This window comes from Gastrolobium bilobum, unplaced genomic scaffold (genome assembly GCF_033153095.1).
Source record: "Gastrolobium bilobum isolate Gb01-03AN ecotype WA unplaced genomic scaffold, APGP_CSIRO_Gbil_v1 utg500, whole genome shotgun sequence".
Lineage (NCBI taxonomy): Eukaryota > Viridiplantae > Streptophyta > Magnoliopsida > Fabales > Fabaceae > Gastrolobium > Gastrolobium bilobum.
Window position 1 is genome coordinate 1,663,437 of NW_026896335.1, and position 144,179 is coordinate 1,807,615.

General features: G+C 33.1%; 12 protein-coding genes, 1 long non-coding RNA gene and 3 pseudogenes across 16 annotated transcripts in view; 9 read left to right on the forward strand and 7 right to left on the reverse strand.

Moving 5' to 3' along the window:
- Window positions 1-2,309, reverse strand: part of LOC133299214 (histone acetyltransferase HAC12-like) — a 6,263-nt pseudogene extending 3,954 nt beyond the window's left edge.
- Window positions 2,310-25,723: 23,414 nt separating this feature from the next.
- Window positions 25,724-26,803, reverse strand: LOC133299215 (uncharacterized). Its single transcript, XM_061498652.1, has one exon. The coding sequence runs from the start codon at window positions 26,801-26,803 to the stop codon at window positions 25,724-25,726; it is 1,080 nt and encodes a 359-aa protein (XP_061354636.1).
- A 3,941-nt stretch (window positions 26,804-30,744) lies between these two features.
- Window positions 30,745-33,168, forward strand: LOC133299033 (small ribosomal subunit protein eS1-like). Its single transcript, XM_061498427.1, has 6 exons — window positions 30,745-30,896; window positions 30,982-31,087; window positions 31,648-31,785; window positions 31,864-32,049; window positions 32,454-32,654; window positions 32,876-33,168. The coding sequence occupies exons 1-6, from the start codon at window positions 30,838-30,840 to the stop codon at window positions 32,969-32,971; spliced, it is 786 nt and encodes a 261-aa protein (XP_061354411.1). The 5' UTR covers window positions 30,745-30,837; the 3' UTR covers window positions 32,972-33,168.
- A 2,941-nt stretch (window positions 33,169-36,109) lies between these two features.
- Window positions 36,110-38,688, forward strand: LOC133299060 (small ribosomal subunit protein eS1y-like; annotated as a pseudogene).
- A 383-nt stretch (window positions 38,689-39,071) lies between these two features.
- LOC133299043 (uncharacterized) lies at window positions 39,072-39,897 on the reverse strand. The gene has a single exon (XM_061498445.1). It carries the CDS (start codon window positions 39,852-39,854, stop codon window positions 39,261-39,263), a length of 594 nt encoding a protein of 197 aa, XP_061354429.1. The 5' UTR covers window positions 39,855-39,897; the 3' UTR covers window positions 39,072-39,260.
- Window positions 39,898-40,896: 999 nt separating this feature from the next.
- Window positions 40,897-48,927, reverse strand: LOC133299042 (protein NETWORKED 1A-like). The gene is made up of 7 exons (XM_061498444.1): window positions 48,771-48,927; window positions 48,099-48,171; window positions 47,751-48,004; window positions 45,995-46,384; window positions 42,999-45,925; window positions 42,282-42,914; window positions 40,897-42,115 (listed from the first exon to the last, which is right to left on the reverse strand). The coding sequence occupies exons 3-7, from the start codon at window positions 47,851-47,853 to the stop codon at window positions 41,114-41,116; spliced, it is 5,055 nt and encodes a 1,684-aa protein (XP_061354428.1). The 5' UTR covers window positions 47,854-48,004; window positions 48,099-48,171; window positions 48,771-48,927; the 3' UTR covers window positions 40,897-41,113.
- Window positions 48,928-61,395: 12,468 nt separating this feature from the next.
- LOC133299092 (protein tesmin/TSO1-like CXC 2) lies at window positions 61,396-66,798 on the reverse strand. The gene is made up of 10 exons (XM_061498517.1): window positions 66,663-66,798; window positions 65,391-65,551; window positions 64,557-65,268; window positions 63,196-63,686; window positions 63,029-63,091; window positions 62,567-62,726; window positions 62,387-62,482; window positions 62,240-62,306; window positions 61,935-62,085; window positions 61,396-61,850 (listed from the first exon to the last, which is right to left on the reverse strand). The coding sequence occupies exons 1-10, from the start codon at window positions 66,711-66,713 to the stop codon at window positions 61,511-61,513; spliced, it is 2,292 nt and encodes a 763-aa protein (XP_061354501.1). The 5' UTR covers window positions 66,714-66,798; the 3' UTR covers window positions 61,396-61,510.
- A 9,022-nt stretch (window positions 66,799-75,820) lies between these two features.
- Window positions 75,821-77,242, reverse strand: LOC133299175 (uncharacterized). Its single transcript, XM_061498617.1, has 4 exons — window positions 77,162-77,242; window positions 76,777-76,910; window positions 76,336-76,620; window positions 75,821-76,194 (listed from the first exon to the last, which is right to left on the reverse strand). Exons 1-4 carry the CDS (start codon window positions 77,177-77,179, stop codon window positions 76,140-76,142), a joined length of 492 nt encoding a protein of 163 aa, XP_061354601.1. The 5' UTR covers window positions 77,180-77,242; the 3' UTR covers window positions 75,821-76,139.
- A 9,847-nt stretch (window positions 77,243-87,089) lies between these two features.
- LOC133299041 (serine/threonine-protein kinase STY13-like) lies at window positions 87,090-91,296 on the forward strand. Of its 2 annotated transcripts, none has more exons than XM_061498443.1 (7): window positions 87,090-87,267; window positions 88,259-88,589; window positions 89,517-89,638; window positions 89,895-90,103; window positions 90,189-90,363; window positions 90,586-90,720; window positions 90,818-91,296. In XM_061498443.1, exons 2-7 carry the CDS (start codon window positions 88,274-88,276, stop codon window positions 91,022-91,024), a joined length of 1,164 nt encoding a protein of 387 aa, XP_061354427.1. In that variant the 5' UTR covers window positions 87,090-87,267; window positions 88,259-88,273; the 3' UTR covers window positions 91,025-91,296. The 2 variants fall into 2 exon arrangements, with proteins under 2 accessions (XP_061354427.1, XP_061354426.1); XM_061498442.1 differs by lacking the exon at window positions 87,090-87,267 and adding an exon at window positions 87,307-87,699.
- A 2,031-nt stretch (window positions 91,297-93,327) lies between these two features.
- LOC133299216 (pentatricopeptide repeat-containing protein At3g22670, mitochondrial) lies at window positions 93,328-96,094 on the forward strand. Its single transcript, XM_061498653.1, has 2 exons — window positions 93,328-93,343; window positions 94,042-96,094. The coding sequence occupies exons 1-2, from the start codon at window positions 93,328-93,330 to the stop codon at window positions 95,757-95,759; spliced, it is 1,734 nt and encodes a 577-aa protein (XP_061354637.1). The 3' UTR covers window positions 95,760-96,094.
- Window positions 96,095-97,093: 999 nt separating this feature from the next.
- LOC133299016 (uncharacterized) lies at window positions 97,094-98,054 on the forward strand. The gene is made up of 3 exons (XR_009749881.1): window positions 97,094-97,188; window positions 97,510-97,642; window positions 97,889-98,054. It is a non-coding gene; the product is annotated as an uncharacterized LOC133299016 (long non-coding RNA).
- A 723-nt stretch (window positions 98,055-98,777) lies between these two features.
- Window positions 98,778-106,275, reverse strand: LOC133299123 (ATP-dependent RNA helicase SUV3, mitochondrial). Its single transcript, XM_061498557.1, has 16 exons — window positions 106,086-106,275; window positions 105,394-105,517; window positions 104,870-104,991; window positions 104,585-104,775; window positions 104,073-104,213; window positions 103,769-103,891; window positions 102,265-102,342; window positions 101,720-101,888; window positions 100,692-100,804; window positions 100,473-100,553; window positions 100,198-100,263; window positions 99,969-100,033; window positions 99,754-99,799; window positions 99,556-99,672; window positions 99,187-99,278; window positions 98,778-99,104 (listed from the first exon to the last, which is right to left on the reverse strand). The coding sequence occupies exons 1-16, from the start codon at window positions 106,132-106,134 to the stop codon at window positions 98,990-98,992; spliced, it is 1,692 nt and encodes a 563-aa protein (XP_061354541.1). The 5' UTR covers window positions 106,135-106,275; the 3' UTR covers window positions 98,778-98,989.
- An 11,448-nt stretch (window positions 106,276-117,723) lies between these two features.
- LOC133299035 (12-oxophytodienoate reductase 2-like) lies at window positions 117,724-120,559 on the forward strand. Of its 2 annotated transcripts, none has more exons than XM_061498431.1 (5): window positions 117,724-117,951; window positions 118,047-118,187; window positions 118,450-118,580; window positions 119,308-119,484; window positions 119,643-120,559. In XM_061498431.1, exons 1-5 carry the CDS (start codon window positions 117,878-117,880, stop codon window positions 120,224-120,226), a joined length of 1,107 nt encoding a protein of 368 aa, XP_061354415.1. In that variant the 5' UTR covers window positions 117,724-117,877; the 3' UTR covers window positions 120,227-120,559. The 2 variants fall into 2 exon arrangements, with proteins under 2 accessions (XP_061354415.1, XP_061354414.1); XM_061498430.1 differs by having other exon boundaries at window positions 117,731-117,945; window positions 119,643-120,523.
- A 3,298-nt stretch (window positions 120,560-123,857) lies between these two features.
- Window positions 123,858-127,359, forward strand: LOC133299093 (putative 12-oxophytodienoate reductase 11; annotated as a pseudogene).
- A 4,124-nt stretch (window positions 127,360-131,483) lies between these two features.
- LOC133299099 (putative 12-oxophytodienoate reductase 11) lies at window positions 131,484-133,338 on the forward strand. Of its 2 annotated transcripts, none has more exons than XM_061498523.1 (5): window positions 131,484-131,554; window positions 131,647-131,787; window positions 131,943-132,073; window positions 132,405-132,581; window positions 132,755-133,338. In XM_061498523.1, exons 1-5 carry the CDS (start codon window positions 131,487-131,489, stop codon window positions 133,336-133,338), a joined length of 1,101 nt encoding a protein of 366 aa, XP_061354507.1. In that variant the 5' UTR covers window positions 131,484-131,486. The 2 variants fall into 2 exon arrangements, with proteins under 2 accessions (XP_061354507.1, XP_061354506.1); XM_061498522.1 differs by having other exon boundaries at window positions 131,487-131,559; window positions 131,637-131,787.
- A 10,692-nt stretch (window positions 133,339-144,030) lies between these two features.
- The window catches only part of LOC133299064 (type IV inositol polyphosphate 5-phosphatase 7-like), a 4,183-nt gene continuing 4,034 nt past the window's right edge, over window positions 144,031-144,179 (forward strand). Inside the window, exon 1 of the mRNA XM_061498472.1 lies at window positions 144,031-144,132. Coding sequence (XP_061354456.1) covers window positions 144,103-144,132 — 30 coding nt within the window. The 5' untranslated portion in view covers window positions 144,031-144,102. The remainder of the gene's footprint in view (window positions 144,133-144,179) is intronic.

Here is a 144,179-nt window from a genome sequence, read left to right on the forward strand (position 1 = left end):
ATATATCATTTAGAGTTTGTTTGGATGAATTTTTTTTCCAAAAGCTAATTTTTTTTAAAAAAATAAAAAACATTTCTCAAATAAAATTTTTATATGTATAAGAATATAATTGATACTATTATTAATTTTAATTTAAATAAATAATTTATACTTTTCAGTATATAATTTTAATTTATAATATGATAATAATATAAGATAAAAATTGAGAAAAAAATTATGTGTATATAAGACCACAAAAAATTTAAGTGATATATTTTTATAATTACGATAAGTATAAGTGAAATTTAAAATAATATACAATTAAATAATAAATTATTTAAGCATAACAAGTCTAAGTGGCAAATTTAAAATTGAGTATTCAATCATCAAACAATGTATGGGATCTGGCTTATGCGTACACAAGCACATGAATACTGTACACGTGCAAACATACATAAGGAGATAGAAAGACAAACCAGTGTCGTAGATGATCATTCTTTGGAGTCTTTTGAGTTATAGGGTGGAAATATAGTATATAATCATCCCCCTTCGTAGGTGGACAAGACCATATGTAGCAAGTTGCAAAACCTCGTTTCTTGCAATATTCAAGGTATCCAATCTGATGATAGAAATGGAAAGACAAAAGTAACATTAATTAAAGTATTAAGAGTTTATTCTGATTTAGAATGAAACAACAAAGGAAGAAAGTAATTAATAAAATAAAGATATAGGATATTCATACTACCATTTATTATGGTCCACTGTAAATATATACGACAGAGAGTACATAGTTATAATATTAAAAAAAAAAATATTCAGAGAAAAAATACTAATCTAATATGATTAGAGATGTAGTGAATTGATAGTGAAAAACAGTGATAGTATGAATATCTTTCCACCAAAATAATTTATAAACAACTCACCAGTATCTCATGGTAAATAAAGGTGCGAAGAGCTTCACCAGTCGCAGCCATTCTTTGGGGCCTCAAATACTTCACAGAATCAAGATATGAAATATATACACAACGCTGATTTTGATGTCTACAGTCTAAGCCAAACTCCTGGACATACATGCTAAAAAGGCAAACATCTACTCCTTCAATCTTTTGAAACAAAAAAATAGCCTGAAATAGAAGGTAATGCAGTCATTTCCTTTGCGGAGATGTTTAGTTCTATAGAAATAATTACAAGTAAATTCATTTACAGATTAATCTCAGAACTTACTTTTGTTACATAATTGAACTCAGTAGTGTCGTTCCCCGTAGAAAATATGTCCAGAAACTGCTTCTCCACTTTCAATTGTTTGTTAGAGGATGACAACACTCTAACACACAAATTTTCTGCTACTAAAACCTGCCAATTTGAAGTTATGCATTGAAAATCAGGAAATTTGTTTTTCTTTTCCCCTAAAAAACTAAATGTAGTTGTATTAACAGAAACATGTTTCTTGGTATTATATTTTGTTTTCACACTTACCCTGCTTAAAAAAGACTAGAATAAAAGATAAAAAAGTTTAAGTAATTTTCAAGGCTAAAACATAGACATAATTACCTCATCAAGATTTTTCCCTTCAATTTTTGCCATGTCAGCTCTCTCTTGCTCAAGGCGCTTTAAAAGTCTTTGTTCTATATGTTCACTAAGCATGGTCCTTGGCAAGTCCTTAGCACCAAAAATATTAGTCTTTCTCAAAGGTTAACGCATTCCATTCTCAGTCTCATTTAAGCAACATATGGGGCACATATACTCAAAATTTTCTTCCATATCTTCACTAGTGTTATAGAGCGCACATATTTGATGTTGCAATCTTTTGCATTTATCACATTGAACCCACTACAAGAAACAACAATCATAGAGAAAGAGTTTAGAATCCTTTATAAACAAACAGTAGAATTATATTATAGTACAGGGAGACCTTAACTTACTGGTTCGTTCATTATTTCAGCATTTGTCTTTCTATCAAAAGATGTCTTGGAAATAGATGTCCCCTTGAATGCGATTGGCTTACGTCCAGATTTTTTATAGCAAGTGGCGCAAAAGCAATTGTCTATATCGAATTCTTCTGCAATTTTACAGTAGTAGTTGTTTGCATTTCTCTTGATGCGGACACCACAAGTTAGGCAATAGATTGGTAGTGGTGCAAATGACAGTTCATCCATTCCACATAATTGACATATGTTGTCAGAAATTTCTTCCTGGTCCGTGGTTGGAGTCTGGAATATGATATTAAATTTAAAAGCAAGCTAATAAAATACGAGGAATGGTTATATTTACAAATTTTTTGTTTACAAATCAAACTATGTATTTTGGGAAATACACACTCTGAAATACATAGTTTAATTTGTAAGAGTTTATAAATAAAAAGTTTGTAAATATAACTCTCCTCTAAAATATATAAATATCATTTCTATTTAGAAGGTATGCTTATTAGAACTATCATCTCATTGATATGACTCTCACTTAAGAGAAAGAGAAGAAATTACTAACAAAAATGAAGTTTTAACTTACATGTACATGGATGGAAGACTGAAATCCAATGCATCATAACATGCGAGAGTCATATTTGTTAGTTAAAACTTCGCATGTTATGATGCATTGGATTTCAGTCTTCCATCCATGTACATGTAAGTTAAAACTTCATTTTTGTTAGTAATTTCTTCTCTTTCTCTTAAGTGAGAGTCATATCAATGAGATGATAGTTCTAATAAGCATATCTTCTAAATAGAAATGATATTTATATATTTTAGAGGAGAGTTATATTTACAAACTTTTTATTTATAAACTCTTACAAATTAAACTATGTATTTCAGAGTGTGTATTTCCCAAAATACATAGTTTGATTTGTAAACAAAAAATTTGTAAATATAACCATTCCTCGTATTTTATTAGCTTGCTTTTAAATTTAATATCATATTCCAAACTCCAACCACGGACCAGGAAGAAATTTCTGACAACATATGTCAATTATGTGGAATGGATGAACTGCCATTTGCACCACTACCAATCTATTGCCTGACTTGTGGTGTCCGCATCAAGAGAAATGCAAACAACTACTACTGTAAAATTGCAGAAGAATTCGATATAGACAATTGCTTTTGCGCCACTTGCTATAAAAAATCTGGACGTAAGCCAATCGCATTCAAGGGGACATCTATTTCCAAGACATCTTTTGATAGAAAGACAAATGATGAAATAATGAACGAACCAGTAAGTTAAGGTCTCCCTGTACTATAATATAATTCTACTGTTTGTTTATAAAGGATTCTAAACTCTTTCTCTATGATTGTTGTTTCTTGTAGTGGGTTCAATGTGATAAATGCAAAAGAGTGCAACATCAAATATGTGCGCTCTATAACACTAGTGAAGATATGGAAGGAAATTTTGAGTATATGTGCCCCATATGTTGCTTAAATGAAACTGAGAATGGAATGCGTGAACCTTTGAGAAAGACTAATATTTTTGGTGCTAAGGACTTGCCAAGGACCATGCTTAGTGAACATATAGAACAAAGACTTTTAAAGCGCCTTGAGCAAGAGAGAGCTGACATGGCAAAAATTGAAGGGAAAAATCTTGATGAGGTAATTATGTCTATGTTTTAGACTTGAAAATTACTTAAACTTTTTTATCTTTTCATTTCATCTTTTATTCTAGTCTTTTTTAAGCAGGGTAAGTGTGAAAACAAAATATAATACCAAGAAACATGTTTCTGTTAATACAACTACATTTAGTTTTTTAGGGGAAAAGAAAAACAAATTTCCTGATTTTCAATGCATAACTTCAAATTGGCAGGTTTTAGTAGCAGAAAATTTGTGTGTTAGAGTGTTGTCATCCTCTAACAAACAATTGAAAGTGGAGAAGCAGTTTCTGGACATATTTTCTACGGGGAACGACACTACTGAGTTCAATTATGTAACAAAAATTCTGTCAAAAAATGTCGACGGATAATCAATGGTATTTCGTCGAAAATTGTTGTGATGGTCTTCTACGGAAAACGGATTCCGTCGAAAATTTTCGACGGAAAATCAATGAATTTCCGTTGAAAACTGATATAGAGATTTTTAATGGAAAACAAATTCCGTTGAAAATTTTCAACGGAAAATCAATAGAATTCCGTCGAAAATTGTTAGTAATGGTTTTCGACGGAAAATAGATTCCGTCAAAAGTTTTTGATGAAAAATCAATGAATTCCGTCGAAAGTTGTTGTAATGGTTTTCGACGGAAAATGGGTTCCGTCGAAAGTTTTTGACGGAAAATCAATGAATTTCCGTCGAAAAATTTTTGAATTTTTTTTTAAAAAAAATTTAGAATTAATTTTTTTTAATTTTAGAATTTTTTTTTAATTTATCTCTACAAAATTAATTCCAATTTTACGTATCACACATGATAAAAATATATAATCAAAATAAACAACATATCAATATCAAATCTCCTTAATCAATACATTATTTGAGTCATGGATCATAGTCTACACTCCAGAGAAGTGTAAATCATTCCATATGTTTCAAATTTCGCAATACCAATTCTTTAATATTTTTGTGATACTGTGAACAAGATACTGCTAGTTAAGTTCTAAACATGGATAAATTAACATGAATTTTTTAGTGTACCAATAGGGTGTTTTTAATAAAAGGAAAACAAAAATATTGAAAACAAAAATATAATAGAAGCTTTGGAGGGTAGACTATTTGGTACCTCATTTCCAAAGTAAATATCTGGTCCATAGAAAAATTTTATGCCAGGATAAGAGCATGTAAGCTTCCTTCCACATGGTATCCATGAAATGGTAGAGCCCTCTTCTCTTCTTTGAGCCTTTCATTTAACACTTTCTATTTCTTAAATGTGCTCTTCTCTAGGCTAATCAATATCAGGATGAATCATACCTGTCAAAATTTAAGACATGCCCGATTAGAGAAATAAAGGGTTTCTATACTTCCACATCTGGAAGTATTAGTATGCACTTGACCGAAGCATGCAGGAGAACATTGTGCCTTCATATGGAAAGACTTTTCTTCGAAGTAATTATAAGCATTTAATTTCCAACTCTAGGCACATAATTTATCCAAGTCACGACAATACAATCAATAGTCAGCAAGGTTGACAATAACCAAAAAGGCTCACAAAAGCAATCAAACTCTACCAAGTATAATAAAGTAAACTACTTTTCACCCAAAAGTAATATTTCCCTTCCAGACTAACATGCCATCCACTATATACATGGTCATCTAAGTTTAGTACATAAAAGGAAACATGTGGGGGAGAAAATCATACGTGCAGTAAAGTCATACATGGTCATCATTACTAAACAAGATCTGCCTGATGAAAAGCTTGGTAATGAGACCACCCTTGCATCTCTGTGGTTGTGAAATGTGTTGGGCAGCCATTTCACCTTCACCGGATGAAAGCTCAACTTCCTTGTTCATTTGATAAAAGTATTAGGCTCTTCCTATTGCAAGAAACCAGAGAGGAGAGCGAAAGCCTTTATCTGGAACATACCTTGTCGAAATATTAAGTAGATCCTAAAGTTAATACTAGAACGCTGATATGCAATAGGAAATACTCAGATTGGCCAATTGTTTATTCCCACATGCCAACAGAAGGCAAGGACTAATTTAACTTTTCCAAAAAGGACAAATATAAATTTAACTAATCAACTCACAATTTTAATGCAGCAAGTTATTTAGCCAAAGCCATATTTCTATCTTGTAATAAAAAACACTCCAAATAAATAAATAAATATATATATGCCCTTTATATATATAAGGCTACGTAATATATATATATAAGCCTATATATATATAAGACTACGTAGCTATAAGGCTACGTAATATATATATAAGCCTTTTATATATATAAGGCTACGAAGCTATATATGCCTTTTATTTATATATATATATATATATATATATATATATATATATGTATGTATAATATAAGGCCTAAACTGGAAACACATTGAAAATGATACATCGCATGCTGGAATGGTACATATTCCCACCATAATAGCATCGCCTGCTCCTCTGTTTCTCTTGGAAAGATACAAATATAATTCAAGTAAATAACAATAATGGATGCCATATGAACGTGTGTCCTTTGCAGTCAACAACTTCAAGGATGGATGCCATATTTCCACAGCGATAACAATAATTAGGTGCACTAAACATGGTAACCACTTTGGAGTGGATTGTTTTAAGATCAAAACGTACACTATGGAGTGAAGAACAATAATCTGTCAAAAATTAAAGCATAATAATAACTCCAATCAGAAGCAACAGTAAAATCTCCAAAATTCCGTTTCAGTGACAAATTCAAAGTATCTGAATAATGGATCACAAATATATATAGGTCTGATTTCTCCACATTTTTGGATCATAATAATTGGGGAATTTCAAATCCCACACTTGCCATTTTACTAGGTTCATGATTGAGATCCTACATACAATTTCCTCTTTCCCTTGACTTTGTCAGAATCAACATTTCTAAGATTAAAAATATCTTTAAGACTTCAAAATTAAAAATAAAATTAGAAAAAGAAAAGACAAGAGAAAGTGTAGCCAGCCAACACACTTACAGAGGGAAACACAGCCTTCGGGGAACCTTCACCTGCGTAACCAGCTTTGCATGTGTGTGAACCCAAATCAGATGGTATTGTTGATACTTCATCTGTGAATTCAACCAATAGAACTACAAGAGAAAAAAAAGCTTGAGAAGGAGAAGAGATGGGAGAATGTGTAGAAAATTGAAATGCAAAAGAGATGGGAAAGAGGAGAGATGAACCGATGGCTGTGGATGAATGAGCAGTGTGGTGGTTCTCGAACGGTGAAGAAGGGATGTGGACTGGTGTGGGCTTGTGGTTCAACGGTGATGGAGGAAGGGGAAATGTGGGACGGTGGTGGGTGTGGTTCTCGATGAGGAGGGGTTGATGATTATCGAAGGTGGATGAGATGGTTTGAGAGGGAAGGAGGGATTGGTGATGGTCTTGGTTGGGGTTTTGGTTGACCGAAGAAGATGAAGAATGGAGGTTAGCGGCTGGGTTTGTGTGGGTCGTTGGTTATGGAGGTTAGTGGCTAGACGATGGCGCTGGTCCGGTGAAGTCTGTGGCGGTGGGTGGTGTAGTCTGCTTCTCGGTGGTGGGCTGTGGACCGGCGAAAATGAACATGGAGGAAGACTAAGAAGAAATTGTGATGGGGACTACGAAAATTAAGGTGGGGAATTAGAATGGTAACGGTGGGAAATATCATTTCAGAAATATAATTTTGTTTTTTTGTTTTTTTTAATTTGACGGAATTGAAATTCTGTCGAAAATTCTAAAAATCTATTTTTTTTCATTTATTTTTTACAATTTGTGAAATAGACATACAATGTAATCCGGAATACAATTTGTGAAATACACATACAATATAATTAAATATTTTTATATTTTAAATATTCTTTTAAATATTTTTATATTTCTTATTTGACGGACATTTGTTTTGGAAAGATTTTTGATGGACTTTAATTTTCATTAAATTGCAGATAATTTCAAATATTTCCATAAGTTGCTATAGTCAACTCCAAGAGAAATTCCATTGATTTCGTTTAAATTAATGCAATTTCCATAATTAAATTCACATATCTATGTTTAAAAACTTAGCCAACATAATTTAGGCCATGATTCTTGTTAACCCATAATTTCCAATATCACGGTCATACGTTCCATTTTTTTTTTTCATCAGTATTATCTCACTCCATATAAATTGTATTTATCATTAAATTCAAGATTGATATTGAATTAATTGACCCAAATAATAATTAACAAAAAATATTTCTTCTTTGTAATACCAAAAAAATATTTAAGTTCATATATTGTTCATTGGTGGAAAAACACCAAAATAAAGTGGCATATTCAAACGCCAAAATATGAAGAAATTGGCGTGCGAAAATGCTAATGGTTACGCAGAGATTTTTAAAAATTGACGAACGCTCGTATAAATTTTGATGTAGAACAATAATATAACTAAACAATAATAAGTAAATAAATAATAAAATAACATTGCAATAAATAAATATTAAAATTACACATATATATATATATGTAAGTATATACTTATACAGTATAATAATTATATAAGTATATACTAAGATGGACTATATATAGATGTGGCGTCTCATTAAGCTAAGATTAGGTCAAATCAGCGCCCTCATCAAATCTCAATCTTATTGGGTAATTTCTTTAATTTTATCCAATCAATCCAACTAATTAATTAAATCAATTTCAGCCAATTAATTTAATTAATTAGTTTCCTTAATTTTATCCAATCAATCCAATTGATTTGTTTACCCAATTTCACCCTATTAATTTAATTAATTGGTTTCCTTAATTTTGGTCAATCAATACAAATGATTTGTTTCTATCAATCTAATTGATTGGTTTCCTTTATTTTCTCCATCTTCAATAAATCAAATTTAATGACTATATTTAAATTCAAATTTCAAATTCATAATTAGAATTCAAATTAATTTAATTAATTTAACATTTAAATTAATTAGTTTACATCATGGTTCAAGTTTAACTTGACTCATGATATCACCTACTCTCTCTTGGCTCAATATGTGGGTTTTTCCAACTTAGACCCATTATGTCTTATTGTGCCCAAACCACATATGCTAGAATTCAAGACAATTTAAGAGGTTTGTGAGCGACCCATCAGGCCCAACATAACCACTAACATAAATGGGCTTGGGCCCATTAGACATAATCCATTAAATGATTTATTTTTCTTTTATTTTTTTCAAAAGTTTTCGACGAAATTCCTTTTCCGCCGAAAATCTTCGACGGAATCGAAATTCCGTCCAAAGTCCACAAATTATAATTTCTTTTTCTTTTATTTTTTCAAAAGTTTTCGACGAAATTCCTTTTTCGTCAAAGATTTTAGACGGAATCGGAATTTCGTCGAAAAGTCCACAAATTATGATTTCTTTTTCTTTTATTTTTTTCAAAAGTTTTCGACGGAATTCCTTTTCCGTCGAAAAGTCCACAAAATATGATTTCTTTTTCTTTTATTTTTTTCAAAAGTTTTCGACGGAATTCTTTTTCCGTCGAACATCTTCGACGGAATTACTTTTTCGTTCAAAATCTTCGACGGAATCGAAATTCCGTCGAAAAATCCACAAATTATAATTTATTTATTTTTTATTTTTTTTCAAAAGTTTTAGACGGAATTCATTTTCCGTCGAACATCTTCGACGGAATCGAAATTCTGTCGAAAAGTCCACAAAATATAATTTATTTTTCTTTTATTTTTTTAAAAAGTTTTCGACGGAATTCCTTTTCCGTCGAACATCTTCGACGGAATTACTTTTCCGTTCAAAATCTTCGACGAAATCGAAATTCCGTCGAAAAATCCACAAATTATAATTTATTTTTCTTTTATTTTTTTCAAAAGTTTTCGACGGAATTCATTTTCCGTCGAACATCTTCGACGGAATCGAAATTCCGTCCAAAAGTCCAAAAAATATAATTTCTTTTTCTTTCTTTTTTTCAAAAGTTTTCGACGGAATTCCTTTTCCGTCAAAAAGTCCACAAATTATAATTTTTTTTTCTTTTATTTTTTTTAAAGTTTTCGACGGAATTCCTTTTCCGTCGAAAAGTCCACAAATTATAATTTCTTTTTCTTTTATTTTTTTCAAAAGTTTTCGACGGAATTCCTTTTCCGTCGAAGATTTTCGACGGAATCGAAATTCCGTCGAAAAGTCCACAAATTATGATTTCTTTTTCTATTATTTTTTTTTTCAAAAGTTTTCGACGGAATTCCTTTTCCGTCGAAGACCTTCGACGAAAAAGAAATTTCGTCGAAAAGTCCACAAAATATGATTTCTTTTTCTTTTATTTTTTTTCAAAAGTTTTCGACGGAATTCCTTTTCCGTCGAAAATCTTCGACGGAATTCCTTTTTTCGTCGAAAATTTTAGACTGAAAATGAATTTCGTCAAAATTTTAGACGGAAAATAGATTCCGTCGAAAATTCTGTCAATAATTTCAACGGATTTTTTTTCCGTCGAAAAATTCCGTCGATAATAAAGACTTTTGTAGTGGTGTTACACCTTCTCTCCCATTCATACCCTTCTCTACAAAATTAAAAAAAAAATCACGCCAAAACTTCAGAGCTCAACGTCAACAATTCTTCATGGTCTCTCTCTCTCTGGGTTTGTGTACAATTATCCCATCCTAATCTGTAATTAATTTTCTTATGGTTTGTAGGCAAGTGAAACTGGGGTCAAAATGAAAAGGTATAATTAACACACATCTCTTAAGTGTTTATGGGAACTTTTCTTATTCAAATTCAAAGGAAAAAAAATAGAATATGAACGCTTTTTATTTTGCAGGAGTTCGTTTTGAATTCACGAGGCATGAAGCTTTTGGCAAGCCGATGGCTACCGGTGAATGAAACTCCAAAAGCGTTAGTCTTTATGTGCCATGGCCGATGGCTACCTCTTGAGGACGCCCAGTTTAGACGTGATTGGTGACGCCCAAATTGGACGTGATATTGTGCAATAAATATGTTATTATTTTCAAAACTGTCATAAATTCGTAATTTTTTATTTAAAAAACAATATATCAATTTTTTTGCCCTATCTATTATCTTATGCAATAGAGATAAGATAACGGGGTCCATTAAGTTTGAAAAAAAATAATAATAGACCCCACTACTTATAAATTAATCATCATCTTATGCAATATAAGATAAATAGATCCCTTATAAAAAGTATGAGAGTTGATCAATACATATGCTAATTCTCACACTGCTGTGAAATTTCTATGCAGTTTCTGAAAACTAAAAGGATTAGGAGGGTCATGGTAGATAGAGAGAGCATTACGGAGCACGAGAATGATTTTTGACTTCTTTGGCTTGCTTATTTTCTCCATAATGCTGTTAATCTTCATCTTTCGCATTTTGGGTTGTCTTGGTAATCAACCTCGATGACAGGGTTGTTTTTTAAGGGTGCGAGAATATAGCAATACGACCCATAAAAGAGAAGCTGCTCAAAATTCCATTAGTTTTCTTAGTTTCCTTTATTTTTTATATTGTGTTTCTGTTATTGCCTTTGCGTTGTTTCTTTAGGATTCTGTTGATCGAAGTGAGTTAGGGGTCTGAGTTGAGCTGGGTAGAGTTTCGGTTAAATAGATTATGTCTGTATAAAAATATTTAGATGTGGTCTCATTTAGGGGTGATAATAAGGCCAGGGGCCTATCAGGGGCCTTAGACCCGGCCCGTTTCGGCTCGGCTCGGCTCGTCTTTTTTTATTATTAAGCCCAGACTTAAACTCATGCAAAAGCCTTTTTATTTAAAAGGCCTCAGGCTTCCATAGCCAAGCCCGGCCTTGAAGCCTTGGAGGCTGGCCCGTATACATTAAATTTATTTATTTTTATATTTTTATATTAATTATTTCAACATCCTTTTCTCAGTTTTCTGTCTCTGTTCTATCTCTTCTCCCTGATCTAAGTCATCGTCCCACCAACAGGTAAATGAAGTCATGTTCATCATCTATTTTTATAAGCCATGCGGATTCCACAGCTTATAATGATGTTTATGGCTGCGACCGTGGAAGAAAATTTAATGTAAAATGTGGAAGAAAATTTATTGGTGGGGTTCAAATCTAGTGTAAAAAATCTAGAATATTAAGGAATGTGGAAGAAAATTTAATGTAAAAAATCTAGAATGTGGAAGAAAATTAAGGAAAAGCAACGTAAAATAAAGTAAAGGTGTTGTTGTTATTTTGATTTCTTAATATTAATGTTTTTTTATTATAAAAGAAACAACTATTATTTTCTTACAAAAAAATACATATCAGTGCATGATTAATGGGCTAAATACTGCTACAAATTGGAAGGTAAGGTTTTTATTTTTAATAAATAAACAGGCCACAGGCTTGAGACAGACTTTTATTTTTTGTAAACGAACCAGGCCACAGTCTAATATTATATTCGTAACAGGTAACAGGCTAAGGCCAGTCTGACACGTTTAAATACAAGCTTGGCCCCTTAAGATCAAAGCTCGGCTCGGCTCGGCCCATTAACACCCCTAGTCTCATTTGTTAGTTTTGTATAGGCTCAAATTATAAGTGTGATCTGATCCTATATTTAAAAAATAAAACTCTATGCCTAGATCTATTAATTTGTTTAAGCCTATTAGACATTTAATATTTAAAAAATAATTAAATATTATTTTACTATTCAAAATCATTAAAATAATGTTATTATTTTATTATTCAAAATTATTAAAATAATAATTTTTATAATATAGGTCAGCCTGTAAACTTATAGGCTCGACACATAAAAGAAAGTTTATGGCATGTTTTCTAAATAAGCTGTCCTGATCTTGTTCTAATTAACTATATGTAATAGGTTATGTTTGGCTTAATATAAAATGAGCTATAAACTTCTGTTAGGCCGTCTAACCCATTTATACCTACGACATAATATATGTAAAAGGCGATAAGCCATCTCTCGTTACTTTTCTCTCTAATTTCCCCCCTCCTTCGCATAATCTCTATAAACTTGTTGCTACGCAATGTTCGAATCAGAGAAGCTTCCCTTTTCATTGGAATTAATATAATGAAAATCTAAGTCGTCCCAATACTATGCCATCAACAAACAAAAGGGAACACGATATATGATTCAACAACAATATAACTTGACCCAAGAAAGTTGAAGGAGATAAATTTTATTTTAATATTATAATATAACATGACCCAAGAAAGACCTAAAGAAAGAGAGAGGTAAATAAATAAATATATAAAAAATGTCTGATTAATGAAACCGGGCAAGATTGAATCAGCGAGTGACTTACCGTGGTTTCCAAGGAAAGAGTTTTCTTCGTGAACACAAAATGCGAGCCCTTCAATAGAAAAAAGAAAACAAAATGTATTGTAAACAGACTGAATCAGAGACTCCAAGAATGGAGGACCGGAAGAAGGAATGTAAATATGTTTAGGTTAATCTAGATTTTGACTTAAATAGGTCAGGCCTATGTAAAAAATATTATGTATGGTCTGACCTATTAGCCTGTGTAGGCCCCAAATTATAAGTCTGGCTTGACCTGTATTTAAAAAATAAAAGCCTTGGCCTAGGCCTGTTAGCCTGTTTAAGCCTATTAAACATTCAACAATCAAAAGAATAACTAAAATAATATTATTTTATTATTCAAAATTATTAAAATAATATTGTATTTATTATATTTTAAATAAATAATATGATATAGGCCGGTCTGTAGGCTTATAGGCCTAACATGTACAAAAAAGCCTATGACCTATTTTCTAAATAGATTTTTTTAAAAGCCTAAGCCTGTTCTGTTTTAATATTTATAATAAGGCAAGTCTGGTCTAATATAGGTTGGGCCGTAGACCCCTGTAAGCTGGCTCAGACCATTTACACCCCTAACCGGAAGCAATGGAGGAGCAGGTCAGCAACGGGAAGCGCAAACAAGTGTATTTTCTCAACTTTTGAATGAAGTGTAACTTATCATTTTGGGAGAGATTATGCTTATTATATTTTTTTCTTACTATCTCTTATTATTAAATCTTAACCGTTGATTTTCGTCAATTGATGATTATGATTTATTGGAAATTAATAATTAATTAATAAGTATGACCCAGTAAAATACAACCGTTAGATTGACAGAAATCAACGGTTAAGATTTAGTAGTAAGAGGTAATAAGAAAAAGAGATAGTAAGTAGTAATTATAACTTCCACATATCATTATATACCCTTTGATTCTTTATAATCGATACTTAGTTTTAAGATAAGATAAGACTAAGCAACTTTATCAGTAGCTTATCTTTATCGAAAATATATAAAAGAGATATTTTTACTATAAAAAAAAATTATATCAACCCACTTCTTCTATAATCACCATTGGATCAAAGAGAGATAATACTTTTGAAAAGTTTTTGAAGAAAGAGAAAATACTAATCTAATGGTGATTATGAAGATAGTGAGTTGGTAGTGAATTTTTTTAATAATAAGAATATCTCCTAAAAAATATAATGGATAGGTCGTTCCATAACCACCAAATTTCATTTAGCATTTTAAGATAAAACTATTCGTATAGTTTCAGCTTATTTTATAATATGTTTTGAATTTAATTTAGTCTGGTTAAATTTATTTTCAACCAACTTTTATTCAAATTATTTTTTTAATTTATTGAAATTCAAAAAACTTAACATGCTTAGATAAATTAATAGTAAAATTTATATTCAAATTATATTTTATTGCTTACCAAAAAAAATTAAATTTTATAAAATAACCACTCTTAACTTGGTGAAGAGAAGAGTATGAGATATGTTAGAGAATATATTAAATCTTTAAAAAAGTCATCACCTAACGTCTTAAAGTTTTAAGTTGAAGTGGTGCTTAACATGGTATCAGAGCTTGAAGTGACGTTTAACAACATAATAAAAAAAGGATGATATGAAGAAAAAAGTTACATTTGATTAAAATAGTCTTTGGATTTTTTTAAAACCTGTTTTTTTTTTTCAAAATTAGTTTATGTACGGCCTAGTTTTAAAAATTTACGTAGTCACATAACATTTTGATTTATTGAAAACGGTATTCTTATACTCAAAAGATCAAGCTTTCCGATCATTTCATTCATCACATATATAAAATACTCCAAAACGAAAAACCTCTCTATATATATATATGTGTGTGTGTGTGTGTGATAAAATCATTTCTGCAGCTGCTTTACGTACAGCAAAGACAGGTATATAGTTATGATTCCCCACATTTAATGCTTTCATCCTTTGTATGGTTATGATTCCCCGCATTTAATGCTTTCAAGTATATATATGGCAAGTATTTGATTGCTGCACGTACAGCAGCTGCAGAAATGTAAAGCCCTATATATATATTGTTGGATTATAATTAATATTATATTATTTGATGGTATCTATTGTAGGCGCAATTGGATCTAAAGAACTAAGGTTGTTTGTGGTTTGGAATGTATTAGATCATCATTGTTTCGGTTTCACAAAAATTTACCTCTTGTAGTGCAGATCCAACATGATTCCCCTTACGCCGGTGTGACTTCATGAACTGGTTTGATCAGCATTCCAGCACGAACAATTTTCTTGTTGAAGCTGGCTAGTGGCAGATTCTACAGACTATTTCTCAAGGGGGAAGGGGATGGTATGTGGATATTTTTTCAGATATGAGCTTAACTCTTTCGATTGACTGACGATAGAAGCCGATGACTTAAGTAATAGTATAAATTAAATACTAAAAAACCTTAGTCCTAAGCTCTATGTTTTTTAGACTCTTATCGTACACTTAGCCCAATTGGGCTTAAGCAAAACACTATAAACCAACATCTATATGGTATAAATCAGTGAATTCACCATTATCCCTAAAGTGCACTCTAATGGAAGTCTTTCTTTCTTGGAATTTTGATCAATCGAAAAGCTGTTGGAACTTTCTTTACGAATTTTGATTTGTTATGTACGGTTCTCTCAATTAGTAAAGGAATGATCAACGTTTTAACAAACTTGTTTGGAAAATTTGTAAAGAGAGTATATGATTTTTTTTATAAGCAAATAGATTATATTCTCTCCCCAGCTACTCAGTTTGTATTGTCAATCTATGTAGTACCGATACCGATACGGGACACGTGACACGACACGACACGACACGATACTCTGACACGTTAATTCTAAAAAATGTTAGATTTCGACACGTTAGGACACATTTTGATATTAAATAATATTTTTAATTTATGCAGTGCATATTATATTTAATATTCAATAATTTAAAAAAATGAAGTTAAACTTATAATACCCATCAATTTTACAAATAAACATAAGATATCCCAATTGTTTACATTAAACTCAATAAAATGGTAATTGTAACCCAACGAATCTAATAGTTTGAACTAAAAACGCAATGCAACATAACCTTTGAACCATTTTTTGAGTTTCTACAGCGCGTGTTGGAGTGTCGAAGAGTGTCGGATACGACACATCAAGATTCTTGAAGTGTCGGTGCTTTATAGTTGTCAATAGAGTTACACTCGTTGGATGATAATTATGAACACCTAATTTTGAACTTAATTTAATCTGGTTAAATTTATTTTCAACCAACTTTTATTCAAATTATTTTTTTAATTTATAATATTCAAAAAAATTAACATGCTTAGATTAATTAGTAGTAACAATTATATTTTACTATATAACCACTCTTAACTTGATGAAGAAGAAAGACAGGGATGGTAAAAATGGAAAGGATAGTATGAAAAAAAAAGTCAGATTTAATTAAAAGGAAAATGTTCGTTTAATAACATAAGATAAAATTATTGCTAGCAATCTCAAAATGACATTATTTTAGAATTTAGGAAAAAAATATAGTATATTTTGAAAATTTTACTTTCCTCTTTACACATTGATTTTCATTAAAAATATTTTCATTTTATTTATGTTTTTGTCGTTTTGTTTCCAAATTATATTAAAAGACCAAGATGAAATTAAAAATATAACTTAAATTAAATAATTTTTCTAAAAATAATTTATTTGGCAATCACGAATTGAATAAATTACGTTGGCTAATTGTCCTAATTTTATATAAAACGTGCTTTTTTTGCTCGCCTCAAAATTTTGTTAAAAAAAAGACTTAGTCGCAACTTTGTTGATAGCCGAGTATAATAGACTAGGTATTTTGTAGGGAATTCGGTCCATAGACCTCGAAAAATTGGACGTCGAGTGTGAACACCATATTTTGTCCAATTTTTTTTTAAATATTTTTATTTAATTTTTCATAACAATTTTGAGCCACATGAGTTCACTATTGTTAGATGCTATTTGTTTGTGCTAAGCTGGGAGCCTGAGACTCTTGGTTGCTGCTGGTAGCAAATGCCTTAAAACACATGTCAATGAAACCTACGTACTACCATAGTTTTGGGGACAATGTTGGTGCATGCTAAGATTGGTTCAAATATAAGTATGGCAAAGCACCCTATGAAGTTGGTCAATACAGATGCTAATTCTCACACTGTGATATGAAATATTTGTGCAATTTCTGAAAACTAAAAGGATTAGGAGGGTCATCGTAAAGGAGCACAAGAATGATTTTTTACTTCTTTGGCTTGCTTATTACCTCCATATAATGCTGTTGTGCATCTTTATCTTTTGCATTTTGGGTCTTCTTGGTAATCCCGAGCCTCGAGAATGGGGTTGTTTTTGAAGGGTGGGGACTATTATAGCAACACAATCCATAAAAGAGAAGCTCCTAGAAATTCCCTTGTTTTCTTAGTTACGTTTATTTTCTTATCGTGTTTATGTTATTGCCTTTGCGTTATTAATATAACTCCTCCCTATATATATATATATATATATATATATATATATATATATATATAGACTAAAATACAACTTACTCCCTTGAACTAAAATTTTGTCCAACGGAGTTAACTTCAACTATCTAATTTTGTTCATTTTCCCAGATTTGCATTCGACAAATTTCATAACTAAAAAAGAAAACAATTTTAATATTAATACATAATTATAATAAGTGACATAAGATAAAAATTTTACAGCAACATAAGAAAAAAAAAGACCCTTATTTTTGGGTAATCAGTTTCTTACGTTGCTGCAATAAAAACTTATCTTATGCCATATAATTGGCTGATTCATAACTAGATCAAGATTAAATCACCATAAATATCATGTTTTGGAATACATAAACATGTATAGTGGCCCAAAACCTTTTGTTTCTTTCTAGGAAGCACAGGCTTCGTACCCATGTTGGACACTTACCCATGTCACACACTATATCACTTTATGAACTCCGACTTGCAATTTTTGATATTTACTTTTAAAATAACATTAGATATATTTTTTTCAAATATATATAATATAAAGAACTAATTCAACCTAAAAGTTTAAGTTGTTGGATGATGATACATTAATAATTTTATATATCTCTAACACGTCTTCTCACAAGATAGTCTATTTTATAATAATATACTTTGTCAATAATTATAATATTAAAACTATTTTTTTTCTCTTTTCACATAAATTATACCTTAATTTTTACCAAAAAAACATGTGTGTTTAGGTAGACCGGGACGTGGGTGTGTGCAGTGCAGACAGTAGTAGTAAATGAGTTCAGAATGTGTAAGTGTGTAACTGGGGTCTTTAGCCTCTTATTTGAGATCTCCCAGTTGATATGAAATATGTCTTGATTGATGGGGGGATCTTATCCCTTGATCCTCTCTAGATTATATGGTTGTGATATCCTTATCCAATCTTGCTAGTAATAGGGTTGTTAGGATATGGATCTGATCCATAACAATCAGTATCAACTATGGAGAAAGCCATGAAAAAAGCTGTTATTTCCATAATTCTCTATTATTTTCATAAGGAAAAAGTGTTGTCCTTTTTGTCATTTTACTCGCACAAAAAGACGTGATCCACACTTTTATTTTATTTTTTTCCTCTCTCTCTTTTTCTCTCACTTAAAATAATATAATTTTAAGTCCTTTAGAAATTAAAATGATACATATTTTTTCCTTTTCATATTCATAATCTATAAAAATACGAAGTTAACCATCTTTGAAAACCAGTTAGTGTCTAAACACTTGTTGGTTTCAATGTGGATTAGTTTAACTCACGTACATAATGTATTTGCATGTACAATCATTTCTATCATAAGACTGTGAAAAATTATCAAAGTTGATACATATCAAGAGGGCAAGCTGTAAAAAAAAGTTGACGGAACAATAAATAAGTTTGATCAGTTCGATTTCCTTAAAGATTGGTTCAGAGGAGTTCTTGACGATTGGGTCCCATCTCCTCTGCATCCACCATAAGCCTATGCTTTTTGCGACACTCCTCACTCTCACACACACAACATCAACTCATCTGGAGGAATACATTCACCTCACACATGAGTGGGGTTAGTGAGGGTAACCATTTTAAGCCAAGAGAATCTTCTATTCCTATACCCATTTCTCTCGTTCAGAAGGGAGTTTTAGTATTTTCTCCTCCATAACCATTAAGCTTTGGCACTTTCACAAGACTGAGTATCTGATACATGCCTTCCCTCATCTCACCATATTTGGATGAGACTAATTTCGTTGTGAAATAAAGCTTAAAGATTTATTAAGTAAATGATTATTTATGTCATAATAATTTGATTGTATATGATGATGTAATTACTTGTGGCAATATTTGATTGGCCCTTTGACATTATTATTTAAAAAATATTTTAAACTGACACGTCGCTTAATTAATTAGCTGCCATATCTTTATGCTATTTTACATACAAACATTATTTGATTTGCCGTAAGAATAATTCAAAAGACCCACTTAATTGCATTGAAGAAATTTAATTCGTAGACAAACAACACAAAAATTCTATTGTGATCTACCTACCTGCCCAGCAGTCTGTGATCATGCGGTACAATAAAATAACATCATTTCCCCCTCAATTACCATATCCTTCCAAAGTATTGCTAGATGGATAGGTAGAATATGAGTCTGTTTGACATCTTTTTCAAAGTTAAAAGCTATTTTTAAGTTAAAAATAAAAAAATTGTTTGATAATTATATAAATGTTTTAGCTTAAAAGCTGTTTATTTTAAAAGAAAAAAAACACATAATTCAAAAGAAGCTGATACATATTAAAAAAAAAAGCACATTTTTTGAAAAAACTTGTTTGGCCAAAGTTTTATTTATAAGAGGAAGAGAGGCCGAAAAAAAAACCTCACAAAAAGGCATTATGTCTAAAACACCATAAAATAAAAAAATTAAGATTAATTAGTTACTTTATGGATAAGGGATTTATTTTCTTATATTGTTGGAGATAAATATCTCCTACCATAGACATATAATGTGATGAGACCCACTCATTAAAAAAAGAAAAAAAAAGTGGTGGCATATGCGAGACGAGCAATCTTATATACAATGATAGAATGATTTCCGTATACATAAGGGACGTTTGGTAGAGGAGAAATTTTTTTTTACCAGGGGAATACAATTACTAGGAATATGGTAGGAAAGTGAATTTGATAGAAAAGTTAAAAAAAAGTTGTTTGTTAGGCCAAAAAATTGAGTTAAATTTTTTGAGTCTATGTTTGGTTGAAGGTAAAATATTAATGGAAAAATGGGATGAAAAAGATAAAATATTAATGGAAAAATGAGATGAAATTATCAAAATAACCCTTGACTAAATATAAAGAGACTCTCTCTCTCCAACTTTCTTTTGACACGTTTTTTAAGAATGGATATTTGTGTCCATTGCTTTTTTTTTCTACTTTTGTTTTGTTCGAGTGATGAAAATAACACCCTCTCGATGGTATTCTGAAATGACAAATTTTATCAATTTTACACACAAACTAAGATTGCTATCAAATTTGAATGATGGGCAAATTTTTTAAAACCTCCTACCAAATATAGTTAACTAGGAAACCCATTTAAACTTTTCCAGCTATACTAAAAAAAATCTCCTACGAAACATCCGGTAAGTAAAAAGTATCTGTCATTTAAAAGGATGTAAAATTATGTCATTTTAAGTTACAGAAAGAGATAGACTACGGAGAAGAAAGAGTGGACAGAAAAAATAAAACTCACTTCTTTATGAGAGTGAAATGACACAAATTGTGTAGTTGGAGAATCACTTTCCCCTTTGTATAAATAGGTAAACTCAAGCATCAGGGCAAAATCTAGGGAACATTAGGATGGGAAAAGAGTACCAAAGGTACCTGCAGGTAATAGCAGATAATGGAAAGAATGACGAAATTGAGCCAGTAAAGGATATATATGTTCAGTACCAAAAGTACCTTCAGGAACTCTGTTTGGAATTTCTGTTCTGCTCCAGATCCTCAAAGGATAATACCATCAAAACTCAAAAGTCACCTGGTGAAGCTAATACGGTTGCATACAATAAAAAATATTATAATTAAGTTAAGGAAAGAAATGGATAATTAATTAAATGAAAAAGAAAGATAGTAGGATCACATCATGCCATGTGAACCTGCAATAGAGTAAAAGACAAGCAGGAGATATATAGTTTCGAGGGAAAGAGAAAAAACAAAAAAAGCAAGTCTTTTCTCCATATTTCATTTTAAGGTCATACGATTAATAATGCTCCCTGTTTTGTGCAAAACCTCGTTTCGAAGTTCGAACAGACTCATATCATAGTCCATAGAAAGGAAAATGTATAAGTGGGAGAAACAAAAAAAAATTAGTTAGAAAAAAATCAGAAATGCTATTTAATTTGATGGGATTTTTTGTATGACTATATAGCATGCACGTGTATATATATCATTTGTTTTTTCAAAAGAAATAAAGTGATATAAGAGAAAATAAGCAGCACATAACCAGATATGAGTTAAGGCTAAGTAAGAGAAAGGAAACAGAATCCATAAATGTATACGACCATCAAATGCGATCCGAATTCAGTCTGCAGCTACACGAGGAGAAGCAGTGAATCCAGAAATTTAACAAAAAGAGAGTGAGAACGGACAAGTTAGAAGAGTTATTAACAGCAGAGAAAGAGAAAATGATCGGAGATTGACAGAAAGGAAAGAAAGCACGCACAGCAAAGACATGTTCCTCATACTATTGCAGCATGTGCTCCCTTTCTTCTGTCAATCTCCCTCGTACGTATGTGTTTGGTTTTTCGTTGAAATTGTTGTAGTTAAGCTGAACAAACATGCATGCCCGCCCTGATACAAGCACACATTGTCTTCTTCAATATTTGCGTTGGTTTCTTCCTTTTTCGATCTCTTCTGCCAAATATTTCCTGTCTTCCCTTAGTGTTCTCTCACATAATTTATTTCACCTCCTTCTTCCCGTGCAAGTGACCTTGCCGTGCCGAAGAAAGAGATGAGTAAGATTCAGATAAGGACGTGCAAATGAACTCGTTTTCATGACATGATTGGACGTTTGGGAAGAAGAAAGAAAAGGTCCAGTTTTCCGGAAAAAAAGAAAAGAAAGGAAAGGTACACAGTACAGTGATCATCAGAGATAAGGTGTCGAGTAAGTATTGGTCCATGTCAACAAACTGACAGGAATTGAATTGAATTGAAATTGATTGGTAGTAGAAACTGCTACTTACTATTGCCTACTGTTCAGGTACGAATTGTGTTTGACAGTGCAGGAACTTAATTATCGTTATTCAACGCCTCGTTTTATCCAATTCCAACTCTTCTTAAATGCACCATGTGCAGTAATGATAGAAGAATTATTAAGCCTGAGCAACATTTTTCGTATTTTGCCTTGTTGAATTGAACGTGTTTAATTCGTTCATGTTATTTTATTTCCTTTTAAAAAAAAAATTATTTTTTATATTATAAGTAAGTTAATACACATTCAGTAATAATGTAAAATCAAAGAAATTCTTTACTTAAAAAATACTTGATGATTTCTGATAAAGAAAAAAATCTAGAATACAATTGATGTAAGTGCGATCAGCCAATAAAAATACACCACATCAACTATCTTTATAACGAAGAAAAAAAATAATTTTTATAATTTACATTATATATTATCTGAAATACAGAATTTAAATTACAAAAGTCACATCCAATTTAATACCACCTCGTGCTGAATGTGCGCTCCTGTTAAGGATATGTACTAATATTTCTTACCGAATATTTGTCGCTAAGAAACTGTTTTATTATCTCACTTTAAACAGAAAATGATATTATGAAATTATTCTACGTGTCTCTTGACTGGCTTGATTTGCGAGAAAAACTTGCATTTTTTATTCGACCAACATTGTTTATCTCTTCCTGTCACATAACACATATCATCATAATTATTATTATTTTTATACCGATATTTTCATATTTGTCTTATACATTTATTATTTTTTGAAAATTTTAAGTAACTTTTTTTCTTTAATTTCTTTTAAAAAATAAGTATAAAAAGTATAATATTAAATATAAACATATAATTATTATGAATTTTAAACTCAATGTTATTAAAATCGGCCCGATCATTGACCCGATCAAGGTACTGGGTTACTGGTTCAACCAGTGGATTACTGGTTCAATCGCATGACCCGATAATTATATGCAATTCTATAATTTATATGAAAAAGTTATAAACATACTCAAATATCTAAAAAAAAATAATAAAAATTTCAAATATTTTAATATAAACTCACATTCTTGATATAGACTCAGTACAAGTTAAAGATAAAAATTAGACATACCTCATAAGAAAAATTCTGGAAAACTTTGTCGCAATTCTTCTTCTTTTTCCCATGTAGCCTCTTGTGGTTAAAGTCCTTCCTAACGCATTTTAATTAACGGAATTTTTCTATTCCTTAGTTGCTTTAAATTTTTATCAAGTATTTGAGCAGGTCTGGTCTTAATATTAAGATTCTCTTTAACTTGTACTGAGTCTATATCAAGAATGTGAGAGGGATCTGGGACATACTTTCTAAGCTGAGAAACATGAAAAACATTGTGGAGATTGGAAAGATGAGGTGGAAGAGCAAGTTGGTAAGCAACTGACCCTATTTTTCGGAGTATTTGAAATGAACCAATATACCTAGGACTCACTTTCCTAACTTTGAGGGTTCTGCCTACACCTGTGGTAGGAGAAAGTTTAAGAAAGACATGTTCTCCTTCTTCAAAAGACAAAGGTTTTCGCTTATTATCAGCATAATTTTTCTGTCTGCTTTGTGCCTTTTCAAGGTTTTCCTTTATCATCTGAATTTGCCTCGAGGTTTCTTAGATTAATTTCGGTCCCAATAACTGTTTTTTTTCTTTTTTCATACCAACACACTGGAGATCTACACTTTCTTCCATAGAGTGCCTCATATGGAGCCATTCCAATACTAGAGTGGTAACTATTATTATAAGCAAACTCTATTAATGGCAGGTATCTACCCCAGCTACCTCTCTGTTCAAGGATGCAAGCTCTCAGCATATCCTCTAAAGTTTGAATGGTTCTCTCAGTTTGACCATCAGTTTTAAGATGATATGTTGTACTGAGTCTCAACTTAGTTCCAAAGGCTTTTTGTAAATATTCTCAAAATCTAGAAGTAAATCTAGGGTCTCTATTTGACACAATACTTAGAGGTACTCCATGAAGTCTGACAATTTCTTTTATATATAGTTGGGCTAACCTCTCAATAGAATTGAGCCATAATTGGTAGAAAATGAGCATATTTGGTTAATCGATCAATGATTACCCAAATTGCATCATACCCCTCTTGGATTCTTGGTAAACCCATCACAAAACCAGTGACTACACTTTCCCACTTCCATTCTGGTATGTCTAATGATTGAAGTAATCCTGAAGGCCTTTTGATGTTCAATTTTCACTTTTTGACAAACTAAACATCTTGAAACATACTCAGTAATATCCTTTTTCATTCATAGCCACCAAAATATCTTTTTCAAATCTTGATACATTTTGGTGGAACCAGGGTGAACTGTGAACTTACTGCTATGTGCCTCATTCAAAACTTCTTTCATCAATTCTTCCTTGAAATTTCACCAAACCATCTTCCCCTTTGGTAAATCCTTCCTATTTCAAAGACTTTTCTAAACCAGAATCTTCATGCTGAGCTTTTCTAATTTTATCTATCAGCTCATTATCAATTTTTATTTCACTAATACCTAAACTTCGAGGCAATACAGTCACAAATAATTTCATATCTCTAAATTTTTCCAACAACTCCATTTCTTTGACCATTAAATGTGACATGTGAAGAGATTTTCTGCTTAAAGCATCAGCTACCACATTAGCTTTTCCTTGAAGTTATTTAAGTTCAAAATCATAGTCTTTCAAAAATTTCATCCACCTCATATTCAATTCTTTTTGGTCAAATAAATATTTAAGACTCTTATGATCACTAAAAACCTCAAACTTGACTCCATACAAATAATGTCTCCAAGTCTTAAGGGCAAAAACTACTGCAGCCAATTCTAAATCATGAGTTGGATAATTTTCCTCATAAGGTCTCAATTGTCTTGATGAATAAGCTACAACTTTTCCTTCTTGCATTAAGACACATCACAATCCCTTCCTAGATGCATCATTATAAATCTCAAATTTTTCTAATGGATCAGGGATTATTAAAATTCGTGCAGATGTCAACTTATTCTTCAAATCTTGAAAATAATCTTCATATTCTTGTGTCCAAACAAAGGGATTCCTTTTCTAGTTAACCTAGTTAAAGGTAACACTAGTTGTGGGAATCCCTTAATAAATCTTCTATAATATCCTGCCAATCCTAGGAAACTCCTGATCTCAGTGATAGTCTTAGGTCTCTCCCAGTGTATTACAGCCTCAGTTTTACTATGATCAACTCTCACTCCTTCTTTTGAAATAACATGCCCTAAGAACTTAACTTCTTCCATCCAAAATTCACATTTTGAAAGTTTGGCCTACAATTGCTTATCTTTCAAATTTTGTAAAACTATTCTTAAATGTTCCTTATAATCCTCTTTATTTCTAGAATATATTAAAATATCATTTATAAATACCACTACAAATTGATCTAGGTAAGGTCTAAAAATTCTATTCATATAATCCATAAATACTGCTAGAGCATTTGTCAATCCAAAAGGCATCACTAGATACTCATAATGTCCCTAGTCCTAAAGGTTGTCTTTGGAATATCTTCAGTCTTAAATTTGATCTGGTGATATCCTGACCTTAAATCAATTTTAGAAAACACTGTGGCTCCTCTCAACTGATCTAAAAGGTCATCTATCCGAGGCAAAGGATATTTATTTTTAATGGTGACTTTGCTTAGTTGCCTATAATCCACACACAACCTCGTACTTCCATCTTTTTTCTTGACAAAGAGCACTGGTGCTCCTCAAGGTGACACACTTTGATAGAAGTTCCTCTAATTGTTTTTTTAGTTCAACAAGCTTTATAGGTGACATCCTATAGGGTGCAATAGAAATTGACCCTACTCCAGGTATTAGGTCAATGGAGAATTCAATTTCTCTGTTTGGGGGCAAACCTTGAATTTCATCAGAAAAAACCTCCGAGTATTCAGAGACAATAGGGACACTGGCTGTATCAGATTTAACCTTTGCTTCTAAAAGATTAAAGAGAACATATCCTTGTGCTCTATCTAACAAACTCTTCCTAAGTTGGGAAGTTGACAAGAATAAAGATTCACTGGAAAGTTCTGACTCTTTTGTGAAAATTATACTTTTATTATGACAATCAATGACCACACAATTAGCAGACAACCAATTCATACCAAGAATCACATCTATATCAATCATAGGCAAACAAACTAAATCTAGCTCAAACAATTTCCCTTCTAGTTGAAAATGACAATTTCTACTGACATGAGATGTGATTATCTTTTCTCCAGTAGGAAGAAAGATTTCAAGATAAGAAGGTAAAATGAAGATTGGTAATTTTAACTTTTGAGCATAAGATAAGGATATAAAAGAATGAGTAGCCCCAGAATCAAAAAGTACAGTTATAAAAGAATCTTGTATTAAGCCCGTACCTTGAACCAGGTTTGAAGCTTGAGCCGCTTCCTGATCACTTGGGGTGAAAACTCTTCCTCTTGTTGTAGGTTGGTTTGATGAATTCTGACCTTGATTTTGAGGACAATTCCTCAACATATGTCCAGGCTTCCCACACTTAAAGCACACACCTCTTTCTGCCGAGCATTCTCCAGCGTGATTTTTCTTGCATTTCGGACATACCTGAATCTGGAAATTCATCTGACCCGCATTCTTCTTCCCTCCATTGCTAGTAAAATTATTTCTCGAGTTTTGCGCCCGTGGAAACCTTCCTTTGTTGTTGTCATCATTCCTTCTCCGATTTGAGGCTCTGTCTTTCTCTCTTGCATCCTCAGGCTCCTTCATACTTGCTTCAATATCTCTGCACCTGTTTATTAATGATGAAAAATTCCTGATTTGGTGTCCTCATGCTTTTTAGTTCAAGTTTTAGTCCAGATTCAAATTTAGTTGTCAACCATTCCTCATTAGGTTGATTTTGTACATAGTTAGAATATCTAGACCGTTCTTCAAATTTTGTCACATATTCTCCAATGGTCATGTTTCCTTGTTTCAGTTCAAGGAATTCTATTTCTTTTATGTTTCTTACACTTTGAGGAAAATATTTTTCCAAAAAGGCATCTTTAAAGATTGTCCAAGTAAGTAATCTATGTTTCTTGACTTTGGAAATATATTTTGGTATTTGTCCACCAATGCTCTGCTTCTCTAATCAATAAGTATGTGGCAAAGTTTACACGATGAGTATTAGGACAGTCCATTACCAGGAATATTTTCTCAAGTTCTTTCACCCATTCCATGGCTGCCTCAAGGTTATAATCTCCACGAAAAGTGGAAGTTTATGCTTACGGAATTCAGTGAGTCCTTTATAATCAGAATTAAGTCCTCCCTGAGTATTTGCAGTTCTAGGTCTACTTTCACTTTCAGAATTATGGGTGTGATTTTTGGTTGCACAATCCTCCCTAAGCTCCTGAATAATTTGCTGATTAGTCACAGTTTGTTCTCTATGAGCTTCTGTCACTTGGGTAAATGCATCTGTTACTGGGTTAACTTATGGTTCAGAAGTTGAAGAAGATATATGCCTTGTATTTGTCATAGATCTACATATATTGTTTTGTGATAGTGAGTTGATCGGGCTCATTAAAGTAACTCAAAATATGCATGATCTATGACAAAATAATAAGCAACTATAATAGTTTAGGTCTTTTATTTACCTGAACCGCTACTCTGATACCATAAAATGTTACATACTTTATAACTGACTAGGATAGAAGATATCACATCAATTCTTAAGTGAAATTCTAACGCAGCAAATATGGAATAAGGCATATGACAAAATATTCTTAATCTTTAATTATACAGAAGTCAAGTTCACTATTACATCAGAAATACATCATAATCTAGACTGAAAAGAAACATTTTCTTTCTATTAATTTGCTCCACTGGACTCCATATAGTCTTCAAAGTCTTTAGCCATAGAGCTTTATTCTACTCCAAAACTACATATATTGGTATGTTTACTCTGGAAAGGTTAGCATAAAAATAAACACACGTGAGATAAATCTCAGCAATATTGGGGTTTTCGAACTATAACCGATCCAGCCGCTTAAGTGGAGAATATCATTCTCACAGAATAAAATTTATAATAAGAAAATAATATCATATACAATAAATATAAGCCCAACCTTTGTGGGTTCTTCATTCAGTCATACCCAAACCTTTGTGGGATCTACCCAAACTTTGTGGGTTCTAGATACATATATAGGAACGTGTAATCTTTAACTGAAATGACTAATGCTCAATTCCGGAGCGCCCAAACTCTACGGGTTCTGTATGTGAAATGTTCTGTGCGGCGGAGCTCAAGCCATGATAAGACGTCCTTTACCCTATAACCATTCTGATCCCCTTGTGAGCCAGTCACATCAGAATCATTCAGTAAAAAATTACATATTCCATTAGTATTCAATTGGTACCAAAGAAATTCTTTAATTTTTATAATCTTGATTCACAATTATTCTCATATCCACTATAAGTAAATTCATCAAATTAACAAAGCCAAATATAGAAAATACAGTAAAAGAGTAGACAAAATTCATAAAATAATTTTGGTAGAGTAACGACATATTCACAACTTTTAAAGAAATAACTCAAAAATATTAACTTTAAACATAACATAGATAACAACAAAATCAACATAGCTTTATAAAATATCTAAAAATCAACTTTAAAAATAAAGGAGAGAATGAGTTGCTTACTCCCAATATTACCTTCCCTTTTCTTTTTCTTCTTTCTTTCTCTTTCTCTTCCCCTTCCTCTCTCTCTCTCTCTCTCTCTCTTTCTCTTGTCTTCTTTCCTTCTCTTTCTCTTTCTCTCTTAGCCTTAAGTTTCTAAGGGGGGTTTATATAGTTTTCAAAAAGAAAATGTAATCATTACTTTATATAAAAATTTAAGGAATCTAATCATTACCTTTATAAATATATGAGGAATCTTAATCATTACGTCTATAAATATCTAAGATATTTTATCAAAATATCTAAGATATTCTATATTTTATTTATTATATATATATATATATATATATATATATATTAAAATATTACAATTTTGCTTCAAATTATTGTAACTCAATTTTGGTGTGACACTTAAGCTTGATAAAATTATTAATGAAATGAGCAAAGAGGGAGTTACACCATGCGTAGTTGAACATTTAGTCGTTCGATAAATATATATTTGATCGATTTAAAGTGTGTTTGAAGTTGATTTTGTTCAAAAATATATTTACTAAACATGATTTTAGGTTTAAAACTTTTCATTTGAAAATTAATTTAAATAAAATCAATATTTTATTGCTATTTTAATTTAAGAGTATATTTACAAAAAGGATAAGAATTTAATATTGACATAATTAATATAATATTTCTTTTCAAGTTTTTATAACAAATTTTTGCTGTTTTTATTTCATTAACAAAATATTAATTTTTATTAACTAAAGAAGACACAAAAATTATTTTTTGGTAAAACAGTATTTTTAAAAAAAAAAAAAATTAAGAGAAAAATGTGTGTCATTTTAAATTACACAAATTGAGTAATTTCATAGACAAAAGAGATGATGTTCATATCTTTATTTTATGTTTAGTGAGACTCACACCTTTGTGTCTATTATGGACATAACAAATGTCCACATTATAGAAGGCCCAAATATGACTAACGACTAAGAAGAATTAAGGAAATATTCCTTAATTATACTAATCTCACTACAATAGCAACACATCAACAATTAGATTCCCAATACTCCTAAGAGGCTCGAAAGTCCACTCCTGCTAGGTAACTCATCTATAAATAAGGGGTTAAGTCAATAAGGTACATATACCTTCAACCTTGTCTCTTAGCTTGTCAATGTGCACACACCTCACCCTTTGGCTATGTCGTTTATATTATAGTGCATAATCATCCGTTGATCTCTAGGGTATCTCCCTCATAAGTACCTGAGAGAGGGCAAACAAATATAATATTAACATATCAATCTATGATTGGACATCTTGATCTATCAGATCAATAATAGTGTCTTTGAAATGACACAACCTATGTCATTTGAAATGACATACACTTTTTCCAAAAATTAACATATGTAAGAGATGTGCTAAAAAAAGTATCAACTATATTTAAGGGAAATATTAATCTCATACTGTAGGAGGCTAATATTTCATGTTATAGAGACAAAATATGTGAGACTCATTCTTTTAAAATAAATAAATGAGCCTGATATACTTTATCTCTATGAGCTGTTTGGTAGGAGACTTTGTTTTAAATAGCTAAGCAAATCCGATGGTGATTTGAAGATGACACGTTTGTAGAAGATAAAAAAAAAAAAATAGATAGAAAAGTTGGTTGCCTAGGCAACATAATTTATGTGAAAAATTGCAATCAACGTACTGTGCTTGATGACGATATTGTACGTGGTAATTCCTATTTGCCTAGTAAAGAAAAAATTTAAGTTGAAAACTTAATTAATTTTTTTAGTAATATTTCATCTTATCAAACAATTTTTTTTAACTTTATCAGTAAATTTACTTTCGTACCATTTCTCCACAAATTATATTTATCTGATTAAAATTTCTTTCTGCTCTACTAAATCCCCTAATAGATTTTATGGATGGCCCTACTTTATTTATTTATTTTTTGAGTGGGACACTGTCCGGTGTGGGTAATGTCATAATTGTATAGTGAAGACACATTATTCATGATTGAAAACTAAGCCCAAAGCCCGAGCCCGAGCCCGAGGGTTTAGGGAATATAATAGAGAAGGTACTGACAGTAACACAAACAGAGGAAATTAGGGTTTCGTTTTGCACTTGCGGCCGTCTTCAGCAGGTTGAAGAAGAGACATGGCGGTCGGCAAGAACAAGAGGATCTCGAAGGGCAAGAAGGGTGGCAAGAAGAAGGCGTTAGTTCTCATTCTCTTCCCTTCCAAAGTTTCAATTTTTGCATTCTCTTATTTGACTCTGCATTCTTCTTATATCAATCTACAGTGCCGATCCTTTTTCCAAAAAGGACTGGTATGAGATAAAAGCACCTTCTCTCTTCCAAGTCAAGAACGTGGGCAAGACCCTCGTCACACGTACTCAGGGAACTAAGGTAATTTTTTCTCTCAATCCAGAACCTCATAAAATTTGAAAACAGGTTTTCTTTTATATTGTGGGTCGTGAATTTTTTTTTACATATAGATTGGTTATGGTTTAAAATTTTGAGATCTGGGTAAATTGTTGAATGATGATTTGAGTTGGATCTACTTCTATTAGCATAAATGTCTGATAGCGTTCTGTGTGTAGACTTAATTTCTCTTGGTTGGTTGCATTTCATGGAGTACTTTTTTTTTTTTTTTTTGAAGAATGGAAGAATGTATTTGGATGTTCGCAATTTGATATTATTTTTTTATACTCCTTTTTGTCCTTTTTTTTTTACACTTTTCTTTTTGCATTGTAGCTTAATAATAAATTCTTAGATGACCATTGCCTTATAATTTGTTTATGTTCTGTGGTCTACTTATTTTATTGACTTCATTATTTTGTTGAGTATAGTTCAGAATGCTTGTTTTTCGTTTATTACTATACATGATTTGGTGTGAATGCAATTTAAGTCACTGAGACTTGTGCTTGCTTAAATAGACGATGACATGATGGCTGTTTTAATAACAGATTGCTTCTGAAGGATTAAAACACCGAGTGTTTGAGGTCTCATTGGCTGATCTTCAAGGGGATGAAGATCATTCCTTTAAGAAAATTCGGTTGAGAGCTGAAGATGTCCAGGGCAAAAATGTCCTGACCAATTTCTGGGTATGATGGTGGCTGAGCTTCACTTGTTTGCAATCTTGTCTTGCATTATCATAATCTAATGAGAATTATAATTTATAGGGAATGGACTTCACTACGGACAAGTTGAGATCATTGGTGCGGAAGTGGCAAACTTTAATTGAAGCTCATGTAGATGTCAAAACCACAGATGGTTATACATTGCGGATGTTTTGCATTGGATTTACCAAGAGGCGTAGTAACCAGGTTAAGAGGACCTGTTATGCCCAATCAAGCCAGATTAGACAGGTAAATTTGGTTTGTTTTCAATCTATTTTTAATATGCAAGCATATATTTTAATATTCTTTATGTTAACTGGATCATGTTTGTAATTGTATTTCTCGTTTATTGAAGTACCGAAGATATAATAAAAGAAATTTGAAGGGTGTGAACTTAGTGACGTCATTAATTTTATATGTTGGCTTTTGGTTTTTTTTTTTTCTCATTGCTTCGCCCCAAAATATCCACCAATTTCTTGGATTTGCATCTTAACGTGGCAATTTAAAAATGATTTTTGCCTTTTTTTTTTAGGTTTTCCCTGTTCTTTTATTGTTTTATCTTTTACTCTATTTTTTTGTGTGTATGTGTGTGTGAGGAGGGGGAGGGGATTATTGCATAACTAATATTGTAAATTACACCTTTATGTTTTCAGATCCGTAGGAAAATGAGGGAGATAATGACCAACCAGGCAACATCCTGTGATCTGAAAGAGTTGGTTCGTAAGTTCTTCCCTGAGTCGATTGGGAAAGAGATCGAAAAGGCCACAAGTTCAATTTACCCGTTACAAAATGTGTTCATTCGAAAAGTTAAGATCCTCAAAGCTCCTAAGTTTGATCTTGGCAAACTAATGGAGGTATGTTTTTTTATTCAAAATTTACCTTCTGTTTGTCGTTTTGTTCACTTAAGTTCTGAAAGTTTTTTTAGTGTGTTCATGATTTTTGATTACCATTGTTAATTAATGAATTCTTTGGAATGGAATGATTTTTCAAAGAATTTCTTAGTTGGAAGGAATACTTCGAGTTTTGATGCTGATCAGTAGACTGGTTATGATGCTTTTGTGTTTGATCCTTTTAGGTCCATGGTGACATTGCTGAAGATATTGGTACAAAGGTGGACAGACCGGCGGATGAAACAATGGCCGAGGCAGCCACTGAAGTTGTTGGAGCTTGATCCAATTCATTATGCATCTTTGTTTGTTATTTTGTATTACCGTTGTTTTTTATTTATCAGTTTTGTTGACATTGAGAAACAGAATTTTGCTTGGAATCTAAAATTGGATTTTTGCTTTGTCTATTTTAAAGTATTAGCACAATCCAAGAAGAACGTCGTGAAGACCCGACATATTCTTGTCTTGTTGGCCTGTTGCATTTTTTTATGTGGTAGGAAGACAAGAATTGGTGCAATCATTTGGATATTATATATATTCCTGAGGCGGAGAGTTGGGAAGAGTGACCATTTTGTCACACTTGGCGAAAAAATTTACGAGACTGCTACGCCAACAGTAAATTTTGTCAAAATGTCACGCGGTATATTTCGTTACACTGTGTAGCGAATTTTTGCTGACTGTGCAGCCTAACATGGCATATTTCGCTACATTGTGTAGCGAATTACTTGCAAACATATTTAGCTACATAGTGTAGCGAAATATACCGCGTGACATTTTGGTATAATTTACTGATGGTGTGGCAGTTTGATAATTTTTTTTGCTAAGCGTAGCAAAATCGTCACTGTTCTCGAGAGTTGTGTTACTTTCGTGATTTTCGAGTTGAACAAATTCTACCAGTAACCTCCCTGTAATCTTAATTCTTGCACTCGATGCTAGCTTGCAGGAGTATTCAAGCAAGAAAGGGGAATAAAGGATAGGAAGGCTACTGTCTGCCATGGTTGACTTGGAAATAATAGGCTTCAGAACTAGTTGTCATGTTAATTTATTTTTATCTAGTTGACATGTTCTTATTCCAAGTTCATCTTGGTTTGATGGCCCGGCGTTGCTCCGCCAATGCATGATCGCACCTCTGCCAATGCACCGTATGCTTGGTAGAACTGCTCAACTAATTTCATGAGTTCATGGCGCATCGTATGGTCCGTTCTGTCCTACTTGCGAATGAATCTGCATCCTCTTAATTGAGCAAATCACAGAAATTGCAGGCACTTAATAAAGTATTTCATGATAAGCATGTATTCATGTTGGCATGCTTTGATTCGGTATTTTTATTTTAATTTCACAAACCGGAATTTTACAAGCACATTTAATCTTGTATCTGATTTATTGGTATGGACTTCCACTATTTTTTTTGTTTAAAAAAAAGGATAGGATATTGTGACACCCAAGTTATGTGACACCCAGTCAATCTCACCGTTAGATCGTTTATGTTGATCCAACAATTATATTTATTTCTATCTTTGTATGGTCATGATTTCCCAAATTTAAAGTGAAAACATTAAATGTGGGAAATCATAACCACACAAAGGTAGAAATAAATATAAAATATTAAATTTGGGAAATCATGACCATACAAAGATGGAAATAAATATAACCGTTGGATCAACATAAGCGATCTAACGGTGAGATTGACTGGGTGTCACATGGGTGTAACATAACTTAGGTGTCACAATATCCTATCCCTAAAAACAATTATAAAAAGTTAAGAACAATATTCATAAATGAATACTCATTAATTCTAAGCTTGAGTCTCAATTTCCATCATTAATTTAACATAATGGATTTCAATTTCATGATAATGTTGGCATGCAAGCAACAACAAACGAAATTTTATTCCAACCAGGTAGTTGATGGCTCACAATATTAGAAGAGTGATGATCTCAAATATAGGGATGATGATTTGGATTCACTGGACATGAATACTTAACACCAACACAACATGAATTCATTTTCATATCCAAATCTTCGGCACAAATATGACGCTTTTGTTTTAAGGGTTGACATAATACGAATGAGCCACCAACTTAAATATGTGTAATTGACACATATACGACTCTGTTTAATATGTGAGTTGACGCGACATGATTAAATTGTATACTATAATTTTCTTTCAACAATTAAGATATAAAACTCCATATTTACCCAACATCTCCATAACAATAATAATATTCACATATAATTCAATACAAACCATCATAAACTATCCAAAACTAAAATAATAAAGTCAGTAATTAGAATTATTGAACAATTGAAAAATTAATTTTATAAGCAGAATCATTTCTTGAAATTTGAGCAGACATCTCTTCCATGGTATCTTCGGTCAATTTCTCCAAAGCTATCTTTCTATGAGGGACAAATTTGATTAACGGAGATGCCAAAACAGCGGAAAGAATCTCAGTGTGTTCGATCTTTTCACTATCATGATAGCTCATTTGGCGCATAGGGACCGAGCATGTGGAGTGAAAACATATATTCGATCTTTTCCAATATCATCTTTTGAAAAGTTTTAAAACCTTAATTCTAGACTCGCCGCCCTGAACTTCAGATTAGTCTATAAAGAACCTATAAAATTAAAGGGGGATAATCTAAAAAAAGAAAGAAAAAGAAAGAAAGAACCTCAAAAGTTTTTACAAAAAAATGTTAAGAACAACTAATAATGGATAACATACCAAATACCAAAAGATAGAGAGGAAATTGAAAAAATTGAAAAGAACGACATCTAGTGACAGAACAACTACTGTATTCCAAAAAATTGAAAAGAACGACATTTAAAAACTAAAACATGAACATTATGTTTGAAGAGAGGAAATTTTACCTGAATAAAAGGTTGTAAAGTTACAAAGTAACCAGCTTGAGCTTTTCCAATGAGAAATTGTCACTACCCAGAAACATTATCGAATTGTGTGTGAGAGATCTTGAAGTAAAAACATGGTGAAAAAAAAGAAAAAGAAAAACCCAAACCTGCAAATCTTGTGGAAGAGAAACTAAAGGATGACAAACTCCTAAATATACTCTGAATCTTATATCAAAATAGCAGAAGTTACAAAACAGAGAAGAGTGGCACGAAAGTTGAAACTAAAAAGAAAGAGCCCTAATCGAACTGTAAGGAAGTGTGAAATCTGGATGGTATAGGCCTATAGGGTTACTTTTCATTTTAAATATGCAATTTTGAAATCGTGGGTCATTTTTGGGTTTACAGGTTGACCCACGACTCAGACTCAATTTTTTTTATGTTATATTTTGTCAACTCAAACACAACACGAACAGTAATACTGGTCGACCTGAACATAAAAATTGTGTCACATACACAGGTCGAGGCACAAATCTGTCACCCCTACACAAACAGACATTATGAAAATGGCTGAGAAAATTTGATTTCGGCACTAAAAAGTATATTATGAACCAAGGATAGATTGGATAGGATCAGCCAAAGGATGCTATAATGAAATTTGGACATGCTAAGCTTGCGAGATAAGAAGACAATCTACTGAAGCAAAATTTACAAAATTATTAGATTAGGCAATACGGGGTTGAGTATGTCAAACTATGAAGCTACATACCTTTAGTCTTTTAAAACCCTTCAAACATAGTAATTAATATCCTAAGAAATGTGATAATATGATATGATTCATAGGCAAAACATACTATATTGTATATTTTTTAATTATTTTTTTATATGTTCATATATCTTACGGTTCAATATGTTCACGGTATAAAAAATATGTTCACTATATATCTTACGGTTCAATATGAGAAGTTTTGCTCTTTCTGCAGTCGTCAGCAGGTTTTGAAGAAGAAGAAGAAGAGGCATGGCTGTTGGCAAGAACAAGAAGATCTCGAAGGGTGGCAAGAAGAAGGCGTTAGTTTCCATTCTCTTCACTTCCAAAGTTTTGATTTTTGCATTCTCTTATTTGACTCGGCGTTCTTCTTATATCAATCTACAGCGCCGATCCCTTTGCCAAGAAGCTGTGGTTTGACATCAAAGCCCCTTCTGTCTTCCGAGTCAAGAACGTGGGCAAGACCCTCGTCACTCGTACTCAGGGCACCAAGGTAAATTTTTCTCTCAATCCAGAACCTCATGAAATTTAAAAACATGTCTTCTTTTATATTCTGGGTCATGATTTTTTTTTTACATATAGATTGGATATGGTTTAAAGTTAAATGGTTGAATGATTTTGGAGTTTGATTTACATCTATTAGCATAAATGTCTGATAGCGTTCTGTGTATAGACTTAATTTCTCTTTGTTGGCTACATTTCATGGAATAACTTTTTTTGTTTTGAAGAATTGAAGGATGTATTTGGATGTTCGCAATTTGATATTATTTTTTTATACTTTTATTTTTGTCCTTTTTTTTTATACTTTTATTTTTGTCATGTAGCTAAATATTAAAAGCTTAGATGACCATTGCTATTAGTATATATTTGCCTTATAATTTGCTTATGTTCTGTGATCTACTTATTTTACTGGCTTCATTATTGTGTTGGGTATGGTTCAGAGTGTATGTTTTTCGTTTATTACTACAAATAATTTGGGGTACAAGCAATTTAAATCGCTGAGACTTGTGCTTGCTTAAATAGACGATGACATGATGGCTATTTTAAATAACAGATTGCTTCTGAAGGATTAAAACACCGAGTGTTTTAGGTCTCATTGGCTGATCTTCAAGGGGATGAAGATCATTCTTTTAAGAAAATTCGGTTGAGAGCTGAAGATGTCCAGGGCAGAAATGTCCTGACCAATTTCTGGGTATGATGGTGGCCGAGCTTCAATTGTTTGCAATCTTGTCTTGCGTGATCATAATCTAATGAGAATTATAATTTATAGGGAATGGACTTCACGACGGACAAGTTGAGATCATTGGTGAGGAAATGGCAAACATTGATCGAAACTAATGTGGATGTCAAAACCACAGATGGTTATACGCTGCGGATGTTTTGCATTGGATTTACTAAGAGGCGTAGTAACCAGGTGAAGAGGACCTGTTATGCCCAATCAAGCCAGATTAGACAGGTATGTTCACTGCATCATTGTTAACTGTTGACATGCAAAAATTGGTTTTTTTCAATCTATTTTTTAATATGCAAGTAAACTTTTAAATATTCATTATGTTAACTGGATCATGTTTGTAATTGCTTTTCTCATTTATTGAACTACCGAAGATATAATATCAGAAATTTAAAGGGTGTGAGCTAAGTGATATCATTACTTGTTATTTGTTTACTTTTGGTGTTGTATTCTCTTTGCTTTGCCCCGAAATTTCCTCCAAGTTCTTGGATATGCCTTCGGAACATGACAATGGCAACATGGTTTTTGCCTTTGGTTATGTTTTCTCTGTTCTCATGTTGTTTTTTCTTTTATTTTCTTCTTTTTGTGGTTATGAGGAGTGGGAAGTGAGTAATGCATGTCGAATAATATTAATACACTGTATTTTCAGATCCGTAGGAAAATGAGAGAGATTATGACTAATCAGGCAACATCCTGTGATCTGAAAGAATTGGTACTTAAGTTCTTCCCTGAGATGATTGGGAATGAAATTGAAAAGGCGACCAGTAGCATCTACCCGCTACAAAATGTGTTCATTCGTAAAGTTAAGATCCTAAAAGCTCCTAAGTATGATCTTGGGAAACTGATGGAGGTATGTCTTTTTTATTCAAAAATCTTCTTTCCCTATGCTTTTATGTTCTCATAAGTAATGAAAGATTTTTCAATGTGTTCATGATTTTTGTTGACCATAACGAATCCTTTATAATGGAATTACTATCCAAGGAATTTCTTAAGTGGAAATATTTTATTTTTGCAAGCAGAGTTTTGATGCTGATCAGTTGACTGATATTGGTACAAAGGCGGACAGACCTGTGGATGAAACAATGGCCGAGGGAGCTGCTGAAGTTGGAGCTTGATCCAATTCATAATGCATTCTTGTTTTTTTTATTTATAAGGGCTACTGTTTCTTTTTATTTATCAGTTTTGTGGATATTGAGAATCAGAATTTTGCTTGCAATCTAAACTTGGATTTTTGGTTTGTCAAATTTTAAGTATTGGTCCAATTCAAGAATCATCAAGTCATGAAGACCCGAAATTTTCTTGTATTGTTCGCCCGTCGCATGCTTTTATTCTTAAGAAAACAAGAATTTGTGCAATCTTTTGCTTATTATATATCCTTGAGGTCTTTGTTTTTGGTCCTTGTAAGTTCATTCATGCTGATTGCTCTGACGATGTTGGTACAATGGTAGTTGGAGAGAAAGAGATGATTAAGGGAGTGAGGGAGAGAATTAGGAGGAGAGACGAATAGAGAAAGGAGAATTTTGGAGAATAATTATATTTTACTATATATAATAAAATTTATGATGGGGATATAATAACTTGACCAATTATCCAAATTCTTCGGCACCAGACCAATCTTGAATATATATATTTTTGTTGGTATAATAGTCATCATAGTCAAATTCAATTCAAACATTAATTCCAAATGAAACATAATGATAATTGAGAAACATCCTCGAAACAAACAAATCAAACATGGGGATCGGTTAAAAGAACACTGAACATGACCATATCTCTGCTTTTTCCCTTTATGAACAGATACTTCCTGAGAACTCCTTCCCTTTGGAAACCAGCCTTGTCGAGCACTCTCTGAGAGCCAACATTTTCCACATCAACAAGAGCTTCAAGCCTCTCCAAGTATGGCAACTCACTGAATGCAGCCTTAACCACTTGTTTCACAACCTGCGTGGCAATACCTTTACCCCAGTATTTGGAACCCAGAACATAGCCAAGTTCTGCGGATTTGTTCCTGGATATATCATGGGCTGAATATGAGGACAGAGAAGCACACCCAATAGCACGATCGTTAAGGCATATTGCCCTGCACCATAGAAACTTGCTTGCTATATTTTCAATGAAGTTAATGCCATCTTCTTTGCTGGTGTAAGGTTCCCAAGAGCAAAACTTGGCGACCTTTTCATCGGTGCTCCACACCATGAGATCATCAAGGTCAGAAAGATTTAAGGGTCGAAGAGAGATTTGGGTCAGATCAAGATCAACGCTCTCTTCTTTGGAAGAAATAGCAGTACCCTCCATCACAGTTGCTAATTGATTTGGATGCATATGTAAGTGACAGTGTTGATGAGGTTGTAAGTTTTGGCCTATTTATTAAGTCATGGAAAAAGAAAAAACTAGCCATATAAAGGAACTTGCATGGAACTTCAGGGATTGGAAGGGGCTGCTGTTTGCCATGTTTGACTTTGAATTGATGGGATTCAAAAATAGCCACTCATCTCCAGAGGCAAATTATTTTTTTTTTTATCTAGCTGTCGTGTTAAAAGTTTGTCCTTATTTTACAATATTTTTTTTTTTATAAACTCTTACAAACTACACTATCTTTTTTCGGGAGAACACTAATTTCACTATATTCTTCCGAGAAAAGATAATGTAATTTGTAAAAATTTATCAAAAAAATTTATAAACGGATCATTTCCTTATTCTTAATGATAATTTAATTTAATTTAATTCATTTCAATAAATATTATTATTCTAATAGAAAATTTATAATTATTCTTATTTAACTCATTTATCATAATCAGTTAATAAATTTTATTTTATCTAATATTTATTACTTAAACTTTTGTAATATATAATTGTTATTGTATTTAGCTAAATATATGAAAAAATTATTATTTATAATAAAATATTTTTTAACTCATGTATTTCTAGAGTGATCATGATTATTTTTTTCCCCTGATAAATTCTTGGTTTAAAGAGTTATTTTTATTTCTTTCAGCTAAAAAAACATGGAGATACTTTTAGACTAAAGGTTATCCCCTAAAGATATGCGAGTGAGTTGATTTTTAAATTTTTTTTGACGTAAATTTATTTTTTATAATATAAAATAATAATTAATGTTAAAATAAAATTAATGTTTATTCAATATAAAAAAAAAAATTGAGTACAAACTTGATCTCCCATATATATTTGGATTTCGGAGCACTAATTTAAGTGATTAGTGGACTCTTTTATTAACACACAACATAAGTCAGTAAAACTGAAAAACAACAGGAAATAAATTTTCCAGTACACGTTCCAAAATGAAGGACAACACAGAGTGCAAACTAATTGCAGGGAGAGTTTTATTAACTGGTATAGTGCCATTCTTCATGTCATACAATACAATTCTTTTGGAAGCTAAAACATACAGAGAGATGTCAAAGAAGTTGCTGTGCCTATGATCAAACAAGTCAAACTGATAATCTCTTATTGCTGGTGATAAAGCTCCAACTTTAGTAGCTAAACTAAGAATTGATACGCTAGTTGTAGAAACATCCCAAATGAAGTAAGTACTTACAACATACTGTCTCTAAATTTGTGACTTAGTCCTCATTAGTTGAAGGCCTTGAAGATCCACAAAGACAAACTTTACTGCGCCTTTGGTTATTTTTCTTCCCAATGCGAATGAAGTCCCTCAACAACACACCAGTTGGACGAGATAATCTGTTTTTTCTTTTGTTGTTCTTCTCATTGACCAATTTGAACAAAACATATTGGATGTTCTGCACCTCGAACTGCAACCTTCCTATCAGTTCAGAACCCTTTTCCAACTCCATTGAAGATAAGGTGCTTTCTTCAATACCCTTTTTCAGTTGATCATTAATATCTACTTGTTGCATGACAGCTTCCTCAACTTCTTCTATATGTATCTTCACTGTTTCATATTCAATATCATTTCTCTTCTTGCTTTTCTTCTTTGTTTCTGGTTTCTTTTTCAAACCTTGCAGAGTCATTTTAAGAATGGCCAATTTCTGAGCATCTGAGGCAAGTCTCTCCAACATCTTCCTCTTGCCATCTTCAGTTGTCTCTTTTACAGTTTTCCACAACTCAAGCTTGTCAACCCCCAATTCCTTCTCCACCTCTAATTCTGAACATTTTTTTGAATTGTCTGAGTGATGACATGTAATAGCATCCTCTGTTGGAGCAGAACCTTGATTATTTGCTTCACTAATCTCAGGCATATGATCCAGTGGAATATCTTTCATCAATAACCTGTTTTCAGATTTTGTTCTCCATGCATTGAGGTCACGTGTACTGTCGTCCTTAATTTCCATCACCAATTTTCTATTGTCAATTTCTAGATATGTGGCAACTTCCAAATTTGAATCTTCAGTAACTTTTGTCAGAGTTCCTATTTCAACATTAGAAGTCAGGCTTTCCTCCTTGAGAGGTCTTTCAATTTCTTCCATCAGTACCTTTTCAACTGCTCTAATCCTTGTCTGCATGCTCAGTAAATCTGAAACCCCATCTGGTATCAACTTACTTTCATTTTCTCTTAAACCCTGATATCTATTTTCTTGTAGACATTTCTCAATCACTACATCCTGCACAAACATTCATGATAGACATGCATGAGTAGAAAATATACGTGAATGTATCCCAAAAAAAAATAAAAAATAAAAATACACGCGAACTGAATAAGCTGTTTTGACAAGAGAAAAGGAAGAGAAAACCAGAAGTACACAACATTGAGTTAAAATACAATGCTACCTTCTTTTCTCCGTTGTCTACAACAGAAGTTTTATTGGTCCAAAGAAGGGAAGTGTGCTCTAGAGATGCAAACTCCTCTTTCAAAGAGATAATGGCCGGAATAAATGCAGATAAGTGCCCGTTCAGCCCTCCAATTTCACTTTCCAATAAATTGATTCTTTCTGTCATCTGTTCAATCACCAAGCATTTTGCAGCACTTTCATAATCAAGTCTCTTGCAAACTCCAGTAAGCTCAGTAACCTTACTTGTCAATAGTGCTTCACTAATGGATGAAATCTGAAGATCAAAATAGAATGCAGCAGCTTCAGCCTCCCAGAGTTCGCATTCATTTTTTTTATCCAGGAACTCTAAACTCAGTGTTTCTTCCCTAGCCCTGTGTTGTTCAACTTCATGAAGTAATAATCTCATCTCAGACTGAAAACTTCTCTTCGCTTCATGTAGGTTTTCCATTTCCTTTTTATGATTCATGCAGTTTTCGGATAGTTCAAGAACCTGCCTGTCTAGATTTTCTTTGATAAGCCTTGATTCTTCTTGTTCCATCTTCAATTCCTCAATACATCTGCCGAACTCTACAGTTGAAGTCTCTGCAGCCTTTAGCCTTTTCTCTGTGTCTAGCAGCTCCGCTTCTTTCTTCTTGAGAAGATTCTCTGAGTTTTCAAACTGATGACTCAAATGGCAATTTGCATTTTTGGCTTCCTGCAGCTCGTTGTCCATCGCTTCAATTGTGTCTTTCAGATAAACATTCTCTGCTTCTTTCACCTTAAATTTCTTCCTTAACAAACCAAGTTCCTGGTTGAGGTCACTATTTGAACGACTGAGATGTTCAGAAAGGACTTTTTGTTCAATGACTCCCACAGTGAGAAAGCTCTCATAAACCAAACTAAGGTTTCTTAGAGCTAGTACCTCATGGAGGATTACACTGTTCTCATCTTCAGCAGCGGACATTGCATCTTTGAGGTCCAAAACACTCCTCAGCAATGAATTTTTCTCCTCAAGAACCTTACTATTTTCTTCCTGAAACACTTGGTTTGTTCTCCGCAAATCTAACAACTCGCCATGCAGAGCCACCAATTTGGACTTTGATGTATTCTCTTTTTCTTCTCCAATGGCCACTTCTGCACTCAGTTGCCTGTTCTTCTCCAGAAGTTCAACTTTATCTTTCTGCAACAATACATTCAGCTCTCTCATTTTCTCGTACTCTTGCTGCATGATCTTTTTCTCTGACTCCATCCTTTCTCCCTCAGATTGGTGTTGCCAAAGTGAAGTTAGGAGGACAGAATTCTCTACAATCAGCTGCTGCTTCTCCTCTTGGCTTTTCACAAGAGAACTTTTCAAGCCCTCAATGTTGTCCAACATATGGGATATTGGTATTTCGTCTTGCTTGATTCTTTTGTCATGCCCACCATCTAGATCAATCTGAAGAGCCCCACACACTTGATGAATACCCATTTTAAACTTTCCAATTTCATGTAACAAAAACTCTTCTTCTATCAGTTGCATTAGATTTTCACTCTCCAACTCAGAGATAACTTTATCAGAAAGTTTTGATGCCTCAACAAGCTTTTCACATTCAATTAACAAGGCCAAGTTCTTCAGCTCCAAATCTTCTATACAACTATGCAATATGAACAACTCGACTTGAGCATTTACAGCTTTGTCAAGTTCTTCTTCAAATTCTATCTTCCCCAACCACCGTTCTTCCTGTAGTACATGAACAAGATTCTCCAAATTGGCCAGTCGGGCTTCACTCGAGTGTTTATGATTAGCATGCTCTTCTTTATGCACCAAAATTGAAGCACGGAGTTCTTCTACTTGATTATTTGTGCTTTCTTTGTCCTTCTCCACTTCACCATTTTTTTCTTCTAATTTTGCAAATCTCCCTTCCAGGTTACTTAGTTTCGCCTCAACACTCTCCAACTGAGACACAAGGATTCTTCTTTCATTTACAAGATTGTACTTCTCATCATTTAGCAACTTACAGTGTTCTTCCAAACTACTTGATTTATCCTTCAAACATTCAAGATCAACCTTCGCATCATAGAGGGACTTCTCCAGCAAAGTATTCTTCTCCATTAGTTTCTGCATACTTTCAGTGATAATTTGTAACTGTGAAAGTAGAATTGACTTCTCATCAACAAGGATGGATTTTTCTTCTCGGAGAACTTGGCAGGAATCTTGAAATTTCTTCACTGTTGCTCTTAATTCATCTATCTCAACATTCAATCTTGACAAGGAGAATTCCATGAAGGCATTTTCTATCAAAAGTTCATCCATGTCCTTTGACTTTTCCCGAAGAGTTTCTTTCTCATTGCGTTCCATTTTGCAGACCTCCTTCAGCTTTGAGTTCTCATTTTGTAAATCTTTCATAGATGCTGCCAAAAATTTAGGATTCAAACCTAAAGTCTGTAGTTGTTGTAGCATAGCCTGATATCTATTATTTAAGTGCTGGATATCATCCTTAATTTGATGAGCTTCCTGCTGGAGGGCATCACTTTCTTGGGCGTTTACAACAAATTCTCGTTCAAGTTTGTCTTTGAGCTCCTTCAATTTAGAGATTTCCATTTGCTGTTTTTTCAATGACCTAGCTGAAGAGAAGTTAAATTCATTCGGAGTCCTGTTTTCTTCCACAATATCTTGCATTTCTTGCTTAAAATCTTGTTTGGAAAGCTCTAAATCCTTCAACAGCCGAAGCCCGCATTTAAGCTCCAAAGCAAGACTTCTTTGCTCCTGTTGTGATTGAGAGTACAACTTTTGCAGAATCTGTAGAATGGATTCAATTTGAAGAAAATGAGAATGCTCTTCATGCATCAGAGTCTGTAGCCTCTCTATCTCAGTATGCTTTTCTAAGAGTGCTTGATCTTTCATAGCTATCTTCTGCACTAGATTTTCAGCCTCTAACCGAAGAGAATGATTTGATTTCTGCAACGTATCACAATGTTTTTCAGCACTCTTAAGTTTGTCCAGCCCTTCCTCAATTTGTCTTTTTAGTTGCACTGAATTTTCTTGGGCATGCAAAAGTTCATTCTCCATTTTAGATATTTTCTCCAAGCACTGATGGTAATGGACAGCTATAGATTCTTTTTCTTCATTCACTTCAGCAAGATTTTTCCTCAGTGCTTTAACTTCCATTTCTGCTCTTTCAATTTGCTCATGTAATATCCTTGAATTCTCCTCAGCAAGGGTTATCTTAGCCTCCAAAACCGAAATCTTTTCAAGACACTTCTTATATTGAAGAAGACCAGCATCCTTCTCAGCTTCCAATCTGATAAGTTCTTGCTTGATATTTTTGGCTTCAGTTTCTGCCTTAACAGCTCTCTCATCAAGTCCCTTCATATCCAGCTGGGCCAGAGATAACATGGTCTCCAGTCTAGCTATACTTTCTAGACATTGATTATACCGAACTAGACCAGCATCTTTCTCAACTTTTAGCTCTGCCAGGGCTTCCTTCAATATTTTACTTTCAATTTCAGCTTTACTTGCTCGTTCATCAAGGCCTCCAGCATCTTTTTGTGCCTTGTTAAGATCTCTTTCCATTTCGGATAACTTCTCCAAACTCTTCTGATACTGAAGAAAGATAGCATCCTTGTCAGATTGCATTTTGGCCAGGGCTTTCCTTAAGATTTGAACTTCACTTTCTGCTCTCCCTGAATGCTCAGACTCGGGATAGTTCTGAGCTAACACATTCTGATTTAGACTCTTTCTGCTTCGGCCACCGTGTGGTTCTTCTGAACTGCTTTCATTCTTTTTTGACATATTGCATATTGATGAAATTCCAAATGCCTCTTTCAGTAGGTCATCTGGCTCCAAGGATGCATAGATTGTGTGTGATTCAGCATCAGGGCCTGAAGAACCACAGAGTGAATCGTCAGTCACCGTGTAATGTGCTTGGTTGGGAAATACTTCTGCCATGGTTTTATGGGCCCTGCGTAGCTCCACCATTGCATGATCATACCTCTCTGCCAATGCACGGTATGCTCGGTAGAACTCCTCTACTAATTTCATGAGTTCTGGGCGCTTCTTATAGTACATTTCTGCCCTCCTTGCAAATGAATCTGCATCCTCTTCAATGAGCTTGATCATTGCTTTGACTTTGGCATCTATGTCTGTATGAACAAAATAACATCAGTTAAAATTTATTGGACTAAAGAACAGAAGATGGAAACAAATCAGCCATAGTTTCCCTAATTACTCGCACTTATATATGATAGCATCTTTCACAGGTTATAACAACTGGATTTATCATTTATAAGATCTTTGGCAACAGCTTTTACATATATTTTCTTAGATGTCAACTGCAGAAAACAGATTTTGTGTATCTTCGAATGCCAATTTAATGCTACACACGAACGGTGAGTCTAAGAACTTATAAAGGTAGAAGTGGTTCAACCATAATTGGTCTTTTGAGTGATTGTGTTTAGAATTGGCACCATAGGCACCCCATCAAAAGGAAATCTTTTCAAATGCCATTTCCATACTTTTGTCTTTTTATATAGCGAACATGTAAACACTCAAACAACGAAATTGCAGACACACTTAGTATTACATAGTCTTTCATGATAAGCATTAAGCATATATTCATATTCACATGCTTCAACTCAGTATTATCATTTCAATTTCACAAAAGTAAGATTTATAAGCACATTTAATCTCATATCCGATCGGGACTTGCACTTCCTTTATATTTTTAAAAACAACTTTCAATAAAGTTAAGAACCATATTCATAAATGGATCCTTGTCAATTCTAAGCTTGAGTCTCAATCTCCATCATTAATTCAACGTAGTGAATTTCAAATTCATGATTATGTTGGCATCCAAGTAACAACATTCAATGTAAATATATTATTCCTACCAATTAGTTGATGGCTCACACTTCATGTTAGAAGATTGATGATCTCAAATAGACATTTTGAAAATGGCAGAGGAAATTTGATTTCGGCACTAGAAAAGATACAATGAACCGAGGATAGATTGGAAAGGATCCAGGAAAGATGCTGTAATGAAATTTGGTCATGCTAAGCTTGCGAGACAGAAAGACAATCTAGTAAAAAATTATTAGATTTGGCAATACGGGGCTGCATATGTCAAACTATGAGGTTGCATACATTTAATCTTTCAAAACCCACCAAATAAGTAACACCTAGAAAGCAGACACCACGAATAATCTGGTTGTGGTGAAAAGACTAACAGCAAGCTTCAGAACCCTGGGGCATTCACAGGTGAACTGTAAGCCAAGATAATAACTCATTTTGAAGCCAACAGATTAACTGGAAGTCAGTCATTTATATGATTTACCATGAAAACTGTTACAACACTGGAGTAGCTTAAGCTTCTAAAATATTTACACTAGTCCCTGACATCCAAGCAGACATTGACATGAAATACTGCGCTGATTCTGCTATTGTAGCATCGTTGTTATGGCAGCAAATTTAACAATAGTAGACATGTACATATAGAGTAAAAGGACACACCTGCAAGGTTTTCCTGAAGCCATTTTGAATTGATTGGGCTAATGCGGCTATCCCACCACCAAGAATATGAGAGCCTGGACTCAGAATGTGACAAGGTTGCCATAACTCCAGAGAAGAACAACAGCGCAGCTGGTATTGATTTGGCTAGGGCCTGATATTGTTGGATCCAGGAAAGACTATAATAAGACTAGATTCCCACTACTAGTGTTGTTCTAATTCGAGACTTTTCAGGTCTGTTTTGCCATTTCTTGTACCTATCATCAAATAAATGTATACCATCATGAAAAGTCCAACTCAAGGCTTAATGTATAAAAAGTTATAGACTCTTTTCAACACATGTTGTATTACCTGCCAAATTGGACACAGCTCCAGTTTATCAGTGTAGGAACTTCTTTGTTTCAGCTGTTCAGACAATATGACACTGCCAGACATAAAGGAACAAGAGAGTTAAAAAAAAAGTTACGTCTTTTTGTACCAAAAAAAAGGTCTTTAAACTACAGGACCAGAGAATAACATGAAACATCAAATACGAAATAGAAGCGAAGCGACCATCCTCCATCATGATGAATTTACATCAGATACAGACCTCAAAATGCAAAACAAGGTTCCAAAGTCCAAGCACAGCCAGAAAATACATATTCTTTGTTGCTTACATTTTGTATGGATGGTATTAACTTAATGGAGAAAATTGCCCTCAAGCAACAACGATTTCTATGATCAAACAATAGATCCTGAAGGTGAGCAGAAGAAAAAATAATAATAACGATAACGCAGAAAATGACCAACAAAATTATTAGAGCAGACGAAATATGCCAATGAATGTTGGTAGGATCCGATGCAAAATGATTATTGATCATGAAGGGTTACAGAAGAAGAGAAAAGTATACAAAAAGACTGCAGGCACGGAAAAGCAAAGAGACAGACATCAAAAGGAACAAAAGGCAGTGATCATGAGCAAAACGATTGATGACCTCAGCAAAAGCCGAACCTTGAAATAACTACATGAGATCAAGTACTTACCAAGTGAATGACCTTGATATTCAAGTTAACAATGATCAACTACAACTTAACGGAGCCCAGTACTATCAAACTAAGCAAATGGGTATCGAGAAAACCACAAAAAGCATCGTGCTTTGAACAAGTTTGGATCCACACACCCCGGAATCATGGAATCCGACAATGGGATCCTCATCAGCAGCTGCAAAAAATTGAAATTTTACCCCATTTTCTGTGTCTCAAAGACACAAAGTGGCAATGTTTTGTCACTGTTTTTGAGGTGGGACATTGGCAATAAATTCTGGGGTGTCGGCTCTGACACTGTATGACTCACCAACTATAAAAAGGACAACAGACGCAGACTGAACAAGGAAAAGAATGAGTTGTTCTGGTTTTGATAATTCTTTTGTTTAAGAGACATTATGATATGGAAAAACTATTTTCGATATTATATAAGATAAAAAAATTTCCTACACAATTTTAAATAACTGTATTATTTTTTATTTTTTTATTTTTTTCAAGTGATGAAACTCACAAATTTATCTATATGACATGAGATAACTTATCTGCTTTAACATGATATTAATAAAATCCTTATGATATATGTACTTAAAAAAAAAAAAGACATTATTATATTAATAACGTTACAGTATCCTCCAAGGAAGGGATGCGTGTAAATGCATAGTAACCAGAGTCCCTCATTCCAACAACATTAACGGGGTCCAAAATCATGATTATGTTTAATCACCTTGATTAATTTGTGGATATTAATATTACAACAATCGTATTCGTCAGGTTTTTGCGTTCTTTCATTACATAATTCATTCATAGTTAGTTTGAAAATGTGGAGAGTTATTACTTCTTTAGGGAAGGAAAGGGAAGTAGTACCCATATTTGGCAATTTCTTTTCTCACTCGTGTTTCTCGCTTCTTCTTCTTCAACCTCTGGCATCAAATGATTTTTATTTAAAAGAAAAGCACAAATTTCAAAAGCTAAATTATAGTTATATAATTTTCTTCACATTGATTGTAAAGCTCATTATCTTAGGCTTCGAAAAGATAGTTACTTTTTTTAATAAATTTTCTAATGATATGCAAATATAATATTGTTAAATTTAAATTAATTATATTTGTTCCAAAAATAAATACTTATTTTCAATCATTGATTGAGTGTCCTTAACTGGAAAGATATATATTAAAAGACAGAGTGGTTGAAAGTATAAAACAAATATTAATTTATAACTACTGTTTAAAGCATCTTAAAGATATTATTAAATTTATAGCAACAAATACAATCTTTGTTTTTCTCGTGTTCAATTTAGAAGCAATCATAGGTTGCTTTCAGGTTCATCTAATTTTCCTTTTTGACAGATGCTTATACAAAACCGACAATATGTGGAGGTATTGGAGGAAAGGAGGTATCAAATGTCAAGTTTATAATTTAATTATGAAGTTCCATGTTTTTTTATATATATTCCTCTCTTTTTTTTGGAAATTTTTATATATATTCCTTTCCACCTTGCAAATAGAATGACAATAATTGGAATAAAGTGGGATGCTAAAGCCAAAGGCCGTGGTGGTGGAACAGTTTGTCTTTTGTAAAGTACAATGCATTAAACAAAATGTAAATCATTTAATACTTGTCTTCAAAATATACATCACAAATAATTCTCTGACTTCAAGATATAAAATACGTTTCTGCTTGCGTATTATTAGTTTAAGATTCTTTACTTGACTAGTAATATTATCATGCATGATGAAAGTCAAGGTATTTGGTTAGAAAGCGAAGTTGTCCCACCATATAATTAATGATTCACAGTAGCAAACAAAAGGAAATATTTATGGTGACGGGTCACTTGGGCAGTGGTGATGCCAAACTTGCCCTTACTGATTACTGAGATTTGGTAGAGGAAAAAACCACAAAAATAAAATACAGTAAAAAAAAAAAATAGGTATCCCTTACTTATATATGTGTTAAGATTATTATTTTTAGGGAGAAGTTATATTTATAATATCTTTTATTTTATAATTTTTTATAATTGTTTTTATGGTTGTTCGATTAAAATTAAATTAAGAATTTTAATGTAATATTATTTTATAACCGGTGATTTGATTTTGATCCTATAAACATAAAAATTATTATAAGAAAAAAAAGTTGTAAGTAGGGCCAGTAAAACGGGCTTGCCCTGGCGGGATGATCCAACTCGTTGAGTCGAGTTTTTTGGTTTTTTTTTTAATGTAAAACAGGTTTGAATCGGTGGGCCAACTCGCCCCACCCGTCAAATCAGAAATAGTAAACTGAGTTTTTCAGCGTACTCTTAAAAGCAGAACGGGATGGGATGACTCATTTTTTAGGAGGATGAGCTGTCCGCTTTGTCACCTCTCTTTTTTTTGGATAAAAGGAAAATAAAACAACGAGAAGCAAAGGCCGAAGCCTAATGAACTACACGGATCATCTAAGGAGAGGTAACCCCTTGGATGTCCTTCCTAACAACCTCCATGCAGGGAGGTGGAACACTCCTAAGGATATGTAAATCCCAATCTACGTGAGAAGCCAACGACGCTAAGACATCTGCTACTGTATTCTCTTCTTTGTGAACGTGAGATAGTCTAACCTTCCAATTTCGGTTCAGCATGCTACGAATTCTACTGCATTCCCGCTTTGTCACCTCTAATACTTGTAACTGTAACCTCCTTTTTTTTTAAGTGAATTTTCATGTTTATGAAATACATTTCTACGATCAAACTAGATTTAAGTATGTTAATAAATAAATAAAGTATTAGTTTATAATAGTTTACTCCAAACAATTCGGTGTGTAAAATGAGAGATGTTAAACTTACAATCAATTAAATTTATCATCTCATATTATCTCTCTTAACTCTCGAATAAAATCAAATCAACGGTTATTATTTGATATAAATTTTCTTTATCTCTTGATTCACTTCCTCTGCTCTATCTTTCTTTCAACTTCCTCTTTCCGGCATGCTTTCTTGACCATTATCTAATATTTATAAATAAAAAAATGGTAAGAAGTGGTAAACTTGGTCGATTGGTAAATATTACATTTTCCAGGTAAATTATAGATTCAAATTTAACAAGTTTTAATGGGTCAATATTTTTCGTTTTTCAACATTACTTTCGGTTTCTCGATCTCCTATTCAGCACTACTTTTATTAACTATTAGTTATTTACATTTTTGTATAAAAACAACTAGAAAATAGGCACACACTAAACATGAGCATATATATTTAAAAAATAATGAAAATATGAGTTTTTCAACGACAAAATATTTATAATTTTAAAAGTTACAAATGGAATAATCAAGATTAAAAAAAAGGATAAAAATCAGTGGTGTTAAATTATCAAAACTGAATTACATTTTAGAACCTGACTGTTTTACTCGTGTTGTTATAAACATTTGAAAGAAATTTGTTTTTAAGGAAAATTGAGATAAATACCGCGGTAGAAAATTATTTTTCCTTTTAATAATATCAGAGATAATTCATGATGAAAAAGAAATTAAAATTAGAAGAAAGGCCTGTCGGGCATGCAATTTCATGCCAGCTTAATCACCTAGTAGACGCTATTGACTTTTGGCCACAACCCTATCGATTCGTTGCCAATTGACAATCTTTTTTAAATAACATAATCTAAGAAAATAATCTTATACCTGCTCCCATTAAAGAACTTCTCTGTCGACATAATATATAGTGTGGGATCAGAAATTATGTACATGTTTGAGTATTGTTTTCAAAAATAATTTTTTAATTTTTAGAATAAGAAAACAAAAAAATATGTTTGGTAATGTTTATTTTGTAAAAATAATTTTAAAAATTATAGAAAAAAAATTTAGTTTTTAGAATCAAATTTAGAGAATATGTTTTAGTTGTTTCTGTTTTGTATTTTGACTTTTAACCTTTAAAACAAAAACAAAAACACAAAAAACACTCATTTCATTAATTATTTTACAAATTATTTTTTTAAAAAAGAAAAAGAAAAACACAATCAAACAGGTTATTTGCTGTTAATTCTAACAAACAAAATAAATTATTGAATCAAATTAATTAGAAATTATAGTTTTTTTAGGGGGAAACTTGTCAGTCACATACTCCTACAGACTGATACACCGAATTATTTTTCTATCGGTCGAATTTAACTAACTAGTTAAATTATATTGAAAATGGAGAAAATATTGTTTTTACTTTTATAACTATTATTCAAGCTAATATAGTTAAACTTATTGAAGATTGAAGAAAATATAACTATTTTCTTGATAGATAATTATAACGAAAATATGGTTAAGTTTGAATAATAAAAATGTAATTAAATTATTTAAAATGTATTACATTTAGAATCTGACAATTTTTTTAATAACCATATTATTTAAGCTAATATAGTTAAAAAAATCTAAAAAAAAAAAAAACTGATTTAAATTGAGAATTGAAAAAAGTATATAAATTTCATAAAATTCGAGATAGTAAAAATTCATAATCAATCAAATATAATTAATGCATTGAATGGGCGAATGAATAGTTAGCTAAATGATTGGGTGCCGCTAGCAAGACAAAAATAGATAATTTTGTTTCCATTAAATGTAATACAGAAAAAGAATTAATTAGTGGATATCTTCATTACGTCAATGAGGAAATTACAGCTCCATTCATCTCTGAAAGAATGATAGAGTGTTTGAGTTAGGGGTAAATATGATATTGCAAGCAAGAACCATTGAGTAATGAGTACAGAAGTTGGCAAGCAATCCATGCTAGGAAAATCTAGATCAGTTAAATATTTTGGTTTAGGGTTTAATTAGGGTCATCACATCGCTTCATTGACAACAATGGCTTCACCTCCTTTACAAGGCAAAGACAATATATATATGATGTTACTACGTACCTACCAAAAGTGAAATGCTTTTAAGAGAAAGTACTTGCAGAGGCTGCAAATCACCGACCCACATGATGTGATCTTACTCCATACTTTGGTCCCTCTCTTTTAGATTATTATTGGTAGCGGAAAAGATGAAACCATACAAACATTCGTACACGCGTATGTATCTCATGCGAGAAACTTAAGTCATCTTATCTACCTTACCTTGCTCTCTCAATTCACGCTTCCTAGACCACAACAAGCATCCTCACCAACCACTTGTCTTTGAAATCTAGAACTATAAAGGTGTTGTGTTGTGGAAAAGGCACTCTATACATGGCTAATATAGATAAGGAAAAAGTTCACCAACGTCCCCTGTAGTTTACTTCAGAATCACTTATGTTCATGTGATTTTTTTCTTATCACATATGTCCTTGTGATTTGTAAAAAGATATGTTTTTTTATCACATATACCGCTGTGGTTTCTTATTTTTTACAAAGCACAGGACATATGTGATAGGAAAAAAAACTACAGGACATAAATGATTCTGAAGCAAACCACGTGGACATTTATAGATAATGAATCACGTTTTCTTAGTGCTAAGTCGTAGTAGCACTATTTCTTCAATTTTACAGGATTATGAAGTAAAAGTTCAAAGGAAAGGGAAGACATTAACAGAGGTGGTGTCAGGGAGAATGATCCTAAACTTTTTGGCCATGTAATTATAAACTGCCGTGCTGTATAAAGACGATTTAATTAATGAGAAAAGGGAGATCTAATTTTCCATTTCTTTTCATCATCACCCACATATCCAGCAGCAGCAACATACAACGTTGATAATAATAGAGTATAATAACCTAATATGCAGATGTATTTCCCCCTACTGTTAGTAAAGATATTACAGTTAAACCAAGTTATTGTTGGGCTTCCTCCTTCAATGCTAAGCCCAAGTCCATTTGAGGGGTTTCCTAAAAACCCTAACCCTAATTTCCACCTCCTCTATATATACTCATTGTTGTGGGTGGAAGCTAGGTTGGATTTGAGAGGTCAAATTTGAGAGAACAAATTTGAGAAATTTATTTGATTGTTTGAGCAAAAGCTTTATGCTTTGCATTTGAGAGATCTCTAGAGAGAGTTTGAGTGAAACATCTCTAGGGTAGTTTGATTATCACCATTGTTGGAGAGGTTGAGTTAACCACCACATTGGTGTATTTGATTATTTGTAACCATTATCTTCATAGTGGATTTTTGATCTGGACTAGGTCCCGTGGGTTTTTTTACTTCTTCATTGGAGAAGGTTTTCCCACGTTAAATATGGTTGTGTTCTTCTTCTCTCTCTCTCCTGTTTTCGTTTTTGATTTTTCCGCTGCGCTGCCTGACCTGGTGAAGTTCAGGCTGAGGTATTGCCGAGATCCGAGATCAGGATCTTGTTGATTGACTTCCGCACAAAGGCCCCTGAGCCGAGCTTGAGGGAACCGAGTTTTCCCAACAGTGGTATCAGAGCTCGAGTTCGACGGGTTCTGAGGGAGACGAGATGGAGACCAGTGGCATAACTCATGATGGAGATATGTTCAAGTTGACCGCAAATAATTTCACATATTGGAGAACGATGATGGAAGATCATCTCTACTGCAAAGATTTGCATGAGCCCATTATCCTTGATGAGAGACCGGCAGGCAAAACAGATAAGGAGTGGGAGATCCTGAGTCGGAAGGCGGTAGCCACGATCAGGAAATATATTGATAAAAGCCTCTTTGAGCACGTGTCCGAATTCACGAACGCGTATGAGTTGTGGACGAAATTAGAGTCCATGATTCAGAAGAAGACTCCCAGGAACAAAGCACACCTGGTTCGCCGACTTGTTAAGCTTGAATACAAGGACGGTATGAGCATGATTGAACACCTGAACACATACAAAGGTATTGTGAATCAGCTGTCAAAGGCTGATATGAAAATTGATGAAGAATTGCAGGCATTGCTGCTGTTGAGCTCGCTGCCAGAAAGCTGGGATACTCTGGTGGTGACCCTGAATAACTCGACTCTGGATGGAAAATTGAAGATGGATGTCGTGACAGACAGCCTCCTGGGCGAAGAATCCAGGAGAAGAGAACGAGGTATTTCGAGTACGTCTGAGGACAACGTTGCTGAGAACAAAGGGAAATCCGACTCCCGCGGTAGAAGCAAAAGCCGAGGTAGAGGTCGTGACAGACGAGACAAGTCCAGAGGTCGGTTAAAGCCGAAATATGAGTTGAAGTGCTTTTACTGTGGAAAGACAGGCCATAAGAAGCCAGACTGCTGGACCCTGCAGAATGATGAGAAGAACGGCTCTGTGAAGCCGGATCAGATTATTCCCAAGAAGAGGGAAGACAAGAGCACCACTGCGGTGACTTCCAACCCTGATGCCGATATATTCCTCCTTGGTGAGGATAATTATTTGAATGTTGCATATGATGACTGCACCTGAATTGTTGACTCCGGTGCCTCCTTCCACGTTACTCCACACAAAGGTTTTTTCTCCTCTTATCGAGGTGGTGATTTTGGAGTCGTGAAGATGGGAAATCAAGTGACCAGCAAGACTGTTGGTGTCAGTGATGTAACTCTGACCACAGATGTCGGATGCCGACTTGTGTTGAAAGATGTAAGGCATGTTCCTGAGATGCGTTTGAACCTAATCTCGGTAGGCAAACTTGATGATGCCGGGTTAGTGAACTACTTCGGTAGCGTGAGATGGAAGCTGGCCAAGGGAAACTTGGTCGTGGCCCGAGGTAAGAAGGAAGGCTCCTTGTACGTGATGCAAGGAAAAATTAATGGCGGAGAAGCCAATTTTGTCCGAGATGAACCTAGCTTGGAACTATGGCACAAGCGCCTCGACCACATGAGCGAGAAAGGGCTCCAGATCCTGAACAAGAAAGGATTACTGACCGGGTTGAAAGGCCAACCGTTGGAGAGTTGCACGCACTGCCTAGCTGGAAAGCAGCACCGGGTTTCTTTTGTGAGATCGGATCAACCTAGACGACGCAGGTATATTCTTGACCTCGTCCATACTGATGTCTGCTCCATGTCGGAAAGATCCATTGGAGGAGCTCAGTACTTTGTTTCATTTATTGATGACCATTCCCGCAAAGTGTGGGTATATTTGTTGAAAACTAAAGACTAGGTACTCCAATCATTTAAAGAATTCCATGCGATTGTTGAAAGGGAGACTAGCAAGAAATTGAAGGTGGTCCGATCTGATAATGGTGGTGAGTATTGCGGCCCATTTGATGCATACTGCAGAGCGGCCGGGATTCGACTAGAGAAGACGCCCCCCAAGACACCTCAGCTGAATGGACTGGCTGAGCGGATGAACAGAACTATTGAAGAAAAGGTCCGAAGCATGTTATCCAATGCCGGATTGCCGAAATCATTCTGGGGAGAAGCCGTCGAAACAGCTGTTGATTTAATCAACCTCTCACCATCACGGCCACTTGAAGGAGAAATTCCAGAAGAAGTCTGGACAGGTCGGAAAGCGGCCTACAATCAACTGAAAGTGTTTGGATGCCGAGCTTTCGTGCATATCCCTAAAGATGAAAGGGCCAAACTTGATGCAAAGACCAAAGAATGCATTTATCTTGGTTCGCCGAGATGTGAGTTCGGGTTCCGACTTTGGGATCCAATCAATAAGAAGATCGTGAGAAGCCGAGATGTGATCTTTCATGAGCATGAGAACATTCATGACATCTCGAAGCCCAAATCCTGGGTGACTGTCAGACGTGAAGAACCCATCCCTCCTGTCCGAGCTGAAGCAGGGGGAGAAAATTAAGAGAATGAAGAAATTGATGACCAGCAACAAGCTGAAGATGACCAAGACACTGAGGTCCGAGTTGAAGATGAGATCCGGGATGAAATTGATGAACCGGGTTCTCAAGCTGAAGAACAGCCGAGATATCCAACTCGAGAAAGAAGACCCTCTACAAGATACCCATCCGATGAATACACCGTTGTTGTTGAAGACGGCGAGCCTCAGAGTTATGATGAGGCTGTAACGAGCTCAGAGAAAGAAGAATGGAAAAAGGCAATGCAAGACGAGATGAAGTCTCTGCACGAGAATCAGACTTATGAGCTGACTGAGTTGCCAAAAGGAAGACGAGCTTTAAAGAATAAATGGGTCTACAAGATTAAGAATGAAGAGAACGGGCAAAAGCCAAGATACAAAGCCCGAATTGTAGTGAAAGACTGCAATCAGAAGAAAGGAGTAGACTTTGAGGAGATTTTTTCTCCTGTGGTGAAAATGACCTCGGTCCGAACCGTGTTAGCCATGGCAGCTTCAATGGACCTCGAGGTAGAACAAATGGACGTGAAGACGGCATTTCTTCACGGTGACTTAGAAGAAGAAATATATATGGAGCAACCTGAAGGATTCCAAGCTCCAGACCAAGAAGACTTGGTATGTCGGTTGAAGAAGAGCCTCTATGGCTTGAAGCAAGCACCTCGACAGTGGTACAAGAAATTTGAATCATTCATGACTGATCATAAGTTTGAGAAGACTGAAGCCGACCACTGCGTATTTATGAAGAGGTATGAGGCCGGAGATTTTCTGATTTTGTTGTTATATGTTGACGACATGCTTATTGTAGGGAAAGATAAATCGAGGATAGCCGCCCTGAAAAGGCATTAAGCTCGTCCTTCGCAATGAAGGACCTCGCCCCTGCAAAGCAGATTCTCGGAATAAAGATTATCCGAGATAGACAGAAGAAGCTATTGTGGCTGAGTCAAGAGAAATATATTGAGAAGATTCTGAAGAGATTCAGCATGGACAAAGCCAAAACAGTGAGCACCCCCCTTGCCGGACACATAAAGCTGAACCAGAAGCAATGTCCGAGATCTGATGAAGACAAAGATGAGATGATGAAGGTCCCGTACCAATCCGTCGTCGGAAGCTTGATGTATGCAATGGTTTGCACTAGACCCGACTTGACGTATGTTGTTGGAATGGTAAGCCGATATTTGTCAAACCCCGGCAAAGAGCACTGGGAAGCAGTGAAGTGGATCTTCAAGTACCTTCGAGGTACGACCGACTTATGTCTCCGATTTGGAGAAGGCAAAGCCGAGTTGCAAGGCTACTCGGATTCTGATTTATGGGGAGACGCCGACTCGAGGAAGTCGACTACAGGATATTTGATGAGATTTGCCGGAGGAGCTGTCTCTTGGCAATCAAGACTTCAGAAATGTGTTGCACTATCTACAACTGAGGCTGAGTACATTGCCGCTACTGAGGCAAGCAAAGAGATGCTGTGGATGAAGAAGTTCCTCATGGAACTCGGCCATGATCAAGACAAGTACGAGCTGGGTTGTGACAATCAAAGCGCAATCCATCTTGCGAAGAATTCAACCTATCACTCCCGCACTAAGCATATTGATGTGAGGTATCACTGGATCCGGGATGTGGTGGAAGGTGGTGAGCTCGAACTCGTCAAGGTGCACACTGACCAAAATTGGTCCGACATGATGACGAAGCCGGTTCCAGCAAGAAAATTTGAAGACTGCTGTGAAGGAGCCGGATTGATGCTGAGGCCGACGCATTGAAGTCGGAGGGGGAGATTTGTTGGGCTTCCTCCTTCAATGCTAAGCCCAAGTCCATTTGAGGGGTTTCCTAAAAACCCTAACCCTAATTTCCACCTCCTCTATATATACTCATTGTTGTGGGTGGAGGCTAGGTTGGATTTGAGAGGTCAAATTTGAGAGAACAAATTTGAGAGATTTATTTGATTGTTTGAGCAAAAGCTTTATGCTTTGCATTTGAGAAATCTCTAGAGAGAGTTTGAGTGAAACATCTCTAGGGTAGTTTGATTATCACCATTGTTGGAGAGGTTGAGTTAACCACCACATTGGTGTATTTGATTATTTGTAACCATTATCTTCATAGTGAATTTTTGATCTGGACTAAGTCCCGTGGGTTTTTTTACTTCTTCATTGGAGAAGGTTTTCCCACGTTAAATATGGTTGTGTTCTTCTTCCCTCTCTCCTGTTTTCGTTTTTGATTTTTCCGCTGCGCTGCCTGACCTGGTGAAGTTCAGGCTGAGGTATTGCCGAGATCAGGATCTTGTTGATTGACTTCCGCACAAAGGCCCCTGTGCCGAGCTTGAGGGAACCGAGTTTTCCCAACAGCTATTGTGCTAGTTTAATCAACTAATATTTTCATTAATATAGATATTTCTGCATGCAACCAAATATATAAATTCCCAAAAAAAGTAAAAGTAAAATAAAATGTTAACAGTTTTGTAGAAAAATATATGAATTTCCATTTCTTTATCATGCGATTTCTTTATATAGAATCTAAAACCTTTCTATTAGTAAATAAGATGAGAAGAATCTCGTCTAAACCAGTATATTCATAAAACTTTAGTTTTTATAATTCAAATCTTATTTATTCTTTAACTCAATTCTACAACAAATGATGTGTTCAATTTTCTCTTATGTATTTCTGTTTTTTTTTTTTTTTTCATTTACAGTTTTGTTTATCAATTTATGGGCAATAAAAAATTCGGATTTAATTTCCAAAAATAAATAAATAAATCGGATTTAGAATTCCACCAAAACGCAGATATAACAACTCTTCTCACGTTTTTCAAGGCTAATTAATGGGTGAATTCCTTTGAAGGATCCTAATAATTAAGTATTGCTTTTAAGAGAGAAATTCTTGTTCCATAATTTTCTGTTTGGTATTTATTGAAAAAATGAGAACATGGAACATATTCAATAACCGCACTAGTCGGGATAACCACGCCCTCACTCAAACTCGTGTTTGGTGGAGAATATGGTGAGAAATTTTTTTTCTTGGATAAATTACGAAAAAGTATGTGGTAAGTCTAATATTTTTTCAGTAGTGTTATGTTAATTATACTAATGTTATGAAAAAATAAAAATATCATGTATCATATGGTATTTTTGTTTGAAATTCTGTAATTAAACTAACACTCAACTACACTTGTTGAACCCCATAGGTATTTTTTTTTATCATACTACCACTAACACTGAACGAATGGAATGTAACCTCGTTCAATACCATATTTCAACCAACTGATGAGTACTGAAAAAGAAAAAAGAAAACTGAGAATTAAGTATTTCCCCATAACACTCATGTGGTGCAGATTAAAACAGGTTGGGCAAGCCCTCGTAAACATAATTAATTTACATGTAAGGTTTAATTGTAAACACTCTTATTTTTGCATTTTTAAAGAGGCTTTTCCGAGACTTCAACATGTGACTTTCCGGTCACACTGATTAAAACATGTAGAATTCATAAAAATAAATACATTAAAAAATAATTATAGTAAAAATTATAATCCATGATCGTACCACATTAGGACCAATCAATAATATCTAAAAGGTTTGAATGATTAAAATTAAATGAAAGATTCCATGCTCAACATCTAATGTGAAGATAAGTATTTCCTTTGTTCATAAACCATGATCGGTTGCAGGTTTTTTAGCAAATGAGACTACACAAACTTGAGACCTTTGGAGCTAATTGATTTCTCTCACAAGCATCATTCTATACAAGCATTGGTTAAAACTATACATCGCGTTTGGTTGATGAAGTTGCAACATGAATCCCCTTCACTTTTTGGGACAAATCAACAGCTTAAATGAAGGAAATTCCATTAAGGCCTAGTAGGAACTTTATCATAACGAATTGTCCAAAATCATAACAGAAAAGCTCAAAAATTAATCCCGAAAATGACTATAACCATAACTTAAAATAGTACATTATGGGCAGGAACGCAACATATTATTACCAAAGCAAAACGAAGCTCAATATACATAAACCTAAGCAAAGCATCTATTGCAACAAACTAAAGACATGATTAAAGGGGGGAGGGGGGAGGCCTAACTTGCAAGGAAAAATATCCCCACTTTAATGATGAGGGGTGAGAGAAGGAAAGGAAGGAATGGATTGTAATATCAACTTCCTGCCACCTCTACGACTAGGAGATGATCCCAAGTCACAGTTAGGAGAGGAGATTCTCTTGCCATTTGGAGAAGAAGTTTTGATGCAAGTGATAGGAGAGCTATCACCTCGGAGAATATCTGGCATTTCATCATCTGGAACAGTTTGAAAATGCTTAGATGGAGACCAAACAGAATTGGATTTCCCATGCTTTTGATTGGTAAACAATCCAGAAGAACCAGAGATGGTTGTAACAAAAGATCTTGGTGGCTTTCCTTTTGATGAAGAGGGCAAAAGAAGCAAGGGCCTGTAGCACAAAAATGAATTAAGATCAACAGGGGACATCAATTTTATCATCTCAGCTGACAACAAAATAGTTAGATTACCAAACCTGGAAATCCGTAACGGTGTTGCCTCAAGAACAGAATGTGGGTGATGTTCAATATTCTGAATTTCAGTTTTCTGTAAAGCTTTTTCCACCACAGCCTTGTCACATGCTTCTGTTTCTTCTGGCTCAGCTTCTATTCCTATAGGAGCAGAACCTGAACAAAAAACAAAAAAGAAGGAATTGACGACAAACTAATTAACCACAGGAATATAGTTACCAAAGGAAACACACAATGTAAAAGTCAGATATATTGGTCAAAATTGAAAGCCAATTCTCTGCAATCATGTGCAATCTAAGGGAAAACTTACCATCCTTTCTACCATATGCATTCTTGCACCCTTCACATCTACAGCTAATGGAGCAACCAACACCCCCCTTCAAAAGAAAACAACCATTGGTAATTTATATTATGATTGATTGGAGGCATACATTATATAGCAAGGGTGAACACCTACCTGATAACATTCACAATATTTCTTTAGGCAGCTTGATTTCTTGCAGTTGCATCCTCTTTTGTGTCGTGCTGAAGCTGGAGTTTTATTTGGTTCATCCTGCAAGAAGATAATAATTAATACACTATAAAAGGTGGTTAAATTTGCAATGGTGAGAAACTCAGTTAAATTTTATTTTCTAACCTCGGTTTCAATGACTTTAGGAGTAAATGCAATTGGGTTACGAGATTCAATCTGCTTGCGAGTTTGAACAACAGTATCTTCATTAATGGGTTTGTTGAAGCAATCCTGACAATTGCAAGGTTCTATGCAGTAGACACCAGCAGCAAAGCACTCACAATAACTGATAAAAAAGAGAGTAAAGAACACAATACTTTGTAGCCCATAAGCAGGACCAACAAAACAGAGAAAATCGACACCAGTTTACTTGGCAGAAGTCATTTGAATTTTAGAGAATTAAAAACTTAAATAAGAATTTCAAGATTAAAGTCGCATTAATGTGTTACAAATTAATAATCCTAGCACATTAGAACTTATAGATAATTAATAAAACTAGATGGAGATCACATCACAACATTATGCATATATGCATATGGTAACCCAAAAATAAATAAATAAAATAAAAGAGGACTGATTTTAACTTACAGCTTCAAACATTTTGATTTCTTGCAATTACAATGTTTGCAGCCCCCAGTTTCTGATTTACGCCTGCAAATCCAACTTGGTATAAAGCTAATGAAGAAAGGAAAAACTCAAAATAATGGTATGGAGTTTATCAAGCATAAGCATGGGTAATCAACAACTGCACTTGCCTTTTCTTTTTGGGGCTGTTCTGATTGAAATCTTCACCAGCCATGTAAGCTGATCCCTGGGAACAATCTTCAGCAGGCTGAACCCCATTGTCTGATGGAACCAAGTCTCTTTCAGATGATACAGATACCAAAGATAGATGCTGATGTTCTTGGCTTATAGAGAGATGCAAGGAAGAAGTGGAGCTGGGTAGACTGAGTTGTCTTCCAGAAGACAATTTTTCATTATTCATGCCTTTGTAATCTTTTAAGTTTGCAAGTGCGTTCAAGTGTAAACCAATTCCAGGCAAAATGCACCTTTGTGAATTCCCATTGCGTTTTGTAGGAAGCAGATGCTTTTCATTAGTAGCATTCCTCTCATCAGACTGCGATGCATTAGAACCAGTGTTCGAATTCTCATCTGTATTCTTCGTTCGCACACGGGCCATCTCAAAGTCTAAACAGCGTCTCAGTGTACCACCACCACCACCACCACCACGCATGACAGAAACAAGCTAAAAACAAAAGACAAAAAAAGTAAAAAAATAAAAAACCATTAAATCTTGTTTTATTATTTTCTCACTGTGCATGACAGAAAAATATTTTTTGATAATATAATGATTGATTTTTTCCATGATGTACATATAAAGTGATGATTTGATACAAACCACATGATACAGTAGTGTGTGCTAGAATTAGAAATGCTACTTCAATACAAACCATAACAAAAGGACGCAATTATACACATAAATAAGTGGAAAAGGATGGTTATATGATTTAATGGTGTACTAGTACATATACCAGTATAATGCACCATTTGCAGTTGAATATATTTTTCAAGAAAAAGGTTTTGCACCCATACTTAGTACGAGTACCGATACCCGTATCCATAGTTATCAAATGCGGATTGCGGCGTGTCGCGGCCAACCCAAAAAATGCTATTTGCGAAAATAGCAGAATAGATATATGACAGAAATAATGACAAAAAGAAACATTTTTTAAAGGCAGAGATAGCAGAAGTGACAGAGAGAAATGCGGATAGACTAAAAAACCTTTAAATTTTTTCTGTTACGCATTTAAATTTAGGACAAAATTGACATTTTGCCTTATGACAGCAATATGGCCGCAAATGCGATCGCAATGGTTGCTATTGCGTTCCGGTGCGGTGCGACGCAGTTTCTTGCGGCGAGGCACCGCAATGCTCATACGACGCGGCTCGCGGCGTTATTGCGGCGCAATTAACTACTATGCCCATATCCATATTAATGCAACATAGCCTAGAAAATCATGCCTTTGAAATAAACTCATGGAAACAGCCAACCTATATGCAGAAAATAGATAATACACATAGTTCCCCTCAACAGTAACGGATTTCCCTTTCCTACCTCATCATCTGTTTTCTCATTAGGATTGCTCGTCATCAGAGCAATATTGGCAAGATTTTCCTGTGTATGGTCTGCATCTGTGGCTGCTATTTGCTCAGAACAATGATCTTCAATTTCATGTTCAGAACCAGAAGCAACTGCATCAACAACTTGCATTTTCTGACCATTATTGATGGTGGATTGTGGTAGCAGAAACATAAAATCGCTGCGCGGTTTCTGCAGTAGGCCCTTCAAAGCTTCTGCTTCATTTGGGGAATTAAAAATTAAAAGATCAGTGGCATCGGGAATTAAACTATCCCAATCACAGTCAGGGCCTTCACTCTTTGGCTCAGCCTGACATATTCCCCGAACATGTACCCCATCCTCAACTGAATCTGTTTTACAGCCTTCCTGAACATGGGCAACATCTGATGCTGCCTCAGCAGGCAATTCCAAAAGAGAGTTAACCTCATCAGCACAAAGTGGAGGATCATAGCCAGGGTTACCACAATTATATTTTAAGGCTTGGGGTAGCTCAACTGAGAATTTTGTGTGTTCACTAGATAGCTCAATGGAAGTATCTCCAACGGAAATCCCTTGATCAGTATTTTCCTGTAATTCACTTGAGTAATGATGTGCATGAGTAGAATCTGCAAGAGCCTGATCACTCGAGTAAACTTTATTTACATCTTCAGATGAAACCTTAGGCTTTGATGTACCCAATGGGTTATGTCTAGAGATTATAATAGGTAGCCATCAGAAATATGTCACAAAAGCATCTATACAGACAAATTTAACTCAAAATTATCAAAGAACAATAAACAGGATAAAAAAAAATTGAGATTTCAAAATTACCTCCGTTGGAATCTAGATTCCTTGAGACAGCTAACATGGGGTGATGTGAAAACAGATGGTGGGGATGAATAGCTAAGTGAATTGAAAGTCTGAGTAATGTGAACAGACTTAACGGGCTTTATAGGAGATAAATTATTGATATAGTTGAACACAGGTGAATCCTGCAATTAGCAAAGGTTAAAAATATGATTAATCTGGATTAATTAAAGGATAATGTCATATACGCACGGAAACAAGTTTAACATGTGTTGCATTATGAAAAAAAACGTGGAGATAATCATGTCAAAGGTTACCAACGGCCGCAGAAAAGCAGAAATAATTTATAAATAATTTCCTAACAGACCATATCAGACAGGGATTGCTCATCGAACATTATAAATGTGCACATCATAGGTAATGATTGTAGAAAGGAAAGACTAATATTAATAACCCATTCAAGGATAAAACCTATGGGAGAATGACCATTTACCCCGAATCAGAAGATTGTAGAAACTTAAAAATTGAGACCAGCAAGTGACTTGTTAACAAGTTTGGGGAAAGACATTATGCTTAAAACTTTAGAGCCAGTCGAATCCGGCCTTGTAAAATTAACTGACTCTCTGATATACATCCTCAAAAGTATAAAGAGTGAGAGAGGGAAGAAAAGAAACTCAGAATTTACTTCATTTGATTGCAAATACAAATTTTTTGATCGGAAGCAAGTATATCTATTCAATTTAAAATATCAATTGCGACCCGCAAAGTTTAGACTTCTAAAACACTGTTTTACCCCAAAAGAAAAAAGAAGAAAAGAAAAGAAAAAACTTCAATAAACAGTTAAACACCAAAGAAAAAAATGAAGACGGTAGAACACAGGAAACCCGAAGTCCAAACAAACAAACAAACTATTTAACAGGAGTTCTGAATTGAACTTGGTGAGAGATCTACACCAGTGAAGTAATTCACACCATGATTACAAGATTTGATCCGAAAAATTCCCAAAAAAGAAACTTACTCATAGAAAGAACTGTCACTAACACTTCGACAGGATTACAAAGAAACGTTTTTCATCAAAGAAAAAAAAATCTTCAAATTAAAAGTAAAAAAATGAAAATCCCAGAAAAATTTGAGAATGAGATGGAAAAAAGTATAATAGAGGATACACATGCAAGGAGGCAAAGAAACCCAGAAACGAAGTGGATAGACATGACCATGAAAACCGCAAAGCCCAGTAAATTGAAGACGATAAACAGTGGGAAAATGGAGAATTTGGAAGTGGGTGGGGAAGCAAACCTCGAATTGAGAGACGGGAGGGTTGATCTGGTTCCTCTCTGGTGTGTCCATGTCCAGAGAGGCAGCAACACTACATTACTCACTCAGACGCTCTCTCTCTCTCTCTCTCTCTACTTTCTCTGACTCATTCTCTCTCACTAAATGAAATGGGGTCTTTTGTGCTTTTTACAAATGAGATGAGGATTCAAGAAGCGTGAAGGCGGGAGAAGAAAGATTTTATGGTGGGGACCAGTCCTCTACTACATCATTCTACAGCTGTTTCGGTCTAATGTTTCTGTTTTTAAGTCCTCCTCTTTCTTATCTATTTCTTCTTTTTCTATCTTGGTTGTTACTTGTTACTACTCTCCCCCCCCCCCCCCCCCCCCCCCTTCCCTTCTCTCTCTCTTCTTTTCGGTTTCGTTTCTCGCAAAAGTAACGATTACTGCTGTTAAGAATCGAGATCCTCTCTCCTTACTGTTTCTGGATTTTTTTTTTGGAGTTACTCAATCCTAATTATCATCCTAATTATCTTTTTGAGACGAGTTGGCTCCTTCCGGTATTCCCACGAGCTTCGACTCGTTGAGCCGGCTATGGAACTAATCGGAGTGCGGGGAAACAGTGATGGCTAAAGGTTCAGCCCCTCCCCAAGAATGCATCCAGCGGGAATCGAATGCATATCCAACCCCACTAACTCAGCGCCAAGTTACCAGCTGAGCTGTACCCATTGGGTTTTCTGGATTTTTTTTCTGCTACTTCTACGTTTTTATTTATTTCTTTCAATTCAATTAAAAAAATTAATATTTCTCCTTCTAAAAAATATAAAATTGTGTTATTTTATATTTTTACAAAGAAAAAGAGAAAAAATTACATAGCCAACAAAGGTGGGCACAGTTGGTTAAGGGTTTAGTCCATACCCCGCTGGTCGATGTGAGGACTTTGTTGGTGGGTGATAGGTAATCCTTCCCAGAAATCCTCAAAGAGGTTAGGGGTCTTTCCTGAACCTAGTGGGATACCGGTGTCTAATCCCACTTAAATTTTTTATTTACAAAGAAAAAAAGAAAATTACATACTAGAAATCATGGTAAAAGAAGGGGAAAGATTTTTTAATTTAAATATTAAATAAAGAATAATTTTTCCAATAAAAACTAATTTTAACTAAAATAATTATCTTTTAAAAGGATAAATATTTTTTGAATAAAATAATAACAGAAATCTTTTCTGTCTGTAACAGAAATTTTTTATCTGACTAATAGAAAAAAGGAGAGTAATCTACTAGTTACCATGTTTTTTTTTTCTTCGAGTTTCTCTCTTTTTCTTTTTTTTCTCTCTATAACAAATAAAAAATTTCTGTCATGAAAAAATATTTTTCCAAAATAATAAAAAGCTAGCCTACCAAAAGGAAAAAAGCTTTTCTTCTTGGTAGATTTACATATTTTTGTTACTCACGATGTATTTGCGATTTTGAAATTCCTTTTATAAGCAAATAAAAAAGAGTGTTGTGTAAGTAAACTAATTTGCATGATATTTGTTTTTAGTGACCAGATGCATAATTTTTCTACCAAACTTCTACTGAAAATAAAACCGATACAATAAATTTTATTTTTTTTAATGGATTGGAAGGACGGAGGTAGGTAGTACAATCATGATCTATTCCAACTGCAATGAATAATATATTTATATATCCAAGTATTTGCAATACTGTGACTTAATTATCTCAATCATAACTTCCTTCTATTTACATAAAACTGTTAGGAGATTTTTTATTCTCCTCAAGTTTTTATTGTTTAGGAGAAGGGGGAAGGGCTTAAAACACCATATTTACTTTTCAACCGACGTTAAAAAATAAAAACCCTCTAGAAAACGTTCCAACCTCATAAAAACTCATGTTGACTAATTAATTCCATTTTATTAAAAAGATAACAATTAAATTATATTTTGCTTTTCATAATTAAAAAAAAAATTCAGAATCTTACAGCTGCACTGCAGCCGTTAAGATGACATGATGGCACTCTCTTTTGTGTTGGCGCGCACAAATTTGAAAAGGGTGTGGTGTGGTGTAAGTGAGGCACACGTAGACCCGTCAACACTCGCGTCGCGTAGTACTCTAATCAGGCAGACATGAATCTGAGACAAAATGAAGGACAAGAGGCTCCATTATCCAGTGGAGCGCAATCCCATAACACGCACTTCCACACACAGAATTAAATATTCACATATACCTTTGATTATGGCGACAACTAACGTAAGACATTGTTTTTCTATTTGTTGGGCCGTTCCCAACAAATTTTTTCACAATTAACTATTCTAAATTCTAATTTTCACCTACTGGTAGGTCCCAACTCCGTATGACTATCAACCTTGTGAGCATCAGTTGAAAGGTCCAAGTATCATTGGATAAATTGATTTTTTTTTTTCACAACAAATTAATGTGTTATTAAAAAATATTGGTACGAATCAAATTGGAAACTAAAATTTAGTATAATTAAATTTGAATAAATATATTTCACCTCTAAGTGTATATTTCACACGTCATCTTATAAAGCTCCTATGCATAAGATACCTTTCTCTAAAAAAATTCACAATAAATATATTATATCATGTATTTTTAATATAATTAAATTTGTTAAATAATGTATTGAAATAAATTAATTAAGTAATATCATAAAAAAATTCAATGGTTATTTCAAACTTAAATTCACATTTATTTCAAACTTAAATTCACATTTACATTTTGACGCAGTATTAATATAATAAAACGTTCAAACTTGTTTTTATAGCATATTTAAAGCATTTAATATATTATTCATTGATTATTAAAGTAAATTTTTTCAAATAAAACGTTTACATAAAATTAATTTGACGGGGTATAAGTATAATAAAATGTTTAAATTATTTTTTATTACATATTTAAAGATTTTAAGGTAATATTTAATTATTAATAAAGTCAAGATTATCAAATAAGACGTTTACATAAAATTAAATAAGAAGATAAAACAAAATAAAACAAATCATATCAAAGTTATACTCTCCTTTTAATAGCCTAATATTTTATAAAGCTATGTATTATCAAAGTTTCAAATAAAAACTGATATTTCTTCTTAAACATTTTGTACTCATTATTTTACTTTTATAAATATTTTCTCTTAGGCAGCAACCAATAATTAGAGAAGGGCTCAAGGGAGAGTTTCTGGATAGATTGATGAATCATGATCTCTCAGTGGTCTACTTAGAGAGAAAATTTAGCAACACAAAAGTGGAAGGAATGGCTAACTAATAGACATATAAATTGATTTTAGTGTTCTTTATTTGTAATTTTACTTGTATTTTATAATTTTACTTGTATTATGTATTTCATTGTCACGCCTTTTTGAATGAATGAAACATGATTTTTGAATGATACAAAAGTAAGTAGTTAAATGAATCATGATTTTTGAATGATGTACATACAATAAAGAGGGGGAAAAATTAATTTAAAATATTTTATCTAAAATTATAATTGTTAGAATTGTATAAATAAAATTAAAAAAATTAAAATTAATTATAATAATTTATACGATATTTTGTTAAAAAAGATATTTTAGTCTATTTATATCATATCCTCATGATATTTGGTGTACTTCAAACACATGATAGAATAGTATAATCCTATCACATTGCTAATCCAATGCACATCAAACTCAAGATATGATATGTGCTTATCATGTCCATATCATATCTTATTCTTATTCAACTCTCTTATCGTATCCCTTCTTATACTATCATGTCGATCAAAGCAGCCTTTATAGTTTCAATGTTCCATTTTCGATAAGAAATTGAAATAAATATCCTGGTTCGTCTATGAAAACCGTGAAACATGTTTGTAATATATTTTTCTTTTTTGGTAATCTTGTTTGTAATATATTACTACAGGAGCCCTTGCATGTATATGTGAGTCCTTTACAATAAACTTTACAAAATATCTAGAAATACAACTTTACAAAATATCTAGCAACGCGTAGACAATTAGTAAGTTTTATCTTTCAATGCAATAATGCTCTTTTTTATTTTCATTTCGTAATGTCGATTTATGATATATATTTAATTAAACTTTTATTTTAGGGCATTTATGATCGAAGTATTTTAACATTTTCATCATTTTTAAATTGTAAGAATCTTCCTTCCAGCATATCTAAGCAAGTTTTAAAAATTGAAGTCATACCATAAATGTATTTTCAGAATTGCAGCAGGAGAAGGAACATTGGGGGATGTCTCTTTTTCAGATCATTGACAGTATAATTATGCTTTTTCGTTTTGGATATTATTTTGACGGGGTTGTTAATTTGTATTTTGAGACATTTTCATAAGTTCAATCCTGTTATGTAAATATTGAACAAGTTTAGTTTTCTATAGCGACCTTAGGTTATCTTTAATATCCAACTGCTTTTTGGACTAAATATCATTCAATATATAATATTTTACAATTATATGTTTTATCTTTTGTATTTTGTTAATTCTACATTATTCACTAACTGATTATTTAGACGGTTGTGTTATAAACATTATAATTATAAATTAATCTGTTATGAATTATATTTTTGTTCTTTCTTAAATGTGAAAAATACGATAAATAATATTTTGACATACTGATAAACAATAAAATGTGATATAATACGATTTTAACAAATTATTATTATTATTATTATTATTATTATATATATACATAATTGTCAAATAAATTAAGATAATGTCAAACTTCATTCATTTTATTATACTTTTGCAAATAAAAACAACATATTATATATAAAAAAATAAAGTATTTATAAATTATTAATAATAATTTATTAATAATTGAATAAACAATAACACAATGTGCATTCTTTTCACAATTTCTTATAACTATTTAATATGTAATTAACATATTAATAATTGTTAATCTCGTACAACACTTTAGGTATTCTACTAATGAAATAAGGATAAATTATATTTATATATTTTTTATTTACAAACTCATATAAGTTATATTATGTATATCGAAAAATACATTTACAAGTAAGTATACTTCTTAAAGTACATAATATAGTTTATAAAAATTTATAAAAATAATACTCTCCAATAATATAAAATAAAGTTAGTTAGTTGAGTTAACAAAATTACTATGCCCCGACGATTTGACAAGTGTACGGTCTGATCATGCTCTCATGATCATCATAAAATCTACATTTATGTGAGGTAGAGGTGCGAAATTAAGATGTTCATGATGCGTGCCTCTACCTTGTCCTTATGTTCCCAACTTCCCCCGTTTCCTCTTTTCCGAAGATTGGGTGCCAAACAAAGAGGTCCCCTTTAGTAGGGTTGGTGGTCCACTGGTCCCTAATTCTGTAAGTCATAAAGATATGTGACTAGTCACGTGATTCATCCCACCCACATCAATATAAAATAAAAAAATTACGAAGATAAAGAAATACAATCTAGAGAGAGGGGGGCCGGGAATAATCATGAAGTGGAGTGGTGAAGGGTGTGTATGCCTTTTAATTTGGTTTCTTTTTCGAGCTACTTACCACATTCCCTGGGAGGTGAAGTTCATGCGAATGCGAAATCATAACGTTGACTATTTGAGTAACATGCGTACTTTGTCTGTCACGTGCCATATGGCTGGCAATTGCACCTCATAACTAACTTTATACTATATATTCTCATAACTAATAACGCAGTCTTAGTCTTTTCAGATAAATTAGCTGACAAATGGAGCAGATTTAACTTAACCCCGCATGTTCGTTCCCTCTCTCTCTCTCTCCATATATTATATATAACAGTAACACATGGTCTTTTAATTTAGGTGTTTCAGTTGTAAAATATTAAACTTCGATCACTTGTTGGTGATCTTAATTTGATTGGATAAGAATAAATAAGCCATACATTGGAGAGCTTTTGAGGCACGTATTCATGAGGGGAAGAGGGTGGAGATTCTAGATTCATATTAAAACATCAGTTGACAAATATTATAAATGGGTAAGTTTGCTTCTTTATAATTCTTTATTCCTGGATGCTGTTTGCAACATGGATATGACCAACATAAAGTCCAAAAAGTCCAAAAGTCTTATTTTATATATATATATTAGACATGATATTTTTATATCAGTGTAAAAATAAAAAATCTCACATCAAATCTGAATTATTTATTTACTTGCAGCGAACAACTCGAATATCTAATAATCAGAACCATTTGATATTTATATGATTAACAATCAAGATTGAGAATGTAACTTATATCGGGGTCATATGATCCTGACCTTATATATATATATATATATATATATATATATATATATATATATATAAGAATAAGATCCGCTTACAATTTTTTTTTTGCAAATCACACTAAGTACGACCGGTCGCACACTACATTATTAGAGTATGACCGGTCGTACTTAGTGTTGTTTGTAAGAGTTTGTAAACAAAAAAGTTTATAAATACAACATGCCCCATATATATGGGCAGGATATTCTACACCGGTGTAAGAGTTAAAAGTCTTACCCTCAATCTTGATCATTGATCCTCTTGTATCCAATGGCTCACATACTACAAAATTTGAGCCCTTAAATATAAGTGGAATCAGCGGACAAGATTGAGAGTGTAACTTACACTGGTGTAAAACGATCCTGACCCATATATATGGGAAATGTTATACTCACTACCTATTTTTCTTACTACCTGTTACTACCAAATCTTAATCGTTGATTTTCGTCAATCTAATGGTTGTAATTTATTATATGGGTCAAGATTTGGTAGTAACAGGTAGTAAGCAAACTAGGTAGTAAGTATAACCTCTCTCTATATATATGTGTGTGTGTGTGTGTGTGTGTGGTAAAATCATTTCTGCAGCCGTTTTACGTACAGCAACAACAAGTGTATGGTTATGATTTCTCACATTTAATGCTTTCATCCTTTGTATGGTTATAATTTCCCGCATTTAATCCTTTCAAGTATACATATGACAAGTATTTGATTGCTGCACATACAGCAGCTGCAGAAATGTAAACCCCTATATATATCTATGGGGTAGGATCCTTTGACATTGGTGTCAAATTTCAAGTTTAACACCTCATCTGTGAGCCGTTAGATCAAAAAAGATCAATAGCGTCACATGCTTACAAATCAGAGTGGTTGATTTTTTTTGATTTAATGATTCTCAGATGAGGTGTCAAACTTGAAATTTGACACCGGTGTCAAAGTATCCTGCCTCTATATATATATATATATATATATGGGGTTTATACTTTTGCAACTGTTGTACGTACAATAGTCAAATACTTGCCATATATATACGTGAAAGCATTAAATGTGGAGAATCATAATCATATACACAAAAAATGTGAGCTCCACGGAATTTAAAAAAAAAACCTAGAATCCGCATGTGAATCCTGACTTTTACAACTGTACATATAACAACTGCAGAAATGATTATGCGATATATATATATATATATATATATATATATATATATATATATATATATATATATATATATATATTTGGGAGAGCTTAATTTTGAGGCACGTACTTATGAGGGGAAGAGGGTAGGAGTTTCTACAATCTTATTAAAACATCAGTTGACAAATATTATAAATGGGTAAGTTTGCTTCATTATTAATTTCTTTATTCCTGGATGTTGTTTGCAACATAGACATGACCAACATAAAGTCCAAAAGTCTTAATAAAAATTATATAAATATATGGGAGCCAGAAATTTGCAACATGGACATGATCAACATAAAGTCCAAAAGTCTTAATTAGAAATTATATAAATATATGGGAGCCAGAAATTTGGAACATGGACATGACCAACATAAAGTCCAAAAGTCTTGATATAAATTATATAAATATATGGGAGCCAGAAATTAAGATCATATATATATAGAGAGGGAGATAGAATTTTTTTATATCAGTGTCAAAAACTTTGAAATTTGATACCAAATCGTAATTGTTGATTTTCGTCAATCAACAGTTATTATTTATTGAAAATTAATAAGTTTGATTAACGAAAATTATAATCATTAGATTCACGAAATTAACGGTTAGAATTAAATGTTAAACTTTTTAATTTAACACCAGTACTAAAGGATCCCATATATATATATATATATATATATATATATATATATATATATATATATATATATATATATATATATATATATATAGTGTGCGTGTCAATTATTTGTGACAGACAGCATGCTGATAATTTAATCCATCAGAAATTCATACGCGAGACTACAGAATTCGCATCTAAACTTTGGTGCGGATATAAGCAAGATGAGCTGATCAAAGCTCCTCTTCGTTTTATTTTTTAATTTATTTATTTATTTTGGGAGGACAGGGGTTTACATTTGTTTTGTTACTTTTGTTTGACTTAACGCACGTTTCTGGAGGAAGAATCTTACATGGGAAAGGTCATTCCAAGGAGGGTACGCTAATTTTTTCAATCAATTAGGTTGTCCTTTTCTTGAAGTCTTACAGTTTTCATTTTTTTCAAGCTGAAAGTCGCAGGGTTAGTATCGATATAACATCTAGCAAGTGAAATTGTGAAAGACAAAATACAATTTAAATTTTTTTATTTGTTTTGTAAAGAATTAATTCAACGTAAAATTTTAAAATTTTGAATTGAAACAATTATTTATTAAAAAGGTTTTCACCCAACATTTTAAGATTTTGGGTTAAAAGGATTTTTTATATATTTTGCCTAATTGCATGTAAAAAACACATGTCTTGCTAGCTGCCGATTGCAGATTATTAGTTCGGAGTTCCACATATTATATACCCACCAGTTGAATTCACAATTGTCGGTCAATAATAAATTTTTTAAAAGAGTATCAAAGCGTTTTAGTAGCATTTTATTTTTGTTTAGCTAATAAGTGCATATTTCTTTTATATAACCACGTGGCTATTCCATTAAGAATTTGTTGATCAAGTTGTTTTGGGAAAATTGTCATTTTATATATTATAAGTGTGTGAAAATAAATCAGACTAAGTTAAAGCTGTAATTTATCTTGAAATAAATCATGTACGCTCAAAGGTTCAACTCTAATCTCTGCTCTAAGAATTAAACAATGAATTATTTGAGTCATCGTTAGCAATATTATTCACGGGTCCTAAAAAATTGGATTGTCCAATCTGAAATGCAATGAAAAAGCATAACATAATTAAACTTAATTACAAATGCCGTGGTGGCTTTATTTCATAAGTTATTAATTATAAAGAGAACGAAAGCCGCACCATTGTTCCACTCTAAAAGAGTGAAGGCGGACAGGACAAATAACAAACGTGACCTTATTTACAAGCGTAGCCATCGAATGACACAAACGACAAATTACTAAAACAAAAAGCACATTAATATTCACAAACTCAACACCTTCTCATCTTACATTTTCAAATATGAAAATTGAAGATGGGAGCGACCACAATATATACGACTCAATCGGCCACCACTTTTGATTAAGGAAAAAACACAGAGTCAGCAGATCAACGCCTACCGGGCTCAATGCCTACCGTCTTCAATGTCTCAGCGGTTCGAGGACTGCAACAAATTAAGCACCTTCAATATTAGTCTTAATTCATAAATAAAAGTATTATTTATGCGATTCTAATAAGTATAAATTAACTATGATATATGATAAACATTGTCCACAATAAGTGTCGCATGAACTTAATTAATTACCGGGTAAAAGGATTAGGATGGACAGGGTCGTGGAGTGTGGCTTTGTTTTCTTGAATATGAGAGACTTTCCTGAAGAAGGAGCCATTGATGAATTTGTTGGCGGAGTTGATGGTGCGATCGGGATCATACACCTCTGGCATGGATTCTCTTCTTTTCTTGTTGACATGAACGGTTGGAGAGCGCGTCAGTTGTTGAAATGCAGTGTGTGTTCCAATTGCCAAAGCTACACCTACCATTCCGCACACAATATACACTGGTGCAAGCTCTGCCTTAAGAGTGCTCATCCTATCATCATCATCATCAATTAATTAATTACATATCAATATCAAATTAATCAAATTAATTGGAATATATATATATATATAGGATCACAAACAAATTAAGGTACATAATATAGTTTAGAGCCAATTTGTGTGTGTTTTTGGCTACATTAATACACACCTAGAGGTGGAATGAGCATCGTGATGAGCAGCATCTATGACTGGGGACATGGGCTTCAATTTTGGAATGGTGGAGGTCGCAAATGATCGCCTTCCAGCTCCTCCCAACTGAGTCAGCGTCAATTGCCAATTTTTCTGCATTGTGCCAACACCAATTATATATGATTCCAATCACACTCATTTTAACCAAAAAAGAGAGTAGGTAAGGTAATGTTATAAAGGAAATAATTTCTACAAACTTTATATTTTGTATAAAATTAATCCATGAATATATTTTGTTTTGTGCAAGAATTAATACGGTTAATTATTATCTGAAAAAACTGTATGAAAATGATAATCGACATTTTAAAAATAAAATAAAAAAATTGGCTAAGGCATTGATTTACCGCAGCCCTGAAAGCCATTACTTGTTGTAGATGAAATCAAATGAAAGAGAGACACAAACGATATTGAAGGTATTAATGGGCAGAATCCATTTATATAGAGTTGAGTAACGGAGGGGCCTTCGGAACTAACCACATTCACATGGCTATCATCCCGCTCTCCTGATTGAAGTCTTAGGACACGTGGTGGGATAGAATAAGGGCAATATTTGTGACCACAAGAGATAACCTTCCCAAAACCACACTTTTCAATTCTATTTACGAAGGTTATCTCTTGTAAGATCAAATATTGTCCTTATTAGGATAATCCACAAAGTTCCCAAAACCACAAAGTTGGAATTGCTATTAGGATAATCCAAACGGCTAAAGATGCGGTTAAACCGTTAACCACTGGGTAAATATATATGTTGTAAGATCAAATCCCTTAAATCCAGCTTTATAGAGTGGGTATGACTTTGAATCCTTCAACCTCAACTGATCGTTGCAAATCCTGAAAACCTTTTACGTGGGTAAAATAAAAAACTTAAATGAAAAAAAGAAATAAACAAGTTTAAATTTATTTAAGTTAATTGCAGATCTGGTCCCTTATACTCACGACTTCACTTTATGTATATTAAAACTTTTTGTTTTTCACTTACTGATAAAAGTATATAAAAAATTGATATGTATTGACGATCATATATATAGAGATAGCGGAGCTCATTATTCTCACGGTACTTATCATTTTTGGTTATTTATTTTTGTATCTAATAATTTACATAATTAAAAAATAAAATTATTAAATATCAGTAAGATCAATAACTAAGAATGAAATATATGAAAAAAGTTTCTATTATTCGAAGAACCTTGGGGTAACTTCTAGACAGAAAAAGAAGAATTATGTCTTGTGGCATAAACATTATCTATGGAACGTTATTTGCGGCCAGGGCACCCCGATTTCATGGAACAGCACCATTTTTGTTTTGTTGAATTCTATTTCAAAATTAGTATTGTGGATGTTTTTTTTTAATTTGAAACTATTCTTGTTCAACCTCGCCCGCTTACCTTATTTGGAGTACGGCTTCAAAAATTATCCTTTATTGAAATAACGGGTGTATTGAACTTCGCTACTGGAGAGAGGATGAGACTAATTCCTTTCTCGAGAAGAAAGGTACGTTCTCTAATCTCTAAAAATTTTCCAAAAAATTGTTTGAAGCAACTCAAGCAAACCGTTGGGAACTCAATTTCCAAATGAGCTATCCATTACGGTTATTGTGGGAAAAATTTGTAGTGGTCCTGACTCCATGTACTCTTTCCATTGAGAGATTGACACTTGTATAAAAAAAAAACTTTACTCTCTTCTCTTCTGATTAGTTGTCACATTTTTATTGGCTTTGCACCACTTAAAATTTGATGGTTCAGAGCACCAAAACTCTTCTTGTTATTGTGGATGTTTTTTTAATGAGATCTATTTATTTCATGTTGCATCACATAATTATCTCATGTAAGAGACAAGACAGTGGAATCCATTATTTTTTCAAAAAAAAAGATAAAAAAAATCATGAACCCTACTATTTTATGAGATAATTATCTCATTATTTCTTTTTTTTAATTGATAGGTGAAAATAGTTGACTTGACCCCGTAGTTGTTCTCTCCGAAACCCTAATATCCCTTTTTATTTGTTACTTGATGTGGATGAAAGACAAGGTTCTTGAAACTTGCGATTGGCAAAAAGTAAAAGTCAATAATACAATCCACTAAGATAAAAGTCAATAATACAGTAAAGAGGAAAATGGCAGAGCTCAGAACTAAAGAAATAAAGAGTGTACAATGTGATTACAATTTACAATGAAACAGTTCTCTGTGGACTATATATTGTTTTGCGTGAATGTGTGAACCCCATTTTTTATTCGAGTTTTTTCCTTTTCTATCTGTCACGTTGCTAATGAAATTTCTGGGATAACATGTTTCCTTTTACATTTCATTTTCTTATTCGTTTTGGAATTCAATAGTGTTTTTTTTTAATCAAAGAAGTATCTTTAACAGTCCAAAGTACAAGTATTTAAGTTGTCCATTCTTTGTTTACACAACGTTGTATTTTATGCCTCCAATTCAATTCATGTTCAGCTATATAAAGGTTCATTTAAGGACTTTTTTATTTTATTTAGAGTAACATGACAATGGGACATTGTGTCAGGTTTTGAATGTCACGCTTCTTCCCCTTTTGCAATTTTTTGATTATATGGGCCGGATAAGATTGGGGCCTATTTATAAAAATTTCTGCTGTTGGAGTGGGCCATATGATGCATAATGGTTCTGTTTGTCATAATCATCAACCACTCGAGGCTTAGATAAAACAAACTTGAAACTTGACTTTATAATAGAGAAATGGACTAGAGTCGTAAATGTTCCGGAATAACTCTTTACTAGAGTCGTACATGTGTTAATTTTTCTGGATATGGGCCTAATTGTTCAATCAAAAGTTCAGCCCAACATCAAAATTAAATTTAGCAACAAAATGAGAAAGAAATAAATAAATAAAAAAACATAGCAAACATATTTTTTCTTATCAGCGAAAACTGGAACATATTGATATGAAAATATGATTAAGTTCAGTCAGAAACAGAAATAAATTCTAAATGTAAGAATGTATAAACTAGTAATATCCTTTATTTCTTCTTGGTATATAATAATATTCTTTAGTATAGTCCGTTTATGATTACGAAACTTTATCTGCAGAATATCATCGTTTATCACGTTCACGATCTCGTAGATTCTGAAAACCACTTGCTTATGGAGTTAACGTCCTTTGAAATTTTCATAGCTTTCCAAAATTAAATAATAACCTTCCGTACTAATAAGAAAAAATCTAAAAACAAAATTACCGTGCAATGTACTTCGTTTTCCAAATATATCTTTTGGAGACACGTTGTATCATAAGGTTTCATGATCAAAACTCAAATTATCCATACAAATATGCATGTTGTTACTCTTATCATATATATTTATTCATTTTCATATATTAATTTAGAGTTTATTTTTTGAATTAATATATATTTCTTTAAAAAATGACATGCGTCATTTTGAAAAAAAAAATTTATTTTTATTTTTAAAAAAATAATTGTGTACATTTTTTTTTAGTTTGATGTTTGTCATTTTAAATGACATAAGTTACGTCAAGAGAAAGATAGACACAAAGAATAAAAATCATGGGAGAAAAAATGAGTAAATTTTTTTTTAATTTAAATTTTAAATAAAATATTTTTATTTTGTGTTTATCTTTCCCTTAAAATAACATAATTTTATGTCATTTAAAATGACAAATATTTTCCCCTTTTTTTAATAAATTTTTTTAATTTTAACAACCAGAACACATTATTTACTTTTAAAATTTGTTTGAATCAATTATATATCATTTGGTAATTTTAAATATTTTTATAAATTCAAAATACTTATACAAAAAAAAAAAATTGTTAATATTTTACAAAAGTAATGGAGGAGCTATCATTTAGAGCTATCATTTTTCAACATGAAAACTCAAATTCAAATCACTAATATTATCAAACATTAAGAGCTCTACTAACTGAAGCAAATTAGGGCGGGTTAACGTTTGAGACAAAATTACCAATAAATAAATAGATTGTGTTTTCATGATCGAGCTAATTAGGGGTGGTAACGGGTCGAGCCGAGTTTTGGTATTAAAAGGTTAAGCTTGTGTTTAAATGTGTCAGCTGATCAAGCCTGTTACCAGTTATGAATATAATTATTGGGCTATGACCTGATTTATTTACAAAAAATAAAAGCCTAGTTTAGACTGTTTAAAAAAAAATAAAGTAACAAAAATTTATCCAAACAGAATATACAATCAACAGCATTAGTAATTCCACAAATATTCATAAATTCAATGTATATCCAAACAACATAATATAGAACATAATAATTGAAAAAATTTGTTTAATCAATAAAATGGATGAAATGAATTGAGGAGAGAGAAAAGACTCTTACAAGTAGTATAAAAATATAAAAAAAAATAAAAATTAATATACTAGGTCAACCTGAGAGACTCTAAGGCTGAGCTTTTAAATTGGAGTCTGAGACTTTTTTATTAAACGAGCTTTTATATAAGTCCAAGTCTGATCTTAATAACCAATTTTAGACATGTAACTCAGGCCTTCACGAGTCAAGCCAAAGGTCCCTGATTCATTTGTCAGCCTTGCAGCTAATAAACTCTGAATGGTATTGAAATCTTCTTACATGATAAGATAATATTAAATCACACGTTAGAGAATTTATTTCCCTAGTAAAATTTATTAAATTATTACACAACGTTTGTTATGCAAACGAATAAAAAAAATAAAGGAAGAAATTTTGCCTTATTTGATTTATACTTATTCGATTTATATTCTTAAAAATAGTTTTCTAGTTTTTAAAATAAAATAAAGAAACTTTGGAAAGCGTAATTTTGTAAAATTAACTTCCAAAATCAATTTTATAATTATGAGGTTTTATAAAATTATTTTGTTTAAATAAATTTTTTTCTTCTTCTACTTTTAAAATTATTTTTTAAATTTATATTCAAAACATTTTTTAAAATAAAAAACAAAAGCACATTAAACATACCCTTTCTTTTTGTTGTAGGATTAGAGAAAAAAAAAAATCAAAGAAAAATCTAGTCATCGTGAAACTAAACGACAGGGATATCCAAGAAAAAATAAGAAAGAAACAAGGATGAATGATTGGTCACGCATCAAAGACAAAGACAATTGTATTGAGGTAATCGATGAAGCAATTAAATTAGCCATTGACAAAATCAAATACAGACAATAGGTTATATATAATCCCATAGAATATGCGTTGCGGACTCCGTGATTGCGCCAGCATTCTTGACATTTTTTAGTATCTAACTCTCCGTATATGTTTAGTCATTTGCCGTTGTACTTTATCTTAATATGCTACGTTTAAACCGTACTTATAAAATAGACGTTTGACATTATATTAAAAAATTATTTTAATTACCAAAAATATAAATTATTTTAATTATGGAATGCAACAGGAGTTCTAAGTATATATTAGAAAGCATTTATGTAGGGAAGTTGCTTGAGAGACGATTAATTTCACATTGAATTTAAGAAAAACCTCCTTAGGATAACACACATGTATATATATATATATATAGGTTCGCTTTTTCTACAGAAAAGGGAAGTAGCGAGATTACGATTCCTTCGTGGGAAATCAACGAAGGCAGTCGCTCCAGCAACTTTAGTACTTAGTGAAGGCCCTAGCCCTTAGCCCGGTTCTTCTCCGGCTCCACCAGCAGCCTTTCTCAGCTGCTATGGTTCCCTTCCCGCAATGCGAATCTCTATCTCTTTGCGGCTACGGCCTATTCTAATAGGACCAGATCCATCAACAAACCTAGGTCCAATATTTGCTTGTACGAGCTAGCCATCAACAGACGGACATCAATGTAAATAACTTATTTACAATAAGTTCAAAACGACGTCGTTTTGAGACGAAAATCAAGGTATTTTTGTAATTATAATTTATTTCAGGGTTATAATAGTCTTTTTAATTATAATTTTTTAATTTTTCAACCCAAAATAACGTCATTTTGAGTGCGAATGTAGATAACTTATCTACATTTCCTTTAGAAACATTAAAGCCTATATATATATATATATTTATTTATTTATGAGGCACCTGTACAAGTTTTAAATAGAGATGTAATTTTATGTTTATAAAAATGGTTTATGTTTTAATTGGGATAATTTTTTCGTAAAGCTAAAATTAGTTTATATCATATCTTTTGGTGAGTATTAAAAAATTATTAAAAATATTTTTAGAATACTATATAATTTGAGTCATATTTAATGTTGTTAAATTTCAAAAATTATATTCGCCAAGGACTATAAACAAAGTAAAATTCAACGTACAGGAGAACCAATTTTAAAAGGTATACCATATTAAATGAGTTACAGGATGACGATATAGTTATTGTTTTTGTTTTTGTTTTTTTGGTAAATTGATATTGTTATTGTTATTTACATTAGAGTGAGGTTCAATGAATTAAGTATTAATTGAATTAATGAGAGGAAAAGAAAGAAAGCATGAAATGAAAGAAAAAAAATAAAATCATTAAGGCCGTGATCGACTGGCAGATATTATTTCAATTTATTCCCTGATTTCGAGCTCAAATTTTTAGTATGTAATAATATTATATATTTATTATTAGAAAGTTGAATAATTAATAAATCGACAGAGAAATTAAAACAAAAAAGTAACAAGTTAAATAAAACTAGTTACTTGATTAATCTCATTTGGTCCTTCAAGTTAGTAAGGTGGAGCGCATGCAATACTCATGGCCTGTTTGGTGTGATGTATAAGGCCTGATAGTATAAGCTTATATTATACGTTATGACATTTTCAGTTGTTTGGTGTGACCATCGTATAGTATAAGCTTATACAGCAGGACCCATTTATACATCAAAATGATGTATAACTTAATTCTGCCTAGGAGTGGTGGATTAGGCCTGATAAATGGTTGATGTATTAATATAGATTACAAGTACAATTCTCAAGAACTAATATATCATTTTAATATTTTTATATTAAAATAATTTTTTTTAATATATTAATTTTTAAAATATTGGAGGATATTATCTTATACAATATCATACCAAACGCTGGATAGTATTAAAATTTAATCAGGTCTTATACTATCAGACCTTATCCTATACTATGCACCAAACATACCCTTGTAACAAGCCCAAACCTTAAGCAGCTAGCTCAAGCAAAGTCTGGCGTCCAATGCAAAGTAAGAGCATTGAAGGAACCGATATGATACAGTCCCTAGCCATCAAAGAGAGTCCAATGACCTTGGGTGATGACTGATAACGTAGATAAGGGAAGCAATTTTTACGTTTAGGGTCATTGTGCTGATGAGTCTTATCTTTTCTGGTTTAATGTTCACCAGGTTTCCTGGTGTGTTGCTAAGCTAATTGATGCCAATTTTGCCTCTTGTCCCTTGCATCGGCTATAGATTTAGTTTATAAAATCCTTTATTTTCTATTGCAAGTTACGAAGTACGAATTTTTGGAGAAGATAGAGATCAGTAAAGTTTTGGAATCAGATGATATTCATGCTAAAGTATGGCAATGTTTAAGGATGTGAGAATAAATTGATTGACAAATCTTTTCAATATAATTGTTAAATTAATAAGATGTATTATGTATAGATAAAATATATGTTTGTGCCCATTTAAATAATAAGGGAGATATTGGAAATTGTTCTAACTCTATGGCATTAAATTTAAGAGTCAAACTATGAAGTTTCAAGAGAGAGTTATTGAGTATTGCTTAAGAAAAGAAATCAAAATTTCTATAAATCAATTAACTCTATTTTCTTGATACGACAATTATTTGAAACAAAAATGACATATTTTGGAAAATAAATTATTCAAATACCATGTTTTAGAATATTTTTTTTGCCAAAATGTCAAGTTTCAGGACTTGTTGTCAATCCCAACGGGTTTGCAAGGACGCGTTGTAAAAATTAATGGATCCAGGACCTGTTGTTTTTTACAATGGGTCCTTGTCCGGGCAACACGTGGCAAAATAGACCTGCGTGAAATGACAATTGGTCTTTTTTACAAAAAAAATTCTAAAACGTGACATTTGGATATTTTATTTTCCAAAATGTGTCATTTTGGTTCTTGTCCAAGAAATGAAGAACTTGAATATGATATTTATAGATCTCAAAAAAAAAAAGTATGATAAGGTTTCAAGAAAAATTCTATCGTGGGTTCTTGAGAACAAAAAAATATTATCAAAATATATAGACAATTGGTGTACACCAAACCTCTATATTGAGTCCTTATCTTTCCCTCTAGTTTTGAATGAACTAATAAAAGGTGTCCAAAATGAAGTGTCATGGTGTTTACTTTATAGATAATATTATGCTTATTGATGAGATTAAGGTTGGTATTAACAGCTAACTAAAATTTTGGAGAAGCATATTGAAATTTAAAGGATTCACGCTAAGTCAAAGTAAGACTGAGTATATGAAATGGGTTTGCTCCGGAAAGAAATGGAGATCAAGAATTCGTGCATTTGTTTGAATACAGGAACATAAAAAATATGTTTTTAGATATTTGGAATCTATTTGCAAAAACATGGAAAGATTTTTGGGGATGTAAATCACATAATCAAAGCAGATTGGATGAAATAACACAGTAGATCAAAGTCAACAATAAAGTTTGTAATGTTATACAAAGCTAAATGTTGACTAGTATATAGGTAACATGATAATAAAATGGGAGTAGCAAAATGATCTATGTTAAGGTAGATTTGTGGACTTACAAGGATGGATAGAATAAGAAATAAAGATATTAAATGAAAGATAATAATATTGGTATCGATGACTGAAAATGTTAGAGAATATAGATTAAGGTGATCTGAGCACATATGCTCTGGTAAGAATAAAAGTTTTATTACCAAGAGCTTGACATAAAGAGAGAAAAAGATCCATCAAAATTTACTTAGGAAAAATTAATAAAACAATAATTAAAGGAGTACGATATAAATTAACAAATAATATATTTTAGAACAGATTGGAGGAAACTTATTAACATTTTGGAAGGCTGAACATGTTTTTCTTCTACGTTACAAGTGATTTATTTTAGTCATTTTTCTACATATTTATATTTATTTCTTCCTTTACCTATCTATTATTTTCCTATCTAAATTCTTCACTCTTTTTTCTTTGTTATTTATTTGTTTATTTTTTTTCTCATCTATTTTTCTTGTTTTATTATTTATTTATTTATTTATTTTCTACGGTTATTATTATTATTTTATTAATTTTTCTTGTTATTTATTTAGATTTATTGTCCACCGATCCCAATTAATTTAAAACAAAATTATAAATGATATTAATATTGTTTATTATTATTTTTTAACTTTTCTTAAAAAAGATTTCACCATCACATTTTTAGTCACATTAACGTATAATTCCGTAACAAAGCAACTTACCTTGTGAAAGGGAGCGGTTTAAAGCACGTTTGGATATGTTTTGAGGGTAGAAAAGTGATTTTATATGATTTTGTCATACACTAAAATTAAGTTTGCTTTTAAAAATACGTTTCACTAAAAGTGAAAAACTATTACGTTTTTATTTTTGGAAACAAAATATTACTTTATTACTGGTCAAGATTTTCATATTAAATTTTATTATAAATTTACCTTAAAACATTAAAAATTCTCCAAAACAAATCATTAGAAAGTGATTTATGTATTGCTTGGTTTAAAAAAGATGGTGGAGAGCGGAGTGAAATATATGTTTATATCATATAAAGAGTTATATACTTAATGCAGGAAATTGTGTTTTAATAAAAAAATCTTCAATTTAATGTAATTGTTAAATTATTTTTTCCTCAATTTGAAGGTGTCTTTTATATTAAAGAAATCAAAGAATATTAAAAAGTTTCTATTTTTAAATAGAATTTTGTTTTGCTGTAATTAAATTGGATATATAATATATGTTATACTATTATTTACATTTATATGGTTTATTTTCTTCCATTTTTTGAGCGTATCCCATTTATTGTAATTAATTTTAGGGTTTGCTTTTTTTGCCATTAGATAACTTATCTACAGTGAGTGTCGTTTTGAGACGAAAATCAAATTATTTTTGTAATTATAATTTATTTTAGAGTTATAATAGTCTTTTTTATTATAATTTTTTAATTTTTCAACTCAAAACAACGTCGTTTTAAGAGCGAAGATAGATAACTTATCTACATTCACTTTAGAAACATTAAACTCTTTAATTTTACAAAACGACATAAATTATTTTTGACCAACAATTTGTCTTGTAAACAAAACAATGTGCTATATAGATTTGTCCTTGTTTAGTGTTTTGGGTACAAGCACATTTCTGTTACCCCAAGATTTACGATAACAACCACAAAAAGTATATGAGGATTAGGATTCACAGGGAAGAAAGGACCTGTCCTTTCCCACCGAAAAACAAGAAAACATAAAATACTTGTCGTCAAGAAACAAACGGTGTATTTAATATCAAAGATCCTAGTGTGCATATATATACACACGTGTATTACCAGAACTGAAACAAGGTAATGTTATTAACTTATTATTTGCGTTTCGCTTCATAGTTCATACACACAGTGACATAACACACCCTAAAGTTTCCTTCGTTCGATCTATTTTGAACTCTCTCTCTCTCTCTCCCCCTACATTTTAGGGAACACCCGCGTTTCATTTTGTGACCCTCTTCGCTGGTTTTTTCATTTTTGGGGTTGTTTAGTTGCTGTTTATGCTTTGTTTTGTCGTGGTTTTGCCCTTCAAAATCGCTCCTTTACCAATTCCAGGAATTTTTTTTTTAAAAAGCTAATAGCTTTACCATCTAAAACCCATCTTCATTTGAGCGATGTGTTGTTCGATTCGGTCTTCTTGGCGTCTCAAAGTTCATGATGACAACATCTGGAATGCTCACTTTGTCTCTTCCATCCAAAGTCAAAGCCTTTGATTCCTAGAAAAGCTATAAGGTACCCATCCTTCACCCACCGACCCTTTTATTTTTTGGGGCCTTAAAAAAAGTCAATTTTTTGGTCTATGGATTCTGTTCCTCTCTCTTATATAGCGTGATTCTTAATCTGTTTTGGTTGTGTGGTGGGGTCTTTTTGGGTTTTCATTTTTCGCTTGATGCTTCTGCTTGGCGTTACGTGTTTCCTGCTTTCGAGGTTTTGTGCTTCGGCAGATACTTTTTTTTTTCTTATTTAAAAAAAATTGATTTTTCTGGATCATTGGTCTTGGTCGTGCAATAGTGCGAATTGGGTCCTTTTCTGATAGCTTTACTTTTCTTTATTCTGGTACTATTTTTTCAAATTAAGATAGATAGTCAATAAAACAAATGGTTGGCGATGAGAAAATTCTGGGTTTCAATCATGATAAGTCTATTTTTTAGGCTGGATATATAGAAGGGAAGTTTTTATATATATTATATATACATATATCTCAATCTTTTTTCTTTTTCTTTTTTTTTAAAAAAAAAATATATATTTTATAATCATTCGGGTTGTACAAATTCGTTTTTGGAATTTGAAGTTGTCAGTGTTGAAGATGGATTTGGAAGGTGAGAGTGTTAGGACGCCAAAGATGGATTTGGAAGCAGAAGGAACACTGAATTTAAAAATGAAGGGTGCTGGAAACCAGAGCAGTAAAGATATGATTTTCAGAGCTGATAAAATTGATCTCAAGAGTTTGGACGCACAGCTTGAAAAGCACTTGAGCAGGGTTTGGTCGAGAGGCATGGAGCCAAAAGGGCCTAAAGAAGAGTGGGAGATTGATTTGGCCAAATTGGATTTACGGTATGTTGTTGCTCATGGGACATTTGGTACTGTCTACAGGGGCACATATGATACCCTAGACGTTGCAGGTATTTGCACTTAATTTTTTTTTATTTTTTTTGTGCTATTTTATTCGAGGAGGATATGCTTACAACCTAGTAAATCTAACTCTTATAATTTATCAAGAATTAATAATTAATTAATGAATATAATCCAATAAATTATAATTTATATATTGACATTAATTCTTAAGATTTGGTATAAGAAATCCCAAAAAGTATATTCTCCCTATTTTATTGAGGGCGGTTATCTTTAAATACTGAAACGTTCTGCATTCTTTCTAGTTTCTACCATTAAGTCGGCAGCTTAAAGGTTTTTTTTTTTTTTTTTTTGTTTAATCGGTTATATAGGCTCTGCTATAATATTATTATTTAAATCTTTGGCTTTGTTTGATGATAATTGTAAGAGGACATGACATCAGCGTAGTGTTGGGAATAATTAATCATTTATGATGCCCCTTTCTTATGATTTCAGTTAAAAATGTTCTGACTTCTGACAATTTTCTTTCTTTTTTTTTTATTGAAAAAGAAATTTAATCAGAGAGAGAAGGGATGTTTTGCCAAATATCTTTCTCTATGCCAGTATCTGTTAATCTAATGAATAATGACACGTCTACTTTTTAAGTAATGAAGTGGAATGGTGGCATGATGTGCTGGAAAGCCTTTTGCTGGGTGGCTGCAAATATCTTACTTGCTAATAATACTAAAGCTTATAGAGTTTTTAGAAAAAGTGGATTTATTTAGATTTGATCAAACAAAAATATTCACTTTATCTCAAAACTATATTTTTGTGGATGCTTTCATTTTTTGCTGAGAAAAGGCAAAAGTGTATGAATGGTACGGTGAATATGGCAGTATATGTACTAGTACTATTTTCCTTTTGGTTTGGGTCTGTAAAAGTAGTGCAGAATGAAGATAATTTTTATAACTAGTGTATTGTCATCTTGAATTTTATAGTGAAAGTGTTGGACTGGGGTGAGGAGGGTGCCGCCACTGCTGCTGAAACTCATGCTTTACGGGCATCTTTTAGGCAGGAGGTTGCTGTCTGGCACAAACTTGACCATCCAAATGTCACAAAAGTAAAAGTTCAATAGTCTTCAATCTCATTTAAATTAATCACTGCTACTTGATACTTAAACAACATAGTTGATGAAAGAAGTGGCTGCTACAGATAGCACACTTTGTTAGTAATGACTTTTTTGAAACTTTGCTCTGTTATCTTCAGCATGCTTAGTTTTCTGTTCTTACTTCCTTTTTAAGAGAGGATATGAATTAAGTTCATGGTTCAGTGAACTTTTCAGGCTAGTAATTGTTTTGTATTTATTTCTGCAACAGTTTGTTGGAGCTTCAATGGGCACTTCAAATCTTAAGATTCCCTCAAAAAACCCTTCGAATGGTGATGAAGATTCCCTTCCTGCCAGGGCGTGTTGTGTTATTGTTGAGTTTCTTCCAGGTGGGACACTGAAACAATACTTGATTAAAAATAGGCGGAAGAAACTTGCTTATAAGGTTGTGATTCAGCTGGCTTTGGACCTCTCAAGAGGGTGCGTCCCATTTTTTTCTTATCTCTACAATTAGAAACTGTAAATCTTTTACTGAAATAAAATATATGTTTTCCCCAATCTGCAGGCTTAGCTATCTACATTCGAAGAAGATTGTCCATCGAGATGTTAAAACAGAGAATATGTTGCTTGATACTAGTCGGAATCTGAAAATAGCTGATTTTGGAGTTGCTCGTGTTGAAGCTATGAATCCATGTGACATGACTGGTGAAACTGGAACCCTTGGATATATGGCTCCTGAGGTATTATTGTTTTTTTTTGGAAAAATAATAATATCATATGAGGCTGGCTGTTTGCATGGGATTGCCTCAAATTTGTAATATTTTTTTTTCTAATGATTTAGTTATAAGTTACTCGCGTGATGCTCGGGCATACACTTAAATGTGTTCATTGTTATGTGTTGATTGTTAGACAAGCACTTCAAATGACTTATAGCTTTAATCTTGGCATTGTACTGTTTGTAGGTTTTGGATGGTAAGCCTTACAACAGGAGATGTGATGTCTATAGCTTTGGCATTTGCTTGTGGGAAATTTATTGCTGTGATATGCCTTATCCTGATCTAAGCTTTGCTGATGTGTCGCATGCAGTTGTTCGTCAGGTCAGTTCATATGATGAACTATTTATGGGGACATTCTACCATAGCATGTTTGCCTAATATGATATGGATTTCATATTGCTTGTATTCTCTTGAACAGAATTTACGACCAGAAATTCCGAGGTGTTGTCCAAGTGCCTTGGCAAATATCATGAGGAAATGCTGGGATGGCAATCCAAACAAGCGTCCTGAAATGGACGAGGTGGTGAGAATGCTAGAAGCACTTGATACCAGCAAAGGTGGTGGAATGATACCTGAAGATCAGGCTTCAGGTTGCTTTTGTTTTGCTGCAACCCGTGGTCCCTGATTCTTGAATCCTTAATCATTATCTTATGTTTTCAAGAGAGATAGAGGTGAAGCACTGTAACTGGCAATTGGTATTTTATGATTTTGCCAGTTCAACGTTCTTTCCTCATGTAGGAGAGAATGATTGTTGAAAAGAATGGAAGGGAATTGTTTTTTATTACTTTTTTTGACTGAAGGAGTGAATTCATTGCTTCTTAGATATTGTATTTAGTACTGAAAACTGGTTTCAACTGTGCATCAAAAAAAGGTTATTATAATCTCCAATCAAAATTTCCCTTGCTACCTAGAGTAATATTATTATTCTGTAGACTTGGTTTACTCAAGTTGTTTGTCTGTGTTTATGTGAGGCACTCAATCTGACAAGGTTTGTTTTTGTGAGGGACTAGGTGATTTCTGATTGAGAAAAGCCTAACAATTTTTATAAAAAAAACGTGATACATGTTAAAGTTGTGCTACTAGTACTGATAATTTGAATGCAGTCATTTTGACATGTTTGATTGTCCTCAAAGTGAGGTGTGGAAATGGTAATGTTTGTTTGGTAATGGAATAAGATTTGAGATTTGAAAATGATAAATGTTTGTTTAGTAACGGTATTAGAGAGAGACCGAAAAAAGGGAGAGGGGAGAAGAATGAAAAAATGCAGCGGCTATAACACTTATTGATCTAGGTGTGGACACGTGGCAACAGGTTTATGGTCACCTAAGTTGCTTCATAGTGTAGCGAGACTATGTGGCAGACAACGTATCAAATTCGTTATACTGCATAGCATGTTATGTGTCAGCTTGGCATGTTACGTGTCTGACACGTGTCAAACTCGCTATACTGTATATCATGTTATGTGTCAGCTTTTTTTGACACGTGACCATACATGCTGTGCTGCATAGCATATTATGTGTAAGTAGTTCAGCAATCCAGCATTTTTGGTATGATAATTTCACCACTCCTAAAAATAATTAATTAACAAGTCAAAAATAATTTAAATTAATAAAGGTAAATTAAAATAAATTAATAAACAGACATAAATTAAATTTAATTCATTAACACTCCTAAATTAAATTAAATTTCTTAACAGTTCAAGATAATTTTAATTTAACGTAAACTAAATTAAATGAAATTAATTAACATTCCTAAAAATAATTATTTAATAGCACTAAAATAATTTAAATTAAACTAAATTAATTAACATACATAAATTAAATTTAATTCATTAGTTCAAAAAAATTTAACTTAACATAAGCTAAATTAATTTACTTTTATTAATTTAAATTATTTTAGAACTGTTAATTAATTATTTTTAGTAGTGGTGAATTTATTAGACCAAAAATGCTGGATTGCTGGGCTACTTACATATAATATGCCATGCAGCATAGCATGCATGGTCACGTGTCAAAAAAGCTTACATGTAACGTTATACAACATAGCGAGTTTGACACGTGTCAGACACATAACACGTCAAGCTGACACATAACATGCTATGCAGTAATGCATCATAACGAATTTGATATGCTGTCTGCCACGTAATCTCGCTGCACTATGTAGCGGTTTACGTGGCCATAAACCTACTGTGATGTATCTAGTGGCGTAGCCACATTGTAACATGGTATTGTTTCAAAAAAAATTTACTTATTACATATAATTATATATAGGGTGTGTTTGGTACAGGAGAAATTTTTTGGTGATCGGGAATCATGATTAATGGGAATTCAGTAGAAATTGAGTTTACTTGGAATCTTACGAAAGATGTGTTTGGTTCGCCAAAATATTACCGGGAATATTGGGTAAAAATTAATGATTCCATATTTGGTTTAGAACGAAATATGACTTGGAATATGAGGTTATTTTACAAAAATAACCCCAAACTATTTTTACTTTTGTAATTGATAGATTGGGTCTAGATTTTTACGTGTATTGGGGTATTTTTGTCTCAAAATTTATTGTTGTGATTTCCCTTTACTTGGTATTCTGATTGGTATTCCGAATTACCATATTATTTTTGGTAATCTGAATAGTGACTTTTCTTTATAAATCAAATTACCGGTAATCCTTGGATATCCGAGAATCGTAATTTATTCCTTCTACCAAACGTGGTAATTACATTTACCAAAGAAGGATTACCGGTAATCCTCTCCAAAAACTTGAACCAAACACCCCCATATAGTTAATTATAATTTGGCCATGGATAAAATTATAATTTGGCAGTACCTAAATAAATATAGCAAAATTATAATATTTTTATCTTTTTCCTCATTTTTTTAACTACTCATTTGTCATTATATATATATATACCAATATCTCCTTAGGACAATGCTTGATTCATTACGTATTATACTGTTGAAGAAAAGTGAAATTCTTATATTTGGAATGCTTACCAGAAAGGTTAGTGTCTTTTCATATATTTGTTTTAATATATAATCATTGGTAATTGTTCGTTTGAATTTTCAGTGTTATGTGGTATTATTTAGTAAATAATTTGGATAAATATGGTAGAATTTATAGTAAATTTTGTTTCTAATAAATTTGTGTAATTAAGATAAATATTTTGATAATTTGATATGTTAAATTTTTTGCCATTAGCTAAATTATTTTCCTGCCTCCGCCACTACACATACCCAACTTTCAACATCACTAGATAGTTTTTGAAAAGAATTTTTTTTTTAATATTATAACTATATATTCCCTAAAATATAGTTATAACTACTAAAAAACACAGCTGCAATCATTTTTTCTTAAAAATAAGTGTAACATTAATCTTATATTACATGAGAGTAGTTCTCTCATGCTATAGAGAGAGTTTAAGTGGGATCCACCATTAAAAAGAAAAAGAAAAAAAATGAAAGGTTACGATTTTTAAAATGAGATAATTATATCTCATGTAAAATGAGAATAGTATTTTCCTAAAAATAATTAGGAAATGTTAGATTGAAGGGGAAAAGATTACTTAGAGCGTGGATATGTTTTTTATTTTCCAAATTTTTTAATTATATTGTCCTTTTCATTATTCATTCATTGAATCATTAGGCATTGAGCTTCACAGTGAAACTGAAACCCCTCTTTTCCATATTCAAAGAAACCCTAAAATGCTCTCAAAGTTCCGAATCCTGAACCGCTTCACGCATCGTCTGCATCCAAGAATCACCACCTTCAATGGTTCGCATCGCTTCATTTACTGCAACCCACTTTGCACATTGGTAAAGTCGCAAACAACCCCCGAATCACCTGAACTTCCTGATTGGGTCAAGTTCTCCGACGACCCAACCCCTCCAAATGCAGACTCAGACGATGACTTCGTTATCCCTTCACTTGCCCATTGGGTCGATGCCCATATGCTTGGTGACAAGCCCAAACTCGTGAGGCAAACTTTCAAGGGAAACAAGCACTGTGATGATGTTGAAGAAATCAGCACTGTTCTAAAGGAACGGCACTCTTCTCCCGAGGAAGTTGCTCAATCACTTGACGGACGTGGTTTTCAGGTATCGAACAGTTTGGTTGAGCAGATTCTGAAGAGGTTCAACAATGATTGGATCCCAGCTTTCGGGTTTTTCAAATGGGCAAAAGCTCAAACAGGTTATGAGCATTCTCCTGAACTGTACAACTTGATGGTTGACATCTTGGGGAAATCCAAGAATTTTGATCTTGTGTGGGAATTGGTGGAGGAAATGTCACAGCTTGAAGGGTATTTGACGTTGCATACAATGGTTACGGTGATGAGGAGGCTTGCAAAGACCCGCAAGTATCAAGATGCTGTAGAAGCATTTCGCAGAATGGGAAAGTTTGGTGTCAAGAAGGACACCGCAGCATTGAATGCGCTCATGGACGCTTTAATGAAAGGAAATAGTGTTGAACTTGCCCACAATGTTCTTTTGGAATTCAAGAGTTGTGTTCAGTTGAATTCTCATTCTTTCAATATTTTGATGCATGGGTGGTGCAAAGTTAGAAACTTTGACCAGGCCCGGAAAGCAATGGAGGACATGAAGGAACATGGGTTTGACCCAGATGTTTTTTCATATAATAATTTCATTGAAGCATATTGCCATGACAAAGATTTCCGCAAGGTGGATCAAGTTTTGGAGGAGATGAGGGGCAATGGATGTCCCCCCAATGCTGTGACTTACACTATTCTGATGCTTGCTCTAGGGAAGGCAGGGCAGCTAAGTGAAGCTGTGGAGGTTTATGACAAAATGAAGAGTGATGGTTGTGTACCTGACACTCCATTTTATAGTTCAATGCTATTCATTCTTGGCAAAGCTGGTAGGCTAAAGGATGCCTGCCATGTGTTCGAGGATATGCCCAAGCAAGGGGTTGTGCGAGATGCGATGACATACAATACTATGATTTCTATTGCTTGTGCACACTCACGGGAAGAGACTGCTCTTAGGTTGCTTAAGGAAATGGAAGACGGTCCATTCAAGCTGGAGCTTGAGACGTATCATCCATTGCTCAAGATGTGCTGCAAAAAGAAGAGAATGAAGGTGCTCAAGTTTTTGTTGGATCACATGTTCAAAAACGATTTAAGCCTTGATTTGGGAACTTATTCGCTTTTGGTACATGGTCTGTGTAGAAGCGGAAAACTTGAGCATGCTTGCTCATTCTTTGAGGAAATGGTCATGCAGGGATTCACTCCAAATAACAGCACAATCACGCTATTGGTGGGAAAGCTCGAGTCCAAGAGCATGTTAAAAGAGAAAGAGCATGTTGAGAAATTGATGGCAAGCGTCTCACCGAAACAAAATATTTAGTGGTTTTGGTATAGGATATTTCAGCAAAATCTGCTAGTGATTGGTCCCTCATTTCATCCCATGCCATGAAAGAAAATAGAAATTTCCTTAACTCTTTACATGTATCAGTCCGTTTCTTTCTAAATAACCTGGAATCTGCAATAACATTAATTTTATTTGTTCATTTAACAGACTCGGTGTCCATGCGTGATTTGTGAAGACGAGTGTGTAGTTCTTATTTTACACAAATTGCAGTGAATGCAAAATTGTGAACATTGAAAGTAGGCTGTTGAATATTCAGGTAATATTCAGGTCAAACCTGAGGAGCATTACTTCTTAACAGGAAGATGGTAGGTTTAACGTGGAAGGAAAGCTGATTTAAGTTTTTGTTTCAAACAAAAACCAGACGAATGATTTTGGGTTGACCATACTTGGATTATATCATAGTAGTTAATTGCGCCGCAATAGCTTCGTGAGCCGAGTTGTATGGGCGTTGCAGTGCCTTGCCGCAAGAAATTGCGCCACATCGCACCGGAACACGATAGAGGCCATTGCAATCGCATTTGCGGTCAAATAACGGTCATATTACTATCATAAGGAAAAATGTTAATTTTGTCCTAAATTTAAATATGTAACAAAATTTTTAAGATTTTTTAATCGATTTGCGTCTCTCTCTGTTACTCCTGCTATTTCTGCCTTTAAAAAATATTTCTTTTTGTCATATCTATTTCGTTATTTTCGCAACTGCAATCTACTATAGCATTTTTCGGGGTTGGCCGCGACATGCTGTAATCTGCATTTTTTCACAAGTGCGGTGTGTTTGGCCTGCATGAGAAGTAAGAATTGAAGGCTTCAGTAATTGTTTTATCATGGACAAAGGTGATGATTTCTTGCAAATTTCAACTTGTCTATTTAGTTTTTGATCTGGATAAATATTATACAAATACAAGGCCCAGAATTAAAGCCTTCATAATGAAGCAAAGCCTTAGTCCAAGAAGGCTGCAAGCTCCATAATATTAAAAGCACCATGACAGACAACAAACTCCACAAGCTGCTATCTCATCTATAACAGCAAGCTCCATGACAGCCATCAAGCTGCATAATATTAATGACCTTATATCATCAAGCTCCTCAACATTAAACATGACAGCTCTATTACTTTGCCTCCAAGACAAAGCAAACCTGATCACTAAGTAACATCTTCCCAAGCTGCTCATCTCTCCACTATAATACATGTATCAACACTAAGGTACATCATCTTCTCCTACATAATTAAACCTGCTTGAACCATAACTGACTTGAGTGTCGGAGTGCTTGCAGGTACACCCCACATCTCATTCCATAGAAAACCCATGGGTTAAAGCTGCTCCAAACTCCAAACTGCAAGATGCTCTGACCCAAGGAGGTTCCAAGCCTTTGTGTAGCCGAAGATCACATGATCGGCCTAGTTGTAAAGATCTGTTCCGATCAGTTTTCAATTTTATCTTATATTACTGTGCAACTTGAAAGGATAAAGTTCTGGATGGCATGTTAATGCACACTTTTCTCTTTTCTACATCTTTCAAAATATTAGATGTTTGGGATGAAGGGCATGCAATTTTTCTTTTCCGTTAATATATATGCTTGTGCACATGCTTGTTGATAATTTGGAAGTTAGTCACCCCAATCCACATTAAGTATACTAGCAGTGACATTTATTATGTAATCTCTTCGCACTCCTATTGTATCCGATCTTTGTGTTAATTGATTATGGCGTTGGGTCAATTTTCAGGTTTCTAGACAGAATAGTCAATTCGTTGGAGGAAAAGACGCATCATGAAGTCAGGTTGAAAGAGGGGTTGAAGGACTTGGCTACTAAACGTATGGAACTGCATAATTCTTTATCTTCATCATGGCCAAAGCAAGTGAGTTCTACTTTTGTGTGCTTGTTCTTTTCCGAGGGAGAGTATTCATTGTGTTCAACTAATTTCATGCATTATAGTCTCTAATAGTCTAATATAAGATCTCAAAGTTGTCTGACAAACCTCACCTTTTCCCCCCTTCGTTCCTATTGTTTTAGCCCTAGATTTGTCCGAACTATCACTAGATACACTTTCTCTTGGTAAATAGTAACAAGTTCATAATGCTATTTCGTGTTGAATGAATTGCAGGATGCGGTTCTGGCAAAAACAAAAGAGCTGAAAAAACTATGAGGGTACACTTTCATCCATGTTTGATGGAAGACCAGTTAATATAATTGGGGAGATCAACACTCTTTTGACTAGTGGTCTTGGAGCATGAAGAAAAGTAGCTTCTGATGAAAATGATGAAGTCTTTAGGTGGATAGTGGCTATCTGAAGAATGAGGTGTTTTATGGGGGTAGGGCTTTTTCTTTTCTTTTTGTTCTTAGTTTTTACATTACCTGTTCGTTTTTTTTTACAAAATGGCTTCATTACTCATCACTTAAGAGTGGTTGCATGGCAGCTGATAAGCATTATGCATTGAATTATTAATGCTGTTTAGCTTTTTCTTGCTTAATCTTAAACATAATATTGTATCATCTGATCTAATTTGATTTGTTTTTTGGGTGGTGGTTCTCATGACTACTTTATGCAGTAAGGAGCAGAACATGCACAGATTTTGGCACCCTCTGGCCTCTACTCAATAGCAGATGAGAATCACAAAAACCTCTCCCAATGCAAGTCCCATTACATCAAACATGTGGAGTTCTTTACTGTTGAAACAAAATAAGAAAGTTGCACCTAGCAGCTCTGCTAAATTTAGAGTTCTGGCAATCAAGTCTGAAAATGGCACCATTTCAAGTTTACCCTTGGTTTTGGACCTGAGCCCTAACAGCTAATAGGGCCGGTAAACTTGTACTTCAAAAAACTCTCGGGTCAAGATTGGACTCAAGTTTCCAAAACTTCGAAAAGTTAACCAAACCTCGGTCCCTCTTCTTCGGGTGCTTACATTTAGAAGATTGGCAAGCATTTTAGTTAGCTTCCAGCATTGCTTGAAAATGAACACAAACAATTGTAAAAAAAGAAAGAAAGAAAGCAAGCCTGAATCAATTATCATTTACTTTCATCATTTAGATGAAGCATTAAAGAATGAATATACACACGTCATGTGAAAATGTAAAAAAAACGGCCCAAGAGGTAGACAAGAACCTAGAAATATACGAGAGATTTGATCTTATTTTGTGAAACTTCTACGGTGCTGAGCATGCAAGTGTAGGTGTCGTGATGCTGACATGAGAAGGGAATAATAACTTATAAATATTGCCTCATGTGTTGGGATAATAGAGAACTTGACATTTTACGCGGAGGCAACCTTCTAGCCATTGGCTTCTGCCACCCGAGTCTTTCTAGGAATTCCTCAATCAACCTATGAATTTAAATGGATAAATATTCAGTACATTAATAAAATGGAAAAAACCAGTAAATCACACACAATAAGCAACACGCACATGCTGCAAATAGCCTTTTGCGATGAAGCCAGCTCGCGGTCTGGGAAAGCTTCTTCCAATCGAAAACTCAACCAAACGTATAGATCCAAGACCTGCAGTTTTGTCACCAATTATAAATCATTAATAAAATCAGAAGATAATTGGTTCAACACAAGTTAAAAAATAGATTTATTAACATTTTGCATCAAACTAAATTAAGGAAAATATTGCCAGCTCTGTACAGTGCTCGTGGTCATTAAAATGGCAATACATGACCATGACCCCTGACAACTAGGTCATGAGGCAGCCACCTTATGGTTAAGCCAGGGCTCACTCTCTTACTTGACTATTCAAGTGTGAACTAAATAAAATTGAAGCATTAAAAGAAACCTTGTGGATGGATTCAAGCTCCTTAAGAGCAGACGGCGTCTTGGGCACTTGAAGTGTCCCTGGTGTAAATATTTCTCTAAGCCGAACAATGCCTTTCTTCGCATAATTCTCTGCAAACTGGTTCATCATAAGTTGCGTTATTTTAATAACCATTCAAACTAACATCAACCGATTTCATACTGACTATATGGTAATTACCTGTGTCAGGCCTTGGGATGAAATCTCATCATCCATGTCAACTGGACTGAATATTATAAGAAGTATCAGTTAAAAAGTGACTGAGAAGGTTAAGTGATACAAAATACAGACACCCTAATTTGTTCATTCTGCTACGTTTTCAATTCATACAATTGTCCTATAGACTTGGGTATTGTATTCTATTTTTTTTTTTTCCTGAAAAGATAAGAATGTACCTGATAGAAAAAAGGTATTTCTCATGCAATCCAAGGGGAAACCCATCAATAATAGCAGCCACTTTCTAGTCCCAGCATGCACAAACAACAGCAACAAAACAATTCAAAGGCAAGCCAGTAAACAATAATAAAATAATGGAGGTATTTGATAACTGATATTACTAAGGAATTATAAGATAACGTTGATATGAAATGAATTCAATGGCAAGGCAACTATTAAAAGACATACCAATAATTGTTCACAATTAACAATGAAATAATTTTCAGATAATTTGGCATTGTCAAGAAAATGCTCCTGCAATATAAAAGAAAGGTTAATAATTATGTGGTTTTGGGAAATCATAAGATAACAATTAACACATATAGGGATTTTCAACTTTAATTATTTGACAGATGAAGGCATGTGGACAAAGCCGCTTGTCCACTATCAATCACATAGTTTTCTTGTATACTGGATGACTGAATGGAAGATAGTGCTGCCAGAAACGGGCACATATAACTTACCAGTATTTCATAGAAACTATTTTTGGGGTGTAATCGTGAATACATATACATCAGATCAAAAGTAGGAAGTAATCCAGCACGCTGCATCAGAATAATACACAAATCATCAATAAAAAGTAAACCAAGTTCTAATAAAGGTGCATAGTTACTAGAAGCTTTTTATTTTTCAGTTTTTCCTACGCTTCATACTTATTATAAGGTAATTAGGCATCAGGTTACCTCTAATGTAGGTGATGGAGAGTTCAATGATGAATGGAGCAAGGGTAGATCCTCAGAATCCATGCATGTCACTTCTCCTACAGGAAAATTTGACCCATATCTACCAGCTCTCCCTGCAAGCATAAATGCATTCAAGGCAAAACATGTGATCCAAATAGACAGGACATGTTACTCAAAGCATCCACATTTTAATAAAAAAAAACCTCTGTTAGAATAGTGAATCATGCAGATTTGATTTAGTAGTATGTTTTCTAAACCTAAAGCAGATGCCAGATCAGTTACCTAAATAAATATTAAAAATGAATTAGTGAAAATCTAGAAAACAATGCAGAAAAGATCAGCATTAATAGAGACAGTCTTGCTGTCTGAAGTGAAGGAGAAGCAATAGGTTGAGTAGAGCAAGATAAAAGAGAGATGATAAGGTGGCATGTCAAAGCCCATAGAGATTGGGATAAAAAATAAACTTAAACCAGAAGTTCAAATTCTTTTTTATAATGATGCACAGATTTTCCATGAAACATCTTGGACGGTCCGACAAAGAACCTTGACAATTGACATATCTGAACTGTATACTAGAAAATTTGACAAGTATCATAGAAGCAACTCAATTATAATATTAATTTATTATATAAACAATGTTAAACACAAATTAGTACTTATACTGAATTATGCAGCAATTATCAGAATCTGACAAGGATATGGATATGATATCAATAAAAAGATGCTATGATGTGCTTATCTAAGCTAAATAAATTGCTTTCAAATTCAATACATAGGTACAGCTGGCATGCCTCAAGGTAAAGAATAAGAATAGAAAATGATTACACAAAGCTACTTGAAAGTTGAAGTAACGATTCTAGAATCACCAAAAAAACAAATGACTTATATGCTAACTAGACATAATAATATATCTTTTTATTGATAAAAAAATTCAAAACAAAAAAATATCAGGGTTATCATATATCAGCTAGGATCCTTTAATCAAATTCTGGAACAAGATCAATCTGCTTATATGAATTTCATGCTACCTGCAATCTGTTTAATCTCAGGTACAGTCAGCTCCCGCATCTCAAAACCATCAAATTTCTTCATGGTTGAAAATATGATCCTAGAGATGTTTAGATTAAGACCCATTCCAATGGCATCACTGGCCACAAGAACATCAAACTCGCTACTTGCATCATTGAACATACTTGCCTGCAGTCCTAATGAAACTTTCAATTCAGCAAATCCTTGGGATAGAGGGACAATACAAAGGAAAAGGGAAAAACTTATCAACATATGCCAATAAATATAGCAGTAAACTAAGGTAAACATAGAAGTAAATGAAAGAAGAGAAAGAATTTCCAAACTGAGCCACAAAATAACACTGAAACCACATAAACTGGTCATAGTCAGCATGAAAATTTTTGTCAATGAATTAGAAACACAAAAAGCACAAAAGAACAAAACATATGGCATAAAATTTTGTATGTGCTGTAAATGTTAAGATTTAAAGATTACATTCCCATAGAAAAAAGTGCAATTCAAAGGGGAAACCTAAAACTTCTTAGAGAGAGTTAGAAGCTCACACCTGCCTTGTTCGAGTCTCTGGTGGCAATGAACCATACACTACTGAGCAAAGATGCTTTCCTTCTTTCTCAATTCTCTTCTGAGCAATATGAAGGTCAACTTTTATATGTTAGTCTGGAGTGCAGAAACTGAATTGCAAAACATGCAATTGAATTGACAGAAGCAGAATTCACAATACATTAGCAGCCTGCCTTTTTATAAGAGAAAACATCATTTTAAGTCATTCCCTAGTTCGGAAAAAAATGTAATGATTAAAAGATTCTTAAAATTGATTAGACCCTACCTAGTTGAAGCCAATTCTGGCAATGTATCGATTGCTTCCATTCCATTTATTTTTTATTGAAAATAGCATCAGGAACAAGCTAAGAAACATTTTAAGATCTAATGTTCATTTATAATGATAAAAGATTAGAGTCAATTTAAGATCTGATTCTAGTTGTGAATTATATCGCAGTGGAGATAACGCAACCACAATCCAGTTCTCACTAAAATCAGTAGTGGGTCAACTTCACGGGAAAAAATGCAAAGGGCATAAGAAATTTATAATCAAAGACACAAAACTAAATACTGTTATAGACTCAGAAGGATCAAAACAGTAAAAGAAAAATCATTGTTTCAGCGAATTACCTACCAATATCTCAGTATCTCATAGCAAAACTAATAAGAGTTGAACTAAGAAATAGATTCTATTCTAGAAGCTAAAAAAGGGTATCCTGAGCGATTTCAATTAGGGTTCATTGATATTCCTGGTATAGTAGATGCTATCACACATACAATCATACTCAATTCGATGGAATTGTTTGATCTTAAAGGGGACCTTCTATAATTTCGCACGTGAGGAGTTATTTCTTGGTTTCGCCCAGTCATTAATAACTTGATTATTTTTAGATAATAGTAGATAGAAACAACGGTCGTAAGTAGTCCTATTGAAACCAAGAAATATAAGCCTGCCTGCCATCCACACCAGAATAAATGAAGTTTTCTGGAAAAACCTGCTAGTGGAGGAAGAATCAGATTATTTATATTTTTCTCATTTTTTCCTTTGTATTTTGCCCACTTTTACTTATTTGGTAACTACAAAGTCATAATAAAAAGAGTTCAAACACCCTTTTTAGAGACACATGCCTCTTTAAAACAGGTACCACACCTCAGTTTTTTGCTTGGTTTAGCAAAAGACTAATGGTCAGCCAACATACAAATTATCCACGCAAAAGATATTGATCATCGTAAAATAGAGAGAACTAATGAAGTAAATTACTGAAAGTCTGAAACCAGTAACACCCATTGCTAAATTGTTGATGATTGATATACACTTACATTAAAATTCAATTAAACTCCTAAAAAAATCAGATGACCTCATCCGCCAGAACTACTTAACATGACGAACAGAAGGGGACAATAGTGAATACAGTAAAAATGAATAAACAACACTAGTTTGGGCATATAAAAATTAAAAAAACCATGCAAGCTAATTCCAAGAACAATTAAAAAGTGTAAAAGCTCACCTTCAATCCGTATATCCCCTGACGCGAAAAGGTCACAATGCAATCACCCTTTGTTACATTAGAGAAAGATCCAAGTGGAACCTTCAGCGGAACCAAAGGTAACAGTCTCTCGTAAAGTTGAACCTGCAGCATTCATGAAGAAAATTTTGTCAAGGAGATTCAAACATTATCAACATTCAACATCACCTTTATTCAAACAAATAAGAATTATTTGTCAAATCTATCTGCCCACTTCCCATCCCCCCAAAAAAGATTGGTCTTGGTGATTGTTTAGAGACTCAGTGAAAAACATAAGTTTCAGTACCTGGACCTCATCCCCGGTAATTTTCAGTATCTCCTGAATAAGGGGAACAGCAGCTGGATCACCACAAAGGTGAAGTTCATCAGCAGCAATTCCTAATAAAGCTCGCGTAAATGCATAGCCCCTTGTATTACACCCCAACATCTGGATGCAGAAAGAATGATAAAGGTTAGAAGGGAAAAGAAAAGTCTAATAACAAGCATACCATGAAAAACCGATAAGATTATGTTTTCATAAAATCACAAGACAAGGAATGATGATTAGCAAAGCCATCAATGCCTCCTCAACTGCAGATGCTTCAATCATAGAAATATTCTTTCAATTTTAAATTAATAACTGACATCACATGATTATGATAAGCACAAGACCTTTAACGGGAGAAGGGAGGACCTAAAAGGTCTACCCTTTTTTCTATGTGAAATTTATGATTTTGGCTTGTATAAAACCAAAAGATACCGAGGAGCTATTTTTGATGTAATAAGCAAAAGGAATCTCAGAGTGAAAATTTGACTTGCCTGAATTTCATCAATAACAGCACATTGATAATCAGCTGATAAATCAGCCATTTCAACTGTAACAGCCGTGTGCTTTGCACCATCAACTTCCTCTCTCTCCTGACCTGTAATGAGATCACAAGGAACTTTTGCCTTGTTCAAACGTTTTGCTATCTCCCATGCCAACAATCTTAAAGGACCACAATATAAGCCTGCAAAGTACAAAAAAACTTATTCTTTCTAAGTTTTCATACTCCCACGTTATTGTTTACCTTTAACATTCTAAAAGATGGAGAAGCTATTTACCCGAAGCACTTGACTCAAGTTGCTTCAGAGCATGATGTGTTTTACCACTATTTGTGGGACCAACATGCAGGATAACCTTGCGACGTTTCCTCCGGGCCTGTGGATACCATGCATGAGGGCAACTAAAACAACCAAGACTTAAACATCAGCATTCAGGACCATTAAATGCAAACTGCAATGAAATAATCATGACCATTGTCATAGCAGCTTTGACACAATAAATCACAGGAGAACTTAATTTTGAAGTGGGGGAAGTTAAAAGCATGAAACAAAATTATGGGAAAGTCATACTTGAGAAATAAATATCGCATTAACACATATAAACAAACATTATCACAACATACTGCATGCATGGGTGAGAAAAGATTTCAGAGAAAGATGACCCTTCTTAAATGGAAATGAAACTCAAGATTTATAGTTGTGTTGAAGTTTATTTAACAACTTTTTAGAGCAGAAGCAAACAATTTTACTTTCAAACTAATATAATATAGCACATTCAATAACTGCTAGACATGTATACTTACGTCAAGTCGGTAAAATCATTTCTGATGTAACCATTGTAGCTGCTATATGGATGTACCTTGTTTGAAGTACTACCTAAACATTCAAACTTGAACTGAAAGTATGGACGAAAATGCTCCTTATTACCTGGATAAGCAGTTCGGGAGGTGACATAGAAACAACAAAAGTAAGTATATATTGGGATTGAGACGGGGACAAAATCGCAAGAGTTATCACATCGGGTTAAAAGGCACCAGGGAAATGAATTAGCAATATAAACATTCATGACCTACTTGAGGATATGAACAAACATGGGCATCTTGAATTTGGCATCTTAATACAAAAAAATAAGATGTAAGGAACAAACTAATTGTTCCAAGTTCAAGTAAAAATGAAATCATAGGAAAACACTAAGTTGCTCACATCCAAAATCAATTTAATCATTCCTTAAACCATTAGTTAGCAATCCAGTTATACAGTTAATGCTTCTTCTAATGGTATCAAGACAGATAATGAAGAAGAAAAACATACGTCATCAAAACAAACTGAAAGTGAGAATTGAAATGATGCATTAAACCGTGTTTTATATACCTAACTAAAATTCAAAATCTTCGATAGTGAAATCTTCAGCAAAGGGATAATGGCAGATAAAGAATAACAAAAACCAAATGTGGAAGATAGTAATTAGGATTCAAATGAGCAAGAAGGAACGAACCGAGTAGAGCGCGAGCGAAAGCATTGCGGCGAAGAAAAAAGGAAGCCATTGTTGTTGGAAAGAGAGTGTGAAAGTGAAGTTAGATAGAAGAAAGTCAAATAGAATAAGAAATGGAGGAGAATAAAGTGCGATTGCGATTGCGATTGCGGTGGCAGTGGATTTTGTTTTGTTTGGCCACACAACACAACACAACATGCGAACCTCAGTCTCCGCCTCCTTAACCGCTTAACACGAATATTATTGCACACTGCTTCACTTTTCAGGTCCCAAAGAATCACGAATATGCTTTCCTAATATTTGGGGGATAGCTTGCTGGACTGGGCATCATTGCGTGCGTTAGACCGGGTATCCTCTTTGTGTTGAATTGAAGCTAACTGTTGCTAGGTTCCCACTTTATTTTCAATAGGCACATTATTATTATTATTATTATTATTATTAGGGTATATACCCCTTTTGCTCCTTATCAAATTTCATGATGCCCGCTTTAGTCTCTAAGAAATTCAAAATGGACTCATTTAGTTGAAATTGTGGTCCCTCACAAATTCAAAAAAGACCCATATTAGTCCTCAAAAGAACTAAAATGGGTCTTCTTTGAATTTCTTACGGACCACGATGGGCCTTTTTATTTGCTAGGGACCAAAGAGGGCATCGTGTGAGGACCAAAAATGATATTTACTTTTATTATTATTATTATTATGAGGAAGGATATTATAATAATCAATTATTGTTACTACCAATCAATTTTACCGTTATATTGGCGTTTGGTACAGGAGAAATTTTTATTTGTCCGGGAATCTCGATTTTCAAAAATATGATTTTTACGTTCAGTTTACGATAATATCTGAAAATTTAAAATTTTAAAAATTTCAGTTTCCGGAGAATCTGGAAAAAATCCGTGTACCAAACGGCTCCTTAGATCGATTATGTTGATCCAATGGTTATATTTATTTTCTTCTTTGTATGGTTATGATTCTCCATATTTAATACTTTATATTTATTTTTACCTTTGTATGGTTATGATTTCTCATATTTAATGCTTTCAAATATGAAGAATCACAATCATACAAAGATAGAAATAAATATAACCGTTGAATCAACATAATCGATCAACAGTTAAATTGATTAGTAGTAACACTAATTGAGTGTTACAATATCCTACCCCTATTATTATTATTATTATTATTTCAGGCAACCCGTGTCATTAGCGATAACCACTTGACTTGCTTCATCTTTCTTCCATAAATACCCACTTGAAATTGAATTTGCCTCATTAGTAATTAATAATTATTACCCAGAGACATGGTACCACAAAATTAATCAACCCCATAGAGGCTGGTCCTCTTCTTACTTCACAGGATGGGTAACTTCAAATCTATTCCGAAAATTAATCATCTCATGTATTCTTTAATATGATTATGTTATTAGAGAATTTTTATCATCAATAAAAAAATTAACTATAATAATTTTTAATTTCGAATCTCAATATTTTTTCTTTATCTTCCTTTATTATTATTGTTTCACCCATATATATTTAGATCCTTCCACATAATATCATCATATTAAATAACACATAAAAAAATTCACTCCCTAATATAATACTCGGCCGCATGTTATAAGTGATGAGAAGTATGGGTGATAATTTAATGGTCGTATATTAATTAAGATTGTTAGATATTAGTTATATTGTGTTCATATTCTGCTTAGTTCAGTTAACTGTTACGATTTAATTCAAGGGGATTAATGTATAAAAAATGTGAGTTATGATGTAAGGGAATTAATTATCGAAAACCTTTAATTGTTATAATTTGAGGGGATTAATTATTTTAATTAAAAGAAAATAATGAGTTTTTTTTTATAAAAAAAACACACGGAAATATAGGATGATTTTATGCAATTTACCTAAATAAGAGAGGTGGGTGCTACTAGTTTGAATTTTTATTTTATTTTTCCTATTTCGTATATATCTCAACACAGTAGACATCAGCTTTCTTGCATTTTTGAGGAAAATCCAGCTGCTAGGGTATGCGCGTGCTACTGCTATGCTCCTGAGTCCTGAATAACGTCTGAGTTATTAACTATCTAATTATTTTTTAAGCTGCATTGTAAAAAAAAAAAAAGTAACCTATTTTTTTGATGTGCTTTCTGTCGTCAAGTCTGGCTTTATGCATATGCTAGTAGTGGACGTTTGACAGAGGAATTTTTTTATCACGGAAATACAATTACTGGAAAAATAGTAGAAAAATGAGTTTGGTAGGAAAGTGAAAAAAACAAATTATTTGTTAGGGCGAAAAGTTATCGGAAAAATTGGTTTAAGTTTTCAAAATTTATGTTTGGTTGAAGATAAAATATTAGTGAAAAGATAGGGTTAAATTACCATAACGCCCCCTTAAGTAAGTGGTAAGTTGAATAGAAGTCATTGTCTGCCAACATTAAAATTGTGTTCTTCATATCTTTGTCTTTCGTACAAAATAGACTTTTATAAAATGGCGCTCCACTGTCATGTGGTTTATGAGAGTCATTTTTATCTATAAAATGGCACCCTTTTTCCTTTCCCAGCCAAATCTCAAATATCACCCTGCATGTGATTTTTTAGAACAGTGTTTTTCATCAATTTTTACAAATGAATCGCAACAGCCTTTAGAAGCTGCAATACCGAGAAGCACACGAATGGTGGTCATCTTTGTTACAGAGGAAAAAATATCTAGATAGTTAACTCCTTCTAATTGGGTATAACCCTTTGCAACCAGACACGCTTTATATCTCTCGATGCTTCCATCAGCTTTAAGCTTGATTTTATATACCCATTTACACCCTGTGATGTGTTTATCAGAAGGACGGTTAACTAGGATCCACGTTTTGTTCTGTTCTAAAGCAGAAATTTCTGCTTGCATTGTTTGTTTCCAGCATTCATGCTTTGAAGCTTGAAGATAAGTTCTTGGCTCAACTTGAGTCATAGAATTACAACATAAACGGGTGAAAGCAGAGGAGCATGTATCATAGGAAATAACTTTTGATAGAGGAAAACAAGCATGAGAGTTTTTATTAGAAGCTGATGAGAAATTGCAATGAAAATCATTAAGGTACCAGTAGCATCTGATGCGATTGGAACGACGTAAGTCTGTTGGATTTGCATCAGTAGCATCTGTTGGTTGAGATTGAAGCATAGATTGAGATGGAGCACCAATATTTGTAAATGATGGACCTTTATTTGTTGCAGCAACTGACTTTGGTATATCATAAATGGGGAAGTAAGAAATTTATTAGATATTAGGTATAAGGGTAGTTTAGTATTTCAGTGATATTCTAGATCTTTCTCTTTTCTCTTATGCTCTTCTATATAAGAGCTCACTCATTGTACAAATTATTCACCACAATCAATGAAATCAATATTTTTCATTTACTCTCTTTTACCTTCTAATATGGTATTAGAGCATTTTTATCCTCCATGAATGGAGGTTCCGCTGCCAACATTTTTTTTTAAATCTCTTCGTCCAGATATCCTCTGCATCTGTATCTTTTCACTCCTTTTCTTCCAGATCTGTTTTGCATCAGCATTTTTTCTCCTCTTTTCTTCCAGATCTGATCCTGATTTGTGAATTTTCTTTTCTTTTTCTCATGCATCTTATAATCTATCGGTTGATTTCAACATCAGAGATGATGCTTTCAACTCTCTCCTCCGAAGACTTCCTCTCCGGCGAGTCACACCATCAGGTTCGCTGTTGCAGTCCCACAGTTGCCGTCATCCGCTTTCAGTTCTGGTTCGTAGTCAGAACCTGTTCGAATCTCCGTCGTTCTGTTCTTTTTCGGCCAGTCACCGTCGAATTTTCGGCTGCGTCTTCTTATTTTCCGGTCATCATCTTCGACCGCGTCTCATTTTCCGGCCGCATCATCATCCTGCCGACCTTGTTCCAGATCGTTCACATTTCAGATCTGCATTTTTTTTTCTTCTCCCACCGTTTCTGTAGATCGTTTCAGATATCATCCATCTCATTTTTTTTCCTTCTCCTTCTCTGATATTTCTCTTGCTCGCATGGTTCACCATTCGCGTCCTTGTTGGTTGGATTTTTCATCAGATCTATAATTTTTTTTCTCATCTATTTTTTTTCTTTCCATTTTTTATATGTGTTTTTCTTATGTCTCTTCTATTATGGACTCTCCGATTAATGGCCTTTTCCGGAGATATATTTCTTTGCTACTGAGTGGCTTCTATTTGGCCTTGATTCCATGGCTGGGGTGTTGAGTTTTTTGTTGCACACTAACTGTTTGCTGCTTTGTGTCACTAAGCCATTACGCTTTAGTTTCTGCAATTTTGTTCAGAATTCATTTTTGGGTTATGTATTTGTTTTCTGAATTTGCTTATGCTGCCATTCCTATTTTGGACGTTCTGTTGATGTTAGGCTTGTATTTGGCCAATTTGATTTTATTCCCACATATGTTTGTGGTGTTCTTCAAGTCTGATTTGGCTTGTATTTGGTTTATTTTTGCCATTGTTTTGGCTTTATTTTGACTTCCTATTCAGGGGGAGCATTGTTCATGTTGCTGATGTTTATTTCAGCACATTTGATTTTGCCGATGTCCATCCCGGCACCGTTTGGTATTTTGTGGCTGATGTCTATCCCAGCCCTCTCTTTCCTTTGCTGATGTCCATCCCAGCCTTTCCTTCCTTTGCTAATGTCCATCCCAGCACATTATAGCTGATGTCCATTCCAGCACTGTTTCTTTACCGGCTGATGCTCATGTTATTTGGTTATTATGTTTTCTTGATTTTTCTTGTTCAAGATGAAAGTTCTCTTTGTTCACTCTCCATCTTGAGGGGGAGTATTAGATATTAGGTATAAGGGTAGTTTAGTATTTCAGTGATATTCTAGATCTTTCTCTTTTCTCTTATGCTCTTCTATATAAGAGCTCACTCATTGTACAAATTATTCACCACAATCAATGAAATCAATATTTTCCATTTACTCTCTTTTACCTTCTAATAAAATTGGATTAGATGAAGACATATCAGAAACAACAGCTTTATCTATGAAAGGGAAATGATCTTCATAAAATATGACATTTCGAAAAGTAAATATTTCTCGAGAATTCATATCATATAGAACGTAGCCTTTTACTCCTTCCTGATAACCAATAAACGTGCATTTTCTAGCTATGGAGGAGAATTTTCCTCTATGAGCAGCTAAAGTAGTTGCATAACTCAAACAACCAAAAACACGTAAATGAATAATAACTGGAGATTTATTATAGAGAATTGAGTAAGGGGATCTGTTGCCAAGAAATGGTGTGGTGAGTCTGTTAATCAAATGAGCATGTGTAACAGAAAAGCACCAAATATTTGAAGGTAGTTGTGCCTGAAAAAATAATGCTCGTAAGACATTCAGAACATGTTGATGCTTCTGTTCAACTTTCCCATTCTGTTGAGGTGTTTCTACGCATCTCTTTTGATGTAGAATACCCTTCCTTTGATAAATTTCTGACATGTTAAATTCACTTCCATTGTCACTGCGAAGAATCTTTAATTTTGTTTCAAATTGGGTCTCTATATATGAGATGAAATTCTAAAGTTTAGTGCGAACTTCTGCCTTCATTTTTTAAAAGTATAGTCAATACAAAATGAGAGAAATCATCTACAAGAGTGAGAAAAAATCTGTGCCCATGAATTGATGGTATAGCAAACGGTCCCTACATATCCGCATAAAGAATATGAAATATTCTATCAGTCTTAGTATCACTAATTGAAAAGGGCAATTTTTGTTGTTTGGAATTATGACATATATCACAAGGTTTTACATCACCAAAAGAAATAAAAGGAAAAATTATTGACATTTGTCTTAACGACTCATGAGACAAATGTCCCAATCGAAAATGCCAAAGTTTTGCAGTAGCCACGTTCTTTATTGAGATAGCTGAGTTTTTATTGAAAGTAGCAGTAAACTTCATAGGTTGTTGAGGATGATCAATCATGTACAATCCTCATTTCATCTCAACTATACCAATCATCTTCTTGGTATTGACCTGCTGAATTAAGCATGAAGACTTATTGAATGTCAGATAATAAGGAGTAGTAGTAACCAATTTGGAGATGGATACCAAATTTACTTTGAATTCTGGGACATAAAGAACATCTAACAATGTCAAAGAATCAGATATAGAAACAGTCCCACGAAGAGAAGTTGTAACACGTACTCCATTTGGTATCATGATGGAAATATGAGTTGAGGAGAAAAGGAACTTTGTTGAACAAATGTGGTCCGTGGCTCCTATATCTAGGATCCAATGAACATGAGAATTACCTGAACAATAATGGAATATTGGTGAAGCAGAATTCACATTGGACACTGCAGCCAGATTGGAAGAGTGAAGTAAGTTCTCTTCATCTTTTGATTGAAGATGAGTATTTTGGAGAAGATTCATCAGTTTCTGATATTGATCATGTGATAGAGATAATCCAAGCTTTGTTTCATCATCAATTCCTTTATCTGAAGTATCAAAATCAGTTTCTTGTTGAACAAGATTGGCTACATTTTGCATCCTCATACCAGCTTTATAACCAGGGGAAATCCATGAAGTTGATAGCAGCTATCAACTGTGTGATTGTTTTTACCACAGTGTGTACACAACTTTGTACCACGTCCATGACTACTGGAATTAAAACGTGTCTTTCCTCTTTTTGCAAAAAATTTCCTGCCATTGTTTGACACATTAGAAAAAGCATGAGATGTTAAATATGATTCACCTTGGGAACAAGGCTGAAATTGTCTTTCTTGTTGTGCAACCAAAAGGCTCTGCTAATATGAGGCAGGGGATTTACCATCATAATTTGTGATCTAACATGAGCATATTGCTCATTTAGACCTTTCAAGAACTTCACAGTTTGATCTTGATCTCGATGAGTTCTTACTAACTTAAGAAGACCACAGTTACAATGAACAACACATTGGCACCTTGGTAGAGGACGAAGATTATCAAATTCATCCCACAGAGTTTTCAGTTCTGTGAAATAATCAGTGATGTTCATCTCTCCTTGTTGAAGTTTTGAAATATCTTCTTGAATATCAGAAAGTCTGAAAATATCTGATTGACTGAAACAATTTTTCAAATCAATCCACATATCTGAAGCACGACCCATCCATAATATGGATTTTCAATGGAGGTGCTAATCGATTTATGTATCCATGCAAGGACCATATTATTGCAACGTTGCCATGCTGCAATGAGAGGATCATTAGCACCGGGAGGAACAAATAAACCATTAGCAAATCCAAGTTTATTCTTGGATATCAAAGCCATGCTCATAGCTCTTGCCCAAGTGTGATAATTCTTTCCACTGAGCGAAGGAGTAACAAGAACGAGTGCTGGATTCTCATTCAGATGTAAAAAGAAAGGATGTCCAGGGTTGGTTAAGTACTCTGGAATTGGAATTGGATCTGCCATTGATGATGCAGAAAAAAGAAAAAATCAAGAAAATAATTAACAATGAAAGAGTAGTATGATAAAGCAGCGGAAGAATGGATACTAGAGCCTGAGCTCTGATACCATATTACAAGTATACATAATTCATAAAGAGAGAGAGGAAAGAATCTAAGAACTCCATGAGAGATTAATCTGAATATTACTTTCTTAGTTTTAAGAACGATACGTTGATCTGTATATATACAAAATTCAATAAAGAAGAAGATGTAACTAACTAACTAATATTGCAAACTAACTAATATTTGTAAAATACTTTTAAGAAAGGCTGGTTTGTTTTCTTATTCTTATCATTTTTTCTTTTTATTTGTTTTTTTGTTCTTATTATTTTTTCTTTTTGTAAAAGGTTGTTTTGTTTTGTTTTTTAAATGATGTTATTTCTTTTTCTTTTTCTTTTTGTAAAAGATTGTCATGGCTTTTTTTTTTCTTTTTTGTACATGATTATTATTATTATTTTCTTTTTGTAAAAGGCTTTTTCATGAATGACTTTATTTAAATTAGAGATGTTGAACTCTTTTTTTCTTCTGGTGTTTTGGTTTTATTTATTGTCTACTGAACTCTTTTATTATTTATGACTTATTCTCCTTAACTTATGTTATGAGTTAGGAGTCTTATGACTTTTATATTATGTTTATGAGTTTTACATTTGATATAAGTTATTTTATATGCATTTACATAGTTGAATATAATTTTGTATCTTTTGTAGTAGGATTTTACGATCCATGTTGATCCCACTATTTACGATCCTTTTACCCTATATTGATCGTGCCTGAGATCTCGATTTTATTAACACTGACTGTACCTCTAGATCTACCAACATACACTGAGTAGTTATATATTCTCCAGGTAGATTTTTCTGTCAACACAAGATATGCTATCTTTTCTTCTAGCAAGAAAGAAATCAATCTATCTATAATTTCGGCCGCTGTAATATATAAGTGATTACATGTGATTCCCTTTTTCATAAAAATGTGTTCGTTTGCATCAACCCATAAGCTAGTTCAACGTTTAAGATATCTTTACCAGCCTCATTTCTCCTCTTGTAGCCATAACTTTCATGAATTTTATCAAAACCTCAACTACTTTTACCCATATTTCCATTCAGATATTTTTATATTAAAATTTTCTTTCGTGGTATCCCCTTTAAAATCTCCTCCAAATCTCCCCTAAATTAGTTCTTATCGATTAATTGCAATCCAACTTCGTGGGAACACAAACGGAGGATATTCAGAATTAAATCACCCACTACAAATTTAATCAAAGTAATCCTGTCGATTTAGCTAGTTTGGGATGGTGATGTTGATGAAATATATGAAAAATGTGACATAAATTTATTTTGTTTGTTTTGTTTTGGGATTCTAATATTTTTTCTATTAGCAAAAATTTGATTAACTTTATTTTTCATATTTAAAAAGTATTTTCAGAATCACACTTAATTAACAAATTATACATTAAGTTTTTATTTTGTTGAAGTATAATATTAATACTTCACAATTCATGATATTCTCCCTATCATACTAAGAAAAATAATTTTGTTTTACACGATCAAAATCTAGGGAATTTACGATTTTTATTTTATTATACTTCCTGATTGGAGTTCTATTTCACTCATTTCGCTTGATACTACTCCTGTATTAGACCAAAAAGTAATTAGCCTTGTGATGTAACTCATTAATTCAGATGAGATTTTTCATGCCTTGTGTACTACTTGGTCAAGTGTAAGAGTCTATTTGACATTTTTTTTTAGATAAAAATTATTTTTAAGTTAAAGTTAAAAAATAAAAATAAAAACTATTTTGTTATTATATAAAGTTGTTCCGATGATTTTGAAGGAGATAAGATGAAATGATTTGTTATTAGGACGAATTATTAGGGTAAAAGATAAAATTTATAAATATATATTTAAAATAAAGGGAACGATATTGTAACAATCAAGTTGTGTTACTACCATGTTACTACCAATCAATCTCACCGTTAGATCGATTATGTTGATCCAACGGTTATGTTTATTTCCATCTTTGTATGGTTATGATTCCCCATATTTAAAATGAAAGCATTAAATATGAAAAATCATAACCATACAAATGTGGAAATAAATATAAAGTATTAAATTTGGAAAATCACGATCATACAAAGATGGAAATAAATATAACCGTTGGATTAACATAATCGATCTAACAGTGGGATTGATTGGTAGTAACACAACTTGGTTGTTTCAATATCATTCCCGTTAAAATAAAGGTAAAACTGCAAAATAAATACGAGGATTCCAAAAAATTGACATATATCTTAAATTTTTTATAGAAACTTTTAGTTTTTAACTTTATTCTTCAGTATAAAAGAAAAACTCTTTTTTTATAATACGAGTTTTTTAAAAGAAACTAAAAATAAGACATGTCAAACAGACACTAAGTGTCCTCCACTGATTTGCCTAAAAAGTAATGTATTGAATGTAATTAGAATTGATCAAATGGTAACATATTTTTAACTAGGAAAAATTATTAGAATAATGTAAATCAATAAAATAAAAATTCTCATATTATTATAATATTTCTTTTTGTAAATTATACATTTTCTAAATAATTTTTATTTTATAATTCGACAAGAATATTTAATATTAGTTGTTAGGTAAATGATAGATAAGTTTAAGTAAAATCAAATTTTAGTAAGGAAAAATTTAATGATAAGTAATAATAAATTTTCTACAAATTAAAGAAGAATATGTTGGAAAAATCAAATCTCATTTAATAGAGAATAAATATCACATCTCTAAAGAATAATGATTTATAATTCTATGAAACATATCATGAAACAAATTATTATTCCATGTTTTTTCTACTGTCAAATATTAATGATATTTGATGTTTTTCTACTATCAAATATAAAATTATTAAACATGTACTCGAGTATATGTTAAAAAAAAATTCTACAGGACTTTTTCAACGCGTAGCTCTCGAAAAGTTATATGAAATAAAAAAAAGCACCTAATTCGGATTCTCAAATCAAAAGTTATAACTTTCCGAAATTTTATTTAAAAATTTCTAAAATTGTATAGGGGAAAATATTTCTGCAGTTAATGCAGATAAGTTATCTGCATTTATTTCCAAAATGACGTCGTTTTGCTATTGAAATCTTAAAAAATTATAAATATAAAGACTATTGTAACCCTGAAATAAATTAAAATTACAAAAACACCATGATTTCCGTCCCAAAACGACGTCGTATTGGCTTACTGCAGATAACTTATATGCAGTAACTGCAGAAAAAGTGAACCCAATTGTATAATGGCAATAAGTTTTGCAATACCTATAAAGCTCCTCTTTAAGTTATTCATAATATTGGACTTGACTCAGGTAACCTGAGAAAGAGCTTTATAGGTATGAGCTCCTATTGTAAATAATGAGATTAATATTTTTTATATTGTAGGTGATAAATTTTATCTTTTACACACACATAAAAATATATGATAGTATAGACCTAAGTGAAAAGAAAAAGAAGAAAGAAAAAAAATGGCCCACACACAAAAGTGTTTCTACTGTCAAATATTAAAATGCTTATTTTACAGAATAAAATATGGTTTCAGAGACTTCAATGTAGGTTGCTTCAACCATATAGTAAACTTGAATGTACCTCACCCATAAAGTTGTATTTTTCTGTTCTGTTCTTTTCAAAGATATTGGTCACATCAAAACTTCCCAAATTAATTGGAAAAGAACGAACGTAGACGGTTTAGCGGACGAGGTACAATCACTTTAGCAGAAACTTTTCTTAAAAAATAAAAAGAGAAAAGAATTTATTTCATGGGTTCGATGTTTGCCATTTTAAATGATATAAATTATGTCATTTTAAAAGAGTGATAGACACAAAAAATATAAATTGAAAAGTGAGTGATTTTTTTTAATTTAAATTTTAAATAAAAAAATTATTTTGTGTCTATTTCTTTTAAAATGAGATAACTTTATTTCATTTAAGATAACAAATACTCCTCTCTTATTATATTTTTGTTTTTTTAACAAAGAATATCTTCCCCCTCGTCATTTGACAGTAACACGATGGGCCGCCCCCGCAGACACGGTGTTGCTGCGGTGATTGATGATTTTATTTGGTCGGAAAAGGGGTCAAAGGTGAGACTGAGAGTATACCTACGCAATGGCACACGTCATCCATAACCCGTGTCTCATTGGCTACAACAACTTCATTTGACTTGTTCCTCTCTCCTTCTATAAATTCACATACCCACTTGTTATTGAATTCGAATCTCGCCTCGCCTCATTCGTAAGTAGTTATTACAATTGAATCGGATCCCTTACCTTCTTCTACAAATGGGTTCACTAGATCCCATTCCTCTTCTTACCCCTTACAAAATGGGCAACTTCAATCTATCCCATAGGTATGCGTTCTATTTTCATGTTTTTAACTCTACACAACCATTTCTTGTTTTTTCCATTTTTCAATTTGCTTCACCCCTTCTTTTAATCTTGTCATTTTCAGAGTTGTTTTGGCACCACTCACCAGACAGAGATCTTACAACAATGTTCCTCAACCTCATGCTATACTGTATTACTCTCAGAGAACTTCTAAGGGAGGTCTTCTCATAGCTGAAGCTACTGGTGTCTCTGACACTGCTCAAGGGTAAGTTATTTAATGTTTGTAATTTTAAATGATACAGAGTTAATCTTATTTAAAAAATTTTAAATGACATAAGTAATTTCACAAAATAAAATTTTTTATTTAAAATTTAAATTAAAAAAAAATCACTCACTTTCTCTTTTATTATTTTTATTCTATGTGTCTATTTTTCTCCTAAAATAGTATGTTGTTTAAAATGACAAACATTAAACCCTTCCATAAAAAGTGATTTCTTTTTTATTTTTTTATATGTATGACTGTGTAGGTATCCGAACACGCCAGGCATATGGACGAAAGAGCAAGTGGAAGCATGGAAACCCATTGTGGATGCTGTTCATGCCAAAGGTGGTATATTCTTCTGTCAGATTTGGCATGTTGGAAGAGTTTCCGATTCAGGTAATTCCTTATCAAATGAAAATTAGCTGCTATTAACTGAGTTTTCTTTGCATCTAAACCAACTTTAATTTTAACTTGTTTCGGTAGACAAAAACATGCACGGGGCATTTCTGTTGAATTGAACCTATTCCTTCTGTTTGAACTCAGCGTTTTGTTGCCCTGCCTGTTATTTTCACCCCAATACCTTTTTCGTCAAAGTGCAAATGTGGTAGGAATTACTGTAAGAAATTGGTTATCTTAATTATTACATATGCTGGGACATGTAAGTGAGGAAACTTGACTGATCAAGTTATTAATAGTAACTAACTCAAGCTAAATCATTGGTCAATAATGTGTCATATTGCCTTTGTTGTCAACCTGTCCCTAACATGTTTTTTTTTTTTGAAATCAATGAAATAAATTGGTCTGAAGGGGATCTTTGCCCCAACTGTTGTTATTGTTGCCATGTGACCTGGTAGTCGCAAGTCAGGGTGCCTACTATATACCCACACAATAGGACTAATCCTTCCATAAACCCTGCGTATAGTAAATGTTTTATAGCACAAGACGTTCCTTTTTTCTTTTAGTCAAATAACTTGGTCTACCATCACAGACAGTAAGGTGGAGTTGTTTGGAGATTGTTGTTATTGAGTATTGTTGTGGGATAACTAGTTTTTCATGTTATATACATTTATGGACACGATATACGTGCTCAATGTATGCCCATTTTCCATATTATTTTGAACAGTTTATCAGCCAAATGGGCAAGCACCAATATCGTCTACGGACAAGCCTCTCACACCACAGATTCGAAGTAATGGCATTGATGTGGCACAATTCACGCCACCAAGGCGCCTAAGGACGGATGAAATTCCTCATGTTGTCAATGACTTCAGACTTGCTGCAAGGAATGCTATTGAAGCTGGTAACTTCGCTGACTTTCTAGTGTTCAAATGCTTCCAAAATTTGAAGTGCTTCAATCATAATAAAATATGGTTTCAGAAACTTGACTGTCCCTTGCTTTGAAAGGAACTAGGACGTTTTATAAATCATGTAACCTACTTGTGGTGGTGCAAATTGTAGGTTTTGATGGGGTTGAGATCCATGGGGCTCATGGCTACCTACTCGAGCAATTTATGAAAGATAAAGTGAATGACCGAACAGATGAATATGGTGGTTCCCTTGAGAACCGTTGCAGATTTCCTTTGGAGGTTGTTGAAGCTGTTGTGAATGAGATAGGTGCAGAAAGAGTTGGAATTCGATTATCACCTTTTGCGGAATACGCAGAATGTGGAGACTCAAATCCCAAAGAATTGGGGCTTTATATGGTTAATGCCCTCAATAAATATGGTATTCTGTACTGTCACATGGTTGAACCCAGAATGAAAACTGTTGGAGAAAAAGTTGAATGCCCTCACAGTCTGGTGCCAATGAGAAAGGCCTTCAATGGCACTTTTATGGTTGCAGGAGGTTATGACCGACAAGACGGGATCAATGCCATAGCTGAAAACAGGGCAGATCTTGTTGCTTATGGTCGTTGGTTCTTGGCTAATCCGGATTTGCCAAAGAGATTTGCGCTTGATGCTCCTCTCAACAAGTATAACCGGGAGACATTCTACGCTAATGATCCAGTTCTTGGTTATACTGACTACCCATTTCTTGAATGAAGAAACAAATACTGTAGCATCCAGGGGCAGAACCTCCTTATTTGATAAGCTTTTCTTCCCTTGCACATTTCTATTTGCAATTTGGTCTGCTAACACTTTGGATCCATTTGACACATTTTCTAAATGGTGAATTGGGCACATAGTATGTAAAACTATTATTTTGAGTTTGTGTAATAATGTTGCTATTCGCCAACAAGTTGTGTTGGGCAAAAGCTATGTACCTGATTTTGCATTGCCATAATGAGCTTTGTGCCAAAATGAAGGTTATTTCAGTACCCAATTTTATTTTATTTTGGTTAAGTGTTGCTAATTATTATGTTGATCCTAACTAGTTTGGGTTGAGAGTAATGTTGATGGTGTTTGTAAGCGTCATAGATACTAACAACTCCCAACTAATAAAAGTTAGAGATCTGAGCCAGTTTCCTTTTCTTTGAAAATCAGAGGTCAGAGGCGAGGAAGACTGATCTCTTCTTTCTTTCTCTAATCCACTCTATTTTAAATGATTAAAATGATTACTGGTTCAAATGATGAAAATGATTGAACCGTAAACAACATTCTTATTTTGTTCTTCCGTTAAACTAGTTTTAGAACATTAGTTGCGGTCTTATATTCCGAACCAAGGTAAGAAACTATGGGCAAAATAGTAATTGGAAGCCAAACAGAAAAAATATATATTCCGAATCAGCTGTAAAGACAAAGCTTCTCCGTTTCCCCTTGGATATAGAACATGAAGCTCCAGACCCAGATTTCATTTTCCCTGTACCTTCACTACTTGAAACAGAGACCCTTTTACCTTCACTTTCACAAAAGTTTTCTCCCAAGAAAACCACATCAGGTTCACCAACCCTCTATCTCCCCTTGGATGATCCACCATCTGAGACACTCTGCAAGTTCAAATTTTTCTTGCTACGGGTTCTGCTCGCAACAGAGGCCGACTGATCCATGGCACACAACAACAAACGCAAAACAAAAACGTTTTTTTTTTCTTCTTTTTTCTTGCCGTCTTTCTTCTGCGATTCAACTTCCCAATCAAACCCACAATGCAAAATCTTTCATTTTTCCTCTGAAGTCCAGCAAAATCTACCGAAGAGAGAAGAATGCAAGAAGTTATAATGGGTTCGGAAGGAAAAGAGAAAAACATAAAAATGTGAATGACAATGCAAGAAAAAGGAAGAAGATAAAGAAAGCGTTACAGAAGGGCCAAAAAAACAAAAGAAGTGGGAAAAGGAAAAACTGAAGAAGAGAAGGACGACACAGTAAGTCAACCGCGTTTATGGTTGACCGGACACTGAACGCGTTTCTTGAAGTACCGCGTCTTTAACGGTGGGTCTGACAAATCTAAACGTGATACCAAATGTGCCGCGCCTCTGGTCAAATTGAGTCACGCACATTTGAGCTGCTCGATTTATATGTAACGTTATGTGATGTATCTTAACGCGGTGATATTATTCGCTGTGCACGAGATTCTCACACGATAATCTTAAAAATTGTTAAATTTTACATATTTTGATATTATATAATATTTTTAATTTACGTAGTGTATATTATATTTAGTATTTAATAATTTAACAAAAAAATAAAGTTAAACTTATAATATCTATCAATTTTGCAAAGAAACATAATATATTTCAAATATTTATATTAAACTCAATAAAATCATAATTGTAATCTAACGAATCAAATAGTTAAAACTCAAAATGCTATGCAACGTAATTGTAAAGAACCTTGAGGTCACCACCCCAAAAGCTAGCTCAAGAGGTGGGAGTGCTCAAGACCTTATAAAGGCCATATTAGTTGCTCATCCAATCAATGTGGGACTATATAACTCAACACGCCCCCTCACGCAAGAGCCCTTTAGGCTAGAAGCGTGGAATTGCACAGGCCCATTTTTGGTTTACATGTTTGTGCTTTTTTTTTTTTTTTAATTCCACTTTTTAAAGCGGGGGACGGTGAGGCTCTGATACCATGTAAAGAACCTTGAGGTCACCACCCCTAAAGCTAAACTTATAATATCTATCAATTTTGCAAAGAAACATAATATATTTCAAATATTTATATTAAACTCAATAAAATCATAATTGTAATCTAACGAATCAAATAGTTAAAACTCAAAATGCTATGCAACGTAATTGTAAAGAACCTTGAGGTCACCACCCCAAAAGCTAGCTCAAGAGGTGGGAGTGCTCAAGACCTTATAAAGGCCATATTAGTTGCCCATCTAATCAATGTGGGACTATATAACTCAACACGCCCCCTCACGCAAGAGCCCTTTAGGCTAGAAGCGTGGAATTGCACAGGCCCATTTTTGGTTTACCTGTTTGTGCTTTTTTTTTTTTTTTAATTCCACTTTTTAAAGCGGGGGACGGTGAGGCTCTGATACCATGTAAAGAACCTTGAGGTCACCACCCCAAAAGCTAGCTCAAGAGGTGGGAGTGCTCAAGACCTTATAAAGGCCATATTAGTTGCCCATCCAATCAATGTGGGACTATATAACTCAACAGTAATCTTTGAATCTTTTTTGAGTCTTTGCAATGAGTATTGGAGTGTCAAGAAGTGTCGAAGAGTGTCAGACACGATACGTCAGAATTTTTGAAGTATCGGTGCTTCATAACTATTGACGCTTGTTATGTATTAATTTGATAATAAATTTTACTAGTGAAACTTTTTTAAAATTGAATTAATTATTGAGATATTTAAATGTAATGAGTTCTATATTGATTAGTAATGAACTACTGTGAAGTGCATATAAATAAATAAAAAATTATAAATCTAATGTTTTAAGACTTTGAGTTGAGACGTGGTGTCGATCCATTTTAGTACAATTAGTCTATCTTATTTCATTGATAATGGTCCTCTGCTTTAGAGCATGTTTGGATCCTCTTTTTTTTAATCTAGAAACTACTTATAAGCTAAAAAAAAGAGCTTAAAAAAATGCTAAAAGTTATTTGGTAATTACATAAAAATTTTAGCTTAAAAACACATATTTCAAGAAAATTATCTCTCTTTATTTTTATAATTATTCATTTAAAAAAAAATACACAATTCAAGTAAAACATATAAGAGCTTAAAATTTGTTTTTAGCTTTTAACTTTTTCTCCATTATACAAAAAAGAGGTTCTCGTTATAAATTTTTTTCTCAAAAGATGTTTCGCTTAGCTTAGGTTTAACTAAAAAAAAATAAAATCCAAGCATTCACTTGGACTCCTTTTATACCCACCCGACACTAATAAGGTCAAAATGCCCCGTCTCGAAGGTGTTTACGTAGAGGGGAGGTTGCTGCAAGCCTTGAGAAAATGGGAAAAGACATAGCATGGAAATAGATCGTCTCACGAAATTTCAACACGGCACGGTTGGTGAATTGCCTCTCATTCTCCTCATCTTTAATGCATAAGACCTATTCGTATTCTAATTAATCAGAAGGAGTCTGAATATATGGGTCAAACGTGAGTATACCTGCGCAATAGCACACGGCATCCACAGCCAGTGTGTCATTAGCCTCAATCACTTCATTTGACTTGCTTCCTCCTCCTTCTATAAATTCCCATACCTACGATATTTGCCTTGTCTCATAATAAGTAAGCAATCATTACCTACGGTACAATTGAATCGTATCCCTCACCTTCTTCTACAAATGGCTGCACTAGATCCCGTTCCTCTTCTTACCCCTTACAAAATGGGCAACTTCAATCTATCTCATAGGTATTCTATTTTCATCTTTTTTTCTACAACCATTTCTGGTTTTTTTTTTTTCCATTTTCAATTTGCTTCACTTCTTCTTTAATATTGTCATTCAGAGTTGTTTTGGCACCACTTACCAGACAGAGATCTTACAACAATGTTCCTCAACCTCATGCTATACTGTATTACTCTCAGAGAACATCCAAGGGAGGTCTTCTCATAGCTGAAGCTACTGATGTCTCTGACACTGCTCAAGGGTAGTTTTATTTCTACACTACACTTTATCTTTCTTCCGATTTACTCTACTTTGCTTCAGAAATAATTTGTTCTTCTTAAAAAAAAACAAAAAAACAAAAAAAACCATTACAAAAAATGTGATTTCTTTTTTATTTTATAAATCTGTGACTGTGAAGGTATCCGCACACACCAGGCATATGAACGAAAGAGCAAGTTGAGGCATGGAAACCCATTGTGGATGCTGTTCATGCCAGAGGTGGTATATTCTTTTGTCAGATTTGGCATGTTGGAAGGGTTTCCGATTCAGGTAATTCCTTTTCAAACCAAATTGACTATTAACCGAGTTTTCTTTGCATACAAGCCAAGTTTAATTTTAACTTGTTTCCCTAGACAAAAACATAAATAGGAATTCTGTTGAATTGAACCTATTGCTTTGATTCACCTGCGTCTCTGGAAAATATTTTCAGCACCCTATATTATCGAAGTATGATGCATCGACATTTCAAAAAATCTTTAAAAAAATTGAAGTGTCATGTCTGACACTTCTCGACACTCCAACACGCGTCGAAGAAATTCAAAAAAGGGTTCAAATATTGTGTTGCGTTGCATTTTGAGTTCCAATTATTAGATTTGTTGGATTAAGATTACTATTTTATTGAGTTTAATATAAATATTTGAAATATCTTATGTTTCTTTGCAAAATTGATAGATATTATAAGTTTAGCTTCATTTTTTTATTTATTAAATTATTGAATATTAAATATAATATACATACATAAATTAAAATATTATTTAATATCAAATCATATCCTAACGTGTCGAAATGTAAATTTTTTAGAATTAACGTATCAGAGTGTCGTGTTGTGTCCCATGTTGATATCGGTGCAATATAAGTACCGAAGACATTTTTTACTAAATAAAAAAAAAGTAATATAATCAACTTTTTCCATTTTACCTTTTGTAGTTATTGTCACCTAAATCACATTTTTTTTCCCCCTATTTTTAAGTAAGGAAGTACTTACTACAATAATACCAAAGATATGCTCCAGCCTCTAGCCCTCTTTTTGAACTCAGCCTTCTATTGCCAAGCTCGTAATTTTCTCCATTACTTTTTTTTGTCAAAATGCAAATGTGGAAGGAATTACTGTAAGAAATTGGTTATCAAAATATGGCATATGAGTAAATTGATTGATCAAGTTATTAATAGTTACTACCTCAAGCTAAATCATTGGCCAATAATGTGTCATATTACCTTTGTTGTCAACCTGTCTCATTTTTTTTTTTTAACATCAATCAAATAACGTGGTCTGAAGGGGAACTTTGCCACAATGGTTGATCATGTGAAAGTCGCATCAGGGCCCCTACTATAGACCCTGCGCATAGTAACAACTTTATAGCACTAGCCTGTCCTCTCTCTTTTTTCAATCAAGTAATTAGGTCTACCATCACTAGGTTTGGTACGCTGCCAAATTTTTTTTGCCATGGAAATTGTGGTACGAAAAAATAATTTAATGTGTTTGGTGGAGGGAAGAAATGTTTCTCCGTTGTAAACTCAATTTGCGGTTAAGTTGTTTGTCACCATTTTACGTTGTTGAACTTTGCTATTGAAAATGTGGAAAAAGGAATTGCCGACGCAGGGGAAAATGGTTCCAAGTTTTTAAGATAAAAACACCCTTAGCCCAAGATATAAACAGAGGGGTGAAAGAAAATGTATGGGTAATTTGGGTAAAGATTTCTATCATTTTTTTATAATCAACCAAACATAGTTAGTCAAATTAATCCAAGTTTTCTGTCTAATTTTTTGGGCTACCAAACATCTTTTTGCAAATTATTCCGTAAAAAAATTTGCTAACTATTTATCTGCAAAAAAAAATTTCTGGAATAAAAAAAAATTTATTCTGTATCAAACGCCCCTGATAGTAAAAGTGGAGTTATTTGGAGATTGTTGTTATTGAGTGTTTTGAGGGGTAACTACATTGTTTTTTTAAGTAATATACATTTATGTACAGTATCTACGTGCTTAACGTATGCCCATTTTCCATATTATTTTGAACAGTTTATCAGCCAAATGGGCAAGCACCAATATCGTCTACAGACAAGCCTCTCACACCACAAATTCGAAGTAATGGCATTGATGTAGCACAATTCACCCCACCGAGGCGCCTAAGGACGGATGAAATCCCTCATATTGTCAATGACTTCAGACTTGCTGCAAGGAATGCTATGGAAGCTGGTAACTTCACTGACTTTCTAGTCTACAAATGCTTCCAAAATTCGAATTGCTTCAATCATAATAAAATATGGTTTCGTAAATACACTGTTTGTTGCTTTAAAGGGCACTAGGACATTTTACAAATCATTTTAGTATTGAACATACCAGTGGTGGTGCAAATTGTAGGTTTTGATGGGGTTGAGATCCATGGTGGCTACCTACACGAGCAATTTATGAAAGATAAACCGAATGACCGAACAGATGAATATGGTGGATCCCTTGAGAACCGTTGCCGATTTACTCTGGAGGTTGTTGAAGCTGTTGTCAATGAGATAGGGGCTGAAAGAGTTGGAATTAGATTATCACCTTTTGCGGATTATGAAGAATGTGAAGACTCAAATCCTAAAGAATTGGGCCTTTATATGGCTAATGCCCTCAATAAATATGGTATTCTGTACTGTCACATGGTAGAACCAAGAATCAAACTTGGTGGAGAAACAGTTGAATGCCCTCATAGCTTGGTGCCAATGAGAAAGGCCTTCAAGGGAACTTTTATGGCTGCAGGAGGTTATGACCGACGAGACGGGATCAATGCCATAGCTGAAAACAGGGCAGATCTTGTTGCTTATGGTCGTTTGTTCTTGGCTAATCCAGATTTGCCAAAGAGGTATGAGCTTGATGCTCCTCTCAACAAGTATAACTGGGAGACATTCAACATTCCTGATCCAGTTCTTGGTTATACTGACTACCCATTTCTTGAATGAAGAAACTAGTGCCGTAGCATCCAAGCGTAGAACCTCCTTATTTAATAAGCTTTTGTTCCCTTGCACATTCCTATTTGCAATTTGGTTGCTTAGTGTAATACGAATAATGATGCATATATCATTACCGACATATCCTTCACATACTTGTCTGCTAATAATGCTTTGGATCCAGTTGACACATTTTCTAAATGGTGAATTGGGCACATAGTATGTAAAACTATTATTGTGTAATAATGTAACAGAATGCCAACAAGAAATGTTATGGAAAAGCTATGTACCTGATTTTGCATTGCCATATGAGCTTTGTGCCAGAATGAAGGTTATATCAGTACCCAATTCTTTTATTTTATTTTTGCCAAGTGTTGGTAATTATCGTGTTGATCCTAATTCCTAACTATTTGGGATGAAGGTAATGTTGATATAGATACTAAAACTCCCAACTAATAAAAGCTAGAGAACTGAGCCAATTTTCTTGTTCTTTGAAAATCAGACGTCAAAGACAAGGAACTACTTTTGGTTTGGCTTTCTTGCACATGCTGTGCAATTCAGGTCCCCTCTCAGCCCTACCCTACAGTGTTTGGTTCCTCAAATATGTCAAATGGCTATAACTACAACTTCAGATTCAGATTGGATACCCTGATATTCTTGCTCAAAATAAATATATAAATAAAGAGAGGAAACTATCAAATCCTACTTCTTCATTCATGTGTGACAATTCCAAAATCTTATAACCTATGTTTTAAAATCACAATTCCGTGTACTTCATTAATTTTTTTGACTAATTCTCTGATCTCATTAGAGACAAAATGTTAACATCACAAAATATCCTAATCACCTATTAGTAGAATCACTTTTCATTGCTTGCAACATAATTCTCATTATGGCTAGAAACAATTCGGATCCACCTCCTCTCACCATTTTAGAACATTTCACAGCCACTTACAAAAGCACATACTTGGGGACGTGACCTTCGAACCTTTTGCCTATTACACCCTCTCTCTGCCGTCGTCATAAGCGCAATTCACGCCTTAGGGCAGGAACTTCGAACCTTTCGTCTATTGCACTCTTTGTGCCTTTTATGTGCACTCTTAAATACCTGTAAGTAAACATATCACCCTTTCACTACTATAATACACAGTGAATTCCACCATTTCACTATTTCTTCTACTCCTTCATGTTGGTCTCTTCTCTCTTTTTCCTTCCTCTTCATTTGCTTTTTCCCACTGAATCTTAAGATTCTTTTGAAAGCTTAATTAAACTTTGAAGCCCTACCATTTTTTTTCTTCTCTTGCAGTTGCAGGTAGATTTTGGGGTAAATTTTGAAGTTAAGGGATGTGCTCCAAGGAGAAAGGGTTGCAACCCACTTTTTAAAAATTTATTTCTTGAGCTCTTTGAGACAAGCCTATTATCCAAACATACGGAAATATTTATATCTTTGCAGTGGTGGTCGGATTTGGCTAAAATCTAGTTCACTAGTTACCGGACGTGCTTTAGTTGATTCTTCAAACCTCTAAGTGAATAATGATTATGAAGACATATTTTACGATTATTTTCTTTCAGATTCAGTTATATAATTATTGTTTAATATGTCTATGGGAAAACAAATATTTTATATTATGATTGGTTAAATTTCATATTTCAAATTTATATGTTATGGATATTTTTGCATAATAACATCATGTTTATGATTTGTGATATTAATAATTATTTTGAAATATTAGATAGAAAATTGAATATATAGATATTTTATTTAAATGTATGAGATTCAATAATTTTATTTATCATTGAAAATAGATTGATTTGAACCAAAAGTTAATTTATGAAATTTTTATATATATTTTTGGGATCCATACCAAAAGTTGCCAAGTCAAGGGTGTTTGAGTTACGTTAGCTTGTGCACCGGTCATGTCTCAAATTTGGGTCGTGACACTAATTGCTTTGAGTGAGTCAACAGATCAGCCATGTAACAGATTCAGTAAGAATCGGTTCGACCCGGTCTGTGTTTGGAAAAAAATTGATGACCAGGCCGATTGAACCGGTGGGTCATGCAATTTTTTTATAAAAAAAAAATGCTGAAATATTGTGTTTTTCCACCACTACTAGCAACTCAAATTCCTAAATTGCAACACATATATGTATATCTAAGTATTTGAACATTTTTATGAAATTTTGATTCTAAAATATATATTTGCATATATTTAATGAGGTAGGATGCTTTGACACCGGTGTCAAATTTAAAATTTGACACCTCATCTGATAGCCGTTAGATCAAAAAAGATCAACGACTTTGATTTGTAAGCATGTGACACCATTGATCTTTTTTGATCTAACAACTATCATATGAGGTGTCAAAGGATCCTACCTCATATTTAATATATTTATGTAGGTTAACCCTGTTTAACTAGTGACCCATTAAATCGGTACTCGGGTCAGATTTAATAACATTTTTTCGACTTTTGAATAATTAAATTGTAACATAAAATTTTAAACATAACATATGTATAATGTAAAATAAAAAGTACATATTTAATAAAATCTATTAATTGAAATTTTTTATAAACATTAAATTGATAAGTAAACATTATTATTATCTAGATATGAAATGGAAATTTCAACTTCACCATTATTATTATTATTATTATTCTTACAATAGACTGTATGTCATCAAGTACAAAACATCTTTATTGCGACTTTAAGTTCTTAATCAATGTTAAAACTTTGTGATGATTTTACAACTTAGATGAATTAAGATTATTATAAAAAAATTTGTTTTTAGATTATCTTTATTGCAACTTAAAGTTATTAATCAATGTTAAATGCCTTGCTGCAACTTGAGCATCGTTTATTTGTCTGATAGAGTCCACTGCTTCTTGGTTAGACATTACCTTTGAAATATTGGACAAAATTTTGTCAGTCAAGTGATCTACTAAATAAATGTAGAAAATGAAAAATAAGCCTCTAAGAAAATAATGTCTGCCCACCTCAACCTTTAAACATTAATTTGAGGCACCACACAATGTGGTTATAGTTACCGCACTACAGACTCCCACCTTATTGTATAGAACATTTAAGAAGTATTAATCATAGGAAATAGGTTCTCAGTTTGATAATGTACATTGCAATGCTACTGCCCCCAATTATGAACAACTATTTCTAGCATAATAATTGAGTCAACTATGCATAAAATATAAGAAAATACTATTCTCATGTTATAAAATTCTCTCCTACACACTTTTCGATAATTGTGTCACTTTTTTTTTTTTTTTCAAATGATAGAACCTACAAGTTTGTGTCTATGACATGAGATAATTTATCTCACATGATATTAATAAAATCCTAAAATATAACCTTCAAATACATCATTGCTTCTGAATCCAAAAAAATTGAACAAAGCAGTCAACATGAGAAGTTTAGAGTATCTATGGCGACAAACATTGTAAATTGAGCCCATTAAAATTCACCCGCGCATCCCGAAATGAATTACAGCAATCCGATCCTTTATCTATTTTCTTGAACGGGCCAAAAACGACACTAAAAAATCTGAGGATCAAAATCAGGCCATCCAATGAAGAATACAAAATAATGGGTTCAATGAACTCCCATGCAAAGAGCAACCTGGGCAGGTATATTCAATAATTTAAAAAATTAATATTACATAACAAAAAATTAATTTAGTAATATGAAGTTTAATTATATATTTTATAATAATTGATTAATATAAATAATTGATATTATAACACGGTGGGCCGCCCAGGCGGGCGCCGCCTCATTTTAAAAAGGGACCAGCCTCATTATTTGAAGGCAAAATGAATACACCAACGCAATGGAACACGTCATTCATAAACCCTCAAACAAATTAAGGGATTATATTTTTTTATTTTGTGGAAGATAATTTTATCTCATATACACACAACACATATACAAGTGTGCGAGATCATGGTAAGAGAAGAGTGAAAAAAATTGGATTTGAATCTTTTTATGTGAAAAAATGATCATGTTATTTGATCAGAATTACTCATTTTAATGAGTAATTCTGATCAAATAACATGATCACTTTTTCATATGAGAAGATCTAAATCCCCAAAAAAATAATATGAACACCACGTACTTTTATGTATATAGAGAATATAATATTATCTCACGGGAGAAAATATTATTTCCTATATATAGAAAATAATATTATCTCCTGTGACATAACATATATTAATCCCATTAATTAATTTTACAGTACTCAGAACTTGGTGCATGTATTGGATTGCTCATTGGCCACAATACAACTACCGACTTGTTTTGTTTCTATAAATAGTGACACACTCTTCATGTTGAAATAGAAGATCCTTGCCTCGTTAGTTACCCTCTTGAAATTGAAATGGCTGCTGCAGATTCACTTCCTCTTCTTACTCCTTACAAGATGGGCAACTTCAATCTATCCCACAGGTATTCTATTTTCATCTTTTTTAACTCTACAACCAATTTTTTTTTCCCTTTTCCAATTTGCTTCACCCCTTCTTTTAACTTGTCATTTTCAGAGTTGTTTTGGCGCCACTCACCAGACAGAGATCTTACAACAATGTTCCTCAGCCGCATGCTATACTGTATTACTCTCAGAGAACTTCTAAGGGAGGTCTTCTCATAACTGAAGCTACTGGTGTCTCTGACACTGCTCAAGGGTAACTAATTTACACTCTTATCATTCTTCATGTTTATTCTACTTTGCTTCATATCATAACTCATTTTTTTCTTCATTATATATTAATAAAACCAAAATCCACTCCGTGAAATGTGATTTCTTTTTTTTTTATTGTATATATGTGTGACTGCAAAGGTTACTACACACGCCAGGCATATGGACGAAAGAGCAAGTGGAAGCATGGAAACCCATTGTGGATGCTGTTCATGCCAAAGGTGGAATATTCTTTTGTCAGATTTGGCATGTTGGAAGGGTTTCAAATACAGGTAATTCCTCATCAAATGAAATTAGCTGCTATTAACTGAGTTTTCTCTGCATATAAACCAACTTTAATTTTAACTTGTTTCAGTAGACAAACACGTACATGAGGGAGGGAATTCTGTTGAATTGAACCTATTGCTTTGATTCTCCTGCCTCTGGCCCTCTCTTTGAACTCAGCGTTCTGCTATAACTTTTTTTTGTCAAAATGCAAATGTGGAAGGAATTATTATAAGAAATTGGTTATCAAAATATGACATATGCTAGGACATGTTAAGCTAAGGAAACTTGATTTGATATCAGCTACGTTCTGATATTTTGACATATAATTTGGAACAGTTTATCAGCCAAATGGGCAAGCACCAATATCGTCCACAGACAAGCCACTCACACCACAACTTCGTAGAAATGGCATTGATGTAACACAATTCAGCCCACCAAGGCGCCTAAGGACGGATGAAATTCCTCATATTGTCAATGACTTCAGACTTGCTGCAAGGAATGCTATCGAAGCTGGTAACTTCACGTACTGACTTTCTAGTCTACCAATGCTTCCAAAATTTGAAGTTCTTCAACAATCATAATAATATATGGTTTCTACTTTCAAGAAACTTGACTGTTTGTTGCTTTAAGAGGCACTAGGACGTTTTACAAATCATGTAACATAACCGTGGTGGTGCAAATTGTAGGTTTTGATGGGATTGAGATCCATGGGGCTCATGGCTACCTACACGAGCAATTTATGAAAGATAAACCGAATGACCGAACAGATGAATATGGTGGATCCCTTGAGAACCGTTGCCGATTTACTTTGGATGTTGTTGAAGCTATTGTCAATGAGATAGGGGCAGAAAGAGTTGGAATTAGATTATCACCTTTTGCGGATTATGGAGAATGTGAAGCCTCAAATCCCAAAGAGTTGGGGCTTTATATGGCTAATGCCCTCAATAAATATGGTATTCTGTACTGTCACATGGTAGAACCAAGAATCAAACTTAGTGGAGAAACAGTTGAATGCCCTCACGGCCTGGTGCCAATGAGAAAGGCCTTCAAGGGCACTTTTATTGCTGCAGGAGGTTATGACCGAAAAGATGGGATCAATGCCATAGCTGAAAACAGGGCAGATCTTGTTGCTTATGGTCGTTTGTTCTTGGCTAATCCAGATTTGCCAAAGAGGTATGAGCTTGATGCTCCTCTCAACAAGTATAAGCGTGAGACATTCTACACTGATGATCCAGTTCTTGGTTATACCGACTACCCATTTCTTGAATGAAGAACCTAATGCTGTAGCATCCAAAGGGTAGAAGAAACCTCCTTATTCAATAAGCTTTTCTTCCCTTGCAAATTCCTATTTGCAATTTGGTTGCTCAGTGTAATAGGAAGACTGATGCTTCTTCTTTTTTTATCGACACACTTGTATGCTAACGCTTTGTATCCAGTTGACACATTTTCTAAATGGTGAATTGGGCACATAGTATAGTATGTAAAACTATTATTGTGTGTAATAATGTGACTGAATGCCAACAAGAAGTGTTGGGCAAAAGCTATGTACTTGATTTTGCAATGCCATATTAGCTTTGTGCTTAAAAGAGGATTCTTTCAGTTTCCAACTAATTCTTAGTGTTGTGTAAGTGTAACCATCATGATGCTAATTACTAACAACTCCCAACTAATAAGAACTAAAAACTGAGCCAATTTCCTTGTTCTTTGAAAGCCCGAGGTCAGAAGCGAGGAAATCTTCTCTCCTCTTTCTTTCTCTAATCCACTCTATTTTAAATTTACTTACAAGGTTTGGTTTCTGGTTCAAATGATAAAAATGGTTGAACCATAACAACAGTCTTCTTTGTTTCTTAGCTTTAACTAATGCACATATTCGTACATATGTATATTTTATTGAAACGTAGAATAAATAAAGTGTTCCGCTATTATAATTTTATTATTTAAAGAACTTTATAAAAGCATGCAATAAGTAAAGTGTTTTCACTACAATAATTTTATTATTTTAAAGAACTTTATAAAAGTATTCAATCACTAAAATGTTCCATTATAAACAACATTTTCTTTAAAATAATAATTATTGCGAAACACTTTACTCATTGCATACCTTTATAAAAATAATAAAATTACTGTAGTGGAGGAGTTTATTCATTACATAATTTTGTAAAGTATAAATGATACATATTTGTTAAGAACCTTGAGGTCATCAATGTGAGATTATATTTCTCAACACGCCCCCTCACACAAGAGCCCACTGGGCTTGAAGGGTGGACAACATACAAGCCCACCTACATGTGCAAATTCCACTACAAAGAAAGTGGGAGGTGGTGAGATTTCGAACGCTTTGATACCATGTTAAGAACCTTAAGGTCACCATCCCAAAAGCTAGCTCAAAGGGTGGGAGTGCCCAAGGCCTTATAAATTAGTTGCATATACAACCAATGTGAGACTATATTTCTCAACAATATTCATGTGTATGTGCACTAACCATTAAAAAGTTTGCATTAATAATATTTATTATTTTAATGAATGTAAGCAATAAAACAAATGCATCTTACAATCTTATTTTTTTATTTTTGAAAATTTCAAATATGATAGGTGATTTTTTTTTTTGGGTTTAATATCTCTTATATTGTAGAATATAAAATTATTTTCTATATATACATAAAAAATGTATGAGACTCATATTTTTTCCCTCTTTCTTCTCTTCACAGAGACCCACATACTTTTATGCGTGTAAGAAATAATTTTATCTTCTACAACATGAGAAACATCAAATTCTTAATTTTATTCCAATTATAGAATTGAGTGATGCAAGTTTAGTAATTTACATTTAGATGGTGTTTGGTTCCATTCTTTTCAACATATTCCTATGCAAATGAAGTATGGTTTTTAGAAAGCCAATGTTTGTTTCAATAGATTTTGACCAAATCTCCATCTATGTGATTTGCATGGCTTTTTCAACTTTGGCCGAGAAAGATAGATATTGGCACTATTTTGAAAGCTAATTTGAGGGTGGTTTTTTTTTTAAAACCTGGATAAGGTACTGTCCACACCATTTTTGGACTCCCATTATACCCTCCTCCCATTATACACTGTTTAGAAAGGTATTGGCTAAAGCGCTTTGGCCACTTGTTTAGTTAATAAGCTGTGTATGGGGGTTAATTTTGTAATTTTACATCATTTACCCATCAAAATATTTTTTTTAACCAAACATAGGTTTCCAAAATTTTCATATATTTTCCTGGTAAAATTATGTCAAACCAAACTATTTTTTTTTAACTTCCCCATCTATTCAACTTTTCCTGTGGATTCCTAGTAATTACATTTCCCTAGTATTCTTAAAATTTATCTTCAACCAAACGCCCCCTTAGGAATTTTTTCTCAAGATACCTAGACATTTCAGAATGGTATTCCAAGTTGTCCATGTTTGATACAAGTTTTTGAAAAATTCACTCAATAAACTAATTTACTCATCATTTCTCGTTTCTTTAAAAATTGTGATAAATAACACTGCTTAAGATACAAGTGGTATTTTAAGATTACTGACAAAATGAAAAAAGGAGCATCAAGTAGATGACGAAATTGACTCTCTTCTAACCCTATTTGTGTACTTTGCAATATTATTTAGTAAATGGTTGCTTTCATAATTTCATTCCATTTTTTCAGTAATATTTTACTTTTAATCAAACATAGACTCATGAAACTTAACCCAATTTTTCAGTAATATTTCGGCCTATCAAATAGTTTTTTTTTTAATTTCCCTAGAAGCTCACTTTCCTATCATATTCTCAATAATTGTAACTCTTTGTTTCTACTGTACCAAACACCAGCCAACAACCTTGACCCAGTGTCCGAGTTAATCAGTGCCTCGTGTTCGATGAGTGTAGAAAGAGTGAATGATGTGACGGACCAGAATACTAATGGTGTCAAGGTCAAGCCCAAGATAGGTCCCAAACGACCAACCGACTTGGATCAGTACTATTGCAAGCAGTAAGGCCCAGTTAATCCAGATGAATCATTGTTTTTTTTTTTTTGGTAAACATCATTGTTTTGTTTTTATTCATTCATACTTTATTTCAGATACACCTGTTTGTATGGGATAGATTCCCAGCCTATGTTAGGAAACTCTCTTTTGTTAAATATTCCATTGATGAATGAGAATAACATGTGAAGTTTGTTCCAATTTCCTCTTTTTCTCTTCTCTTCTTCTTCTTCGCCAACATTCTTCACTGTTCTTCCTTTAATCGTCATAAAATTCCAAAAATTACCCTAACTATGCCCTTCTTCCATCTTCCCAAACAAGAGAAACAAACTCCAGAAAAAGAACACTTTGGAGTTTGGGCCTCAATATGTAACAAACTTTTTAAATTGACCCGTCTCTGACCCAAAAAAATTAATAACTCGATGTGGGCCCGCCTATTTTATAGACTTCCAATCCCACTAGGCACATGATCTAAACTCAATATAGGCCGGCGGCCCATTCCAGGAACTACCAATCTTACGAGGCATTTGATGACGACGTAATTACTGCATGTGTATCTTGTAATGTGTTTTCATTTCTTTTTTTAACTTTTAACTAGAGACTTTTTTTTATAATTAACTAGAGACGTTCTTCACTGTAAAAAAAAATATTTATAAAAATATTTATAACGGCCTATTTTATATATAACAAAAATTGTCACTTGTAACGGCCTATTTATAACGTGCATTAGCAAGGATAATTCATTATGAATTTATTTTAAAATTTGTTAAATAAAATTTAAAACAAGAAAAGTTATAAATGACATATATATATATATATATATATATATATATTTAAAAGAGACTAAACTAAGAAATTAAATTATTTTCAAAGGAGTGGTGCATTCTCGAGATGAAATACTTAAAAATACCTTAAACTTGATAAAATTAACTTATACAAAATTTTACCCTCAAAAACTTGATAAAATCATATTCATGTTCACCATTCATAATTTTGCCCAAGAATATCAATGTGATAAATTTTTATTATTTTAGGTGGTTTTGTTCTCTTTATTAGTCAATTTTATCATTCATGAGAGCATTTGACAAACGGCCGCTTTCCCATTTGATATGCAAAGTCCTCAAGACATAAATCTTTTATAGAAAAAAGTTAGTACCACAATATTTTATCACCAAATTACTTTTACGTGGTGTTTGGTTCAAGTTTTTTGTTGAGATTTACGTGCATTTGGTTTGGTAGTCGATGATATCTTTGTTTGGTAGAGGGGATATAAAAATTTACTCATCAAAGTCATTTGTCCAGCAATTCAGAATCAAATGCAAAAATAGAAGAAACACACTATTGAAGTTGTCCAATCTCAATGTGATATTTGCATATTACCACGCAAGTGGGAAAAAGTTGACAAAAATTCACAAAATTTAACTTATATTTTTTGGTAAAATTTTCGCCAAACCAAACAACTTGTTTTTAATTTTTTATCAAACTTATTTTTCTATCATATTCATGATAATTGTATTTATCTAATAAAAAATATTTCCTCTACTAAACGCCCTCGTAAGAAGACCATAGACATTAACGGAAGACAAAAAAAAAAAAAAAAAAGACCGTTAAAGCCAGCATGGCTTTTAGTTAGCCACGTAGCCTTTACCCATTAATTTAATGTATATTAATACTAGAACAATAACCCTTTTTTTTTGGGCAAATAAACAATAACAAATTTAGGTAACGTAACGTTAAATTCTTGTATAAATCTGTTTCATTTGTTGACGATTGATTTTATTATGTACGGGATTTTTGTAACAGTTTTTGCTTTTATTTTTTTCACCGAATTAGTGTGTTGAATCTACAATTAACCAATCACCTACCTACATTTTGTACCACCACGTGTAACAGATCTAAATTTCTGGTAACTGCATATCATGGAGCCAAAAGCCTAGGCCAATTAATACAAAAAAAGAAAGAAAGAAAAGCCTAGGCCAATTATTTTATTGTAGAACTTGTACCTACAAATCCTGTGGTCCAACGCATTTAAGATTTTACCCACAAGCAATGGATTTTACATCATTTTGGAAGAGAAGCACTTTACCCACGAGGAGAGACTAGTCAATTAAGATAGGGCAGAAGAATACGTCTATAGGACATGATTATTACTTTATGAGCTTATTGTTTCTCTTTTTATTGAAATTTTTTTTCTTTCGTTGGTTTTATTATAAAGAAAAAAAATTTAATAGACCAATTTTTTCTGCTCCAAAAAAACCCTTATTTTATATTAGATAAAATTATTTTATATTAATATAAGTTACACTTTTAATTTTGGAAATTAATATTATTTATATTTAACGGCTATAATTTATCAAATATGTTAATAGTTAAACGCAATTGACTCAAGAACTAAAATTAAATATAAAATTTATTATTTTTATACTGATATATATAAATTAATTCCTAGCCCTACATATATTTTTGCTCCTAAAAGAAAAGAAAAGAAAAATTAAATACAGCACAAATCGGTCAAGCAGAATCATTATACAATTATGATGAACTATCATTGGCAGCTTGGCACAATGAGGAATGCGGTTGAACTACTCTAATAAAATGGTTATCCAAAACTATACCACTTGGCCAACCATGTTTTCCTATTTATGACAACCTTTTCATCTTGTATATATACTTGTAAATCAAAATTCTATGGCAGCCTAGTAACTCTATGGATTTTCATAACTCCAGCAATTCTACATTTGTGATTGAAATAAGTTGGTCATTGTGAGCCATATATATTTTTAATTTAATTTAATTTTTTTACATTGCCCACATTTTAAAAATAACTAAATGGGGAAAGCAAAGATGAGAATGAGAGGTAGATTGCTGCTTTAACTACAGGAAAAAAGAAGAAGAAAAAGAATAAACATATAAAAGGTGTTTATACAAGTGAGAGGTCTGCGTCATAGGTATACTCTCGTACAATTTGCTTGTCTATGTCTTCCTCTTTAACGCAAAAGATGGTGACTGATGAGAAGAGCTTTATCACATTTTGAAAACTAAAGTATCCCAAACCCAAAACCCATGTTACATATAGTACATATCCAAACTTCAGACTAGGAAAGAAGAAAAGGAGACACAATATTGGGGTATCTCTCTCTCAAAGCAGGAAAAGCAAGAAAGAATCAAATTAATTAGAAGACAGAAAAAGAGAGGGAGAGAGAGGAGAAAAATCATTTACTGCTCCCTTTGACTGCCTCGATGGTTTTACAAGGTAGGTGATTTAGGAAGACAAAAAGCAAAAGCAAAAGGAGCAGATCTTCTTGCACTTCTTTTTGGTTTTTTGTGGCCTTTTATACGTGATCTTTATCAATTAATCTCTTGGGGAAGATAATATATATATATATATAGGCAAAATGATTTCTGCAGCTGCTGTACCTACAGCAAGCAAGGATCCGCGTCCGAATCCTAGGATACGGCAACGGATCCTGAGTTTTTTTTTTTTTTTTAAAAAAAATCGTGGGGCCCACTTTTCTGTGCCAGCTGTAGATAACACTATCTACGGCTGCAGAAATTTTAATCCCATATATATATTAAGATTTGTGTGACTAACAACTCATGCTCCTTGGTAATTTAGTTATGAACATGGTTTGTAGAGCATGCAATTTGTTAAATATCAATGTAGTTGATATGTGTACAGAATACAATTTTGGATTCTGCAATTAATGCCAATCCATTCCCCCTCTCCTCTCTTTCTATCTCTCTCTAAAAAGAGCTTTAGATTTTGGTCTAACCTCTATTTATTTATTTAGTTTTGCTGAATTAAATTGGCTGAAAGATATCACCATTATAAATTTATAATACATAGTCTGTTATGATATATACCAGCTGCATGATAGTACAAGAAATTGAATGCTATGGTCCCAAGTTCCAACCATTCAAGGCTCTCCAATTATTTGCTTAATTATGGCCGATGTTTTCCGAGCAAAAAGACTCAATCCTCTTCATCATCAATATATCTTATAATAACAGTAACACTCCCATTTTCTTGTCCCTTTCTTTCTTCTTGATGAATAATGAGTATTGTTTAGTTTCAAATTCTACTACATCTATATATAAGATACCGTGTGGTTGATTCAATCTTTATGTGAACAATATTCCAGAGATTCATAATATTCGAACACACTAACAGTGTTCCCCTTGATACCACTTGATGACAGTACGAAATATTGTATTGCTTTCTGTGTAGGAAAATAAAAGTATAATTGTTTCTTTTAAGGTAATTTGCTTAATGATGCTCTTTTTTATTTCGTTATCATAGTCATTTCCCATATACCTATTTCCGAGTAGACTTGTTGCTGTCCTCTAATAGTTTGGACTCCCTTGAACATTTAGTTAAGCATTATAGGTTTAGTTTATACTTTCTCGAACATATTCATATAAAGTCACTCATTTCTTTTTCTTAAAATATATGTTATTAGATGATATATCAAAAACACTTGACCTTTTCTGTTTTTTTTTTTTTTTTAAAGGTAGAAAACTAAAATCAAATCAAATTAATGGGAAAGAAATATTTCAGAAACTGTGTCTCTCTTCCTTGGAATGATACATCAAAGGAAAATGCGCATCCAAATATCCTTTTTCATCATACCCTTATTGAATCCGGAAACGTTGGTTCCGCTTAGATACCACTGATGAAGATGCTGTATCTTGTAGGTTGTCAATTCTCAAAGATGGAAGGCAATTAGATGAAGACTTTTCACATCCGAATTTGTAGGACCACTTCTTTTTCACTTTAGATATATGCAATTACCATATGTGGCCCAATTATCTTTTAGTCTTTGCTACAATTCTGCTCTTTTCGAATTTATTTGGACTATTCAAATACCCTTCTCTTTCTTCTTCTTGTCTCATATCATTCCCAAGACCCACGTTTAACGATGCATAAACGTATACCATGTTCTTTAATTCCTACAAAAAGGAAAAGTAGATCACATCGTCACCAGCACCATCCATGAAGGTAAGAATAGAGTCATGTTGGAGACACTGTTCATAAATATATACATATACATAATATAATATATAAATTTATACAAATTTAATAGTTAGTAGAACATTTTTCTATAAGGAGAAGATTATGTTATGCTGATTAGATAACCTTGATTGGATCACTATGGAAGTCCACTCATTACTCATGTCTTTGAGAAATTCACAAGGCAGAAAGGGGTTCCAATTGGCCCTCCCCATTTTGTGCTTTAATCCTACTTGCGTTGCTTCAACCATGTAGCTTTTGTGTATCTATTTCATTCTCCACGATTTGATTAGACCCATTTTTTTTGTCTTTTTCCTACCACACTATCACTGTTCTTGATCAGTTCCTGAAATTCGGAAATACAATCTCAATGTCACTGGTGGTTAAACTCGTTAAACCTTTGACCCGTATAAATTTTGTCATATTGTTGCAGACCGCAGCTAGTGGTATTTTGGATTATTTCTTTTGTCATAAAAGTGTCAGAAAAGCCCTAATTTTCTTTGTTTGGTTTTGTGTCATGCGTGGCAATCAAGGAGTTAGGTCTCTCTAAGGCCTCATAGTATAAACTTATATTATACGTTATGACATTTTTAGTTGTTGTTGTTTGGTGTGATCATCGTATAGTATAAGTTTATACAACAAGATCTCTTTATACATCAAAATGATATATAACTTGATCAGGCCTAGGAGGGTAGGATTAGGCCAGATAAGAGATTGATGTATTAACCAATGCAATTCTTAAGAATTAATATATTATTTTAATATTAGTATATTAAAATAAAAAATAATTTGTAATATATAATTTTTTAAAATATTGGAGATTTTTATTTTTATAAAAATTAATATATTTTTTGGGCACACTGGTTAACATATTTCTATAAAAAATAAGATCATATGATATATTTGAAAGAATCATGTAAATTCATTATTAAAAGGTATTTTTGACAAAATTATTTATTTTTAACCTATCTAGTATTACACAGTATATTATCAAATATTGGATGATATTACCTTATACAATATATTATCTTATATAATATTATGTCAAACGCTGAATAATATTAAATTTTAATCAGATTTTATTCAATCATGTCTTATACTATCATATCTTATATTACACTGTATACTAAATATACCCTTAATACAAGCAGACACTGCTTAGTGGAAGCTTATGAAGCTTATAAGTATATCTTCTGTCTTTTCTTTTCTTTTTATTAATAATAATATGCTTCAAATTGAAGTATTGCGCCGTCAGCTAAATATATGTAGTCGTATTAAAAATAATTTTGATAATCAATCATTAGTACTAGACAAAACCCAAGTTTGATTGACAAAATAAAATACCCTTGAAGGGTAATGAGTGTTTGATTAAGATTAGGCAGGTTCATGTGGTCAATAGGGGGAGTTCAAACTAGGGAGAGCCAAAGCCAAAAGTTCATTTTGTTTTGGCATATTTCATCATTGGAGACGCAAGGATTTTTGAACGCTCGAGGAATTCAAAGGCAGCAGCATGGGCGGCTGGCGCATGAGACTTTGAAGAAAAAACTCACAAAAATATTTTATTTTACTTTTATTTTTTTTCAAATTGATGGAATAGAACATCCTTCCTAATGCATAAAATTATCTAAAAAGACTAACTCAATGACAAGATTACCAACAAAAAATATAACCCCATACAAGTATATTTAGCGCATTCAGGAACTCCATAAAGTTGGCGGTAACTTCTAAGAACTAAAAGTAGGGTATTCACCAAAAAAAAAAAAAAAAAAGTGAACATGGTGAATGAAGGCCCAAGCACCATAAACTTGGGTCAGCTGCCCTTGTTTCCGAAGACAGTGAGACTAGGTAATAGGTAAGTGCCAAAAAGGTCTTGAAGTTATTAGGCAAAACACCCCACGGTCCGTGGCATGCTCCACACCTATCACCAGTTTATGGAAGCAAGCATCACATTGCTCCATAAAATGTAAAGTCATAGGATGGCAAATATTAGAAAGACAAAAACCAGTTTTTGGAGGGATTCATCCACATACCCAAAACAGGACACTACAATATTTCTTTTCTTTTCTTTTCTTGTTTCTTGTGTTTTAGAGCTGTATAAGGTGGGGGTCGTCATATCATAATTCATAACCATCACATAACATAAGTATACTTGTATTCAAAACATTCCCTGTCCAATAAAAGAAGAAACAAAATAAATATACACATAGTTTTGTAGTTCAAGAACACATTATATTAAATGTATACAAATACAACCACCCCTTTATCTTTTTCCTTGTTCAACTGCTTTTGCTTTGATTGGAAGACCAAAACGGGAAGAAGAATACAGCTATAGGATACTGCTAGATCTCACTCACTTTGCTGACCAGGGGGCAGCCTTTGTTCATCTGACCAAAAACGTTTTATGTTCAGAAACGTTAAAAGCTAAAACAACCTGCCCGTTGCTCCCTTCATGTTTGCCTTGTCTTGAACTGAGGTTACCATTTCTATTTTTTTTTTAAAAAAATATTAATTAATTAATTAATTGAATAAACAATAAAGCTCTTCTCCATACACTAACTCTCTCTCACTTACTTCACTTTATTCTGTTCAAATTCGATACTTTGTTGTTGTTGCGAAGAACGAGGCCCTATGTTTCTAAGAGAGAGAAACATAAGTTGAGTTGAGAGAGTTCTGTCTCTCATTGTCTTGTTGTTCTACTTCAGAATCTCGTTTATTAAAGACTTTAAAGGTGTTGCCTCTCTTTCGAGTTGGTTGCATATTTGCGGGGATTTTGCTTCCTTATTCTTCTTACATTTTTAATAAGAGTGTGTCTTTCTAGATTTCACAAGAGGGAAACAAAACAACACCCTTTCGCCATTTTGCTGTCTCTGAAGTTGAGAGAGAAGAGCTTGTTCTCAAAAAAAGAGAGAGGGTGGAGAAATCGGAGAAGGGGTTTTCCAAAGAAGAAATTTTTGTTCCTTGAATTGCTGATAATTTTGGGTAACTCTTTTAAGTAAACAGCACTGCATCATACTTGAGGAGCTGTATGAAGTAGAGGATTAACAATGAGAGATGAGAATTCCAAGAAAAGCAAGGTTTTTAAACTCTCCTCTGTTGAAAGACTTACATTTTCTTTTCTTTT

Bases quoted from the DNA above. Each gene is read 5' to 3' on its own strand.
- LOC133299175 (XM_061498617.1), bottom strand. The intron at 76,621-76,776 runs GTGTGTATTAAT...TGATGATGATAG, and splicing joins GATGCTCATTCCACCTCTAG to GATGAGCACTCTTAAGGCAG. The intron at 76,195-76,335 runs GTAATTAATTAA...AATTTGTTGCAG, and splicing joins CATCCTAATCCTTTTACCCG to TCCTCGAACCGCTGAGACAT.
- LOC133299123 (XM_061498557.1), bottom strand. From the start codon at position 106,134: ATGGCTTCCTTTTTTCTTCGCCGCAATGCTTTCGCTCGCGCTCTACTC. The intron at 104,992-105,393 runs GTAAGTATACAT...TGGTTGTTTTAG, and splicing joins AATGATTTTACCGACTTGAC to TTGCCCTCATGCATGGTATC. The intron at 101,889-102,264 runs GTGTGAGCTTCT...TTAGGACTGCAG, and splicing joins CAGAGACTCGAACAAGGCAG to GCAAGTATGTTCAATGATGC.
- LOC133299099 (XM_061498522.1), top strand. From the start codon at position 131,487: ATGGCTGCTGCAGATTCACTTCCTCTTCTTACTCCTTACAAGATGGGC. The intron at 131,560-131,636 runs CTATTTTCATCT...TCTTTTAACTTG, and splicing joins CAATCTATCCCACAGGTATT to TCATTTTCAGAGTTGTTTTG. The intron at 132,074-132,404 runs GTAATTCCTCAT...AATTTGGAACAG, and splicing joins TGGAAGGGTTTCAAATACAG to TTTATCAGCCAAATGGGCAA.
- LOC133299041 (XM_061498443.1), top strand. From the start codon at position 88,274: ATGGATTTGGAAGGTGAGAGTGTTAGGACGCCAAAGATGGATTTGGAA. The intron at 90,104-90,188 runs GTGCGTCCCATT...CCCAATCTGCAG, and splicing joins GCTTTGGACCTCTCAAGAGG to GCTTAGCTATCTACATTCGA. The intron at 90,364-90,585 runs GTATTATTGTTT...TACTGTTTGTAG, and splicing joins TTGGATATATGGCTCCTGAG to GTTTTGGATGGTAAGCCTTA.
- LOC133299092 (XM_061498517.1), bottom strand. From the start codon at position 66,713: ATGGACACACCAGAGAGGAACCAGATCAACCCTCCCGTCTCTCAATTC. The intron at 63,687-64,556 runs GTAGGAAAGGGA...TTTTGTTTTTAG, and splicing joins ATGAGAAAACAGATGATGAG to CTTGTTTCTGTCATGCGTGG. The intron at 62,307-62,386 runs GTAGGTGTTCAC...TTTCTTTTGAAG, and splicing joins AATATTGTGAATGTTATCAG to GGGGGTGTTGGTTGCTCCAT.
- LOC133299033 (XM_061498427.1), top strand. From the start codon at position 30,838: ATGGCGGTCGGCAAGAACAAGAGGATCTCGAAGGGCAAGAAGGGTGGC. The intron at 30,897-30,981 runs GTTAGTTCTCAT...ATCAATCTACAG, and splicing joins AAGGGTGGCAAGAAGAAGGC to TGCCGATCCTTTTTCCAAAA. The intron at 32,655-32,875 runs GTATGTTTTTTT...TGATCCTTTTAG, and splicing joins ATCTTGGCAAACTAATGGAG to GTCCATGGTGACATTGCTGA.
- LOC133299043 (XM_061498445.1), bottom strand. From the start codon at position 39,854: ATGCATCCAAATCAATTAGCAACTGTGATGGAGGGTACTGCTATTTCT.
- LOC133299215 (XM_061498652.1), bottom strand. From the start codon at position 26,803: ATGAAGGAGCCTGAGGATGCAAGAGAGAAAGACAGAGCCTCAAATCGG.
- LOC133299042 (XM_061498444.1), bottom strand. From the start codon at position 47,853: ATGGCAACCTTGTCACATTCTGAGTCCAGGCTCTCATATTCTTGGTGG. The intron at 46,385-47,750 runs GTGTGTCCTTTT...TTGTTCATACAG, and splicing joins GCTTCAGGAAAACCTTGCAG to ACATAGATGCCAAAGTCAAA. The intron at 42,915-42,998 runs GCGATGGACAAC...AATCTTCTCAAG, and splicing joins ATCTGAAAGACACAATTGAA to AAGAAAGAAGCGGAGCTGCT.
- LOC133299035 (XM_061498431.1), top strand. From the start codon at position 117,878: ATGGGTTCACTAGATCCCATTCCTCTTCTTACCCCTTACAAAATGGGC. The intron at 118,188-118,449 runs GTAAGTTATTTA...ATGACTGTGTAG, and splicing joins GTCTCTGACACTGCTCAAGG to GTATCCGAACACGCCAGGCA. The intron at 118,581-119,307 runs GTAATTCCTTAT...TATTTTGAACAG, and splicing joins TGGAAGAGTTTCCGATTCAG to TTTATCAGCCAAATGGGCAA.